This window comes from Copadichromis virginalis, linkage group LG12 (assembly GCF_057382275.1).
Source record: "Copadichromis virginalis isolate Kocher_CV1m ecotype Utaka linkage group LG12, C_Virginalis_male_GT1.1, whole genome shotgun sequence".
NCBI classification, from domain to species: Eukaryota; Metazoa; Chordata; class Actinopteri; order Cichliformes; family Cichlidae; genus Copadichromis; species Copadichromis virginalis.
This window is the reverse complement of record NC_140629.1, coordinates 1,724,854-1,837,770: the sequence shown is the minus strand read 5'-3', so window position 1 is coordinate 1,837,770 and position 112,917 is coordinate 1,724,854. Positions and strand designations below refer to the sequence as shown.

Below are 112,917 nucleotides of genomic sequence, written 5' to 3'. Positions count from 1 at the left end.
GCCTCCCCACCGCTCAACAGGCTGCGGACGGCGTCAGAAACAAAAGAATGTCTTTGATCATACAGTTTGAACTAACACAAATTTAACTAACACAATGACAACATTTAACAATTTGACTCCAACAATGGTCAAGTTGGATAAATATATTCAAACCATGACACGGTCCATTCAATGACTCTGGGTATTCAAACAGTGGAGATTTAGTGCAAATGACAATGAACTCAGCATTTCATGGCTAACATGACTTTATTTGGGCCTGAGACTAGTTTTTGTCTCCGTGCAGCAGACGTTATACATGTAAGGATTACTGCTTCTACTACAGGCAGCTCCAGGCTTTGAGATGTCCAGTAAGCAGGTCACAGTCACAATCGATGACCTGAAACTTTGATTGGATGCAAATGAAGGCGTGAAGCTGCCCTCGACAGTGCACCGCCTGCTGCACCTCACCTCTGTGCAGGTGGGGTGGCTGCAGCTCAACGGGCACAGCAGGTCTGCTAACTGGAAGGTTGGTGTTTTGATCCCTGGCTGCTCCAGTCTGCAAGCCAACATATTAACCTCGTGTTGTTCTCCGACGCATCAATCACAGTGTGAATGTTAGAAAGAACTTAAGCACAGTAAAAAGTCATTGAATGGGCGAATGAGGCGCGTTGCAGTAAGGCAGAGAAGAAAAGTGCTGTATAAGAACCAGTCCAGAGTATTATGGGCTCATGTTGGGCCATCAGGCCAGCCTCATGTCTGTTTTTGAGTGACTGATCAGAGACATCCACACAGCGACCTGCTGGAGGTCATTTTGTGCTCCTCCTCTTCTTCCTTACAAATACCAGTCCTGCTGATGGGTTCAGGACCCTTTGCAGGTCTGCCCACCTCTTCCTGAGACTGTGCTTGGGGACACAGTTGGACTTCCTCTACAGCGTCTGTAGGGACATGCTGGTCTTAGCCAAATGTAAAACTTGAAAGCACAGTACTCAGCTTCTTCACTGCTCGGGCTGACAGAGACGGCAATGTGAGCAATGAGGAAAAAGGTGGTGCAGTCCAGAACATGTTCCTGTGACTGTCTCACCTGACAATGAACTGAGCGTTTCACACGTTATTTACTGGGAGAACTCTCGTCTGCTGTATTGATCAGTGTTTACTCATCACCACCAGCTGGTGGAGGCAGCAGCCTTACACTCAGCTGACCTACAGTGTAAACACTCAGAAGTGGGATTCATGTTTGAGCAGACGGAGGGTGTCTGCTCCTCTCCAAGGCCGGCCCGTCTGCTGTCAGTGTGCAGAGGAGGTGCTACAACCGGTCTGTGGCTTCCTCGTGTTGGTTTGTGAGCCAGACGCAAAAGAGAGCAAAGTTACACCTTACAAAGAGCTGAAGCCAAACAGTGTTCATGAAAGTGTGTGCTACATCCAGTGTCTGTGCTTGTCATGGTTTATGTTTTCACAGTGAACTCTGCTATCACTCCATCAGTAATGGGGGACATTTAAAAGCTGACGTGTAAACCTACGCACACAGATCAGTATTTAAGGTTTGAATACTGAGAAAACCTTTGCTGGTGCCTAATGCGTCAGGAGTATGGGAACAGTTAAGACACACTTTCTTTAAACGCAGCATCTCTGTGGCTAAAAACTGGTCCACCCCAAGGATCGGGTCCCCCGACACAAACAGAGTAGTGTAGTGCACGCTGTTAAGAGCCAGGAGGACTGCTATGAGAATGGTACTCGTGGCCAGGGATGGGTACCGGTGTCCGGTGCCATGATGGCACCGGTTCTGACATAAACGGTAGTAACCAGACCGAAAAGCAGCGCACATTTCGGTGCTTTATTTCGGTGCTTTTTTTTCCTGAGCTGTGATACACTTTGGATTCTAGCCAATCATTTTACGTTTCCGAGGATAGTAGGCGGGGCCAGGTACGTACGTTCTTTTAGAGCAGAGCTACAGGTTTAAAATGCCCAAGGTGAAGCGGTCAAAGTCTGGCTGTACTTCACAGCAAAAGATGCAAACTCAGCAGCAACAAGTGCTTTAAGCTGATACTGTGATACTGTCAAAGGAGGCAACACCTCGAATCTGATGAAACACCTGGCGACGCATAGCGTTTGTTTTAAAAGCCCAAAAATGCGCCGTATTTGAGAGCTTGCTGCGAGACCTCACACCGAGCGCATCTACTGCGGGTGTGGTGCCTGTTATCGACCCGGAGTTAGCAACATCCCCCAAGAACCCGAAGAGGAGAGTCCTGGCCCCTAGCCCTGCCAGTGTAGCAGAAATGATGAGGATGATGATGCAGCAGCAGCCGTTCTTCTCTGCGTGAGTAGCTTAATGTTGTTCGTGTGTAATTTACGTTGAGTAGGCTAACCACGTTATTACATTAATGCACGTAAGGTGAACTAGCAAACACCATCATAGCTACATGCGGCTGTCTTCTTGTTTGATGGCAGATGCTCCCTTCACCCTGGCCAAAAAGGCTAAAATGACCAAAGAAAAAGTGGAAAACAGTTAAACATGAGAGGTTTAGGACAAAGTTTGTGTTTTTTCCATTGTTTAAGCACTGCTTCCAGCCAAGAGTGATACCATATATGCCCCATAGCTGCAGAAAAGGCTAACATTGTTATCTTTTTACAAAAAAAACAGCTGAACATGAGAGGTTTTTGGACCAATTTTGTGTTCTCCATTCTTTAAGCACCGGTTTGAGCACCGTTTGAGCACCGGCACCGTTTCAAAAGTACCGGTTTGGCACCGGTATCGGATAAAACCTAAACGATACCCATCCCTACTCGTGGCCATTGATCATTGATCAGTGTTGTTAATCAGTGATCATGACTGTTTGCCTATTAATGATCAACAAACTGACCTCACAGCCCTTTGTTCCTTCACTGGGCTGGTTTCAGTCATCGTGCAAATGTCCTGTTTATAAGATTGGAAACCTGCAGTCAGCTGAGACTGAAGACGTCACCTGATGATGATGATGAAACGTTTCTCCCACTGGAAACTTCCAGATGAACACAATCAGCCTTTAGGATCAGCTGTCACTCCTTGCTCTGCTCGGGCCCAACAGCCACCAGTCGCTCACACCATGCACTTCCAGTGACTCTGCCAACTATCCAGCAGTATGTGGGCTGTAAAACACAGGACAATACAACTCTGGACACACAGGTGACAGAGCCACGGGGGAGACAGAACAATGCTGTAAGCCCTGATTACATCAGTCCCAGGGTCCTGAGATCTCTGAGGCCCAGCCTTCATCCTTCAGCATCTCTTCAATTCAATTCAATTCAATTCAATTCAATTTTATTTATATAGCGCCAAATCACAACAAAAGTCGACTCAAGGCGCTTCATAGATACAGAGAAAAACCCAACAATCATATGACCCCCTATGAGCAAGCACTTTGGCGACAGTGGGAAGGAAAAACTCCCTTTTAACAGGAAGAAACCTCCAGCAGAACCAGGCTCAGGGAGGGGCGGGGCCATCTGCTGTGATTGGTTGGGGTGAGAGAAGGAAGACAGGATAAAGACATGCTGTGGAAGAGAGACAGAGGTTAATAACAGATATGATTCAATGCAGAGAGGTCTGTTAATACATAGTGAGTGAGAAAGGTGACTGGAAAGGAAAAACTCAATGCATCATGGGAATCCCCGGCAGCCTACGTCTATTGCAGCATAACTAAGGGAGGATTCAGGGTCACCTGGTCCAGCCCTAACTATATGCTTTAGCAAAAAGGAAAGTTTTAAGCCTAATCTTGAAAGTAGAGATAGTGTCTGTCTCCTGAATCCAAACTGGAAGCTGGTTCCACAGAAGAGGGGCCTGAAAACTGAAGGCTCTGCCTCCCATTCTACTTTTAAATACTCTAGGAACAACAAGTAGGCCTGCAGAGCGAGAGCCAAGTGCTCTAATAGGGTGATATGGTACTACAAGGTCATTAAGATAAGATGGGGCCTGATTATTTAAGACCTTGTATGTGAGGAGCAGGATTTTGAATTCTGGATTTAACAGGAAGCCAAAACAGGAGAAATCTGCTCTCTCTTTCTAGTCCCTGTCAGGACTCTTGCTGCAGCATTTTGGATCAGCTGAAGGCTTTTCAGGGAGTTTTTAGGACTTCCTGATAATAATGAATTACAGTCGTCCAGCCTGGAAGTAATAAATGCATAAACTAGTTTTTCAGCGTCACTCTGAGACAGGATATTTCTAACTTTAGAGATGTTGCACAAATGGAAGAAAGCAGTCTTACATATTTGTTTAATATGTGCGTTGAAGGACATGTCCTGGTCAAAAATGACTCCAAGGTTCCTCACAGTGTTACTGGAGGCCAAGGTAATGCCATCCAGAGGAAGAATCTGGTTAGATACCATATTTCTAAGCTTTTCAGGGCCGAGTACAATAACCTCAGTTTGATCTGAATTAAGAAGCAGAAAGTTAGCGGCCATCCAGGTCTTTATGTCTTTAAGACAGTCCTGCAGTTTAACTCATTGGTGTGTGTTATCTGGCTTCATGGACAGATAGAGCTGGGTGTCATCAGCATAGCAGTGTAAATGTATGCTATGTCTTCTAATGATGCTGCCTAAGGGAAGCATGTATAATGTAAACAGAATTGGTCCTAGCACTGAACCCTGTGGAACTCCATAATTAACATCAGTGTGTGAAGAGGACTCTCCATTTACATGCACAAACTGGAGTCTATTAGATAGATATGATACAAACCACTGCAGCGCAGTACCTGTAATACCTACAGCATGTTCTAATCGCTCTAATAGGATATTATGGTCGACAGTATCGAACGCTGCACTGAGGTCTAGCAGGACAAGCACAGAGATGAGTCCACTGTCAGAGGCCATAAGAAGATCATTTGTAGCCTTCACTAAAGCTGTTTCTGTGCTGTGATGAGCTCTGAAACCTGACTGAAACTCTTCAAATAAACCTCTGCAGATGATCTGCAACCTGAGACTCCAGCAGCAGAAGTTGTCGAACTATGGAAGACATCATGTTTAGTTCCAATACTAAAGAAAGACAGATCAGACTGGTTCTCATGTCATGAAGGTGCTTGGAGCGGTTCTTGCCCAGTTTAGCCTGCAGGTGAAACCTCTTCAGTTTACTCACCAGTCTTTTGTGGGGGTGGATGATGCTTTCATCTACCTGTTGTTCCAGCATTCTCACTCTCAGGTGGAAGGTGGCATTGTAAGAATCATGTTTTTTATTTTTACAGTGCCTTTAATACCATCCAACCCCTTTTGCAGAGTGGAAAGCTGGTCAGGATGTCAGCACTTCTACTGTCTCCTGGATCGCTGTCTGTCTGGCTGGTGGGTAGCCTGTGTGTTGTGGTGGTCAGTAATACTGGGGCACTACAGTGCTATCACCATTCCTATTTACCTTGTACACCTCAGATTTCCAGTATAACAATGAAACGTGAGTCCTCTGATGACACTGCAGTGGTTGGGTGTGATAGTCACGTAGAGCTGGAGCTAAGTGTCAGAGTGGAAAGACGGTGCAAACCATCTGTACCCTCGATCATTATGGGAGATGTCAGATCTCTCCCCAGTAAGATCGAGGAATTGGCGGCGCTGACCAGACTCCAGGAGCACCGGAAGGTTAGCACGATGTGCTACATAGAGTCGTGGCTAACACACCTCACTCCAGACTGTCACGTGACTGTTCCGGGATTTCACCTGGTGAGAGCGGATCAGGACGCGAAGGAGACCGGCAAGAGGAAAGGTGGGGGGATTGTGATGTGTGTGAACGAGAGGTGGTGTAAATCGGGGCACATCAGTGTTAAGGAGCAGCACTTTACTCGTGATGTGGAGCTTTTAGCGGTTAGCATACGACCATATTACCTGCCGCGGGAGCTCTCGCAAGTCATCGCGATAACCGTGTACATCTCGCCAGCGGCAGCAGCATGTGAGACAACCCACGCGGTAGTGTCCCAGCTGCACACGTCACACCTCCAGTGGCGTGTCTAGAAAATTTTTGTTTGGGGGGCCAGGTAGGGGCACAGATTTGGAGAAGGGTGGCAGATGTAATTGGCAGATAATGTTAAAAAATATTCTACCAACTGAATCAGAATCAGAATACTTTATTAATCCCGAAGGAAATTAGGGTTACAGCAGGCAGCACGCTAATGGTGCATGCGCACTTACAAACCTTCTGACCAACTTTACACAAACATCACATTGGGGAGACATGTCAGAAGGTAGGCTGATAGGAAAAAACAACGAAAATACATAACATGAGGTGAGAGGAGGAGAAAAAAACTCCACTCAGACTGAGCTCCTAGTGGGAGAACAGTTTGATAACAGAAAAAACACCTCAGCACAAAAGCACATGACTATCAACACACCACAGAAACACAAGACAAGCAACAGGGGCGGGTAAAGGTGAGAGAGAGCCGGCGTAGACAGCGCATCCGGCCCTGCAGCATCTGCGCTGGTCCAGTTGACTGCCATCTTCCCCGGTAGGGCAAAAGCATCGAAGGCGTTTGGAAAGGGAGGGGGGATGAGTGTGTACATATCAGTGTAAGTGTGTGTGTGTGTCCAGAGTTCAGCTGAGACAGTGTCCTTCGCCCTGCCAGCCTAAGTAAACAGTCTTCCAGTCAACCCAGGTGTCCTTGCATGGGATGGGAAGGACAGTCATAACACAGTCGTTATCAGGGAGTGATTGTTCGGCTCCAGCCTTGGGCCTGCAGCTGGCGCCGTGATGGGGGTCCGCAATTTTGATATTGATTTTGTAAATTTCCATGCGAGCAGCCCAGGAGAATTTTCAGGCTGCTCTTTAACACTCTGACGCTGGTCTCTCAATCTCCCGTTGGAGAGTCGCGAGCCTCCCCATGATGGTATCAAACTTCTGTTCCATGGTGTTGTCATTCTTTTGATTCTGAGACCTCACAGCTGCAGTGATCCGTTCTGCGATGTCTTCCAACTGTCACTCAAGGGTGTCGTTCTGAGCAGGCCCCTCTCTGATGTATCCCCCCATACGCTCAATGGTGTTGTTTTGAGCCTTCACAGCAGCTGCAAGCGTCTCCAAGGTGTTGACCATATTACGTTCGTTGTGAGAGGTCGCGCCTCGTCCCGTCGCTTCGATTCCAGCAGGCAGCCTTGGGGGGGTTTGAACAGCTGGTTCCGCTCTCTTATTTCTCCGATAAACCAGGGCTAAGCCAACGCCGATCAGCAAGAACAACCGTTCACCATAATTCAATAACCCTGTAAACCTAATAACCAAATGTGCTTTTAACTCTTCTTAGAATGAGATTTTAACCACTACGGTGCAAAGTTTTTAGATACTGCGTTGATAAAGTACAAGAGATACAATCAGTCAGTGTTTACTCAGCATTCAAGGACATCAATATTTGCATAGTATTTTTACTGACATGTAGTGCACATGTGTTTTGGGCAAAAACATTTTTGAATATTAAAATACGAAAATTTGTAACATACAATTGGCAAATTAGCCAATGCAAAACTTTATCTGCCTGTTAAAAAAAGAAGATAATCTTCTCACAAACTGGTGTTTGATTTTGAAACAGGAAAAAAGTGGAGAAACAACTGAAAAGACTAACATTTGAATAAAACCTGAAAGCAAGTAAATACTTTCTATGCTGCCTTATGGTAAACTTTGGTAATATTGATAAAGAACAACACTGGCTGATGATGAAATCCAGTCAGCTGGCATGGTGACACTGCCAGTATTAACCTGCAGGGCTGGACTGGGACAGAAAATCGGGCATTTTGACTACAGACCGGCCCACCAGGTATTAAAGCCATAAAGCCTTTGAATGAAAACAAACGCTGCTGTAGGCTGTGGCACTTGGCCAGAGGTGGTGCTGGTTGATTCGAGTCCATGTTAGTGCACAAAGTAAACTGCACGCTTTAGTTGTGAAGCAAAAACACTGAAATCGGGGAAATAAAACGTAGGAGGGGAACGATAACGACGACAAGAGCATCCCGATCGTTGACTCTTGCTGTCCTGTGAACAACATCGGCTTCTGGGTGGCAAATGTTTGGAATCATGTATGATTTTCGTTCCACTTCTCACGTGTGCACCACTTTGTGTTGGTCTTTCACGTGGAAGTCCAACACAATTGATTCATGTTTGTGGCTGTAATGTGACAAAATGTGGGAAAGTTCAAGGGGGCACAATACTTTTGCAAAGCACTGTAAGAAGAGCATGAGCAGACTACTTTCTAAGGAAGCTCAGACCCTATAATGTGTGCAGAAGGATGTTGGGAGGTCTTCTACCAGTCTGTGGTAGTGAGTACCAACGATGCCAGTGCCAGAGGTCCCAGCAGGATCAACAAACTAACCCACGAGTTATACTTGATATATAAAATATAAGTCATGAAAATAAAGATTCATAGATGAAACACAAAAGTCAAAGTGCACTTTTCCCACTGACAACATCCAGATGAGCAGAATCAACTTTTACTTACCTGGATGATTGAAACAGATTTTGTCTTGATGTCTGCTCAGAGTGCAGCGATGTCCTGTGTGAAGGGGCCTTCAGTCGCTTGTATTTATGCCCACTGTTAAGAGGCAGGAAGCCACTGCAGTATTCTCCTGAGCGACAGCTGTGTCACTCAGACGTACGTGCTGGTAAGAGGAAGGAGTCACGTTCTTTCCACAAACTCAACTTTTCAAACAGTTCCAACACTGTGTGTCAGTACGTCTCTGAGCTTCTGTGCAGGATTATCATTAAAACTGTAGTAAACACTGGCACCATCGCACACTCACGCCTCTAATCCAGCTGTGACGGCCGCGCACAGCGTGCCACCTTACAAAATCAAGAGGTGCACAGCTGACCGACGCAACACAAACACTGTGTTCCAGTCCCAAACAGCTTTAAATCCATCACGGACAGCAAACTCACCTGTTCACCTGCAGAGTCATGCACCCTCTAAATAACACAGTTAGTATAAACAGGAGATTTCATCATCAGTTGATTTTTAACATGGCAAACAACCCTGACAAAAAACAGCCAAAACAGACAAACACAGCATCTGTTTTTATTTAGATTTCGTGCAGCTTCCCACAGATGGATGCAGAAAGTCAAAAACTGGCACTTTAAGATAATTAAGGCATTTGTTGTTGGTGATCAGGTTTACGCTGCAAGTGGTTTGAAAGAAACAACAAAGAAAAAAAAGTTCACCATCATTTATTCCCCAGGGCTGTTCAGTTCTGATGTTTGATGACAGCAGACAGAAAACGGTTTCAACATGAAAATATGAGCTTTGAAATACAAAGAACATATCTATAAAGACTACTGAAGCTCTCTGTAGTTCCACACATCCAGACCTGAGATAGTTCAAAAGTGTCCCTGCTCAGCAGGTGGAAACCAGGGCCATGAACACACATACAGCTCCTTTATTCTATAATCTGAAAACTACCAAACATACTTATGATGAGAGCTCTGAACATATGTTGCTGATTATTTTAGTAAAATGATTCATTAGTTTAAAACAGTGTTGCAGTGAACACTGTGCCTTCATTAGACATTTCTACACAGTGTATCATGTGCTGCTCTGACAGCCATCCTCAGGCTAGACTCAGAGCCGGTCATGGACAGTTCCACTCATTAAAGGCTGCTACGAGCTAATTTGATCAGTCTCAGTTTGTAGGGCAGCATAAAGTCGTGTTACTACAAACATCAGTGGTAACTGAGCAACATTTGGAAGCTGAGGGCAGTCACAGGTCTCTGAAGGCACAGAGCTGCACTCTCTCTTGGCAATAGAGAGCCAGCACAGATGGATCTTTGAGAACACTCAGCTCGTGCTGCCTGTCAGCAGACTGGGAGAAGTCGTCGGGGCCCTCTCCACAGCCTCCCTCCTTGGGGTGACTGGGGTACCCCGGGTGGACCATGAGCTCAGCTGTGACCACAGGCTGATGTGAACCCTGCACAGAGCTGGAGGTAGAGGATGAAGGGTTTGCAGCCAAGGCGTAGCTGAGGGCCCTGTGCAGGCTTGGGATGGACATGTTCTGCCCCATGGTGGTCAGTCCCAGGTACACATCTGGCCACCTGTGGAGGAGGAAAATTGTTACGATTCATGTTTCTCATATGTGCAACATCAGAAACTCTCTACAAACTCTCTTGTCCTCCAATTGTCCAGTTTCCTTTATTTAAAGACACTCTCCACACTCTGCCCAGCAGCTCTTTGGAAACTCTAATGAGACACTTAAGCTTGTCACAACATCTTAGCAAAGATACTGAAGTTTTTTGCTAAAGGCAGCTAGTCCTTTACTACGTTTCAGCGTTATGTGTAGAAACTCTGGTTCATCACTGTGTCCTGAGTCAGGTGTCTTTCCTGTGCTTGAGTCACAGGTCAGTGTTGAGTAGCTTCCTCTGAAAACAAGCATCACACTGAACAAATGAGTGTTCAGAGAAAGACTTCAGACAGTCTGGAGCCAAATATAAAATCTAAGAAAGTGTGGTGAGTTTGGACAGCACTGTGAAACACCACCAGTGACGCTTAAACTCAAAGTAACTGTAGAGCTGACTGGGCTCATCTGCACAGACAACAGGACAAAGAGCAGCCAGCAGCCAGCTTTGATGAAGCCTGGAGAATTATTTCTGAGGACTACTTAAAGAAAACACGAGCGCCCCACAGAGTCCGGCTGTGATGGAGAATAGAGGTGGTCACACCAAATACTGACTTTCAGGTCAGAGTTGTGTGAACTCTGGTTTTGCCTTAGGTGTGTTTTTCATGTATGCTCACAAATTTGTTTAATTGCTGCATTTATTTCCTGTTTTTGTAGCAAACTAAGTAAATCTGTCTTTGTTCTAATACAGTAATGTGCAAAAGTCTTGAGCTGTGCCATCGTTTATCTAACAGACATGGAGCCAAAGTCCAGCCCTGCTGCTTCCACAGGACTTCAGAGGGAAGCGTGTGCTGGTAACACATGCACCATATAAACTGATCATCAATAAGTATGAACGCTTCTATAAAAGCAGAAGCTTTTGCAGGTTTGCAGTCAGGTGTGTGTTAGTATAGAAATACAGGCAAAGACAGCAGCACGGATCTGAAAGATCATGAATCACTGCTGCTTATCTTTTCTGCACAGAAGCCACCTCGACAAAGATCATCCCAGGACTGGACGTCACTGCAAAAACACTCCGACTCTACAGCTCTACACGTTCATGCAAGAACAGCAGCATGGGTCAGGTTTGCAAAAACCACAATGTGCTCTGGAAAGCAGTGCTGTGCAGGTCCATACTGGAACCCACTCAGCAGAGTCATGTGTGGGGCTAGTTCAGCTCCAGGAACTTAAAACTACAGAGGCCCATTTGTTCAAACTGCAGAGCCTTTAAAGTTTATTATGCAGAGCAGGTCTCCTTTAAATATACAGCGAACATGAAGCTTTAGAAAATAAAAGTACAACTCACAATATTTCATAGATGAATAAACAATAGCGTGTGTAAAATGTTTCTCAGCATTATTATTGTTTTCAGTTACATTTGTTTTTATGGTACTTGAATATTTTGAAATGCTGGTAATGACTTTTTTAGGATTTCTGTTTCCTGTGTGATAATTCTGGACAATTAAACAATAAGACCGAGAAGTTTCATGTCGTGTGTTCATCATGAAGGTGCAGTTTAAAAGTGTCAGTGTGGGATCAGACAGGGGTGTGTTTCTACTGGAGGGTACACAGACGCTTCAAGCTAGCACGGTGGCGTCTGTTGGCCTCTCCGTGTTGAGGTGCACTCTCAAACGCTGCGTCTGCATCCGGTTTATTCAGTTTAAACCTCGATAAGGACTCGATCACATTTATGTCCTGACATGTAAAACCTTAGAGATGACCAGTGTTGGGAAGGTTACTTTTGAAATGTATTCCACTACAGATTACAGATTACATGCCCCAAAATGTATTTTGTAACGTATTCTGAATACTTTGGATTACTTAATATATTATCAAGCTTTTTACAGCTACATGAATGTCCTATTGCTGTGATTTATTACTATTACTGAAGGTTACTCTCCACACCAACACCAGCTAGATGTTTAAATCTTAATATAAATGAGTAACAGTAGGTGGACATTAGGTAAGGCTGCACTTTTTGCAGCGACCTCGTGTAGAAAACTATCCCACGCGTATATAAAACAGGTCCGCGGCTCCGAACCGTAGTAAAGGGACCTCTGGCTGATACGTCGGGTTCGTGTCGGCTTGTAGCTGAAAACTAGCTTTACTTTGTTGTCTGGGTCACTTTGCTAGCAGAGACAGAGAGAGGCGTTGAAAGGCTCCAACAGAACTTATTGTTTCAGAGGAAACACGAACACAGAGTACAGTCGAGTCTTAACAGCTTACTCACAGCTGGGCTCGTCAGGCTCTCTGTTTGGCTGCAGTGGTTATTATTATATTTACATGCTTCCAGCTCCAGTTTCTGCTCGGTTAAAGCTCCTACTTTTCCTTTTCCTCCCCCCTCGCTCACAGACACATCACGGGTACAGCAGTCCATCCTCCCTGCAGCACGGACTACGCTGCCCATCAGGCTGCATGCTTTAGGGCCTGTAACACTCTGCCTGTTGCCTTCATATTGAATCATTTTTAAAATGACATTATGAGACGCGAGGCTGAGACGCAGACATCAGAGCCTCTTATTGCGTGTTTTGTTTGGGTTTCCACCAGCGGGGAATTACCAAAAATAGAGAGAGCAGAGCCGAACATGTGAAACAGGAAAAGACCGCTGTGTAATCCCTTTATTTCAACAAAGTAACTGTATTCTGAATACCACCCTTTTAAACGGTAACTGTAACAGAATACCTTTACTCATATTTTGTGTTTTAAATACGTAACGACGGCACATGTACTCCGTTACTCGCCAACACTGGAGATGACACTCACTGCATATGTGTGGTTTAATTTGAAGCCTGGTCTAGTCCCAGCAGTTTCATACAAACAGACCTGATTCCATGGCGTCTGAACACTGGGATGGCATCCAGAGCGTCCTTCTCCACCTGCTTGTAGAATTTGTGCAGGTGTGCTGGTATCCACGGGCAGCTGTATAGACCCGGCTCCACGGGAACACGAGTGTAGGGGATCCTGAGATCTGAGACAACCTTCGCAAACACTTCACGGACCTCTGCACAGACGACATAACACGAACATTTCACTGCTGTCATCTTCTTAATGGAGCCAACAGCTAAGCGCTCACTGAACTGAATCCTACATATGGAAGAAAAGCATCAGTGGAACAACAGCTAATAGCAAAGCTCTGCGTTGGAGCACAGCAGGACTTCTCTTTGTTTCTCAGCTAAATTATATTTCTGCCCATATAATCATTGCTCTTTTACATAGCATATTATTAACTACTCAAACTTTTTCACTGGTCTGATGACAGGATGCTTGGTTTGTTTTCTATTATAAAAACATTTTTTAAATTAATGAATCTGATTAGTAGAACCAAAATCAGCTGCCTCAGGACAAACAAACATTAACGGTCTCCTCCCTTCAGTTCACATTTACCTGCTAACTCAAAAGCAGAGACACACAGGTGCACATTTGCATGATTAATCTGTACCATAACTCCATGGGGACGTGTTGGAAATAACCTGAAACATGCTACATCACCACAATCAGCCATCAATGTGTAAATGCTGTTGACTCTAGCAGCAAACAGCAGTTACAGCTTTGTCTCTTCATCCTCTGATCCTCTGACCTGGGAGGACGTGAACATGTTGGTGTCCGTCCATGTGCTCGGGTAGGTGACCATTCAGCTCCACGAAAAGCCCGACCTGGGCCCTCAACTCCAGCTCCACCTTGGAGGAAACAAAACACACCTGGAAACAGCTGTGATGGAGACACATGACTTCAAAGACAAAGGTCGTTTTAAAATCTGAGGCTGGTGTTTTTGCAACTCAGCAATAACAACGTGACAGCTGTACCCAAGTTCAAACTGGTACTGTCTGAAGACGCTTCAATTTCATTCACATAGTGCTGAATCTCAGCAGTCGCCTTCAAGTGTAAAAATGAAATAACAGAATCCGCCAGCGATCAAACTGGAGTCTGTTAGATCTGCTCGGTGTTATTCAAACCACTGCAGCGCTCTAATCTCGGTAATACTGTGGTCAGTATTGGTGTAGCTCATGAGGCAGAGCGGGTCATCTACTGATTGGAAGGTTGGTGGTTCGATCCCTGGCTTTCTGCGTGCCAAATATGCTTGGGCAAGATACTGACCCCAAGCTGTATGAATGTTGGTTAGGAAGCACTTCTAGAAAAAAGTGCTTGTATGAATGTGGCGTGTTGTATAAAGCGCTTTGAGTGCTCAGAGTGGACATAATAAGTATATATAAGAACCAGTCCATTTTTTCTCTAACTGTAAAATTGTATTTGTAAACGAGGCCATTAATAGTTAATGTTAAAGGAACATTCAGTTCAACAGAGTTCAGACGCTCCTTCAGTGCTGAAGGCAAACCTGTGGTTGTTCTTATTCTCTTAAATCAGTGAAAGATTTACTTTACAAAGGGCTCTTTTTAAATAAAGCAACAACCTGTTTTTCCAGGCTAAATAAAAACCTTCTAAATTAACGAGACGCTTTGTCCTCTCCAGCTTACAGGTCATCTGCTTCCATGTGCGTGTCTGAGAGTTACACCTGGGACTCAGGTACCTGTAATGTGAGGCCTTCGTTTGCAGAGGAGCTGCAGCATCCAGAGTGGTACACAGTGAGGAGGTAACACTACGAGATAATCGACCTCTGTGGGAGGAGCTGCTCTGCACTGTGTTTGCATACAGTAATGAAGAGAGTAGCAGTGGAGAATGAAAGTAATCTCCTGTAATCAAATGTATCCCCACTGCTGTGTAATCCATTACTGTAAACTGAAATGTTGTCAAGAAATGATCAGCTGAGACTGTTTTTCAGGAAACACTATTAAATGTTCAGTTTCTGTATGTCTGGAGAAGACAGAGCCCACTATCACTCCTGTCACACTCCACCACCTGACAGGTGGGAAACACAGTCCCACCTGTCACACCATGTGACCTGCTCTCACATACCGCTAACATTTGTTTACCTGTATCTTATATATTTTAAGATATTTTAAGATCATATAAAGATGGATAAAAATGTGTAACATTATGTATTTTATACTGATCTTATTTAATGAATCATTTCAATGTAAGCAGCTATCTCCTGGAAGTTTTCAGTCTTTTGAATATGTGGCTTTACAGCTGAAGGCCCCATCCAAAGTTGTGTTTCTTAATGTTTACAGGCCTCCCAAATACTGCACAGACTTTTTTAATGACCTCAGTGAACTGCTGTCTGTGATCTGTGTTGATTTTGACTGTGTAATTATTGTTGGGGATTTTAACATCCATGTGGACAACCCTCAGGACAAAGGGACTAAAGACCTGAGTAACACTCTGGGCAACTTTGGGCTGACTCAGCATGTAACAGAGGCCACACATAATAGAGGACACACTCTTGACCTACTGATCTCCAAGAGCCTGAGCATTTCAAAGGTTACTGTGTCTGATGTGGGCCTGTCTGATCATTACTGTGTTTTCTTTGAAAGTAAAATCTCAGCCCACACAAATATATCAACAGCAGTGATCACAAAACGGTGTATAACTGAACACAGTAGTGCAATTTTTAACCAGGTCTTCCCATTAACACCTGACCTGTCCAGAGGGTCAGTCAATGAGCTCGTCAATAGCTTCAATGCTAACATGTTAAATGTAATGGACACTATTGCTCCCATTAAGGTGAAGGTTATCTCTGGAAGGAAAAAGTCTCCATGGAGAAACTCCACACTGGTGAAAAATGAAAAAAGAGAGTGTAGGAAAGCTGAGCGCAGATGGAGAAAAACAAACCTCCAGGTTCATTATGACATCTATAAAGAGAAACTTCACAATTATAATTTACAACTGAGGAATGCAAGGAGGTCCTACTTCTCTGACATCATCACTAAAAACAGCCATAATGCTCGGGTCTTATTTTCTACAGTCGACAGGCTAACAAACCCTCCTGTGCCAGTGGCAGCTGAACTTCATTCGACCATGGCCTGCAATGACTTTGCCAAATTCTTCACTGAAAAAATCCAAAAAATTAGACAAGCAATTGGTACATCAACAGCAGATCCAGGATATGTACTGTGTCCACCAAAAAACTGTTTAAACACCATGAAACAGTTTCAACCTATTAACAGCAAAGACCTGGAGGACATCTTAGGTCAACTGAACTCCTCCTCCTGCTGTTTAGATGTCCTGCCAACAAGTTTTTTCAAAAAGGTCTCAAAGACTTTAGAGTCAGACCTGTTACAGATCGTCAACTTTTCTTTATTATCAGGTGTGTTTCCAGAATCACTAAAAACTGCTGTAATCAAACCTATACTGAAAAAGGACAATCTTGACAAGACACAAATGAACAACTACAGGCCGATCTCAAATCTCCCGTTTTTAAGTAAGATCATTGAAAAAGCAGTTTCCCAACAGCTCAGTTACTTCTTAACACAGAATAATTGCTACGATGCCTTCCAGTCAGGTTTTAGACAGAACCACAGCACTGAAACCGCTCTGACCAAAGTGTTTAATGACATATGTCTGAACACAGACAGTGGAAAAATGTCAGTCCTAGTTTTACTGGATCTCAGTGCAGCATTTGATACAGTTGACCACAACATATTACTCAAACGACTGGAGAACTGGACAGGTCTTTCAGGAACTGTACTAAACTGGTTCAAAACATACGTAGAAAACAGGAAATACTTTGTATCAATAGGTAACTTCACATCTGAGCAGACAAGTATCACATGTGGAGTTCCCCAAGGTTCCATCTTGGGACCCCTTCTGTTTAACATCTACATGCTCCCACTGGCACAGATTATAAAGAACAACAAAATAAACTACCACAGCTATGCAGATGACACACAAATATATATCACAATGTCACCAGGAGACCGAGGCCCTGTACAGGCTCTTGGTAAATGCATTGAGGAAATCAATGACTGGTTGTGCCACAATTTTCTCCAGCTAAACAAAAACAAAACTGAGGTAATAGTCTTTGGCGCCAAAGAAAAACGATTACAGGTCACCAGAGAACTTCAATCTATACATCTAAAAACCACAAACCAGGCGAGAAATTTGGGTGTAGTGATGGATGCAGACCTAAACTTAGAAAAACACATTAAGACAATAACAAAGTCAGCTTACTATCACCTCAAGAATATATCAAGGATAAAAGATCTGATGTCTCAACAGGACCTGGAAAAACTAGTCCCTGCATTCATCTTTAGTAGGCTTGATTACTGTAACAGCATCTTTACAGGTCTACCTAAAAAATCAGTCAGACAACTACAGCTCATTCAGAACTCTGCTGCTCGAGTCCTCACTAAGACCAAAAAAGTGGACCACATCAGTCCAGCTCTGAGGTCCTTACACTGGCTGCCTGTCCGTCAGAGGATAGACTTTAAAGTTCTGATGCTGGCCTATAAAGCTCTGAATGGTTTAGGACCAAAATACATCAATGACCTCCTGACCCAGTATGAACCTTCCAGATCCCTCAGGTCATCTGGATCCGGTCTTTTATCAGTTCCCAGAGTCAGAACCAGACACGGAGAAGCTGCATTCAGCTTTTATGCTCCTTATATCTGGAACAAACTCCCAGAAAGCCTCAGATCAGCTGAAACACTCAGTTTATTTAAATCCAGGTTGAAGACTCACCTGTTCTCAGCTGCATTTGAATAAAGCACCAAATCCACACTTTAAGCTTAAATTTCAAAACTTACATTTAACTACTGATTTTATCTACTGTTCTGATTTTATCTGTTTTGATTTTATATACTGTTGTTTGTTTGTTTGTTAATTAGTTAGTTAGTTTATTTGCTTGTTTTATTCAATTTTAAATCATGCTTTTTATTTGTTCTTGTTTCTAATGTCTCTGTAAAGCACTTTGAATCACCTTGTTGTTGAATTGTGCTATACAAATAAACTTGCCTTGCCTTGCCTTGATCTTTATTTTTCACTGACAGTGAAATTCTAGTTTTTAATGTCGTACCTGTTTCATGCTGAGTTCTCCTCTCTTCAACGCCTGACGAAAGCCCATCTTCCCATGGAAGAAGCCATGCTGGTTTACGAGCGTGGAGGACTGCTGGAGGCTCGGACACACTGGTATGCCTTCAGACAGGTTGGCATGCAAGCCAATGGGAATGTTGTGTCTGACACAGGAACAGCACAGCTCTGTTAAACCATGTGATGCTACAACAGGCAAACATTTGTCTATGTTCAAAGGCACAGTCACTCTGTTCTTGATTATAAATACATATAACATCTGTATCGAAATACAGCTGTGAAAGAGAAAATCCACTCTCGTTTAAGGTTTTATGAATCAGGACATGAATCCTTCTTTGAAATAGTCTTTGTTTTTTCAACGACTGTTTCACATCATCACAGAGGAAACGTACTGCTTCACAACAGCGCTGCTTTAGTTCATCGAGGTTTGTGGGCGTATGTTTATGCACAGCTCTCTCAAGGTCCTGTCACAGTTGGGTCCAAGTCCAGAGTCAGCCACTGTAACACCTTGGTTCATTTTTTTGTAGATATTCTGTTTTTGATTTGATGGTGTACATGGAAAGAGTAATTGTATGATACAGTGTCAGCCAGGCTTTATTCAGGGACAGATTCAATTCAATTCAATTTTATTTATATAGCACCAAATCACAACAAAAGTCGCCTCAAGGCGCTTCATAGATACAGAGAAAAACCCAACAATCATATGACCCCCTATGAGCAGCACTTTGGCGACAGTGGGAAGGAAAAACTCCCTTTTAACAGGAAGAAACCTCCAGCAGAACCAGGCTCATGGAGGGGCGGGGCCATCTGCTGTGATTGGTTGGGGTGAGAGAAGGATGGCCTCACAGTAAGCTTTATAATACTGTGGTACACAGAGGAGTTCATGGTCAACTAGCAGTGAGATACCCGGGTCCTATGGCTGCAAAACAAGCTGTAATCATCCCCCAGACTGTCCCACCAATCGCCCTTGGTCTGGAGCACCATGCAGGATCGTACCTCACAGAGTGATGATAGTCATGAAAAAGGTGGTGGATCAGTCCAAAAACATGTAGCAGGAGCTGGTTAATGATCTGACGGCAGTTCGGACCACAGTCACCAACAACACCACGGGTAACGTACTACATTATAATTGTTTGTCCCCCTGCTCAGGAAGACACATTTATAGGTTTGTCTGAAGTTTGCCACTGAACATCTAAATGATTCAGAGAAGAAACTGCTGTGGTCAGAAACTAAAATCAACTCAACCTCAGAATTGCTGAGGTTCACCTAAAGAACACTATTCCCATAGTTCCCAGTGGCCTTTTACTTTGCTCTTGTGCGATGACCTGATCACGGTGCAGCTCCACTGTTACATGTGAGATCAACTGTCATTGTCAATCAATATCCTCATCCACACAACTAATGCCCCCAGCTGAACCAGGGTGTGGTGAACCAGGATCTACGTGCAGCCTGAGTCCACCATTGCATGCCATGCATACCCCCTTGGCACCTTACTGGTACGCTGCATGTCTCACGCAGACCAATGAGAAGTGTTACAGGGCTGGAGATACCAAACACCTGTCCCACATCCATGCACGGTCACTGTCTGTGGAAGTGTCCCTGTCCTCAACAGCCATCGGCTATTGAGGTGTAGTGTCTGTGGCCTCTGGGACCTGAGCAGAAATAGAGGGAGAAGGGTGTTGGGTCCCAGAGCCGCTTACTTGTTCCATCAGTTGTGTCCGCTCCACCGAATCTTGGCCATTACAACGGGTGGTCCAACATCAGTGTCACTGTAATGTCGAGGCTGATCAGTCGGTGGCAACAGACCAACTCCGCTGTGCCTGCCTGAGGCCCCTCCATCACTATGAGCTCTGCCAGCCAAGCCTCCCCTTTCCTGGGACCAGGTTGTAGCTTTTGGTTTGCATATTATGCAAGGCCCTTTCCATACGCCAAGCTGCAGGCAGCTGATCTCCATCATGGAGATCAGCTGTTCTGGTCAACCACACCCCTCGCCTGTAGCTGAGCCACGAGCCACACCCCACCACTTTAACTTGAGTAGGTACTGAAAAAGAGTTGTTTATTAACCAAGATAAGGATTCTGCAATCATTCCCTTTAGTTATTTAGTTCTTTGCTTTTCTACTGTACTCAAAGGACTTTACACAACTTGCCTCATCCACCCACTCAGACAAGCACTTCTATTTTTTATGTAAGTGCTTACTAAGTAAAGTGCTCTGACTGCTCAGAGTAGAAAAGTGCTATATCAGAACCAGTCCATTTACTAACCAACATTCACACACACATGCAGCAATGGATTCGTCAGAGAGCAACTTGGGGTTAGTATCTTGCTTTGGGATATTTGACATGGACACTAGAGCAGCCGGAGATCAAACCACCAACCTTCTAATTAGAAGATGACCTGACCGAGGTGCTTCCTTCTTTTAAAGACTATACCAGATTCTAAATTTGGCTCATCCTAAAGTTATCTTATTTTTCTTATTATCTTATTTTCTTTCTATATTGTCTTATTGGAATATCATTCGAACTGTAGAAGTGTAGTCGGATGATAACACACAGAGGAAAGGTTCAGAACTGAGGGGATCAAACTACCAGAAGGCAACATTGCAGACCCGGAGAACAGCTACAAGTTCCTATGAATGCCAAAGGGAAATGGGAACCACAAACAGGCCGCTAAGAAACTTGCAACCGCCAAACACCTGGAAAAGTCAGGCAAGGCCAGAGGAGTCAGCTGAACGGTAAGAACAAGATCCGGGCTATCAACACCTATATCCTGCCGCTAATCAGGTACCCCGCTGGGATGATAAGCTGGCCAAAGGAGGAGATAGAAGCCACTGACATCAAGCAAGAAGAAGAACCATTATGGAAGGACAGGCCCAGGATGACATCCAGAACTCCTACCAGTGGCTGGACAAAGCTGGACTGAAAGACAGCACAGAGGCACTAATCATGGCAGCACAAGAACAAGCTCTGAGCACAAGATCCATAGAGGCTGGGGTCTATCACACCAGGCAAGACCCCAGGTGCAGGCTGTGTAAAGATGAGACAATCCAGCACATAACAGCAGGGTGCAAGATGCTAGCAGGCAGGACATACATGGAACGCCATAACCAAGTGGCCGGCATAGTGTACAGGAACATCTGTGGGAGTACGGCCTGGAGGTCCCGAGGTCAAAATGGGAGATGCCCCCAAGGGTGGTGGAGAATGACCGAGCTAAGATCCTGTGGGACTTCCAGATACAGACGGACAAAATGGTGGTGGCTAACCAACCGGACATAGTGGTGGTAGACAAACAGAAGAAGACGGCCGTAGTGATCGATGTAGCGGTTCCGAATGACAGCAATATCAGGAAGAAGGAACACGAGAAGCTGGAGAAATACCAAGGGCTCAGAGAAGAGCTCGAGAGGATGTGGAGGGTGAAGGTAACGGTGGTCCCCGTGGTAATCGGAGCACTAGGTGCGGTGACTCCCAAGCTAGGCGAGTGGCTCCAGCAGATCCCGGGAACAACATCTAAGATCAGCGTTAATCTCGTTAAAATGACGTTAACGCCATAACCGCATTAACGGGGCAAATCTCCGTTAGCGAGTTAACACGGATCGCCCCGTGCAGGGGCTGCATGGCGCTAACACGTTAGCGTGCTTAGCTTGTTAACGGTTATGGCGTTAACGTCATTTTAACAAGATTAATGCTGACGGCACAACTTTTTAAACCTCTTGAATTAAAGATAAGATAACCTTTATTAGTCCCACACGTGGGAAATTTGTTTTGTCACAGCAGGAAGTGGACAGTGCAAAAGTTATGAGGCAAAAATTAGAATACAATAAGAATAAATACAGTACACAACTGTACAGAATAGAATAAAATAAAATACTATATACAGTAGAATAAAATAAAATAAATATACAATAAGATAAAAATAGAATACAAATACAAATACTATATACAACTGAGTAAAAATACAACGATGACAGAAAGGATTATTGCACTTAGTATTATTGCATATGTATGGATGTGTGTGCTTGATCAGTTAAAGTCTTTATTATGGAGTCTGACAGCAGTGGGGAGGAAAGACCTGCGAAATCTCTCCGTCCCACACCGTGGGTGCCGCAGTCTCCCACTGAAGGAGCTGCTCAGTGCTGTCACAGTCTGCTGCATGGGGTGGGAGATGTTGTCCATCAGGGATGACAGCTTAGCCGCCGTTCTCCTGTCACTCACCACCTCCACTGGGTCCAGAGGGCATCCTAGAACAGAACTGGCCCTTCGGATCACCCTGTTCAGTCTCTTCCTGTCCCCAGCAGAGATGCTGCCGCCCCAGCAGACCACGCCATAAAAGATAGCAGAAGCCACCACAGAGTCATAGAAGGTCTTTAGGAGTGGGCCCTCCACTCCAAACGACCTGAGTCTCCGCAGCAGGTACAGCCTGCTCTGCCCTTTCCTGTAGAGGGCGTCTGAGTTATGAGTCCAGTCCAGTTTGTTGTTCAGATGAACACCAAGGTACCTGTAGCTGTCCACAGCCTCAATGTCCATACCTTGGATGTTCAGTGGTTGCAGTGGAGAATGCTTGTGCCTGCGGAAGTCTACCACCAGTTCCTTGGTTTTACTGGCGTTGATCTGGAGGTAGTTCAGCTGGCACCAGTCCACAAAGTCTTGGGTCAGACCTCTGTACTCCTTGTCGTCCCCATCAGTGATGAGGCCGACTATTGCAGAGTCATCAGAGAACTTCTGCAGGAAGCACTGGGTGGAGTTGTGGGAGAAGTCTGCAGTGTAGATGGTGAAGAGGAACGGAGCCAGAACCGTTCCCTGTGGGGCCCCCGTACTGCAGACGACCCTGTCCGACACACAGCCCTGAGTCCTCACATACTGTGGTCGGTCGGTGAGGTAGTCCAGGATCCAGGTAGTGAGGTGATGGTCCACTCCAGAGTTCACCAGCTTGTCCTTTAGAACCGAGGGAAGAATGGTGTTGAAGGCACTGGAGAAATCAAAGAACATGATTCTCACAGTGCTTCCAGCGGTCTCCAGGTGAGCGAGGGAACGATGTAGGAGGTGAATGACGGCATCATCCGCTCCAATGCCAGGCTGGTAGGCAAACTGAAGTGGGTCCAGTGATGAGCTTATTAGGCGCCGAAGCTGAGCCAGGACCAACCGCTCCAGGGTCTTCATCAGGTGGGATGTCAGAGCCACCGGCCTGTAGCTGTTGAGGTCCTTGGGGCGTGAAGTCTTTGGCACTGGTACAACACAGGAGGTTTTCCAGAGCTGTGGGACTCTTCCCAACCTCAGGCTCAGGTTGAAGAGGTGCTCCATCACCCCACACAGTTGGTCCGCGCAGGACCTGACGACCCTCGAGCTGATGCCATCTGGACCCGCTGCCTTCTTGCCATTAATCCTCCTCAGTTCCCTCCTAACCTGGGTGGTTGAGAGAGACAGGCTGGAGCCTTGTGTTGAGTGTGTATTGGATGCTGTTGTTGGGGGTGGGGGGGAGTGAGCAGGGTGAATAGAGGAGGTGTGAAGTGTCTGAGGTGGAGCAGCAGCAGTGGGGGTGGGTGAGTCTGCAGCCGATGTTGCAGACTGCCTCATGGCTGAATCAAATCTGTTGAAGAAATGATTCAGTTCATTTGCCCATCTCACATCCCTCCCAGGCAGAGAGTTCTGCTCTTTGTGGCCTGAGATGGTTCTGAGGCCTCTCCAGACTTCACCAACGTTGTTTTGTTGAAGCTGGTTCTCCATCTTCTGCCTGTAGCTGTCCTTCCCATTCCTTATCAGTCCCCTCAACTCTCTCTGCACCCTTTTCAACTCCTCTTTGTCTCTGGATTTGAAGGCCCTCCTCTTCTGCTTGAGGACGGTTTTAATTTCTGGGGTAATCCAAGGTTTGTTGTTGGAGAAACACCGTACAGTCCTGGTAGGTACAGTGTTATCCACACAGAAGTTTATATAGTCAGTAATGCATGTAGTAAGGCTGTCGATGTCCTCACCATGGTCATCACAAATCACCTCCCACACAGTCGACTCAAAACAATCCTTAAGAGCCTCCTCGCTCTCCTCTGACCATCTCTGCACTGTGCGGGTGGCTGGTGGCTCCCTGCGCACTAAGGGCTCATACACAGGGACAAGGTGCACCAGGTTGTGATCAGATCTGCCCAGGGGAGGGAGAGGTGATGAACTGTATGCCTCTTCAGCATTGGCATACAGTAAGTCCAGTGTTTTATTGTCTCTGGTTGGGCAGGTCACATACTGGGTGAAGGTGGGCAGTGTGGAGTCCAGTGAGGCATGATTGAAGTCCCCTGATATTATGAGAAGGGCTCTCGGTGATTGTGTTTGCAGTCTGCTGACCACAGAGTGGAGAGAGTCACAGGCTGCATCCGCGTTGGCCGAGGGGGGGACATACGCTGTTATCGCGATAACATGCGAGAACTCCCGGGGCAGGTAGTACGGACGCATGCTAACGGCTAACAGCTCAATGTCTCTGCTGCAGAGTTGCTCTTTTACAGTGATGTGCCCAGGGTTACACCATCTGTCGTTCACAAAAACTGCCAGTCCCCCTCCTTTCCTCTTACCGCTGTCTCTGGTCCTGTCCGCTCGCAGCAGCTGGAATCCCGGTAGTGTCACGCTTGTGTCCGGAGTTAGCGATGTTAGCCACGACTCCGTTAGCATCATGATGCTACATTGCTGGTACTCCCTCTGTGACCAGGTTAGCGACATGAGCTCATCCATCTTATTGGGCAAAGATCTTACGTTTCCAATAATTACAGAAGGAAGAGATGGTCGATAACGTCTCTAAAGCTGAAAGTCTTACTTCACTGTTTGCTTTGAAATTCACTGTGGTCATGTAAAGAGGAAGGAAAAAAAGTATGGCTCTAACTCTACTTTATTTATCCCTGAAACTGGGAAAATATTGTGTTACAGCACCCGAAACATTAAACACAATCCATAACAAAATAGCTTACATGTAGCCGAAGCACTAATAATATAAAAGTGGCAAAACAAAACACTTAAATAAAGCAGTAAAAATATAAATAAATATATAAAAAGCATGAGAAAAGCTAAAGAGAAAAGAGAAAAAAAAGCCCAAAAAGTTAAAATAGGTGGTAAAGAATTTCTTTGTGTGTCTTTCTGGCAGCAGAGCTTAAAGAGATATATGAGAGAGAGCCGGTGCAGTGTGTAGTGCAAAGGAAAATGAAAGAAAAAAAATAATACCAGAGTTACAAAACGAAAAGACGTGGAAAACAAAGCAAGTCTTCAGAAACTGCCAGGACTAGCAGGAAAAAGTGAAAGATTTCTGGTCTCCTAGACATTACATTATGTACTGTAAATGGTATTTTTGCAGTGTGTTAGATTTTACATATACAGTGTAAGGCTACGCTACCTTTTAGCCAGATCTGCCGCCTGTTTTGCAGCCGAGCCATTAACCAGCAACGAGACATTGGAGATGCCTCCAGCCTGGAAGCAATCCACAATCCCCTGGTTCCTCCTGGGACAGTAGCCAAAATCATCTCCTGTCACCACCAGCATCATTCTGGGCTGTGGCATTATTGCTGGTCTCTGTTGGCGACACACAGGGGACAGATTAACATTCATCATTATGGTGTCCATGGCTAATAATGACCAGGTTGTCCATTATCAGTGAACATGGACTCTGGATCCTCCGACTGTTCCACGTCACACGGTTTATTGATAAGAAAGACATTTGTGGTTTTCAACAGTGCCTTTCATTGCTGCTATAGAACATGAAAGAGCAGTACGTCAGCAAACAGAAGCACATATCTGTCAATACACCAGTTTCTAAACTAGATGATGGTCTGATTTAAGTTTCTGTGCACATTTTAAGATTGCTCTACATCGCCAGCTGGACTATTAAAAACACATAAAACTGCAAAGTTAGTCTATATTAGCCCTTTGTGGTGATATACTTGCCCGATGCAGCTGCCCGCTCATAATCAATGAAGTGCTGGGAAATCTTTGCTGAGTTACTGCGCTCTGTCTCTCGGTGCCTCTGGAGCTTCAGTTTGGGCTGCATTCTAATATGAACAGCTTCAGTCCGTGCAGGTAAGTACAGAGCATGATGAGCCAGACGAGCTGCTGCTTTTTACAGTGTAAAATTATCTGATCTACCTGGGCAAACACAGGAGCCACCTAGAAACCAAACAGTAACACCTTAACAAACATCTAAGTTGTGTTTACTATTTAGATCAGGTTTGAAAAAACACCCACAACACCCCTGTTAATCTTAGCCCCCATGTCTGTTAACCCAACTATATTCTACAGGTTCATGTTTACCATTATTCCTGAGTTACAAGCAGAGTCTGCACAGGTAGGTCATAAGTTTCTTTTTAAATGGTAACAGTAGTGTCCACAGATCTTTGGTCCAACAGAAGAAGTTGGGGGCCACAGCCTCCAAAGGGCAGTCTCATTCTGTCTTCTGGATCGTGGTACAGCCAGCAATGATCAGCAGACCTCAGAGATCTACCTGGCACATACGGATGTAGCAGCTCACTGATCATGGAGGCATCTGATCATGGAGGGGTCTCAATATGATCAGCACACTTTTAAACTGAGCCCCAAACTTTATGAGGAGGCAGGAAGACATAATCTGTCCACTTTAAGGGGACCCAGTGATAAGCCTGACAGCAGAGTACTGAAACACTGGTAAGTGATCCAGAGAGGACCTGCTCAGGCAAATGAACTACAATAATCAAGATGTAATGAAATAAAGGTATGTATAACCACTTTGATTTCACTTTGAGACACAGTGTATTTACGTTTGTAAAAGAAAACCAACATGTTTTTCCAAACTGAAGCCTGATAAAAGGTGACGCCCAGATTTCTCACAGTGGGGAAAACTAAAGTTTAAAGATGAAGATGAAAGGGGCACAGAGTTATTCAGGATGAATGCAAGTGTGAACATGAACTAAATTAGCAGAAGCAACTAAAAAGCTCCTGTGAAAGAGAGAAAGAAACTCCCTCAAGTGCTGATCCAGACATTCAAACACAAGCTCTAAATGTCTAAGATACCATTAGATTTAAAGATGGAGCTGCCAGGGACGGAAAGACCACAGGGAAGCTTTATACATACAGTGAAAGAAGACACGCAGGGGTTGGTGTGACAGACGAATATGCTAGAGATGGGGTTAGATGATAGCAACTGATCTATGCCGTTATTTTTGTGCCACTATTCTGAACGCACGTAAAAAAAGTTTGCAGGTGCAAGTGTTGTATTTTGAGGAGAAATTTATTTTGAGCGAAGAAAAGCTAAATTTGAGTGAACAAAATTCATTCCTGCGTGCAAAAAATGTATTTCAGTGTTTGCTGTTATCCACACACACACACACACACACACACACACACACACACACACACACACACACACACACACACACACCAGCAGCCCCTCTCGCTCAGTTTTTGCATTTCACAATGTGTCGCTTGCGCTCTCAACATTTCTGCCTTTCGACTCTTTCTCTACACCGTTATATTTGTGCCACAAAACCAGCCAATCACAGACTTGGATGCAAAAAAATCTGATTGGCTGTTTTGGTCTCCAATCAGCTCGAAATGACGAAATGCAATATCCCAGAATCCATTTGGTCCAAAGCTCAAACACGGCCAGATTCTTACTCTGGATGGCATTACCTTGGCCTCCAGTAACACTGTGAGGAACCTTGGAGTCATTTTGACCAGGACATGTCCTTCAACGCACATATTAAACAAATATGTAAGACTGCTTTCTTCCATTTGTGCAACATCTCTAAAGTTAGAAATATCCTGTCTCAGAGTGACGCTGAAAAACTAGTTCATGCATTTATTACTTCCAGGCTGGACGACTGTAATTCATTATTATCAGGAAGTCCTAAAAACTCCCTGAAAAGCCTTCAGCTAATCCAAAATGCTGCAGCAAGAGTCCTGACAGGGACTAGAAAGAGAGAGCAGATTTCTCCTGTTTTGGCTTCCTGTTAAATCCAGAATTCAAAATCCTGCTCCTCACATACAAGGTCTTAAATAATCAGGCCTCATCTTATCTTAATGACCTTGTAGTACCATATCACCCTATTAGAGCACTTCGCTCTCGCTCTGCAGGCCTACTTGTTGTTCCTAGAGTATTTAAAAGTAGAATGGGAGGCAGAGCCTTCAGTTTTCAGGCCCCTCTTCTGTGGAACCAGCTTCCAGTTTGGATTCAGGAGACAGACACTATCTCTACTTTCAAGATTAGGCTTCAAACTTTCCTTTTTGCTAAAGCATATAGTTAGGGCTGGACCAGGTGACCCTGAATCCTCCCTTAGTTATGCTGCAATAGACGTAGGCTGCCGGGGATTCCCATGATGCATTGAGTTTTTCTTCTTCAGTCACTATGTATTAACAGACCTCTCTGCACTGAATCATATCTGTTATTAATCTCTGTCTCGCTTCCACAGCATGTCTTTATCCTGAATCGCAACTGAATTGAATCACAATAATCAACAGCAGCTTTACTGCTACTCAAGACTTTAACTTTAATAACAGATTTGTCACATTGGTAGACCATAATTTAATGATTGCCTTCCTGTATTATAGCAATTATATATTGTTAGCTATATTGTAGATGTTTGATTTCAGTATCTACAACTACAGTGAATACAATGGTATTTATGTTAGTCCCAGCTTGCATGATGGGGGGTTGTATTAAACCACAATGAAAGTTTTTGTCAAAGTGTTTTTTTCCAACACTTTCACATTCTAATTTTATTCTTTTTCTGTATAACACACAAATTATTTTTAAATTAATCATAAATTACATATTTATTCATTTATTTTCTTATGTTGTAAATTTGCACTGCACAGTCTCTTATTTCTTTTTTGTGTGTTATATTCTGGACTTTCGTGTGACCCTGCATGCTCCATCGGTCTGTCTTTGCTGCTGGAACACATGAATCTCCCCAATGAGGAACAACAAAGGATATTTCTGTTCTACTCTATTTCTATTTGTAAATAATATCTGAATTATTTAAAACAAAAAAAACTCCCTCAGTGGGTAAATATCATCAGCTCCCTGACACACACAGACTGATTGCTGATTTTCACAAAGTGGGAAATGGATATACGAAGTCATCACAACTTTTCCAAGTGCCAAAAACTGGAGCGAGAAGGATCATCAAGAAATTCAAAGAGAGCTGAAAGTACTGAACAAACTACTGAGAGATGGGTTTAAAGACCCCAGCAGACAGTAGTGAATGACTTCGCCAAGTTGGGAATTGTAGTCTCAAGAAGAAAATCACAAGAACCTTAAACAGGAACAGACTGACAAACTGGGAATCTCATCAAGATGGAAGGAATCAAAATATGTCACAGAAAACCTCAAGTCAGCAGCAAAACTACGTCAAGGTCATTGCTTTGTCTTCCAACATGACAACAGCCCAAAACATATGACACTCCTGATGAAGAACTTCCTCTACAGGTCCAAAGTGAACATTACTGTCTGGGCTCCACAAAGCCCTCCTACTGAAGATCTATGGGGTGAACTGAAGAGCAAGGTCCATGCCAGAGAAGCTTGAGAGATTTACCAAAGAAGAATGGGCTGAGCTAATCATTTATTTCCATGGTAGTTAGCTGCACATACCTGATTGTCGTCTACTTCAACAACGGCAGTAAAAAAGAACCGAGTATCCGCCAGACAGTCAGCCTCTGAATAGGCCAAACTTTGCTCTGTAGTGACTACTTTGTGTTGTTGTTTTTGTGTGTCGGCTGGAGAGAGTTTACAAATGAGAAGCAAAAAAGAGCCGTCTGATATTCAAAATATATTCAAAGGTGAGAACAGGCTTTTCCCTGCAGCACGGTATGTAATAAAGACTCACTAAGAGAATAGTGGCATTTACCAGAAGTACAAATACTTCATTAATGTACTTAAGTAGAAATTTCAGAATCAGTTATTTATTCTCAATAATCCCGAGTAAACCATCACCAAACTGGTTTAGATCTCTGGAATCGTCCATTTCTAAATTGCTTTGAAAGATAAACCTGTGTATTATCTTAAAAATGCTTCAAAGGACCAAGGATGAAGCTCCTGAACGGGTCCGGGACAGGCTTGCGGACCAGGTATTCTGGCTGGGCCTGGGAGTTTGGGTTCTGGGTCATGGCTGGGGTTAGGGCTGCTCGATTATGGCAAAAATGATAATCACGATTATTTTCACTGAAATTGAGATCACGATTATTTGACGATATTTATTTAACCCTTTAAGACCTACTATAGAACCAAGTCCACCAGAGCTTATATTATTTTTTTACATGCTGTAGTGCCATTTGTGGGAGCATTTCAAGTTGCTATACATCAATACAACTGTTATAGCCCATATTTTAATAATATGTATGCATTAAGTGCATAGTAATTACATAAATTGCAAAAAAGTGCAATAAACTACAAAAAAAAATTGAAAATCGCTTTTGTTTTGTTTACATATATTTCTACTTGGAGAAATTTAAGAGGCTTATCCCTCAAAACTTTAAATACAATAAAGTTGCAAAAAATAGTTTACAACAACAGGAAATTTATTTTGAGTGTCTTCATAGTTTTATTTTGGAGATACAGCAATTTTTATATACTGCAGGAAAAACAAAAAACAATCCTATGATGCAAATTTGCAAAGAAAACAGCATGTGCATCATTTCACTGTGGGAAGTGTTACGAACAGCTGATCGGAACGGCAAAGCGTGTTTCTGGAATATTATGTTTTTGTTCCTGCAAGCGCTTTTTATGCAATTTTTGCAAAGCTATATGTGGAACGAAACCGTGACCGAGGACAAGCTGATGGCATCAGATGTAAGTACAACTCCTCCGGTTTCATATGCAAAACAAATTATTGCGCTAGCTTACGCGGTTCAGGTTCTACAGGGATTTAAAAATAGTTACGCAAAACGGAGCATGCTGCTCTGACTGGCTTTAAAGGGTTAACAATGACTTTAAAAAATAATATAAAATAGTGTGCAACACCACTGAAGTTTTTTTTTTAAACTCTCTTTTCAACCAACGGCAGTCACTCTCCTCTCCAAATAACTTCTGCTTAGCTTTCCGAGCTTCCCTCGGGTCCTCTTAATCAGCGGTCTCCAACCTTTTTTGCGCCACGGACCGGTTTATGCCCGACAATATTTTCACGGACCGGCCTTTAAGGTGTCGCGGATAAATTAGGGAGGGGCTAATAATCGGCTCAGTCATTTTTAATGATCGTTGAAAGCCCAGATCGTAATCGTGATTAAAATTCGATTAATTGAGCAGCCCTAGCTGGGGTGTCACCAGGGTTGTGGGTTGGTGCATGCAGGCCCCCGTGCATGGGGGTTTGGCCCTGGCAGACTTCAGCAAATCAGTGGAAGTGGGGGCCTCTTTAGCTAACGGGTAGGTTGGGACCATCTTTTGCAGGTGGTCTCTGCTCTTCGGGAGTCCACTCTGTGGGTGGGGGGGTCTAGCAGAGGTGGAGGATGGGTGAACCTGGGTGTCCATTGACTGAATGTTGGGGTGGGTGTAGTTTTTCCCCTGTAGTGGAGTCGGGTGGGCCACCCCGAGCTCTCTGGGGCTCAGTGGTGCTACTGCCCCAGTGTGGATGGGCCTGGGCCCCCCTGCCCTTGGTGGATTTGGGGAATGGGGGTGCCCATGGGGGTCAGCGGGGGAACTGGCTTCAGGTAGGAGGTATTCCTCCTCTGTCCCCTCCTGGCTGCCTGAGCCTCAAATTTATTCCACACCACAGACACTCGCATTACGTACACGGTCATGACAAATGCATATAGGGCCTTGTGGGTGAGTACACTGAACTGTGTCCAGAGGATGGTCTGTTTATTCAGCCTCACCTCTCGTGCCAGTGCCCACTTCTCAATTTTAAATCGCACTTAGACACTGAGGGTTCTTGGGAGGGAGCTGTCCCCACAGAGGCTTGTTGGTGCCATGCCCCTCTGCCGTTTTAAATAAGCTTTAAAACAGCATGCAAAAACATCACAAATGAGTGGGCGGAGTGAGGTATCAGGTCTTCTCACACCCCTGTTCCCTGTTCTCCATCTGGGGCAGCGGACAAGGAGGAATAGCTGGCCATCTGGTCAAGATGGTGGGCTTCCCTGCTGCTGCGGGACCGGGACGGTTTGCTTGTCTCCACCCCGGGGTACAGGGGACCATGGTGGACACCAGAGGTGAAGGGAGCCACCAGGTGGAAGAAGGAGTCCTATTGGGCTTTTTAGCCTGTGGGACTTTGGAGGCAGCTGATAGGTACCGACAGGCCAAGTGGAACGCAGCTCGGGCAGTGGGTGAAGCAAAACCTCGGGTGCGGGGGGAGTTTGGAGAGGCCATGGAAAAAGACTTTCGGATTGCCTTGAAGAGATTCTGGCAAACCGTCAGACGACTCAGGAGGGGAGAGCGGTGCTCTACCTGCACTGTGTATAGTGCGGGTGGAGCACTGCTGACTTTGACTGAGAACACTGTCAGGCGGTGGAAGGAATAAACAAAATACTCCTTAATCCCACTGTCTTCCATGACAAAAGCAAAGTCCGGGGACGGCTCGTCTATCCCCGGGGGTGAGGTCACTGAGGCAGTTAAGGAACTGCTTGGTGGTAGGCCCCCTGGGGTGGAAGAGGTTTACCCAGAGTTCCTGAAGGCTCTGGATGTTGTAGGGCTGTGTGGTTGACACGCCTCTACAATGTTGTTTGATCAGTGATGGTACCTCTAGATTGGCAGACCGGGGGGGGGGTGGTTTCCATCTTTAATAAGGGGGACTGGAGGGTGTGTTCCAACTATAGGAGGATCACACTCCTCAGCCTCCCTGGAAATGCCAGGGAGCTGGAAAGGAGAGTCCATCCGTTAGTCGAACCTTGAATACAAGAGGAATAATGCGGTTTTTGTCCTGGTCGCAGAACACTGGACCAGCTCTTCACCCTCTCGTGGATACTTGAGGGTGCGTGGGAATTTGCCCAACCAGTCTACATGTGTTTTGGGCGACCGTGGCTCAGGGGGTTGGGAATCGCATCTGTAACCGGAAGGTCGCCGGTTCGATCCCAGGGCTCTCTGTCCTGGTCGTTGTGTCCCTGGGCAAGACACTTTACCCTACTTGCCTACTGGTCTTGGCCAGAGGGGCCGATGGTGCGATATGGCAGCCTCGCTTCTGTCAGTCTGCCCCAGGGCAGCTGTGGCTACAACTGTAGCTGCCTCCACCAGTGTGTGAATGTGAGAGTGAATGAATAGTGGCATTGTAAAGCGCTTTGGGTGCCTTGAAAAGCGCTATATCAATCCAATCCATTATTATTATTATTATGGCCCTGGAACTTACTGATTCTTTACATTGATGCTATGGTTATTTTTCTTTCTTGTACTGAGACAGTGATTGTAATTCTCTGACACTGGGCCTTTGTTAGGACAGTGAAAAAAATCAGGGCTTAGCCCAGCCCTGAAATCTTTTTTTTTTTTTCCCAAAAAAAGCAACTTTTTAAAAGTTTTTACTATATTTTTGTCATGGTCCCGGTCGGTGAGCCAGTGTTTTGAGTTTTGTACTTCTACGTTTTATTTTATCATGGATTATGACTAGGGCTGAACGATATATCGCGACATGATCAAGTGCAATTTTCTAACCGCAAAGGCTGCGATTATACTCTGGACATGTCCAAATTCATGGGCTGCATCCTCCTGAGGCCGCATTTGTAGACCGATTACGTCACAGCGACGCGCCGAAGGCTGTCCAAATTCGTAGACTCCTCCGAATGTAGCCGACAAATGCGTCCTCCTTTTCCCCGAATTTGAAGGATGGGTCGGGTGTGTCCTTCGTGGCCCACCATATCCCAGAATTCATAGCGCGGCCCAGCCAAACTCCAGTTTCCAGCAATGGCGGCCGCTACTAAGTTTTAAAATTACTCATACTAATCTTTCTGGGTCACAAAATAAACTTTTAACATATTTTCAGGCGAGAAAGTAGCTGTGTAAACATCAAATATCTGCTCGGTTTATCAAGATATCCCATATTTGCAAAAGTGCTTCGACGTTTTCAGAGGCGTCTGCTACCCACCAGCTCGACAGCTAGCCGGGAGCTCGAGGGTTACTGATGCGGCCGAGAACGGCACAACTCCCGGCACATCATTTTCAGATCACCGCGGAGTTTCGCTGCTCGGGTTAAACGTAATATATAAGTCACTTAGACAACCTAAAAATGTTATTGTTGGGCTTTTTTCAGTGTTTTGTTTGTTCGTGAGTAAATCGGTTTGGCTGAGATTAAAGTTATTAGATTAGATAAAATAAAACTTTATTAATCCCCCGGGTGGGTTCCTCCTTGGTTTTCACACAGCTGACTAAACGTCAAACAGAAAACTTATTAAACAGAAGTATGAGACAGTCGAGAATTTACACCAGTGTCTGGTTATATTTTAGATAGCAAGAAGCAGACGGCCGAGTTTATTAAACTCCACCGAGACAGCGGTGACGCTAATCAGAACTAGACCGTCCAATTTCACGCCTTTAAATTTTAAAGGCGTGTTTGTGTGTGTGTTTATACAATTGCTATTATGTTTGCACTTTATGTGTAATGTTACTGACTGCAGAGATCAGTAAGATGTGTGTATTTTTTATTTATTAGTGTTATTTATTTAATATTATTTTTTAATTGAATGACTGTCTAGTAGTTCACAGATGTCGAAAAACTGAGTGTGGTAAAGCCACTGATTTTGTTTATGTATATTTCTGCAATCTGCACATTGTACTGACTTTCATTTTAATGTTTACACCAGGGTTCCTTGTCAGCACTTTATGCTCAGATGTTTGTAAGCTAAAAATAAACTATTGTGTATGTTCAAATATACTGTTGTGATTGAAGAAGTTAAATAAAAATGTCAGTCATCAATTCATGCATCACCTCATGTCATCATAACAGAGGTCTGTCTTCCAGGAAAGAACAGTTTAAAATTAATGTAATATAGTATTGGCCATACTATAAGATGTATTGCTTGTCTTTGTTTAATAATACAGAAGACAAAGACCTTAAAAAATAATCGCATATCGCATCGCAATCGCAATATTGGGGCAAAAAAATCGCAATTAGATTATTTTCCATAATCGTTCAGCCCTAATTATGACTGCTTGTGCTTTGGTTTCTGCCCTAAGTATTTCTAGCTCCTTAGTTCTGTAGTACTTCCTGAGTTCTAATTCTTAGGTTTTGTTATTTGGCTTCCCGGTGTTAACTCTGTCCCACACTTCAGGTCTCTGTGTTCTGTCTCCCCAGTCTCTACTAAGTTTACGTGTCTAGAGTTCAGCCGGTGTGTTTCCTGTTTTACTTTGAAGGTCCGTGTCTCATGTCAGTGTTTCTAGTTTTGCTTCCCTTTGGTCTCGTCGTGTCTGATTTCTTCCAGCTGTGCTCTCCTCCTGTGTCTTATTCCCCTCGTTATGCCCCAGTGTATTTAAGCCCTGTGTTTCTCTGTGTCAGTGTCGCGTCCTCCCTCATGCTGTGTGATCCCTGGTGTGGAGTTTTAGGTTTTGGTTTCCCAGTCTAGTTTAGTTCTGTTATTAAAGCAGCGTTTTTCTGAGTTCATTCCTGTGTGTTGCGCGTCCTGCATTTTGGGTCCTCTTCCTGCCTGACCACAGCCGAATCGGGACAATTTTACAGTTAAATAAATATTTAAAAATTCACACACAGAGTGCTACCTAAAGGCTGAAGTAAGATGTGTGTAGCTGCCTGTCACAGAATGATACTACGATTAACTATCAGTGCAGTAAGAGTTCTTCAGCTTTGTTACTATTTTTTATTTTAAGCAGCAGCGTAAAGCTCGATGAAGTAGTTACATGCATATTTAAGCTTTACCAGCTCTGGTCTCAACGTATCTGCTTCTATTCTGCCAAAATGGCCATTTTAAACTGTTACCTGTGTTTGGTCTTTTGGGTACTCACCTCTTCCTCACCTTCACCTGGCGTCTCATCAATCTGCTGCACTCTTAATTTCCTCTACTCTCCTCCCTCGCTCCTGTCCTGGTTGTTACAAATAATGCAATCAGGATGTATCAAACAAACTATGTTGCAAATGCTTTGATGTGACGATTAGTATTACTACATTATTACATACTTTATATTTTAAACACAGATTTTAGCATATATTTAACATATCAGATTGAATTAAAAGCAAAAACCTAATGTTTCTGTTTCATAAGACCAAGTCACTAATGAATACCGACTACAGGCTAATATTTATTATACACTACCAGTCAAAGTGTGGACACAGCTTCTGATTTAATGGGTTTTCTTTATTTTCACGACTGTTTACATTGTAGATTCTCACCAAAGGCCTCAAAACTGAATGAATGAACACATGTGGAATTATGTAGTAAACATAAAAGTGTGAAATATCTCAAAACATGTTTGATATTTTAGATTCTTCTAAACATCCACCCTTTGCTTTGATTCCTGCTTTGCTCACTCTTGGCTCTCTCTCTGAGCTTCATGAGGTCGTCACCTGAAATGGTTTCCAACAGTCTTGAAGGAGTTCACAGAGACGCTGAGCACTTGTTGGGCCTTTGGCCTTCACTCTGAGCTCCATCTCATCACAAACCATCTCCATTGGGTTTAGGTCAGGTGACTGTGGAGGCCAGATCACCTGGTCAGCACTCCATCACTCTCCTTCTTGGTCAGATAGCTCTTACACAGCCTGGAGGTGTGTTTGGACGCATTGTCCTGTCAAAAATAAAATAAATGATGGTCCAACTAAATGCAAACCAGATGGGATTTCAAATACGGCTGTCAGCTGTGTCCCATCATGACTTCTGCACAACACAACTGATGGTCCCAACCTCATTAAGAAAGCAAGAAATCCCACCAATGACCCCTGACAGGCTCACCTGTGAGGTGAAACCATTTCAGGTGACGACATCATGGAGCTCACTGAGAGAAGGCCGAGGGTTTGCAGCGCTGTCAACAAAGCAAAGGGCGTCTACTTTCAGGAATCTTAAATATAAGACTTATTTAGAGTTATTTTTGATTTTTCTTTGATACGTAATTCCATATATCTGGCTTCATATACTTGATGTCTTCAGTTTGTGTCTACGATGTTGAAAGTAGTAAAAATAAAGAAAAACCATTAAATGAGTAGGTGTGTCCAAACTTTTGACTGGTAGGTACATCAGCCAGCATTTCATTCCCATTTAATCCCACTGGATTCTGTGGCCTTTCCATCTAATGACATCTGTCTTTCCAGCAACATCACGTCCTATTTAGGTAACACGTTTTTTTTCATGTAATTCTGCATTCAGTATTCAGATTTAATGATTAGACTGTATTGTGTCTTCAAATGGTAAACGGACTGAAAGAGGAAAAGCAGAGCTATAGTCAAGGTCGGCGTGGGTCAGTGGGGCTTTAGGCACAGCTGCACATGTTCATACATTTTGGTTGCTGTACTTCAGCATCTACAAAAAAATGAGTGAGCATATAGGCAGAGATGTTTTTTTAATTGGCATGCAATTTTAAATCCAACGTTTCTATCGGCTCTATAAACACAGCAAACACACAAACTGTTTGTGTGCAGTTTTATACACAGTGTGCTGCAGCGAAAGGTCCAGCTGCTGAATCTGGCTGGGAGAAAAAAGACAGAGCCAACTTCACTCAGAGATGGAGGAAGATAAGAAAGCCAGGACAGGAAGAAGAGAGCTTAGATTTAAAGGCAACGACTGTCCAGTCGTTTTGATAAACTGGAAATTGAAAGCTTACATGTAAACACTTGTGTTTTTAAATCAGCTACTGGATGTGTACATGTGACATTATGTTTTTCATATTGTGAAACATGCTGCAAAACAAACAGACACAGCTCGCTAACTTTGTGTTATTGAAAGTGTGCATGAAAACGCTGCACTACAGGTCAGTGCAGGATAAACACATAACGTGATGGATTTAAAGTACAGACCAGTGACTAGTGCACAGTGGCTGTGGTGCTCATGGTCAGTTTCTTTCTCAGGATATGCCAAACTGTAGATTTAGCCCTGTTGTGTTACTTTCTCAGATGGTTTTTGGTCTGTTCTCCTGTTTCGCAGCTTGTTTCACCTGCATGGAGAGCTCCTTTGACAGCATGCAAGCACAACACCTCAGATCAACTCCAGGCCTTTTATCTGCTTACATGATAATGACATAAAGAACGAATTGCCCACACCTGCCAATGTCAAATGTCCAATTACTTTTGGTCCCTTTAAAAAGAGGGTGGCACATGTTAAGGAGCTAAAATTCCCATTGTTCCCAAGGCCATTGTTCCCAAGGCCACTGTTCACCGGTTGTCCTAGTTTCGATTATGCATATGAACTGTTTATAGTGTTGGGGAAATCTGCAGTCAGCACATCTGCAAGCACAGTCCCTGGTTGGACGTTCTTAAAGGGATACAGCAAAGATCAATCCAATGAGTCTGCATGCGCGCACACACACACACACACACACACACACACACACACACACACACACACACACACAGAGGAGATAATGGAGATGCATGTTAGAAATGGCATGTTATCCAGCCACAGCACAGCAGGCTGATTTACACCAGTGTCCACAGCCCTGTTTTTGTTCCACCTCCAGGATCTGTTATGATTTGTATGCAGATGGTCAACGGTTCCATTTCTGAGGGCCTTCAAATGAAAACGCTGACTGACCAAATAATGTGTTGTACTTTGGTAGTCTGCAGGCTCCATGATCCTCTGGTCCCAGCTCCTGTACGATATTCAAACTCATCCACTTTTTGGATTTCTCTCTGATCTATCACAATGGTTCAAGTTCATCAAATTTTATTCGCCACATGCAGTAAACTGCAGTGAAATGAACCCGCCCCCCGACCTTAAAAGTTATTCCAGACTTTACACCGGATTGTAAAACACCCTGAGAGCGTTTTGTTACAGTTCAGAGTCAAAGAGTGATCGCTGAACCACCGAGACACTCCCACCACCTCTGTTCAGCTCTGCTGCCTGTCGTGGAGTCTTTGCAGATACATATGTAATAGCATCATCTGCATACATCTGACACTGGACACCTTTACAACTGTCCATAAACATCAGTGACTTATGGACTTATGGACTCCCACACAATTTTGAAAGCTTGATTTCATTACATGAACTCTTCTCTATTTGCAGATATGAGCTGGGACATTTTGGACTAAGGTCTTATTATTACAGGTAAGTATTCAGAATAGCCCACCCTGCACAGGTATCAGTCTGTCACCTTCATCTGCCACAGGCTGTCAAAGCTACAGCACTGCAATGTCTAACTAAGATTTGTTTCGTATGATTGAGTTGTTGATTTCTCTTATGCTATAACTTCAAAAAACTCAAATATGTCATAGTAACAAACCCATGGCAGACCCGACCACACTAACCATTCTAAACACGCTTTTATTCCGGTTGTCGTTCTTTTACACGCAGCTGCAGCTTTTCAGCTGAACACACACCAACAACAACTCAGTCAGGACCCAGTACGGATCTAATGCAGCTGCGGTGTGTCGGCCTCCCTGCAGCGGTGCTGTCAAACATCATTCCCACACACTGGGTGACACAGATATTATGTCAATATGCAGAATCTCTGGGTCACGACTACTGTAAGCCACCTTTCTGATGAAGATGATTAGTCACAAAATCATCTGAAATAGCTGATTCATTTGTGATCAGTCTCATTCACTCAGTCTGAGAGGATGCAGCGTTACAGTAATCCATGTGAGCGACCCAGTTCAACACCAGCCTGTGGAAGTCATTCAAAGCGACTTTGTGGAGTTCTCCTGATGAACGTATCGTAACGTCTGGAGCGGTCTATGCACTACACCTACTACATTTTTTTTTTTTTACTGTGTTCATGACAGTGTTGTGGAAGCTGCTAAAGTGCTGCCCGACTCAGAGCCTGCATCACTGTATCAGAGCACAGCAGGTTTGGTTTCCTGTTGTTGGACTTTGTTACAATAAACTGCAATTACAGAAATGACAGCACCAGGACAGTGGAATATGAACATCTTAGAGCTTAACATCAGTGTAAATAATATAATTCATATATTTAAAAGTACATGTTGCCTTTCCTATTTTGTAATGATTTAATATTTCCTGACTATAGACAGCGCAGTGTGTTACTGATGGAGGCAAGAAAGTACTTCAGCCAGTACTGGAGTATTTTAACACAAGGATCTGTACTTTTACTTCAGTAAATGATGTCTGTACTTTTCCCTCGTGTGTTTTATTGGGACGCTTCCCCCTGTAACCATGGTTTCCCCCCTCCCTGTGCACATACACGGTGCTGAGTTCACCGACCTGAGTTCGTGTCCCAGCAGCAGCTCGTTGTCCTCTCACGGGGCTGTTACGCTCATGGTGCAAATGTTTCAGCTAGCCGAGTTATCCGCCGGCAGACTGCAGCACAGCTGCTACAGTCACACAGGTAGGTGAATGACGTTTGTCGGACACGGACCAATCAACACGGGCGCTGACGTTAGTGGGACCCGCCGCGTGGATGCTCAGCTGTGACTGGTTCATACTATTAAGGTAGGTCGGTCACAAAAATCCGTTTCAAATGTGATTCGCCCGATAAACGTTTATCTTACGCTAATCCAAAAACACGCCGCAGGCTAACGACGCTGACGTCAGCGCTGCCGGAAATGACGGAAAATTACCGTCCAGGCCAATCAAATATTTGCGGTGGGGGAGGGATTTGCGTTTCCGACGTAGCTATGACGTAAGCGTTAATCCCCGGTCTCTGTTCGAAGGGAAACGTTTAAGTGGGCGGGCACATTTGCGTGACCATAAATTTTACGGTAGGAGTGAATCATCACACAGCAGCCTTTAACCTGCTGCACCGGCAGGACGAATAAATCACCCGTGACTAAGACGAGCTTCACCGTGGGTCACCGTGGGAGAGCTCCAGTCACTGCCGGGTGTCTGTTACGGTCAGGAACAGGACGGGACACGCAGCTGTCTCCCGTCCAGCCAAGCATACCAACACCACACATCTAAGACGTCCCCGTGTTGCGGGATAAACGGCTCCTCTGTTTGCTAGTGTCACCGCCCAGTGTACACAACACGAGAACACACAATCCTATTATATGACAATACAAAATGAATCTTACCCATTGTGCTACACACGGGCGTTCATGGAAGTCCGAAAGCCCCACGCACGGCGCAACGACACTGTACTTCCGACTAGTAAGCCGCATACATGAGACCGGGTTGACTTTACTGAAAATACGTCGCCCCCTGCTGGAGAAACCGGAGATACACGTGGAAGTGGGAAAAACTCAGTGCGTTAAAACATTATCCTCCGATGTAAACAAACGCAAAAATGTAAACACGTCATAAAAACAGGATTTCCTATTAATCCTGTGAGAACTATTACATTGAATACACAGTTTTAAACAGGCCTACATTAACAGTGGGGACACTCCAGGCTGTGATACAAGTCTTCACATGATGCTAAAAGGTTTGACAATCTGAATGTTACAAAGGCAACAGCAAAAATGGAGATGGGTCTCTAAACGACGTCACCTAGAAATGTTCAGTCACACCAGTGCAACTGCACATTATCCTTCCAGTGTTTAGCAGGTGAAACCTTACAAGGAGCAGAACACTACCCAAAGGAAGCATTGCAGTACCATCTTCACTGCCTTGCTTTTTCCCCACATGTCCCGATTCTGTCGCCACTCCAGGTAAACTTATCCAAGCAGCCATTCATATCACACCACGCTGACATGGCCACTGTAGTTTATTTGGGTGGTGGACAGGGATCGGCACTTTGCCCCTATACAACCCAGCATAGCTTTCAGCTGTATGTGCTCCAGTAGCTGTTCTGTGGGATCAGGGCCCTGTTTCAGGAAGCCGGTTTAGTGCAAACTCTGAGTAAGTATACCCTGAGTTAACGAAAACTCTGGGTTTTCGGTTTCACAAAGCGAGTTTAGATTAATTCTGAGTGAGTTACTATGACAACACACTCCGTGAAGCTAACCTGCCCCCTAGCAGGTTTACTTCAACTAACCCTGACTTTCTCCGCCTCTTTGTCAGAAACCTGACTGTAGGAAGTGTCAGACATGGCGTGCTCCTTCCTTGAAGAGCCAGTAGATGTTGAAGCCCAAATTCTCCGCAGAGCTCTCCGCCGGGAGAGAGTGATCAGAGCGCGTTTGGACATTTTATCATTTCCTGATGATTTCCTGTGTGAACGTTACCGTTATTCAGCACAATCTATAATTTATTTGAATAACATCCTCAGGCCTAATATTGCTCATGTGACACATCGCGGACATCCTCTCAGTTCTGTGCATATTATTTGTATCGCACTTCGGTTTTTTGCAAACGGGAGCTTTCTGTATAATATTGGTGACGCTGAGCACGTTTCCAAGGCTACCGTCTGTCGGGCAGTCAGGAATGTTACAGTTGCACTGAAACGTCTCCTGTACTCGTCTGTGGTGTTCCCCGGTCACAGACCCACAAGATTTATCAAAGAGGGATGCCACAAAATTGCAGGTATCAGGATGAACAAAACTTAATTCATGATGTGGTGATACTTGAACTACTACTTAAATTTTACATTTATTCTCACGGTTCCCAGGCGTGATTGGCTGTATAGATGGCACTCACATTCCAATCATTGCTCCTTCAGTAAATGAAGGAGACTATGTGAACAGGAAGTCTTTCCACAGCATTAATGTACAGGTACATAGTTCCCTGTAGCATTTCAAACTAACAAATTATTTCATTATAGTAATGGATGCTAATTTGTGTTCTCTGCACTGTGAAGATCATATGTGATGCTGCCAACATTATCACAAATGTGGAAGCCAAGTGGCCAGGCTCTGTGAGTGGTGGTGGTGGAGGACCCCCACCTGTTTTTCAGGCCTCCGCTTTTTTTTTCTGTTGGCTATAACGGGTCACATTTGTACTTGTAATGTGCTCAGATAATTTCAACAAGTGCTTACAGAGGGGAAATTAATGTAGCCTCTAACTGCAATTGATTTACATGGGACAAACAGACCAAGCACTATGGCTCATAATACAATTACACCTTACCTGTTTGGACTATATTTTTATATTTCATTTTTACTTGCTGCCAGGAACGTTTGGGGCCTGTTGGGTTGCACCTGCGCTCACATCACATCACAAAATAAAATGTATGAAATAAAAAATAAAATAAAATACAATAAAATAACGTGTTAAATGGGTGGAAATCCCTAGATCAATGTTTAAATGAACACTCACGCATTGACTCTGTCGGCTATGTCTTGCCATGCATGCTCCCTTTCTTTTGCAGCTGAGCCTGTGTTACTTTTTTTCTGCAAAATTTGCATGTTATCGGCATATGCTGCCATCAGAATTTCGGCCTCAAGCGCTGTGAAATACATTGACCGCGCCTTCTTTCCCTCCGTCTCCATGGTGACTCGCTTAATCTGTGCTCCACTAATCAGGGCTTTATGTATCCTCGTGCGCGCGCTTCACTTGGGGTTAAAGCAACTCCGCGTTGACTGAACTAATTGTTATCAGCCTTTCTGAAACCGAATATTCCGAGTTGGACAGTTCGGGGTTACTCAACCCTGCGTATCGTTTTTCACTCTGAGTTTTCTAAACCGGCTTCCTGAAATAGAGCCCAGGCCACAGAGGCCAGGCTTCTCTGGGGTGTCTATGGGCAGAGGAATCCTGGTGGGCTGGTTATCTTTCCTTGGAGAACTTCACAAAAGGTTGAGTACCTACGTCAAACGCTGCTTTCTTTGGCCTTTAATCACAGATTGAACTAACAACATGAGAACAAACTGTGTGGCTAGTAACAAAATGCCTAAAGATCCAATTACAATGGTTTATTTGCCTTGTCTGTCATAGAATTCCATCTAAATCTAGACAACACTGATTCATTCGTTCAGTTAGGTGACAATTGATTCATAGGTCATGTAGCTAAACAACATGCTTTCTGAAAACTGTACAAAGACTGGATAAAAACTGAGTGCAAAAGCAGGCACTGTCCAAAGAGACACTTTGAAAGTCTGTCCAACTATTGCTCAAGACCACATGTGTCGAACTCCAGGCCTCGAGGGCCGGTGTCCTGCAGGTTTTAGACGTGTCCTTGATCCAACACAGCTGATTCAAATTGCTAAATTACCTCCTCAACATGTCTTGTAGTTCTCCAGAAACCTGCTAATAAACTAATCATGTGATTCAGGTGTGTTGACTCAGGGTGATATCTAAAACCTGCAGGACACCGGCCCTCGAGGCCTGGAGTTCGACACCCCTGCTCAAGACCAATTACAAGAAAGTCGGGTCATTGGAAACAAAATACAAACAAATTCAAAACTTTTGCTCAATATGACAGTAAACGCAGATTCAGAAATGATACAATTCAGGTTTTAATTGTTGACTCTTGTTGACCCAGTGAGGTCACCTCCTAGTTATGGTCCTTCATCCACTGTTCAGTCCAATGCACTATCTGCTCCAGGTTGTGCTCCATGTCCTCAGGAGTGTTGCTGGGAAGTTGGTGGACAATCTCCTTACTGTAGGCCTCCATGGCTTCCTCATAGATGGTCTGGAAGATCTCACATTGCACATTGTCCTGCAGCTTTTTTCCCGTGTAGCCCCTTTCAGTCACAAAGAAGACAGGGACAACTTGGTTCAATGGTTAAAACGATGAATTATCACTCAAATACAAAGGGACAGGGAACCAGACACTGTGGCTGCAGACGAGTTCCTGGAAGTTCTCATTTTTACAGCTTTCTTACGGAAAAAAAAGACAAGTCTCACAGCACTTGCTATTTCTGGAACCTGGATGGCTCAGCCACATGTTCACAGTCATTATCCAGGAGTAGAGAATGACTGTGATGCCTATGATAGAGCTACATTTACCACAAGCAGTGACAGCTCTGCTCTCGTCTGTATGCAGAAGGTGCTGAAGCTGGTTAGAGCTTGGAGCTGCAGTCAGCCATGTGTCTTAGCTCCCAGCCACAGAGGCTGAATGTGTTTGTCCAAGCAGACGGTGTCACAACTTCAAAAGCACCGTTTTAAATTCAAACTGTTAATAGCTGCCATATGCTACGTAATAATTCAATGACAAAACCAGTGTAGTACTGCAGGCTAACACTGTAGTGAAGAACTATCACATTATTTAACTATGATTAATTCATGAATCAGAAATCTCATCGTTTTCACTTCAGCAACAAATGTATTTCCCTCCAAATCAAACGCTGTCATGTTGCAGCCTCGTTTCAAAACTCTTCAAATTCCAGTCGCACCTGTAAAAAAGGGCTTTGCTTTAAATTCTTCCAAATGTATTAAAAACAAAAACATGTAGCTAACAGGGCAACGATACACACAATTCACGGTTCGATATTTTTTCGATACAAAAAAGTGTTCATGCCCTTTTTAAAATTTGTCACTTATCAGAATTATAAATATATATATTTAACTCAAAAGGACAGTTTTTAAATTTAATGTTGCTGAAACAAAGTAATAAGAAAAAAAATAAATCTGACGGAGGAATCACTCATCTTTGGAAAAGAGAGTTTATTACAGAGAAATGTCTCTTTCCAAAATAAAAGCTATACTATCCGCTTCTTCTGGGCTATATTCTCAGCAGCATATTAAACATATCAGGTCCCCATAAGGAGAATCCTGTGCTAACGGCTGTCTAAATGACTCGGGTAAAGTTTGTAGCATGCTGCTTGTTGTTTTTGTCTGCTTCCACTTGTCTTTGCACTAGGATGCTGTCGGAGTAAATGTGCAGTCATATTCGTTGTGTTCCCACTAGTGCTGTCAGCGTTAATCTGAAATGACCTTAACGCCACAACACGGCAAATCTCCGTTAACGAGCTACCGCGGATCGCCCCGTGCGTGGGGCTAGACGGCCAACACGTTAACGAGCTAACTGCGCTAACACACTAGCTCCCACCATGTAATTGAGCATTGCATGGCACATCCAACATACTGTTTTACTTTAGTCCATGACTCGCTTACCTTCAGGGTCATACGTCACATGAAAACCAAAATAATTCCAAACGCCAGATCTGAATGAGGTTCAATTTGCCATGTTGCAAGGAGAGTTTAACTTCTGTCTGCTAGCTTGCCCTGCGCTCTTCCTTCTGACGATGCTGTCTGTGTTGAGCGCTCAGTGAATCTGCGTTCGACTACTCCGCCTAGGCTGCACTGTCGACCCTAGGCGGAGTAGTCGAACGCAGATTCACTGAGCGCTCAACACAGACAGCATCGTCAGAAGGAAAGTTGATAAAATAAATCACAAATTTTGTATTGTTCGATACATATGCGTACCGAACCGAAAGCACTGTATCGAATGGTTCAATATCGATACGAGTATCGTTGCACCCCTAGTAGATAAGTAATCACAGTCGTCCTGTTTTCACTGATCATCTGTCAGATGTTTCTGTAAGTTGGCTGAATCCACCTGTTTGAAATCCAGTTGACCGGACGTGGACACACACCTGTCTATATAAGGTCCCATAGGTAACAGTAAACGTCAGAGCACAAACCAGTCCATGGAGTGTAAGGAACTGTCTGAGACCACAGAGGACTGTATCTGCACCCAGAGCCACCAACAAATGAACCAGCGGGACTCTTCCAATCTGAGCGATTCATTCAGAAAGGGCTTAGTCAGGGAGGTGACCAAGAACCCGATGATCCCTCTGACAGAGCTCCGGTGTGGCTTTGTGGAGAGAGGATAACCTTCAATCAGCCCTGAAGTGGCCAGACAGAAGCTGCTCCTTGGTTAAAGGTACATGACAGCCCACTGGGAAGTGGCCAAGTGTCACCTGAAGGACTCAGACCACGAGAAACTGAAGTGTCTGGTCTGATGAAACAAAGACTGAACCACACAGCCAAGATAACAAAGGAGTGACTTTGGGACCATGCTGTCCTTGAGTGACCCATCTGGAGCCCAGTGAGCCCCACCGAACATCTCTGCACAGGCCTGATAAAGCTGATGGAGGTTCTGCAAAGAAATCTGGGAGAAATGTCCAGAAATAGACACACCAGGCTCGTAGCGTCGTACTCATACTGCCAAAGGTGACTCAACGTTTTGAGCAAAGGCTTATGCACATGTTAAATTTGTTTTTTTTATTTTTAATAAATCTGCAAGAATTTCAGCTTGTGTTACTTTGTCATTCTGAGGTCTTATGTGAACACTGAGTGTAGTCCACTGTGGAGCAAGCCTGTAACATGACAGCGCTGTGACGACTGCTCCGTGAGCAGAAACAAACCCAGGTGTTGTTACCTGGCCTCCAGTCGAGTGTACAGCTGGGTGTTGTCTGTGCGCAGGACAAAAACGATGTCGAACCAGCGCTCGGGGAACAGGTCACAGCCGTGATAGTCCACGATCACGCCTCCTTCACTCATCTTTTCATCCAGCTCATCCACCACCTGCAGAACACCAACAAGCTCCAACACTGACACTCGATGCACTCCCTCAGTCTACCTGCACCGTTAGCAAAACGTTTGTTTTGTCTGCAAGCAGCAAAATTCTGCTAGAAATAATAAAGAGAAATCCATCAACTTAGTGGAGAGGTGGGCTCTGAGAGGGGGAACCATCAAAGTGTGCTGTGGCAAAATATCCAGACATTTATCATTTGTTGTAATAATGATATTAATAAAGCTCAGCACATTAACAGCTGTGGACAGATTCACAGGCCCTCTTTCTTCCCCTGTTTTAATGATGGAGAGAAATGTGTCTCCAAAAGGCTGCAGATGCTTACAATGTGCTGCACAGGCGTAAACTAAGATGTACACATGAACACACGCTCCGACCCATTTTACAAATGCATCCACCTGATCATTTATGCACAGTTATTACCTTCAGCTCACAAATCTGATCGTTTTCTCTTTCAAAAACCTTCCTGCTGCTGGTCTGTGGGTTGTTGTCAGACTGTGTTTGTGCTCATTGTTGGGCATTAAAAAAAAAAGTGGTTTGGATTTTCAGGAAGGAGTCGCTCTCGTGACTCATCAAGTGATGTCACTGACTGAGTAACTGGTGGCAGGCTCTTTGAAAAAGTAGCAGGTACTGGAGAATATAAATGTTAGTTAAGTTTTAGTTAAATATAATCTCTGCCTCAGACATCGTTGTGTTTCTCTGCTCTACAGTCCAGTGTGGAAGTTCACTCACCCTGTCCTCATCCAGAATGGGGCACTGGTACTCGTCATCATATCCATCAAACAGTTGTCCTGGAGGAAAAAATGATCCATGCAGAGTTCAGATTCAGTGTGATTGAAAGCAGGGCCATCAACAGAATCACTGGCTGTAAATCACTTTGTGTAGACGAGTTAGTGAAAGTGTAATAATTGTCCTGAGAACATGATTTCTGCTTTGGGTCACAGACACCGTGTGCTGTAAGTATAAGAACATGGAAAAGATGGTGCAGACAGCTGCACCTGGTCAGAGTGGACGGGTACAAATGCCAGGATGTTGATGGCTCCAGCCTCGTGGAACACAAATCATGTGTGTGACATCAGAAGAAACAATAAGACCAGTCTGTTCCACTCATGTACCAGAGGGAATCTGTGGAGGCCACAGCAGCTGTGACAGCTGTCATCTCCACAGTCAGCCTTTGTGTCACAGCACTATTTCATTTAATCCCAAAGTTCTGAGTTTATTCTCAGAACGATCTTTGTCCTTAGCATGGTAGATGTTTCTGTCTTAATGTCCATTAGTTCCCAAAGTTCCTTTACCTTCCTGGGCCAGGTCTCCTATGTTGACATAGGTCAGCCCCGTGCGCTGGGCCAGTTCCTTTCCTAGAGTGGTTTTTCCAACTCCGGGAGTCCCTGTAGGAAGAAGAGTTAACAGCTGAATTCAAATTCAAAGTTAGTCTATATTAAAGATTTGACTTTACCCCATCTGGTGATGAGCATCCGATTGATTCTGCAGTAAAATGCTCAGTTTTGTTCTTCAACTACCCACCTGGCATTTAATAATTCAGTAGAAGTAAGAAATACAGTGATAGTGGTGCTACTGGGGGGTTTCAGCTGCTGGGAACCGTCTCTGCTGTGACTCAAGGCTATAAAGTAGTGATAGTGATGATATTTTAATCTTCTGTTGACCATACATCTAGTTTACCCATTTAACTCATAACCGACTTCAGGAGGCACAGACACTCCCCCCTCATTAAAAATGGAGAACGCCTTCAGGTTTCTGGGCACCAACATCTCAGCTGGACCCATCACCCTGGTGAAGAAGGCCCAGAAGCAGCTACACTTCCTCCGTGTCCTCAGGAAGAAGAACCTGGACCAGGAGCTGCTGCTGGCCTTCTACTGCTCCTCAGTGGAGCGCGTGCTCTCCTACTGCCTGGTGTTTGGTACTCAAGACCCACTGCTGAGAAGAGGAAGGCTGCACAGAGGATACTTAACACTGACCAAGAAAGTCACTGGCTGCCCTCTGCCACCCCCGGAGACCATCGCCAGATCCTCCTGTCTCAGGAAAACCAGGGCCATTACAGGTGAGCACCCTGCTGCGCTCTGGTTGGTGCCTCAGGTCAATCAGGTCCACACGAGCCCCCCCATTGGAGGTCCCAGGTTATCATGACATTAGTGGTTATTGTACCTTTGATTATATAACGGGTTGGTAGGTTACTCACATGCTTAAAGGTGGAACTATAGTAAAGATAAATAATAGATGCTACATGGACCTGAAGCTGCTGGAACACCTTCAGTGTGCTCTGGCATTCATTCTAAGAGTAAGCACAATCTAACGCCCCGCTCCAAAACACAGCACTTCATCCTCCCCCGTGTGCACGGAGGCGCGATCATTGTGGGACACGGCAGCTCCACGCGAACAGAGACGTTTCACCGTATAATCAGTCAGAATAACTTTGGTGTGCTGACACGTGGGTCCAAGGGGCAAACGCTCCAGTATACCCCGCGACATAATTACTCGGGTTGTTCATCATGTCACCCCTCTGTGTGCGTGGGACGGGTACATATCTAACAGCATCCAAATACACTGTACACCATTTTTATCATCGTTATTATCGCAGCTGCAGCTTCACAGGACGCGATGGCTGAGATCAGACCACATGGACTCAGCTCCCATGATTACAAACATGTTGAACACCTACTAACTACCCGACATTTAACCGCAGCGCAGGCTTCGCGTCTGCAGTAGGGTAACTGCAGAGAGTAACCAGGTGTATAAATGTACCGAACCTGTCAGCAGGATGTTCGGTTGCTTCTTCGTCTTCATAGCTCCAGCAGACACGTGTTTGATGATCGACACCTGAAAGTCAGAGCAGTGCTGTTATTCCTCCATGTCATTCCAGTCAGACCAGTAACGGCCAGAGTTAACTAACAAACCTGGAAAACTGGGAACCAGTTCGATGTAAAACTTTGTTTTGTTGTACGCTATAACCGGACTGATTCCACTGCCGTAAACTGAAGCTTTACGTCAATATTACGTCAGTGAGCAGTCAGTTAGCGACAGTTAGACAATTAGTTGTCGGAGTTTAAATTTTACAGCTCCGCACGAAGTGTGTGGGAAACATACGTGTGATTGGTTCAAACTGAAGTTTCCATTGTGCCCGGACAAGAGTGCGAATCTCTGAAAAGCCAGCTGTGTTTCGTACGAGGTAAAGCGAAGTTATATTAGCTTAACAGAAGCTGCCGTCCGAATATAAACTGTGAAATGTGTAATTAGCTAAACAACAGTAGCCTGAGAGACGTTTGTTAAGAGTTTGACACTCGACAGAGGTCCTGGAGTCTGGTCCCTGTGGCTTAACTAACAGACGCAGTAAGTTAGAGATGTTGTCCCGAGTGCTGCGATATTTACGGGCTGTGTTTTCTCTCTCGTTTCGTCGCCAGCAGCTGTTCAGGTCTCCGGTCCTTCACTAATCTACTGTTCTCTATGGGAAACAGCAGCTTTAAGGATGAACAAGCTTGTGGCAGATAAAGCTACTGAGCGCAGGGTAAGTAACACAGTGGATTTCGGGAGGGAGGGGAGCCCGGGGTCAGTGGGGTCACACTGCAAACAGGAAGTATAGAAACCGTTACTTTATTACAAAGTGCTTCCATTTACATAATCCACGTCCATATGACGTTGTTTGCATGAGCAGTGTCCAGAGTAGAGTTTCAGTGTTCATTTCTGTTTGGTTTAAATATATTTATTTCACTAAACTTCGCAAAACTCTGACGCTTCTTTCATACAGCCCAACCAGCACTGACCCAACCATTATTTAGGATCGTACAGTAATCACTCTGATGTGCTAATACACACCTCAAATACTTAAGACCAGCAAACTGTCAAATGTTCTGGTCACACTTGATTCCTGTGGAAGCAGTAAGGTTGTATTAGTATGTCAGAGGACTGCATGGATCCTGCTGAAAGCTGTGTTTTCCACATAGCTGTACCTGTTCAGGTATCACCTGCATCTCAGATGTTTATTAAGGAATGTAATCTTTCCCCGACCTGATTCTCGTACCATTATTTTGAGGTACTAGCTCTCCATTAAGCACAGAGCAGCCAAGTACCTCTTTTGTCATGTTTTGCATCAATAAATTATGTATTTTTTGTACTTCGTGTTAGGGCTGGGCCATATCATCATATATCATATTATACCGTTCATGGTAATACCGGTACAATGTTAGGCAGCGATAAGAAAATAAAATATCGCGATACAATATGAGTAAAACCGCATGTGCAGTGCCTTTGTTTTCATACGCACATGGCAGAAAAAGCATGGCGGCGATGGCGAATGAGGAGAGCGAAAGCGGATCGTTGAATGAAACGATGTAGCTTTAATGCACATAAAAAAACAGCTGCTTGTTTAAGTGAAAATACATTTGTGTTTTTTTTTGTGGTTTGTTTTGCACTAATAAAGTTGAGGAGTTGTAAAGTATTTTCTCGTGTCAGTTATATCGTTATCACAAATTTTCAAATGTATATCGTGATAAATATTTTTGGTCATATCGCCCTGCTCTACTTCCTATATATATAACAGGCAAACCATTGGGTGGATCCGTCCTTTATTGATTTGAGAGAGGAATGTTCTTCTCTTTCTGGAAGAAGAAATGGCAACCCTGTTTTATGCTCCAAGGCTGAGATAAAGAGGAAGAGGAAAAGAGAAGCTAGCGTCTCCTACCTGCTGAAGGAGTCGTCTCAACTGGACCAGAATGAGCCCTGGGTGGACAAATACTCACCCCGCTCACAGGTCAGCACCTTTGCTTGTCATGTACAAACTGCCCTTCACAACACAGTCCACCCACGTCAGCTCAGGTTCAAGTCCGGCATGCTGTCGTGAGCTTTCAAGGCCCTGCATAGCACGATGGAGTCCCCTGATGGGAAACCTTCTACCCACTCAGGGTCTCACCAGAGGTAACTGTAGACTGGAACAGAGTCCAGTCACAGAAAGACCCACTTTTTAATCAGAATAAAGCATCAGGACAGTAAATTTTGATCTGTTGGTCAGTTTCTACTGCTTTGGTGTTAGTGAAATTAGTAACAGGTGTGCCAGAGGGGCAACAACGAGACAACTCCCAAAACGAGAGTGGTTTTACAGGCGGAGGTCCCTGATAGTTACCTCCTCATCTTTTTTGTTTTTGCACTAGTTTTGCATTTGTCTGGGCTCGTTGTCTCAACCAGTAACATGAGGTGACACCTGGACCCTACAGAGGCTGTACAGGTAGTCATGCTCCAGGATCAATACATTAGCATTGCTGCATCTCCCAGCACAGCTGGAGGAGATTCCAGGAGACTGGCAGTTCTTCTAGGAGAGCTGGACAAGGCCGTAAAGGTCCTTAACCTATCAGCAGGGCCAGTATCGATGAGCATTGTCAGAGCTACAAAATGACCTCCAGCAGACCACTGGTGTGAATGTTTCTGACCAAACAATCAGAATTAGACTTCCGAGGGTCAGCCGAGGCCCCGGTGTCCTCTAGTGGACCCTGTGCTCACTGCCTGGCACCATGAAGCCTGATTGGCATTTACCATCGAGTTCCAGAATTGGCACCTCTGACGCCAGGTCATTTTCAAAGATGAGAGCAGGCTTAGAGCTGAAAGCACATGTGGTAGACATAATGGGTCTCGAGAACCTGTGGAGAACATCCCTGTAAAGTCATTCAGCATGACTGGTTTGCTGGTGGTTCAGCGGTGTCTGAGGAGGTATACCCATGGAGGGACGCGCAGACCTCTGCAGGGTAAGCAACAGCGCCCTGGCTGCCATTAGGTGCTGGGCTGAAACCCTTGGACCTATGGTCAGGCTGTATGCTGGTGCAGTGGGCTGCTCTTGGTGCACAGCAATGCCCAGCCTCATGTGGTGAGAGTATGCAGTCGCTCCTGGAGGATAGAATAGAATAGAATTCAACTTTATTGTCATTGCACATGCACAGGTACAGGGCAACGAAATGCAGTTTGCATCCATCCAGAAGTGCTTTAGTGATATAGATATATTACAATATATATTAGCAATAATATAGATATGTAAGTATATTACAGAAATGGGTCTATTATGGTATGTTATAATGTACACGGTATGAAGTATGTTGTGAATATTCTATAACTATAAGTATGTACAGGCTGTAGTGAGTACAAGCTATGTACAGGATATGAACAGGATATAAATATGAAAAACTATACAGAATATGAAATAAATAACTTTACAGAATCTGGGATATACAGCTATACAGAAATGGGAACTATGCAAGTTGTAAACAGTTGTAGGATTAAAAATTATCGAATGTACAGAATGATTATTTACACAGAGCTATACAGTAGTGCAGTTAAGATAAGTGAGGGTGTAGATAGTTTCTACAGAGGCTATATAAAGTGCTAGTGGTTGTGAGTGGTGGTTCACTCCATGTTATTATTGTGTGTTTGAGGGTACAGTTGTCCATTGTGGGTGTGTGTATGTTCAGTCCATGAGTTAACGTGGGTCAGATGTCAGGAGGCAGAGTTCAGGAGTCTGACAGCTGTGGGGAAGAAGCTGTTCCGGTACCTGGTGGTCTTAGTCCGGAGGCTCCTGTAGCGCCTCCCAGAGGGCAGGAGGGTGAAGAGTCCATGTGATGGGTGACTGGGGTCTTTGATGATTTTCCCAGCCCTTTTCAGACACCGCTTCCTGTAGATGTCCTTTATGGCAGGAAGTGGTGCTCCGGCGATGCGCTGGGCAGTTTTCACGACCCTCTGCAACGCCTTCCGGTCCGAGGCAGAGCAGTTCCCGTACCAGACTGTTATACAGTTGGTCAGGATGCTCTCGATGGTGCAGCGATAGAAGTTCACCAGGATGTCTGAGGACAGGTGGTTCTTCCTCAGAGTCCTCAAGAAGAAGAGGCGCTGGTGAGCCTTCTTGACCAGCTTGGAGCAGTTGGTCGTCCAGGTGAGATCCTCGGAGATGTGGACTCCCAGGAACTTGAAGCTGCTCACACGCTCCACAGCCGTCCCCTTAATGTGGATGGGTGGATGTGGGTCAGCATTCCTCCTGTAGTCCACGATGAGCTCCTTGGTCTTCTCGGTGTTAAGCAGCAGGTTGTTTCTGTCGCACCACTCAGCCAGACGATCCACCTCCTCCCTGTAGGCGGCCTCATCGTTGTCACTGATGAGGCCAATCACCGTGGTGTCATCTGCAAACTTAATGATGGTGTTGGAACCATCAGCAGGTCTGCAGTCGTGGGTGAAGAGGGAGTAGAGGAAAGGGCTCATCACACAGCCTTGTGGTACACCGGTGTTCATCGTGATTGTAGATGAGCAGCGGTTATCCAGCCGGACATGTTGGGGGCGGTTGGTCAGGAAGTCCAGTAACCATTTGCAGATGAGGGAGCTGATGCCCAGGTCTGTCAGTTTCCTGATGAGTTGTGAGGGGTGGATTGTATTGAACGCTGAACTGAAGTCTATAAACAGCATTCTGGCGTAGGTGTTGTTGTTGTCCAGGTGTGAGAGGACAGAGTGCAGTGCAATGGAGACTGCATCCTCTGTGCTCCTGTTCTGACGGTATGCGAATTGGTGGGGGTCCAGGGTGGGGGGGAGACAGGATTTGAAGTGTGGATGAAGGGATTCATAGTATTGACTGGCCCCCACGCTGAATGACACCAATCCAAAAGAACACCTCTGGGATATTATGGCTACGTTCACACTGCAGGCGAAAGACTTTTCTGACCCTCTGCGACCATCTATCCGATCATGGTGTGACAGTGTGAACGGCACAAATCCGATATTTTCAAATCAGACCTGGGTCACTTTGGTATGTGTTGCTGAATACGATACAAATCTGCGACTGCTGTTTGATGGTCACGTCGCATTAAATCCGTTTTTTACGTCACTGACACAAGACAGACGCCAACTATCAGCGCCGGAGAAGACATCGCGAACGCTTCCTGTCCATCCGGTGAAACTGTTGGGAACAACGTTGGAGAAACGTGAACATTTTATTTGTACTGTATAATCTGCAGATTCTGACAGAAATCTGCAGCTATCCTTTGAAGCTCCTCTAAAACAGCAGTAAGGATCATTATTAGGCCAAATGTAGATAACTTTATAACTTAAAGCAAAAATTGGGAAACGTAAGGTCCGAAGTCTTTATATTAAGGCCATCAGTCACATGACACTGTTGGTCTGGGTCTAAACAGAGCGCGTTGTGTGTGACGTCTTCTTTTGCGCTGCTTTGAGCGTTCACACTAGAGCGCGTTTGCTGTCACATTTTATTTGTAGTGTGAAGAAGCAGACAGAAAAATCGGATTCGATCCAAAAATCTGAATTGAGCTTTAAGACCTGCAGAGTGAACGTAGCCTCAGTTCTTGTTCCATCTGCCAGCGAGCAGCTGTCCATGAGCTCAGTGATGTCTGAGGAGGTCTCCCACAACTCTGTCATCTCACAGAGCATGCTGTGACATTGCCAGGTTTGCCTGCAGGGGCCATTATAAACTAGCCTGTCACATCATTTTTCCACTTTGACTTTGGGGTGTCTGTAGACTGATCTCGACTTTAATTCCTGACACGTTACACAGTCAGTGTAGATCTACAGGACGATTTCTCTCCATTGAGATCTGATGCTTTCAATGTGTTCCTTTCATGTTTTGAACAGTATGTTTGTAGGTTTGGCCAATCAGCACTTGGGAGAAGTTCATTTGAAGTTTAAAGGCCTCTTGAGACTAAATCTGTCTTAATGTTTATTATCAGTTGTTGCAGGTTTGATTGTGTTTGTGTGGAAGATGAATGATCCCGTCCTGTGTTTGTGACGAGGTATTAGCGCTGACTGTGTACTGAGCGGTTTATGCTACGGTGTGTCCATCTGTGTAGGCTGAACTAGCTGTCCACAAGAAGAAGATGGAGGAAGTTGAGAAGTGGATCAGAGTTCACACCAACACAAAGGTAACTACGCTTTGCATTCGTACACTGAGTGAAGTAATCACGTTCAAGCAGTTCATGCTCTGATTTTTCTTTGAGTAACAGAGATAATAATGCTTCATCCTCCCTGACAAAAAGAAAATGAGTGATTGCTGGTGGAAAACTTCCCCTGCGTGGACACGTGGCTCAGCCACAGCCGGAGTTCTGATCATTTTAGGCCCTGTTGTCTGAGGAGGCTGTAAAGTCGGAGACTCAGTTTGAGCCTTTCATCTACAGAGTGGTATTTTGCTGCTGACGGGGCCGTCGGGCTGTGGAAAGACGGCCACAGTCCGTGTGCTGTCCCTGGAGATGGGCCTCAGGGTTCAGGAATGGAGTAGTCCCACAAACCTAGAAGCATACAGCAGCAGTCATGGTGAGGAAACATCTGTCTGTCCTCCTCACACGTGTCAGCGGGACAGTCATCAGCATGAAGAGGTTACCTGTAGAAATTCAGTGTGATGACTAAACCTCACCTGTGCTTAATAATGCAAATTCATTTAACAGGTATAAACTAAGTCAGATCATCTCTGGATAATAACCAGTTTCTGTCTGGACTGGAACAACAAAGAAAGTGTGTTTGGTGTGTTATTGCTGTGAAAGCCTGTTTATTGGCCCTTACATGGGGCCTCGTTTGTTAGGAAAATACATCTGTGGCTTCCAATGTTGTATTTGCCAAATCTTCCATCGTCCAGTCCAATAAACTGCACTAAACAAAAGTCAGTAGCAGGATAAGCTGGTTGGAAACTCCATGTGTGCGTTCCAGCTGTGTCAGATTTATACAAGAAGCATCACAACAACAAAGTAACTGACCAGAGACAAAGCTCCTTGTTTCCTTACTTGTGCTAAATTAGGACATTTTGGCAAATGTGAGATGTTCCAGATGGAGAGCGAAGTTTATCTTGCTCTGCATGTGTGTTTTATCTGCACTGAGCAAACCGCTGCTCATCAGGAAGTCTATACATGTTAACCAGATAGCACATCATACCAAAAGTCTAGCATGCAGAGTCTGTTCTCATATGTGCAGGTGATTACTCCTCAGGTAACCAAATGCATAGAGCTGGAGGGTGTGGGGGCACAGTGACAGTGTTGTGTTCTTGTAGCCATCCCAGTACTAACAGAAGACCACGTGCCTACACTGTAGCATACAGACTTCTGCTTCTCGTCTCTGATGCTCTAAACTTTTACTAGAGTGGCGAACGAACGGCTTCTCCTCCAGCTCTCAGTCATCACAGTTCCAGGATTTCCTCCTCAGAGCCAACAAATACAACTGCCTGAAGATGGCAGGTGATGGAGGAGTCGCGCACAACAAGCTCATCCTGGTGGAGGTATGACACACAGAGACTACTCCAGTGTTTCACTGCTGTTCATTTCAATACGACTGTACAGCTGTGGGAAGATATTATGGTCTGTATTTCAGTTTGACTGTTGCTTCATTTCCTCATAGCTCAGGGCTGGAAGGCAGTGTTAGAAATCCCTCGTTATTCATGGTGATGTCGAAGGCATCTGTTCTTTCAGTGCGTGTAACTCATTTAACAAAACTCCTCTGGTGTGAAAACAGCGCTGCGATTATGCTCTGGGATTTGTTTTGTGCTGTCACACAGTTCACTGCTGTCGTTTTTCACTGGCAGTTTGCAGTGGTCACTAACACATCGAGGAGCTCGTTCCTAAATGTGGGTCTGCGTCTATAACACGGCTCAGCCATGAAAACAGAAAACTGTACAGTGCAGCTAACTGGTCCCAGTACAGACACCGACACCACAAAGCTCTCCTACCACCTAACCACGAGGCGTGTGAAAGAGTAAGGACAGAAGTTACTAATGAGAAAGAGCCGTCGGACGCTCACCGTCAACACCAGACTCCCCGCAGTGCACCACAAAGACTCAGAGACACGAGCAGCAACACAAACACTCGAGTTGCATCGTTTATTTAGTGTTTGAGGACGTGTGCAGTGCAAGACACGTCTGACACGTGGACGAGTCAAACAGCAGAGCCCTGTGTGAGCTCAGTGCTGCACTTCAGCAGAGACGGAGACGCCACAGTGGATGTCTGCAGACTCGTGGAGCCCACATGGGCTCAGCCACTGAATGAAAGGTCCCATAGACACCACAGTGCTGGTGATCTGTGCCGTGTTGTTTTCATTTTTAATGTTGTGGCTTTGGTGGGTTCAGGGGGTTGGGAAGCTCATCTTGTGATCGGAAGGTTGCCGGTTCGATCACAACTGCTCTGTCTGTCTCGGTCGTTGTGTCCTTGGGCAAGACACTTCACCTACTGGTGTTGGCCAGAGGGGCCGATGGCGCGATATGGCAGCCTGGCTTCTGTCAGTCTGCCCCAGGGCAGCTGTGGCTACACCTGCAGCTGCCTCCACCAGTGTGTGAATGTGAGAGTGAATGAATAGTGGTGTTGTAAAGCGCTCTGAGGGTCTCGAACGGCGCTATATAAATGCAATCCATTATTATTATTATTATTATTATTATTATTATTATTAACTGTGGCATATAAACTATATAGTGGTGTAACGCAGTTTTGTTTAACATGCGTACATTTATACTCTCGTGTGCCTCTTCAGGATCTGCCAAACCAGTTCTACAGGCAGCCCGGAGCCCTGCACGAGGTCCTGAGGTAAGACCTGATCCCAGGACTCTGTGCCGTGACAAACAGCTTCACATGTTTTACATCATCAAACACATTTTCATGTTAGACGGAGGCATCAACAAATAAATACAACCTGCAGTTTGTAAATGATTTTATTTATTAGGGGTAAAAACTATCCACACACATTACACACACGCTGTAGAGGAAGTAATCGCCCCACTGGTTAAATCATGGATCAACTGTGATTAACAACATTAAGATGAAAGTTCAGCTTCAACATGGAGGTGTGCTTACTGACAGACCCGATGAATCATAAGTGCACTGAAGTAGGTCGTGGTGGTGCCACAGTGAGAAGAACCTGCTGGAAAACAAAGCCGTCCATGTTCATCACTCTAGAAAAGGTTACAAAGCCACTGCTGAGGCTTTTTGAACTCAGGTGAACCAGGATGGGAGCCAGTGCTGAACCTACCAGGGGCCATCTGTGCTGCCAACATGAATCCAGAGCATCGTGTAAACGGCACAGTGACCTTCTGACCTTCTCTGTACTTCTGCATCAGCACTCTCACATCAAAGATCACATCTGTAGAGCAGCGTGTTCAGGGTCCAGTCTTTATCTCCCTGTAGTCACTGCAGCTCTGCACGTCACCTTTGGTATTTCCTCTGCTGCCTAAAATCTCTTCCTTTGAGTATAGACAACATCGAGGTGCCCCTCATATCATTGACTTATTTTCTCAGGAGAGGATGTGACACTAGTGTCTTGCAGTGTGTACTTGTGCTTTAGATGGAGGGCTTGTACAGAGAGGACAGCCCCTGGTGGTTCCTCTGTGCTACTGACCACGCTGTCAGACGCACATATTGTGGTCTGTCTGTCAGGTGATCAACAACCCAGGACACGAGCGAGGCATCCACCTGCATCGCTGTCAGCTTTTCACCCATGAGGGCTGGCCTGATGGTATTAAATACTCTGGAAAAGTCCAAAATCACGTCCTCGTCGTGCCAAGCTGACAGAAAGCGTCTTTTTATCATACCTGCAGTTTTTCACAGTTCATTTGTTTTCACACAGCAAACAAGAACCTGTTTCTGTCCTTTTAATGATTTCTTTGAAGTGTTGAAGGTAGGATTACAGGGTAAATACTTAGTTACACCAGTACCAGCATTCCTAGTTTACATTTAGGACCAGGTTGGCCTGATTGAAGCCTTGCTGCATGCAGTGGTCTGTACACTGACTGCACTGTAAGGTTTATAATGTTTGTGTCACCAAAGCAGTGCTGTGTGGTTCCTGCTCTCAGATTCTGTCCTTGTGTCTTTCAGGCGTTTCGTGAGGACCAGTCAGTGCCCCCTGGTGTTCATAGTGTCAGACAGCCTGAGTGGAGACGGCAGTTCACGCTTTCTTTTTCCCAAAGACATCCAGGAGGAGCTGGGCATTAGCAGCATCAGGTTCTGGAAACTGTGAATGTGATTTGATAACCAGCTGTTACACACACTTCATCCTAGGCATCTTCAGATCTTGGTTTCACTGAGTCCGTAGTTGCAAACCTTGTGTAGTCAGAGCTCGATTTATTAAATAAGCAGCTAATTATGCATTCAGACCCTGAAATGAACCGTGGGAGGATGAACATGTGGATGCACAGTGCAAAGAAATCGGACCACACGTCTCAGCGACATCTGCGCGCCCATTGCAGCAGGAAAAGATGGGGCGGGAGGCACCTATAGGCATCCCAGGGAGGGGCAGCGGTTATTTCCGGGCCCCAGACCCAGCTACAGCTGCACACACAAAGGCCATTTGCTCAGTTAGTCAGTCACTCACACTTAACCCCCCCCACCCACTGATGACCCAAGTCTTTGGCCCATCTGCACACTGTGTCCCAACACCAGTCGTCCACTCAGTTACAACAGACACACAGTAAAGGGACAAGACAGACTGGTCTGGATCTGGGACAAACTGCACCAAGCAGCAGCTGCTCGCTCACCTGGAGGCCCCACCCAGTGGGTCTGTGGACACCCACGAGCCCCCCAAGCGCAGACCAGACATCCCAGTGTGGGCGAAGCAGCCAGGAAGGCGCAGACCTTTACATGCTTACTGGCAGTCTGACTCTGGAGGCATCTACGTACCAATATGAGGTCACATTAAGGCGCCACCTAGTGGCAACATTAAATATGCATACAGTTGTATGTATGTATAATCATGCAGCATGCATAAAATTACACACGAGTTTTGATTTTGTGCATCTCAAAGGCCAGAGAGCTGTTTGTGTTCCTCTCGCTGTATAACAGCGTTTACATGTTTGTTATGATTCCATTTCACACTGACTTCATCATCATCATCAACTTTTATTCGCCACATGCAGTAAACTGCAGTGAAATGAACGTGTGTGTGTGTGTGTGTGTGTGTGTGTGTGTGTGTGTGTGTGTGTGTGTGTGTGTGTGTGTGTGTGTGTGTGTGTGTGTGTGTGTGTGTGTTTTCCAGCTTTAATCCAGTGGCTCCAACTGCAATGATGAAGGTTCTCACTTGCATTGCAACCCAGGAGGCAGCAAAGGTGAGACTCTGTTCACATTCATTTGTGTGCGTCTGTGTTTGTTGTCTGCATTGTATTTGTGTGCTGTTCTAAGCAGAGCTGTAGAAGCATGTGCGTCCCAGACCAGACGCTGTTGGAAACACTGTGTTCAGGAAGCTCGGGAGATATTCGCAGTGCCGTCAACAGCCTCCAGTTCTCCTGTTTGCCCACTGATAGCTGTAAGTGTACAAATACATGTTAAATTATCTATAAATGACTTTTGATCCTAATGATTCAGTTTATTCTCACTAAAACTTTTCAGGCATGTCACTGGAAACAGGTTTATGGAGGACAAAGAAGGACAGGTCACTGTGCAGAGCTGGTTCCACAACAAGTCAAAGGAAGAAGAAGTCCAAACAGGAAGAGGCGCTCGCCATTGGAGGGAAGGATGCCTCTCTCTTCTTGTTCAGAGCACTGGGAAAGATCCTGCACTGCAAACGTTAGTCACTCCCACTTTCAGCTTCCTCTCAGCTGCTTTTGTCATCTCTGCAGTGGCAACAGTAAAATGTCTGATCTTTGTCAAAACTTACATTTATCCAAGTGAACAAACTCGGCTAATAAACACCCACTGTTTTCTTTATGTCTTTAACCCACTGACTCTCCCACTGAGCAGGGTGGAGCAGGGTGGAGCAGCTGCTGGGAGTCACATTTTCAGTTAAGGGTCATTAAGAGGCCCTGCTGTATAATTTTAGGTAGATAGTAGGTGAGTGGGTGTGAGCCAATCCTCAGTCACAACAACATTTACAGGAACATTAAAATCATTGAATCAAACCCTGAGGAGATGATGAGGTCACAGCTATCACTAAACAAACTATTACATAATGTGATTTATTACAGAGTTGTAACAAAACAATAGATACAAAGAGTAGTAATTATAAATATCCCAGTATGTTACAGATTAAATGTATACGTCAGACTGCACCATATTTCCTCTGTAGCACATGCAGAGATAGTAAAGGGTGGGAGGTACTGTCCAGCTCTTCCTTATCTGACACCACCTTAAAAAGCTCCAGCTCCATGCCCACAGTGTTACTGGCCTTGTGGATCAGTTTGAGTGTGTTGGGAGTCACGACCCTCGACCTGTGGACTTGCCTGAGTCTTCTTATTTGTCTCTAAACATGGCCGTGAGTGAAAGTGACAGGTGTGGAAGGGGTGTCAGGGCTTTGGCTGTGGTGTGGCTGTGGACTGCAGGCTGACTACAGTAACTCAGTGTTGAATCTGTTGAACACATTCGACCTCCTGGCTCTGTGCTCACGCTGTCAGCTGTGCACTACAATAAAACACATGCTGAATGACCTGCTTATGTTCTGCCATAGTTTCTGTTCTGTTTTTAATATAATTGGTCTGTGACTAACTATAGTGAACAGTAGGGGTTGAGAACGCAGCCCTGCAGGGATCCAGTGCTGAGTGACTTGACTGGACCAACTTTGGGGGGGGGGCTGGGGTTGTGTGGGAGGGGTGGTCTCAAACCAGGGAAAGAAGCAGGTGAGCTCCTCTGCTGCTGTCGGGGGTTGGGGGGCACTGGGCTTGGAAGGTGGAGAGGGCCTGGATGCCTGTGAGACCTGGTGGGGGTTGTCTGTGAAGGAGCCCTCTGTCCTCCCCCTGCAGGCCTCCTCGGCCCGTTTGATGCCCCCTCCTCAGGTTGGCTCTGGCTGTGCAGAGAGCCGTCCCTCTGAGCAGAGCCTGGACTTTTCTCATCATCCAGGTTTTTGGTTTGGGAAAACCTGGATAGTGTTGGTCACTGTCACATTGTCTCCAGGTCCAGCTGTCCAAAGATGAAGCAGTCCTGAGGAGAGCATCATCTGGACATGTTTTAATGAACCGGAGGGTGGAGGGGCCCCTGAGGGTGGTGTAGGCAGGGATGAGGAGCAGCGAGAGGCCTGAGGTTACCGTACACATGGTCCAGTGTCCTGGCCCCTCTTGGTAGGACAGTTAACATGTTGGTGGAGTTTAGGGCCGAACATTATTAAAGACCCCAGCAGCAATCTGGACGCCTGCTGGGTGCTCTCTCAGCTGTCTGCTGATGAGAAGTTGGAGGTGGCTGAGTGATGAGCTAACGTTAGCATTGGAGGGGATGTAAACTATGGTTACTATGGCTACCATTAGTCCCCGACTGTCTCAAAGGTAGATAAATAGGCCTGAATGGACATGGCCTCTATGTCTGCAGCCCTGGAGTACATAAGCCCCCACCCCTTCCCTTTGTTTCGGTGCTGGTGGTGTACGGTCCGGACCGTAGCTCCACTGAGGCATTGAGGCTTAGCAGGTGGAGCCAGGACACTGTCGGACAGAACAGTTGGAGTAAATCTTGGATTGTAGCTCATCCGTTGTTTCCTCAGCGTCACTCGCTGTTCCCCGATGACTGAAAGTGATCCGTGCGTCACACAAAGACACAACACGCCATGAAACCATAGAAACAGAAGCTGCGCAGCAGTAAGGAGCGCTGTGACGCTCGTACAGCCGTACCAACTTGAATAGGTAAAGATAAATGAAAGCAATGATCAGACTTTGAGCAGTCTGGCAGGAGTAGAGTTTAATATGCACACTGATGATTTACAGGGAGACGTGATTGAATTTGACTCTAAAAATATATTTTGTATTAGAAGCGGTCTAACATCAGGAGGTATCACAGTGCTCACACACACCTGTGAGATGGCTTTGAATCTTTTTAACATTTTATTTGAAGAAGTTGATGAAGTCATTGAGTTTAAAGGAGAGCTTGGCTCATCAGTGCTGAAGACAAACCTGAGGTTGTCCTCGCATCAGTGATGAGTAGTACCAGGTCCTGCCACCTCTTTATTGTCATTGTTCATTTACAGTGAGATTGTAGGTGCTCCACCGACTGTTCTGGAATAAAATCTAAATGACAGACAGCAGGAATAAATAGCAAACAGGAGAAACTGTACAATCGAGAGGGAGGCACACATTAATGTTAAATGTAAGAAAAATGCAGAACATTATGTTTAGAGGAGAAGAGACTCGACACAGTGAAACACAGGAGGATGTAACACAGCATCGTCTCACTGGCTGCTTGTGACGTCAGTCACTCTGCGCTGACTTTGCTTAATAAATCACATGAATCTAAATCTGCTCGGTCAGTTTGAAACCTTTTAATAATGAAGAAGAAGAACCGTGTTTTTCTCTGGTGTTCTGTGTAGTTAGGGGAGCGTGCTTGCTGTCAGTCCAGCTGCTGTTTCACCTCTTTATCTTCTGCAGGAATGAGCATGTGGATACTAAAGCTGCTGCACTGTGCCTGTGATTGTCATTGACAGGAGAGAAACATGAAGGTGCTGACGGAGCGGAGGGTGGTTGTGGGCGTGGTCTACCGTCCCACCTGCTGCATCATCACAGAGCAGCCTTACTAGTGGACCCTGAGGTGCTGATCAGCTGTTGTATTGATTTATCTTTACTTACAGGAGCATAAACGGTCTTTGGTCTTCTCTTTCTCCTGTCAGCTGGTTGTTGAGCGTTCTCACATGTCCGGAGAGTTCTTCAGCCTGTACCTTCACCAGAACTACTTGGACTTCTTCTGCGAGGTGGAGGATGTGGAAAGAGCCAGCGAGTATCTGTCTGATGCCGACCTTCTCACTGCTGATTGGACGGTCAGTCCTAACATCATTCTCATTTCTGTGGTTGTTATTTCATATCATTGTAACATGTCAATGTGAGGAACCAGCAGCCCGATGCAGGAGCTCAGTCCCTGATCCTTGGAGTCCCGGCAGTGGGCAGTACAGAGATCAGAACCCGGAGATGTGCTCATCTCTGTGCTGAGTGTTTAGACTCTAACACTTCAAAAGGGAACTAAATGAATGAACAACATGGTGCCGGTGAGGATGCTGGCTGTTACTTGGCGTCCTCCTCATTTCTGCATTTTTCGTATGTTTTTAACATTTTTTTTTTTTAATGTTTTGGAAACGTGATGCACTGATCACCTACGACAGAGAGACTCTTACACAGCACAGCATTCACTATCTGGGACCACACCAGCAGACTGGAATGGAGGCTTGTCTCGGCTACGTGATTGGAAAAGAGCCTGATAGCTGATGAACAGACGGCATTCTTCTAGCTAAAGTCCAAACTTTGGAAAACAAGCTGTCTTTATTTGCACGGAGACATGGCTTACTTCACTGGCCTTGGCTGTTGTTGCTGCGGGCATCTCCGCTCACTGCGAGGAGAGGAAGGTGTCGGGACGCTGGGAGGAGGTGGCGTGTGCACACTCACTGAGCGATGGTGTTTGGGTGTACAGTTTGATCTTGGACACTTGATCGGAGAGTTTACAGCTGTGTTCTGTACTGCTGTTTATATCCCCTCCCACGCCGACGCAACGCTGCCACGCGACGAGCTGTATGATGTCATCGACCAGCAGGAAGCACTACACCCTAAAGGGGCTTCCACTGTGACGGGCGACTTCAACAAAGCCAAACTAAAGAAAGCTCTGCCAATGTTCTCCCAGCATGTAGGCGCTCCGTCGCTCAGCCACAACATCCTGACCAGCCTTCGGCGAATCAGGAAGCTCCGGGCCAGATAACATGGTGCTTTCAAAGCACGCACTCATGAACTGGCAGCTGTCTTCAGACATGTCACTGCTTTTGTCTTTAGTCCCCTCATTTGATGGACCACCATCATCCCCAAGAAACCTAATGTGAGTTTAAAAAGGAGAACACTAAGGTCGATTAGCTCAGAACTTTGTTTTATATCTTCTCTTTGAACAAGATAGAAATGTAGGAGTAACATGGCCTTACAAACCCAGCAGTGACATCTTAAGAGATCCAGCCTACGGCTCTTCAATGGGTGTCACAGGGTCCCCAGGAAAAACATTGTAAATGTAAAATAATAAAATAAATATTCTTCTGCTGCACAGTAATGGCAGGTTTGTAATAAGGCAGATCGCGCTAACATAATATGCACTGTTAGTTGATTATTTACCTGCCGCATTAACGGGAGAGGACGTGCAAACGTTACCGCTGCTGCCGGGCTGAGATTCACGAGTCCAGAATTAAAAACATGACATTCATTTAAGGTCATCGTGTGTTTTGTGAGCAAATGCTTTTGCATATTCGTAGTGTTTCCTCCCTTAAATGAAATATCTGCTTTGCAAGTATTGCAAGTTGCCCTGTTGTCATCCGTTCTCATAAAGTGTAACCAAACTTTTGAGCGTTTGAGCCGCCGTGTTTCCTGCCAGGTAAATGACGCTCCGCAACGCGGTGACGTCATTCAGGGCGACTGGAATCGATAAGAGAATCGAATGGCAAACAATTCCAAGGAACTGAAACAGTGGGAACCGGTTCTCAACAAGAACCGGGTTTCGACACCCATCCCTAGTCCTGAGGTGCTTTGAGCGTATAGTGAAAGCTCACATCTCCACTCTCTGCTACACTCAGTCCTTTGCCTACAGGACAAACAGATCAGTCGCTCCGCACACGGCCCTCTCCCACCTGGACCATAGGAGCACACATGCTGTTTATTAGCTGCAGCTCTGCTTTCAGTACTATAATTTCATCCAGGCTCAGCATCAAACTTTGGAATCTGCACATCAGTGACTCCTTATCCACCTGGATCCTGGACTTCCTGACAGACAGATCACGGATCAGCAGCGTCACATCTTCTCCTACCAGAAGCTTCTTGTTGACTTATGGCTAAACTGCCAATCAGCCGGTCCAGGTGGAGATGAGTGCTTACAGAGCAGAGGTGAGAGCCCTGGCATCGTGGTGTCAGGACAACAACCTGCTGCTCAACGTCAGCAAGACCAAGGAGCTCATTGTGGACCACAGAAAACTGCAGGGTGGAGGGGACACCCCCATTTACACTGAGGGGACAGAGGTGGAGAGAGTCGGATGGTTCCTGGGGATTAACATCAGTGAGGATCTGACCTTCTCACATCACGTGGATGTAGTCACAAAAACAGTGAAACAGCAGCTGTTGTTTCTGCATCGGCTGAGATTTAGCATGGACTCTGTCGATGCACCAGCAAAGTATTCTGTCTGGCTGTAGCTGACCTGCTGTGGCACCTGAAACGCTCTGGACCACCAAGCTCTATGGAGGGTGGTCAGATCAGTGCTGTATATCACCAGGTCTGAGCTACCAGCATCCAGGACCTCTGCAGGCAGCGCTGTGGGAGGAAGGCCCAGTGGATCCTGTTTGATCCCAGCCACCCAAACCATCTACGCTCCTGTCAGGCAGGAGCTACAGCAGAATCCACAGCAGCAGATTCGGGGACCGTTTCTACCCACAAGCCACCAGGCTCGGGCAGCGGTTTGATCCGTCTGTCGTCTCTGCTGGAGTTTAACTGTGAACATCTTGGGTCCAATAATCTGGACTGTTCATATTACAGAAAACCAAGGGAAGAACCCGTATCGCCTCTTCACCTAAAGGCCGGATCGACTCGGCACGGTTCACCACACTCTTCAGGGTTTTCCATTAGGCCACAGTACCTGGTCCCAGGTCTTTTTTTAGTACCTGAGCAGGCACTAAAATGTGACATCATCAGACTGTATGCCACTGATTGGCTGGTCAGTTGACGAGTCATGAGAACTGCCCGAGTTTGAATTTTCCCCCGAGTGCGACGAAACCCACAGACTGAGCAGCAGGTGTATCCGTGATTCAACGTCCACCTTTTTGGTAGCGCTCGTCTTCCATATTAATTCCACTGTAGGATGCTTGGACACGTTGCTATGACGACAACCTGAACGTCGGCGGAGTGCGACTCTGACTGCAGAAAGATAAAGGCTGTAAAGAAGCCTCAGCTGGTTAAACTGTGTTAAATACAACACACAGTTAGAAGTAAGTTACTTCAGAGAGATAAACATGCCAAGGAGCAAACGCTGGTCCTCAGATCCCTCCTTTGTTCTCACATGTTGTTTTAAAACACCGAGAGGATGATGGTGAAAAGCACACAACCAACAGGCGAGGTCACAATGCCCTAACCCTCAGTGCGGCGGGATCACACCTGCTCGCAGGTCCAAGAGTGGAAACTTCTGTTTTTGCTGCTACAGCAGAGCTGTAAGTGGCCTGTAGTGTACTGCTGCGTGTGCTGTATCTGTGTCTCCTGTATGAATGGCCGTCTGTACTGTTTCCAGAATCGCAGCGTTTTGGGGGATTATGGGTCTTCAGTGGCCACGAGAGGCCTCCTTCACTCCAACTCTCAGCTGGCGTCTGTTGGCTTCAGAGCCCTGCACAAACCCAGCTGGCTGCTCGTCAACAGGAAGGTGAGTGACTGAGATCAGATGTCACAGCATCTGGAGCTCAGCTGTTAAACATTTAGTGTTACTTTATTACCTGTGACATTTCAAATGAGCAGCATGAATTTACACTGGACTGTCTTCATGAAATGGATTCTGTAGTTATCAGTAACTGGTTCAACATCTGCTTCCAAACTTCACTCATCAGCTTCTTTTTGTGCTCTGACTTTTCTCTTTTGTGCTATTTAAACTATTCAGCTTGTGTCAGTAAAATCTGACAGTATTTTCATGGAGGTTCATGACGCGACTCTAAATGCTTCTACGTGTTTTCAGCTACAGGCACCATTCAAAGTTGATACCAGGACATTGTTCCAGTTTCATGCTTCATCGTCAGCTTCAGTCAGAGACACACTGAGTGTAGGAGGGATGATAGAGTTCATCCTTCCTCTTCATCTGCTGCTGAGCCCATATTTTGCAGCCATAATTTTACCCACAATTCATAGAGCCACACTTCTTCTTTCAAATAGCTCGTCTCTCCAAACTAACAAATGCAAACATTTTGATGAAAGTGGATCCAAGCAGGAGGAGAACCTTCTAACTGAAGCATGGGGGGATATTTTAGTCTGTCTGAACAGCAGGACAGACCCTGTTTTTGTCCTCTGATGATCACATGTTTGACATCAGGAACATAACAAAAATATGTTTGTGTAGAACTTCTTGGCACTGAGTTTAAAAACCATTGCTTAGTGTCCTGGATTTAGAAGCAGTCCATTGATGGCTGCACCAGGCTCAGTAAGAGGGATTGGTCACAGAGTAACATGATGTGAGCCATCACTGCAGCTCAGCTGTTGGTAGGAAGGGAACAATAAACCACCCAAACCATATCTGGCCCTCTGTGGGAAAGTATTTGCCCAAAGCCCACAGTGACAACGAAACGTCTGGAAAAATATTCTGTGAACTGAAGAGTTCAGTTTATTTTGACAGGTTTGAGTCACAGCTGGTGCAGCACTAACATGGCATTTGATAAAACATCATCACACCAGTCAAACGTGGTGGTGGTGGTGGTGTGCTTTGCATGGCTTACACGTGAAATCTGCTCTCTACCAGGAAACTGAACGAGAATGTCAGAAACAAACCAGGTTCACCTCTGAATGACTGATGAAGACACTCCAGCACCTTCAGTTTTTAAAAAGGCCCAAACCCCATCGGCATGAAGCTAAACAAGGGCGATCGTGGCTCAAGAGTTGGGCGTTCGCCTTGTAATTGGAAGGTTGCTGGTTCGAGCCCCGGCTCGGACAGCCTCGGTCGTTGTGTCCTTGGGCGAGACACTTCACCCGTTGCCTACTGGTGGTGGTCAGAGGGCCCGGTGGCGCCAGTGTCCGGCAGCCTCGCCTCTGTCAGTGCGCCCCAGGGTGGCTGTGGCTACACTGTAGCTGCCATCACCAGTGTGTGCATGTGTTCGTGAATGGGTGGATGACTGGATATGTAAAGCGCTTTGGGGTCCTTAGGGACTAGTAAAGCGCTATATAAATACAGGCCATTTACCATAAACAGGCTGTTCATGCTTAACAACCCTCCAATGTGGCTGAATTCAAACGGTAAGGAACAGTTGGCCTAAACGTCTCCACATCGGTGTGAAAGACTCGCTGTGACTAATCATAAAGGCTTGATGGCAGCTATTGCTGCAGTCGCCTAGTGGGACGACTGCCAGTGAAGATGCTGTTAAGCCCAGTATGTGCAGGTGTCCTCTGAGTGGGAGACATTTAGAGCGCTTGCTATGAAGGAGATGGTGTGTAGCTCCAGGACACTCTTTGGTAGTTCGTTGTCAGATGCAGAGCCATCAGGTGAGCCACACCCTGGTGTGCTCTTTTCATGACCTGAGATGCTGAATACGAGCTGCGTTGGTCTGCTCTCGGGTTGCTTCCTGGATCGCTCTCTGTGATAAGAACGAGGATATTTGTTGTAAATGGGGGGGTCCTCCCAACCCACTGTAGTGCAACATGATCCTACTGTCTCTGTATTCTTGTTGAGAGATGACCCAATGCCACAGAAGGTGTTTGGCTCCCTCTTGTGGCAGAACCGGGTGTTGCAGTCCAGGGGATGTGCAGCCTATGCATGCATGGGCGGCACATGTTTGGCCAGGTGTCATGTGGCTGGACACCGCTGAGGACCTTCTCTTGTGGGAGATGCTAGGCCGTCCTCTTCCTCTGGGGGACCAACTGTCTGTGACTGGGGGACCCTGAGTGGCAGTAGGTGGGATGTGTTTTCTAGGCCAGTGGGTTTGGATACTGGGATCCTGTGGAGCTGTCTGCAGGGGATTTTAAGTGTCAGCATGCTGGCTGGTGCCCAGTGACCTGGACAGACATGCAGCGAGCGGGTGGAGGTGTGGGCACGGCCTGGGTCTATGAAGGCACAGCTGCACGGCGTCGCCCTCTTTCTTTTTCTCTTCACGCTGCCGTGGCAACGGTGGTGCCAAAAGGGCCAGCGCCTGGATGCACTCATCAGAGATGTCACGTTTCCTTTTTCAAGAACACCGACAAATTCCGCCACCTTACCTCGCGTCTGGACGATGGTGCTGAAAGCCCTCTGCGGCTGCTCCGGTGAGGTGGAGACGTGATGGAGCCCAGCTCCTCCCAAAGCTCACTGCCATCAGTTGAGCAGAGTTTGTGGTCCCTCAGATCTGTCAGTCCATGTACACTTTTCAGTTGGACAGTTTCACCAAACACTCGCTCCCTTACAGCCCTGCAGTGGCTCTCTCTGAAACAGCCTCTCAGCCACACACGGCTTCAGTCCCCTGTGAAGTTTGGAGCGTCATAGTGATGTTTCTTATTTGGATCATTGCTCCTGTACAATAAGAGTGTATTTTTCAGGGGATGCAGTTTGATGCAAATCATTCCAAACTGCACATAGTGACCAGTGATGGTGTGCTAACTCTGCTGTTGTCCCTGGCAGCACTGGGAGAACTGTGTGGCTGCCCAGTCCTTGTTCCGGAGCTTTTGCCTGACTCCGCTCAGCCTGCAGACTGAGCTGCTTCCATACTTGGCCAAACTCACCAACCCTATGAGGAACCAAGGTAAGGCCCACGGGTACACGGGGGGTACTTTCAGGGAAAACCTGTTTTATTAAGGAGTGGAGTTTGCAGACAGATGTTCGTTTGTGCCACAGCACCTCATTAGAAGTGTGACTCTGCAGCATCACTCGGAGGATCCAAACAGCACTGACAGCGCTCCAGTTGTTCCACTTTTTTTTTTTTTTTTAAATACTTTCTCGCAAGGGAAACCAACACATTCACATATTCCAAAATACACAACGCCTTGTTTTACTTACACATACTACATATTACACAGGTGCATGTTCCATTCAAACAAATTCACAGAGGTATCAGTTTCTAGTCTCTTGACGTATAACGATCCCATCGTTCCCAAAGTCTCTCTCCTTTCTCCTTCTGTAGCCGCAGTGAGAGGGTAATCAGCCTATGCATGCATGCGCTGTCAGCATTTTCCAGATGCACTGCAGTGTAGCAGTGACACATGTAGTGTAATAGTAGTGACACAGCGTTAGTCAAGTCTGTTTTCACTGGAAACTTTCAGTATAACAGTTTAACAATACCTGAAGGAACTTCACAGTATTGTTACCTGAGCACGCTGACCGTGAACAAACATCCTTCCTGGGATGTTGTTCGATCTTTTTAACCAGCTGCTTAAAGCCCTCCATTGCATCCATGTCACTGCTCAGTTCCAGTCACAGAGAGGTGCAGCAGTGATGCTCAGCTGGGCTGGTTGTAGTTTTTGCCTTAGAGCAAAGCAGGTTTGTTGTTTCCACCTGTCACCGTATCCATCACTCAGTATGATTTATTTAATTATTTTTGTGACTCGTGTGAAAATGATTCCTGATGTTGTCACAGAGTGACACAGACAGCACAGCTGTGTGGCCTCCTTACAGAGCTCAGAGCCGAGCATCATTACTGTGAGAATCACATGTTGAGTCAGTGGTAGTTGTTGCAGTGAATTGAGGCATCACTCACATACCTGATGTAATGTTAGTGATGTTAATGTGCTGAGCACAGCTGTGGACTCATGTCTGTGCTGCTCTGTTCCTACAGACCAAATCACATTTATCCAGGATGTGGGGCAGATGTCACTGAGGAGATTCTCCAGCAGGTACCACACTCTGTCATTTACTGTCAAACAGCACAGGATGTCTTTATTGTCACTACACAGTTGCAGGTAGAACAGGAGTGATTGGACTGAGGGTTGGATGGCTGTTTTCTTTCACCAGCTGTTTGGTCCTTGTTGCTGTTCTTTCTTTCGTTTCCTGGAACATGTCAGTAGGTTGGACGTGGTGCGCTTGTTTTATCAGCTCTGTTTGTGTGGCTCCAGCAGGCTGAGGTCATCATAACTGTGATCAGACCGAAGAACAAATGTTTCTGTTGTTTTAACAAAGTAACGATGTATTCTGACAGAACAGTAATAATGCCAACAGAACTTTGTGTGTTCTGCTACAGCTGCTGCAGTGTTCATATTTGCTATTGTTACAAATGTACATGTTTTAAGAGTTTTCTTCTTTTGTCTCTTTAAAGTTCTAGTTGAGCTCCTGTTACCGTGGATACTGTAACACATCATAGTGGTGTCCCGTGTCAGTGACCTCACGTTTTAACCTGATCTTTGACCTCTGATCTTTGGTTTTCTCTTGTGTGTCCAGATTAAAACCAGAGGCTCTGACAGACAAAGAATCAGGCGAGCTGGAAATGGACAGTGAGGTGGAGGAGAAGGAGGAGGTGAAAGAGGCAGGTGGTGCTGAGGAGGGTCTGCCAGCCAGCCAACCCCAGCCCACCTTAAATCAAGTCCTCCTAGAGGACGAAGACCTGACCATAGAGGAATACATCAGTGACTGAGCCCTCTGTGCTGTATCCACTGATACGTTTGTGTTCTAGAGGAAGTTCTCTGCTTTGTGAATAAGTTGTTGAAGTTGGTACTTTTCTAAGTCACAAACCCACGGTGGGCCCCAGCGTGACTCCCAGCAGACCCAGCTCCTTCCACAGATGAGTGTTTCTGCCTCTGAGGTATCATCATCTGTCCCACAGAGCCTGCATGTCATCCTGTAGTTTTACACAGGCTGATAATCCTGAGGATCGTTCATCGTTACAATAATCTAGAAATCTCTCAAAGTGAAGCTAAATTATTTGGTTCTGTCAGTTAAACTTATTATTTATTGGTTTTGCTGAGTGACTGTTCAGGATCGATGACTGTTCCCCGTTACAGTCTGTTTAGTAAAGGATCAAGTGTATGAATAAATGTAAGAAATGAATGCAGTCTTATTGTTGGACACACCTTCTTCCAATATTTACTCAACAGTTTCTAGTGACGCTCTGCAACATGCTCCATCTGCTGATGGTGACTCATTAAACTCCTCCATCATAAAGTTGACTGCGTGAATGAAACAACCAGAGTGTGATAGCGTTGAAAGCAAAGGTGGACTATTACAGAAACATCTACAGGTATAAAAACACAGCATCACAAACTGTGATCCTCAAACACACCTGTCAACAGAACCTGTTTCACCTGAGCACCACTGTCAGTCACACGGTGCTGTTAGCATCACGCATGTGCCTTTACATCGATGTAGTTTCATGTCATGCTTATCGCAGCCTGAAGGATCCAGTGCTGAGAGCTACATCTGATTACCTGTTGGTATATTTGTTGTAGAGAAATGACCGAAGTGCTGCACTCTGATTTATTCAGGTTGTGTTGGACAGAACTAGGAGACGTCTTGATGCTCGATCATCCAGGTAAGAAAATCCAAAGGTTGATTCTGTTCATGTGGACGTTTCAGTGGGAGAAACGTTTCATCATCATCAGGTGACTTCTTCCGTCTCAGCTGACTGCAGGTTTCCAACCTTAGAAACAGGACATGTGCACAGTGACTGAAACTAGCAGCACTGAATGAACACTGGGCTGGGGAGGTCAGTTCCATACAGGGATGCTTCCCCACACTGAGGGCCCAATGGATTGGGCCATGGAAAGTCTTGGAAAAAGGTTTATGAAAACATGGATGACCTAACAGCGCCACACACGGGAAACTTAGGCTTTGTTAGGTCGTCATTGGAGTTTACTGGCTGATTCATCACAAGAAACGTCAGTTGCAACCACAGACTTTAATATATTGAAGAAGTGTTTTGTTTTAAATAAAACTTTTTTTTTTTTTTTAATTTATAAATGCTGGTGGTTGTTCATTAAACTTCGTTTGCAAATGTGACCTGTTCAGAACTAATGATTGTTGGTAAGTTCAGCACAAGGAGCTGGGTCAGGTCACCTACCAGTGCGAGGCCGGTGGTTTGATCCGCGGCTACTCCAGTCTCCAAGATACTAACCTCAAATTGCTCTCTGGTGCATTAATGGGACTGAATGTGTGACAATGTTAGAAAAGGTGCTTATATTTGAATTGGTGAGTGAGATGTTCTAGTAGAAAAACACTTTACAGGGAAACGACTAACTAATGTTAGTTTGGTCCTCACGTCTCCGAGTACAGTTTACTCTTAACTCATGTTGTTATGCCCGTCATTGTGGAGGAAGCAAAGAAAGAAAAATATATATGAAGAAATATTCTTGGGTAGATCGTCTACAGAGACATCCCCCCCTTTTCAGGTAAGCTTCTCTTCCACATTAAAGAAGTCTATAACAATCTGTAACCATGTTTTTACTGCACAATCAACAGTCTGACGCACAGCCGTCTGATACACGCAACAGTAAAAACTGTTAGAGAAAAATGTGTCTTTTAATAACAACTTCTTTCTTTATGCTGATTCTACATTAGGGTAGAGAAACAGCAACACGTTGCAGCAACACGTTGCAGCAACACGTTGCAGCAACACGTTGCAGCAACACGTTGCAGCAACACGTTGCTTCTCCTGAGCACAGCTGTGTGTTGCCTCAACAGTGAAAATCATGTAAATTAAGATGAGAAATTAATTGATTGACTTCTGTAAACGCATCATATTATATTCCGAGGTGTTTTTAAGGTATGAGTGTGTAGACTTATAATAAACAATGCATGATAATAATGCTGGTTAATAAACTTCCCAACTAGACACATAACGATGAACTGTTGAGTGCAACTTTTATTTCTGTGCTGAGGTATTTAATCTTCATGCGACTACTCTTTAAAAACGATGAAAGAAGCCTGTGTAAACAAACAACCAGTTAATATAAAAACCAGTTAATCTGACACACCGGAAGTCGTTTCGTGTTGGCGCGTGCACTGTGCTGGAGGTTTCAGACGCGGTTGGTCGCTGCTGGGCGAAAAGCTGTTTTTGGACTTTCTAATGTGTATTTTTACTTTCTTTTTTCCGTCTCCGCTTTAACTTCGCAGGTTTCGCTCTGAAACTATAGTTTCATTAAAACGGATCTTCATCCGGGTCGGAGCAGACGCAAAAGCTTACCTTTGTCTCAGGTTCGCAGGTAAGAGGAAGTCATTCAGAAAACAGCATAAATTTTGACATTTTAAAAACACTTCATATCTTTAATGCACGTTGTTTCTGTCACATGTCGTCTAATAATCATTTGTATTCTTTTGCTTTGTGTGTTTAGTCTCTGCTGTATGATAGTTTTGTTAGCCTCCACTTAAAGTAATGTAGTCAAGCTAGCTCCCACGTGCTGCAGCAGAGAAGTGATTTCAAAATAAAAGCGGCGAGCTGGCCAGCGTGATTTCAAGATGAGCAACGAAAAAGATGAGATACAGACTCATGCATAAATACAACAAAGGAATATAAATGTATGCAAAGGTAATAATTAGAAAGTAGCATTGATGCACATAATAAATTGGAGAATAAGACTGTGTATTAACATTAAAAACAGTCAAGTAGTGGTTTCTGAGTTCAGCGTGGACGTGGCTGGAGAGTAAAAACTGTTCAGGAGTTGTCCTGTGTGAGTTAGGTCGTTTGGAGGTGTGGCCCCTGATTGACCTGAGGTGCGTCTGGAGGGCAGGGGGTCAAACAGGTGGTGAGTGGGATGTGAGGGGTCACCTGTAACAGCCCTAGTTTTCCTGAGACAGGAGGAGCTGATGATGACCTCGAGTGGTAGCAGCGGGCAGCCATTGATTTTGGTCAGTGTTAATGAGCCTCTGCGCAGCCTCCTTGTTCTCTTTTGGCCCCTGTGTACCAACACCAGGCAGGAGGAGAGCACGCTCTCCACTGAGGAGTGGTGGAAGGCCAGCAGCTCCTGGTCCAAGTTTTTCTTCCTCAGGACACGGAGGAAGTGCAACTGAGGTTGGTGGCGACGTAGGTGCCCGAGAAACCTGAAGGTGGAGACAGTTTCCACCTGTTTTCCATTTTTAATGAGAGGGAGTGGACTCGTCTGTGCCTCCTGAAGTCCATGATGAGTTCTTTGGTTGGATGTTCAGTTTCAGGTGGTTTTCTGAGCAGCAGCAGGACAAATTCTCTACCTCTGCCCTGCACACTGTCTGATGTCTGTTAGAGATGAGACCAGCCACGGTGGTATCATCGGTATACTTAATGATGACGGTGGTCGGGTGGGTTGGAGACTGGGGCCGGTTGGTGAGGAGGTCTTTGGCCCAGGGGAAGGTGGCAGAGGGGATGTTCTGGTGGTCCAGTTCGTTGATTTTTGGGATTTTTGTGTTAAACGCTAAACTGTAGTCGACGAGGAGCATCCTCACGGAGCTCTTCCTGTTCTCCAGATGGCTCAGTGCTCTGTGGAGGCTGATGGTGATGGTATCCTCTGTAGGCTGGTTTGCTTTGTAAGCAGACTGGTGGGTATCGAGACAGGAGTGGAGGCTGAAAGCCTTTATTGTCATTATACGCAGTATAACAAGATTAAAAAGCAGCTCCATAAAAGTGCACATATGCTAGCACATTATAAGAAAGCCTATAATAAAATAACCATAAGAATAATATAAATACACAGCACAAGAGTGACAGAGTTTGAGCACCGACAGTTTAAAACAGACATGAGTTCAGAGATATTTCAGTGCAGATTACTTTGGTGCAAGGTTGAGTTTGGTGATAGCTTTGGGGAAGAAGCTGTTCCTGAGTCTGTTCTGGCCCACATGGATCTGAAGCGCCTGCCAGAGGGCAGTAGGTTAAAAAGATGGTAGCCGGGGTGGGTAAGGAGGGCAGGGTGTTTCTGGCCCTGCTGAGACAACGGGAGTTATAGACGGCAGACGAGGAGGGCTGTGGGCAGTGGATGATTCTTTGTGCTGTGTTCACCACCCTCTGCAGTCTCGTCCTGTCTGCCTCCGTGCAGCTGGCGTGCTGCACTGTCACTGCATAGGTCAGCAGGCCCTCGATGGTGGATCTGTAGAAGGTCACCAGCAGTGTTTAGTTGCTCCTTCCTGAGGAAGTGTAGCTGCTGCTGGGTCTTCTTGCCTCCACTTGCTCTACACATTCACCGTTTATGTGCAGGGCGGCACAGCCTGAAGTCCAGGATGAGTTCCTTGGTCTTGGTGATGTTAAGTGCCAGGGGTCTGTAGGTAGTCTGTGATGTGCTGAGACACTGAAGTAAAGATGCCACTGAAGGCTGTGAGGTGGGAGTTGGTATATTCTCATTAACTATAGCTGCCTTTCCCAGCAGCAGGTTGGTTTTTCTAGTCCATGCTAGTTCCACTTCTTTGCCACTGATGTGCACTGGTGTGTACATCCTTCTTTCTCCTGAAGCAGATGATCACTTCCTTTGTTGTCTTCATATTGAGTGGAAGGTTATTGTCTTTAAATCACACTGCAGCTGTGTTGCACTTCCTCCCTGTAGGCAGATCAGCATCACCACCGATGTGTCATCAGCAAATCTGACCGTGACACTGGTGTTATGTGATGGGGTGCAGTCATGTGTGTACAGGAAAGGGCTTAACAACAACCTTGTGGGGCTCCAGTGTTAGAGCGGGGGCGTGATTGGTGCTCATCCAGACTGTTAGTCAGGAAGTGCTTCATCCAGAGGCAGATGTTGGTCTGTTTGCCCAAGTTGGACATTTTGAAGAAGCCTGCTGTACAGGGTGGTGTTAGCAGCACACGCAGCAGCCATGCACATGTCCCTGGCTGTTCGATTGCACTGCAGTTTCCATTTTAAGCTATAAATGCTGACAGATTTTGCCTCAAAGTTAATGCGGTGCTGCAGTCACAGGGTGATCTACCAACAGTAATAATAATTTACTGACAAAGATGCAGCAGGTTCACTTCAGTGATAACCAGCTTTCTGCCAAGAGGAAGAATGATCAGCTCGAAAATCAGCAGACCTGAGGGAGTGATGTCAGCCTTTCCAGAATAATCCGGTGCAAGCTCAGGTTCCTGCTTCCCTGTGAAACAGCAGGGCAGTGTGTACAGATGAGAGGACGGTGAAGGAAGATGTTTCTTATAGATACAGATACAAATCTGTGTGCACTGTGCAAAGGGCTCCGAGGATTAAGACACAGATGCCGTATTTATCCAGAGAGAGCAGCGCAGATCTCCTTTTGAAAGTCATTCCTGATAAATCCTAACACTGTTGTTTTCTGTATGTATCATGTTGCTTTCTTCATCCACCCTGACACTGCAGTGTCACGTTTGTCTGCATGTGTTTGATGTTCACATTCAGTGTAGGTGGCAGCATTTGTGTCTGTGCTGTATGTGGAATGGAGACTTTGAAAAAGCACTTCATCATAGGCACAACTATAACCATCTACTATAGTGCTGTTCGATATAACGATGTATATCAGATGACGATATAAAAACATCTGTCGTTTCATTTTACGCTATCGTTTGTTTCGTGGTGTCGCAAAATAAACTGTTTACGGTAATATTTTTTCATGGTTCTGATGGTCACTGTAGTGGTTATATTAATAAAGTTCTCTTTCTCTTATATTTAATATAACCACACTACAGACGGACAAGCGCCTGTTTTTATGCGTTGTCGTTAGCAACAACGACGGTAACACCATGGCCTGTCCGCATGTTTATGTTCCACATAAACTTTTCACAATAAAGCTCAAGATCCTGTTGAGACTTTTCAAAATAAACTGAATCACGTGAAAGAGCAGATTATTTACGGGTGAGAAGTAGAAAAGAGCCGCCAGGTGCTAAAAAATAAACCTTAGACTCAAACGTTAGAACAGGCTTTTCCCCGCAGCACGCTGTGTAATAAATACGCACAAAGAAAACGGCGCCGTTACAACTTATGTCTAAAAATGTATCGTTTCATGCATCGGTTAAAACACTCGACTCCAGCTACACGACACGCAGCTGGAAACACTTCATGCAAGTCGAGCTGCTCGAGATTCACAGAACTTACAGAAAATGTTACATTGTTGTGATTTATATCGTTATCGGACGATAGATGTCTTATATCGGGAAATGAGATTTTTGTCATATCGCACAGCCCTAATCTACTATACACTTAAAAAAATGAAGCAACATGTTGAAACACATCAGATCTCGATGGGTCTTGATGTCACTCATGTGCTTGTATGTATGGCTGATACGGTCCAGGCGTGCTCTTAATGAGATGATGGATGGTGTCCTGGGGCTCTGCTCCCAGAGCTGGACCAAGGCATCACCCAGCTCCTGAACAGTCTGAGGTGCAACCTGGTGGATAAACTGAAACATAAAGTTCCCGAGGTGTTCTGTTGGATTTAGGTCTGGCAGCCACAGAGGCCAGTCAATGGGTTCAATTCCTTGATCCTCTAGGACATTGGTGTCCAACTCCAGGCCTGGAGGGCCGGTGTCCTGCAGGTTTTAGATGCGTCCTTGATCCAACACAGCTGATTTAAATGGCTAAATTACCTCCTCAACATGTCCTGAAGTTCTCCAGAGGCCTGGTAACGAACTAATCATGTGATTCAGGTGCGTTGACCCAGAGTGAGATCAGGACACCGGCCCTCCAGGCCTGGAGTTGGACACCCCTGCTCTAGGAACTGCCTGGATACTTGAGGTTGACCATCGTCGTGCACCAAGAGGAACCCTCGACCCACTTCATCAGTGCACCTTGGACAGCAGGTCCAAGGAGTTCATCCCGATACCTAATGACAGTCAGGGTGCTAGTGGCTAGCCTGTAGAGGTCTGTGTCCCTCTGTGGACATATCCCCAGGCCATCACTGACCCACTGCCAAACCAGTCATAGTAAACGATGTTACAGGCAGCATAAAGTGGCTCCTCCTTCCACGTCTGTCTCTTACTTTCAGCTGTAGTTACACCCATTACTGTAACAAGTGCAGTGTGTTACTTTGCAACAACTGTCCGTGTTATCCTCACGTTATTGAACAGAAAACGAGGCTGCATTTCATGTTCCTGGAGCTTCTTATCAACAGTGTCATGCATTTTAATGTTATATTATAATGATTACATGTACCTCATTTTGTCATGGTCCGCGGCCCGGCGTCCGGGGTGCTGCTGGGATGTCCACGCCCACGAGCGTGGCTGCTAACCCCACACCTGCATCCCATCCCAGGCGATCACCAGGTGGACTATTTAATCCTGCCCTACCTGCTGCTCCACGCCAGTCCGTAGTCGCCTCTCAGCGATCACAACTCGGCGTGTTTTTTGAGCCACCTGCCTGTCCACCTGTCCGCCTGAGATTCGGTTCACATTCAGCTTCGCCGTCTCGACCCCTTTTGGAGCTCCACCCCCCTCTGGTTCTCTCGGCCCGGCTATCACCCCTCTCACAGCCCCGCTCTCGGCGTTCCCTGTGCGGTCCCTCGGTTTCATCTGGTTTCACCCGTTGTTTTTCTGGCTACCCTCACGGGACACCTTTAGTTTCAATAAAAAATTACTTTCTTTATTCGCTCATTCCCTAGTGTGTGTGTTCTGCTACTGGGTCCTGCCTGCGCTCGGAACTTCGGTTCATGACACATTTACAATGAAACAAGGAAAAATGCAAATAAAAAATTTCTACACATTCAGGCAAAAATCATAAAAATCCCATCCAGACTTCTGTACTTGGTGTACGTAGGAATATCTAAGGACTGGCTACTTGTCTATACGCAGTATTTAAATACTTGTGTTGACCACCTGTGATGAAACCAGTATGTGGCCTGTGTCCAGTTTAGCTGGGACCTTTTTCAGATGGAGGAGCTCAGTGAGGACTGCAGCCTGAAGGATGACATGGTGGATGGGGACCTGGGTGATGGGATAGGAGTCACAACAGCACTCAGCTCCACTAGGATGAAGAGTGACAGAGTGAGCGGTCGCTCAGAGAGTCGGCTGCTCAGGACAGACCCGCTGCAGTGCAGCAGTCGAGCAGGAGAGGCCGTCTGGACTCCTACAATAAAAACTGCAGAGACACAGCAGAGAGCCCAGCGGGAGCTGTCATACTTTGGTAACACTTTCTAACATGTGTTTCTTACTGTTGTACAGAAGACACCAAAGAATATACACCATATCAGCACATTTCACCATTTTTAATTATAACTGGATTTTTTCAGTTGGACGTGAAGAAGCTTTTTGGATCAGCAATGAAATGTCTTCAAAGAACATCTGAAATCTACTCATTCACTCAACTTAGCAGTTAAACATCCTGTCCCTGTGACTCACATCTCTGGCTTTTTAGAAATATTTTACATAGTGTTTCAAATGTTATCATACGACACTAGTTACACAGCTACGCTAGCTAGTTTGGGTTCTGCAGCCTCTGCTCAGTTTGAACGTCTTTGACTACACTGACAATGTTGTCTTGATAAAAGAGCGTCTTCTGTGACTGTATAGGCTCACTCGTGGACCTGTCTAAAGACGAACTCAAGGAAAGACTACAGGAAGCAACTAAGGTAGGACAAAAGTAGAGCTAATGTAACTAATGTTGTCAACTTGATTGTAGCCTGGAAACTAACAAGTGCTGCTTCTTTGTTGGCAGATGATAGATGGACTATGCTGTGAGCTTGATGTAGCACACCGTTACTTTGAAGGAAAATATGAAGCTCTGAAGATTCTGCAAGGCAAGGTAGAGCAGCACATTACAGCTTATAGTAGCTAGCTTAACTTCTTTGGACTCTATTAACAATACTTTTAGGACTTTTGCAAGACATTACGCCAGATTGAACCAAGTTTTAATATAAATTATAAAAAGAAAACGGAGTGAAATAAAAGTTTGATTTTAAAGGAGAACATGACTTAGTGTTTGGGGAGAAACCGTGGATGGACAGATCGATCCGCACTGCAGTAAACGCCAGGACCGCCTCCCACAACGCGGGTCTCGCCACTGGCGATATGAGCGCCTACAAAGTGGCCTCATACGGCGTGCGGCGCGCGGTGAGAGATGCCAAACGCAGGTACCGGGAACGTGTGGAGTCCCGCTTCCACCAGGGCGACACACGGAGTATGTGGCACGGACTACGCACCATTACGGACTACAAAGCCAGGGACACTGCGCCGATCAACGCCGACTCTGCATTCACCAACGAGCTGAATCGGTTCTATGCCCGTTTCGAGGTTAGCCAGGCGGCTAATGCTATCTACCGCCTGACTACCGAGGACAGTGACGTCATCAGCGAGAGACCGGTGACCAGCATCGCAGAGCATGACGTCCGAGCGGCACTGAGGAGAGTGAACACAAGGAAAGCGGCGGGGCCAGACGGCATCACCGGCCGTCTGCTGCGCTGCTGTGCTGACCAGCTAGCAGGTGTGTTCACTTACATCTTCAACGAGTCCGTGGCGAAGTCTGTGGTCCCCACATGCTTCAAAAGATCCACCATCATCCCTGTGCCCAAGAACAGCAAACCCTCATCCCTAAACGATTACCGGCCAGTTGCACTGACCTCGGTAGTAATGAAGGTGTTTGAGAGGCTGCTGAAGAACATCATCTCCTCCTCCATCCCAGACACCACAGATCCGCTGCAGTTCGCCTACAGATCCAACAGATCCACAGAGGATGCCATCGCCCACGTCCTACACACCACTCTCAGCCACGTGGACAAGAAACAGGGTAACTATGTGCGAATGCTGTTTGTTGATTACAGTTCAGCGTTTAACACAATAGTGCCCTGCAGACTGTTCACAAAGCTGAGGGATCTGGGACTTAACAGCCGTCTGTGTGCATGGGTGTTGGACTTCCTCACTGGCAGAACTCAGGTGGTGAGGGTGGGCAGGTGCTTCTCCAACAGCATCACCATCAACACAGGAGCACCTCAGGGATGTGTCCTCTCGCCACTGCTCTACTCCCTCTACACTTCAGACTGTGTCAGACTGCAGTCCTTCAAGTATCTTGGTGTCCACATCTCCTCAGACCTGACATGGGCTGCCCACATTCAGGTCCAGACCAAAAAGGCTAGGCAGCGCCTGTATCACCTACGACAACTGAGGAAGTTCAGGGTCTCTCCAAAGATCCTCGGGATTTTCTATACAGGCGCTGTGGAGAGCATCCTCACACAGAACATGACATCGTGGTTCGGGAACAGCTGTGTGAAGGACCAAAAAGCTCTCCAGAGAGTGATCCGTACAGCAGAACATATGTGTATGTGTGTGTGTGTGTGTATATATGTATATGTGTGTGTGTGTGTGTGTGTATATATATATATATATATATATATATATATATATATATATATATATATATATATATATATATATATATATATATATATATATATATATATATATAGCATCTCCACCAAGCAGCTGGATAGCGTAGTGGTTAGACTACACGCCTTTGGAACAGAGGATCGCAAGTTCGATTCCTGCCTGGGGTGTCTGTATCCAGTAAGGGTCCTAAGGCTAGACCCCCTATGCTAAGCGAGCCTACCGCAGACATGAGCGAGACAAATAAATATGAAGGCATGCCGGCTCGGACGTCGCCCGGATCAACAAGGTCCGCGTCAGGTGTTGAGGAACCAGGGCACCCTGACGAAAAGTGGGCTACTGGAACAAGAAGGCATCGGTGGGCAAGAGACGAAAACAGGGCGTTGTTGGAATGCTACTACGCAAGTAACCCCGGCGGAAGGGGCTACATGAATAGGATGAGGGACCTATGGATTCTTCGATACCCAACATCCACAATGACGGCGAAACAACTAGTAGCTCAGTGTTCCAACATTCGAAAGAAGGGACTGCTCTCACAGCTAGAGATTGACGAGGTACAACACAAATGCTACGGCAAGGAGGAGTCAGGACGCCAGGTCAGGGGGGCGATATCATCACCCCCACCCGAGATTGGGTACATAGCCCCAAGTGCGATAGGAGAAGGATCGTTGAGTGCGAGAGGAACTGACCTGAAAAATAGGATCATGGCCAAGCTTGAAACCTCGATCCCCCGTAGCCGGTTACCAAGATTACGTGAAGTACCCTCAGAAGGTCTGCTAGATGATGTTAATGCAGCACTACGGGCAATACCTACAACCACGATTACTGACACTAACAAGCTGATCTACAATACGGCAGCAGTGATCAGTGAGATGCTTGGCTACACGTTGAACAGCGACAAGGGGCAGTACCCTCCATGGAGAAGGAGGCTAGAGGGCAAGATCAAAGTAGCACGGAGGGAGGTTAGCCAACTAACGGAGTTGCAGAAAGGTGCGACAAATAAGGTGCCTAAGAAATACAGCAAGCTGTCCATACCTGAGGCCTTGGAAACTGCCAAGCAAAGACTCACAGCCTTGGCCAGCCGCTTGAGGAGGTACACCAGAGAGATAGAAGGCAGGAGAATAAACCAGCTGTTCTCCACAGAACCAGCAAAGGTGTACTCTCAGTGGCAAGGGAACAATAAGAGAACAGCACCACCAAGGCTGGAGACGGAGCAATACTGGAAGAGCATATGGGAGAAGGATGCAACCCATAACGGCAATGCTCAGTGGCTAGAGGATCTGAGGGCAGACCACAGCAACCTCCCTGAACAGGGTCCAGTAACCATCACAGTGGCAGATATCCAAGAAAGAGTCTCCAGTATGAAGAGTTGGACAGCACCAGGGCCCGACATGGTTCATGCCTACTGGCTGAAGAAGCTGACTGCACTCCACGAGCGTCTGGCAGCACAAATGAACCAGCTGCTAGTTAACGAGAGACACCCGGAATGGCTAACTGAAGGCCGGACGGTCCTGATCCCCAAGGACCCCAAGAAGGGACCGGTCCCCTCCAACTACCGACCAATAACCTGCCTCAGTACTACATGGAAGCTCCTGTCAGGCATCATATCGGCTAAGATGAACAGGCACATGGGTCAATACATGAGCGGGACACAGAAAGGAATTGGCAAGAATACCAGAGGCGCAAAACACCAGCTACTGGTAGACAGAACAGTCAGCCGAGACTGCAAGACCAGACTGACCAACCTGTGCACTGCCTGGATTGATTACAAGAAGGCCTATGACTCAATGCCCCACAGCTGGATACTGGAATGCCTAGAATTGTACAAGATCAATGGGACCCTAAGAGCCTTCATCAGGAACTCAATGGGGATGTGGCGTACAACACTAGAGGCCAACTCCAAGCCCATAGCACAAGTCACCATCAAGTGCGGGATCTACCAAGGAGATGCTCTGTCCCCACTGCTGTTCTGCATAGGCCTGAAGCCCCTCAGTGAGATCATTAACAAGACTGGCTACGGATACCGACTACGGAACGGAGCAGTTGTCAGCCACCTCCTGTACATGGATGACATCAAGCTGTATGCCAAGAGTGAACGAGACATCGATTCACTGATCCACACTACCAGGATATACAGCAATGACATTGGAATGTCGTTCGGACTGGAGAAGTGTAGTCGGATGGTATCAAAGAGAGGGAAGGTAGTCAGAACTGAGGGGATTGAACTACCAGAAGGCAACATTGCAGACATAGAGGACAGTTACAAGTACCTGGGGATCCCGCAGGCAAATGGGAACCATGAAGAGGCCGCTAGAAAGGCTGCAACCACCAAGTACCTGCAGAGGGTCAGGCAAGTCCTGAGGAGTCAGCTGAATGGTAAGAACAAGATCCGGGCCATCAACACGTACGCCCTGCCCGTGATCAGGTACCCTGCTGGGGTAATAGGCTGGCCAAAGGAGGAGATAGAAGCCACTGACATAAAGACAAGAAAGCTCCTTACCATGCATGGAGGGTTTCACCCCAAGTCCAGCACCCTGAGGCTGTACGCTAAGCGGAAGGAAGGGGGCCGGGGACTGGTGAGTGTCAGCACCACAGTCCAGGATGAGACAACGAACATCCAAGAATACATTGGGAAGATGGCCCCAACTGACCGAGTGCTCAGTGAATACCTCAGGCAGCAGAAACCCAAGAAAGAGGAGGGAAACGAGGAACCATCATGGAAGGAAATCCTACCAGTGGCTGGACAAAGCTGGACTGAAAGACAGCACAGAGGCACTAATCATGGCAGCACAAGAACAAGCTCTGAGTACAAGATCCATAGAGGCTGGGGTCTATCACACCAGGCAAGACCCCAGGTGCAGGCTGTGTAAAGATGCCCCAGAGACAATCCAGCACATAACAGCAGGGTGCAAGATGCTAGCAGGCAAGGCATACATGGAACGCCATAACCAAGTGGCCGGCATAGTGTACAGGAACATCTGTGCCGAGTATAACCTGGAAGTCCCGAGGTCAAAATGGGAGATGCCCCCAAGGGTGGTGAAGAATGACCGAGCTAAGATCCTGTGGGACTTCCAGATACAGACGGACAAAATGGTGGTGGCTAACCAACCGGACATAGTGGTGGTAGACAAACAGAAGAAGACGGCCGTAGTGATCGATGTAGCGGTTCCGAATGACAGCAATATCAGGAAGAAGGAACACGAGAAGCTGGAGAAATACCAAGGGCTCAGAGAAGAGCTCGAGAGGATGTGGAGGGTGAAGGTAACGGTGGTCCCCGTGGTAATCGGAGCACTAGGTGCGGTGACTCCCAAGCTAGGCGAGTGGCTCCAGCAGATCCCGGGAATAACATCGGAGATCTCTGTCCAGAAGAGCGCAGTCCTGGGAACAGCTAAGATACTGCGCAGGACCCTCAAGCTCCCAGGCCTCTGGTAGAGGACCCGAGCTTGAAGGATAAACCGCCCGCAGGGGCGTGCTGGGTGTTTTTTTTATATATATATATAAAATAATTCAATAATCTTAAAAAAAAAATAAAAAATTCTAAGAAGTTATCAAAGAAGAAGGGATGAGAAACAGAAATGTATATGTATATATATATGTTCTTCCTCTACACCCCCCCCCCCCCCCCCCCCCCCCCCAATTTTTGCACATGTCGAGGAGCGTGTCAGGCTACATTTCACTGTGTGTTATACTTGTATAACTATGCATGTGACAAATAATAAAGAACCTTGAACCTTGAACCTTGAAAGCCTGTTGTCAAGAACAGCATTAAGACATTTCTTGTTGTTGGTCTCCAGGTTTGCACATATGTTAGAAGGATTCTGGGCCACTTTACAGAAACTCTGAATCCTTTAGGTTTCTTGGCTACTGGGTGGCAACTTGAAGCTTCAGCTTCCTTCATAGGTTGTTCTGTAGCATTGAGGTCTGTAGATCACTCCCTGACCTTAATATGCTTCTGTAGCCATTCTATTGTTGCCATGGCAATATGTTTTAGGTCATCATCATGCTAGATGATCCATCCTTGACTGATCTATAGTGTTCAGGCTTGGGAAGGAGGTTCTCGTCCAAAGTTTTACAGTACGCTCCCCCATCCATTGGCCCGTCGATGCTGTGAAGTGTCTTCTTGAGCAGAGGAATTGCAAGATATCAAATATCACAACCCCCTTGGTTCTGCCTACTTTCCCTCTCGTTACAATCCGACTACATTTCTCCAGTCTGAGTGACATTCGATATCACTGCTTTTGATCGTACTGGTATGGATCAGTGAATCCACGTCTCGTCCACTTCTGGAACACTGCTTGATCCATGTAGAGGAGTCTTGTTGGTGATCTTAGTGAGGGGTTCAGGCTATGCAGAGCAGCAGTGGGGACACAGCATCTCCTTGCTAAACCCCGAACTTCATGGCTACTTGAAGTGTTGTTCGTCACATTCCTATTGAGTTCTTGATGAAGGCTCTTGGAGTCCTGTTGATCTTATACAGTTCTATGAATCATGACATTATTATGTGTGAGGCGCTGAGTGATAGGCTTACTTTAATCAATCCAGGCGCTGCACAGTTTGGTGTGTCTGATCTGCCAGTTTGTCTGAATTTAGAAGGAAATCTTGGGACATCCGTGCCTTTATGTCTTTAAGACATGTTGGTAGTTTAACTCATTTGTGTCATCTGTTTGCATAGATGATTACCATTCCTGTGTGAAGACTCACGATTAATATACAAAAACTATCAGACAGAATTCAAACCAGTGCATCACAGTTCCTTTAATACACACATTGATGGTTTGGAGGAAGTTAGTTAGTCATTGGAAAAGAGAGCGTCTAAACAAATATAAACACTTATTTAAGCCCACAGATTTATCCAGAATAACCAAACGCAATTAGAGAAACTTTATGGCTCGTGTGTTTGAAATTAAAAGATTGACTTTACTTTGAATTAAATTATTTTAAATTTCATTACACAAGCAGTGCCTGCCTTGTGTGCCCTCATAGAACACCACTGATTAAAAAGTATGTGCACGTCATGCATTTAATGTAAGACTGAGCCGTATGTTTCACGTGTAAAAACATTTTCCTTTAGTCAAACTGAAACTAGTTTCTGTAGTTATAAACTGCATAAAAGTCCCACAGAAATCTGTTGATGACTGAAAACTATTGTGTGTGTTGTTCACAGGCCATTCTTGACAAAGCTACAAGTCACACTAAAAGTGTGCTGCAGAAAACTGAGGAGAAAGCCAAAGCACTCGAGAAGGTAACGTCATTTCTGGTTTATATAAGAGCAACTCAATTAAAAGTACATAAATTAAAAAAATATATAAAAGAAACTCAGATAAGGTTGTAAGGAATCGATCTGTTAGTGCTAAAATTCTTCTTTCCTGCTCAACATTCATGAACTAAGCTATTCCTGTTTAACACAACTCTTGTAAAAAGGTTTTTCCATTTGCAGTTACATGCTGACCAGAGGTTATGTTATCAAGGGGGGCTTTTGCCCCCTGTAGGGTCTCCCACAGCAAATTGGTCCTGGGTGAGGAAACAGTCATAGAGCGATTCAGAAGACCCCTATGAGAACAGTTCACCCTGCCTAGTATAACATTACCGGGACCCTAAACCTAACCCCGGGAGGTTGCTCACGGGCGAACATCTGGTGGTCGGGCCTTAGCTTATGGGGCCTGGACTGGGCACAGCTCAAAGGGGCATGAGCTAGGGCTGCTCGATTATGGCAAAAATGATAATCACGATTATTTTCACTGAAATTGAGATCTCGATTATTTGACGATATTTATTTAACAATAACAATGTGTTGGATAATGACTTTAAAGATTGTCAAAAAATAATAATAAATAGTGCAAATACTGATAACAGTGCAAATGTTTGCAGTATAAGAAATAAATGAAAAATGTAAACATCTGTGTTTAGTGAACTTTGCAGTGTTGCTCTGTGGTGCAGCTACACTGTAGCAAAGTTTACACACTGTGTCTACTTGATCCACGTCTGACTGAACCCATAATGTTTCCACACCACTGAAGGTTTTTACCTCTTTTCAACCAACAGCAGTCACTCTCCTCTCCAAATAACTTCTGCTTAGCTTTCCGAGCTTCCCTCGGGTCCTCTTAATCAGCGGTCCCCAACCCCCGGGCCTCGGACCGGTACCGGTCCGTGAGTCGTTTGGTACCGGGCCGCGAGAGTTGAGGCTCAGGTGTGAAATGTCTGGTTTTCAGGGTTTTTATCGGTTTTCAGCGTTATTTTGTTATCGTCTTTATCGTTAACTCGGTTTTCCTGGGTCTTTTCACGTGTGTTATGAATAAATCTTCTTTTTTTCGGTACCGGTACTAGTTTTATTTTGTTGTATTTATCCGCGACACCTTAAAGGCCGGTCCGTGAAAATATTGTCGGGCATAAACCGGTCCGTGGCACAAAAAAGGTTGGAGACCGCTGTCTTAATTGTTGTGACGCGTGTTCGAAATGCAGAGAGGTGCGCTCGATTTGCCACACGGAGCAGCGCGAGAGTAAAGCACGAGGGAGGGGCTAAAAATCGGCTCAGTCATTTTTAATGTTCGATTAATTGAGCAGCCCTAGCATGAGCCTATCCTCCTGAAGCCCCACCACCCGCAGGAGGTGCCGTAGGGGTCGGGTGCAATGTGTGTTGGGCGGTGGCAGGAGCGGAGGCCCTGGCAGACTGATTCCTGGGTACAGACACTGGCGGTTGGGACATGGACTGTCACCATTCTGGTGAGAAAGTTGTCTGAGTTAGTGCGTGAAGTTGAGAGGTACTGGATAGATATAGTTGGGCTCACTCTCCAGTCTCCTGGAGAGGGGCTGGACTCACTGCACTGGGTGAGAGGCGGCGGGCTGGCGTGGGTACCCTAGTATTCCCTCGGCTTGCTACCTGTATGTTGTGGATTCTCCCGGTGGATGAGAGGGTAAGCGCCGAATGACTGCTCAGAGTACCCGGCCTTCTTGGGCGGGGTCCTTGAGGGTGCCCCAACTGGGGACTCTGTTGTCCTACTGGGAAACATCAACGCTCATGCAGGCAATGACAGTGAGACCTGGAGGGATGTGACTGGGAGGAACGGGAGCAGCATTTTGTTGCAGGACTTATGTGCAAACCAAAGTTTGTCCTTAACATGTTCAAACATAAGGGTGTCCATAAGTGCACGTGGCAGCAGGACATCCTAGGCTGCAGGTTGATGATCGATTCTGTAATTGCATCATCAGATCTGCGGCCATATGTTCTGGACACTCGGGTAAAGAGAGGGGCTGAGCTGTCAGCTGATCACATCCTGGTGGGGAGTTAGATCAGGGGGTGGGGAGGATGCTGGACAGACCTGGCACACATAAACGTATAGTGAGGGTGCGCTGGGAAGGTTGGCAGAGGCTCCAGTCTGCGAGATCTCAAACTCACACCTGCTTCAACAGCAGTTTGAGAGAGACTGGCGAGTCCCACAGTCTTATCCTTGGGATTAATCTTGACAGGGCAGCAGCTCTGATGCACAGGAAGTTTACCGCCTTATCTCCCATTTCAAAAATAACATTGCTTTGTTTTAAGCAATTGAGTTTCAAACTTGGATGTTGACAAAAGATTCAGGTGTTGATCATACAGAGTGGGAGAAATGGCATATTGTGTGTACATTTCCAATGGTTGATTCAAAAGCCAAGTTGTTTTGTCTGTGTTGACCTTTTTTTGTGGTGAGAGGGAAAAGAGATGGCCTGCTCCCTCAGATAAAGTGCCTCTCAGGGGTATCATTTATCTGAAAAACGATTTCCACCAAGAAAAAAATCTAGGGTTGGTAAGTAAAAAGCAAATTTATAGTCATCCCAGACAGGTAGACCCTCATCAGCATAACTGGGGAGTCAAAAAGATGAAAAGATGCTGCCACAAAAGACCCAGAATCTCCAATCGAATGTGTCGGTTTAATAATGGCCCCCTCTTGAGTGAAATACATGTCCCATCCAGGATCTGGTAAGACGAGAGACCTCAGAAGGTTTAAGGAGGGTTTCCCCCCCAGCTGTCTCAGGTGTGAGAGCGCCCTATCTGTCTTAACTATCCTGTTAACTCCCCTAACAGGCCACGAAACAGTCCTGCAGCCCTGGTTTTATGTTACACATCTATTCTTGTACAGGGATGACAGACTCGTGCTGTGATGATATAAGTTGGAGAGCCTCCCTCTGCCAGCCCCGCCCCCACTTCCCAAATACCCTGTATGAGATCCCTTTAGAGCTCCCAGTTCTTTGAGCACAGAGATGCCCTTCTCAGTGCACCTCCCGCTGGTTGTGATCCAATCCTTCTGACAAAGATGTTGTGAGGTTGTTCTAGGGTGGCTGTAGCCCAGATGGTAGAGCAGGTCACCTACTGTCTGCTCCAGTCTGCATGCCAAATATTCTTGGGAAAGGTACTAACTCCCATGTTGCTCTCCAGTGCATCCATCAGAATATGAATGGGTATGAAAGTTAGACAGAAAGCACGTAGAAACAGCGTAGAGGTGTAAATGGGTGTGAATGGGTAAATGAGGCAAGTTGTGCTTTGAAAGGAACCTTTTTTTAATCGCAGTGTAGCATCAAGTCAGTAATGGGATGGTGATCAGGTCAGCTATGTAGCAGAGGGGGTTGTTAATCAGTTAATAGCACCAGAGGGACAACAATGAGAAAACCCCCAAAACAGGAAGAGTCTACTGGTGGAGACCACTGACTTTTTTTTCCTCCTGATTTTTCAGATTTTTTTAGTTTTGCATTTTGCAGCGATCACTGTCTCTACTAGTAGCATGAAGCAATACATGGACCCTACAAAGGTTGCACACGTAGCCCCACTCCTCTAGGATGGCATATGTATACGTACAATGCCAGAAGCTTTGCTCTGTCTCCCATCGAGAGTATGGAGGAGATTCAAGGAGACAGGATGCAACTCTAGAAGAGCTGGACAGGGCCATAGAAGGTCCTTAGCCCATTAGCAGGATCAGTATGTGCTTCTTTCTGCCAGGAGAAACAGGAAGAGCACAGAGCTACAAAATGACCGAAATGAACAGCCGGTGACCGACCAATCAGGACCAAACTTCATGACGTCCTCTAGTGCAGCGGTCCCCAACCACCGGGCCACGGACCAGTACCTGTCTGTGAGTCGTTTGGTACCAGGAAAGAGGCTCGGGTGTGAAATGTATGGTTCTTATCATCAACTCTGTTTCCCTGGGTCTTTTCCAGTTATGAATGAATCTTCTTTTTTTTGGTACTGGTTTTATTTTGTTGTATTTATCCGCGACACCTGAAAGGCCGGTCTGTGAGAATATTTTACAGATGAGAGGAGGTTCACCCTGAGCACATGTGACTGAAGCAATGGAGAAAGACATGTTTATGTAACATCGTTCAGCGTGACTGGTTTGGTGGCATATCCATGGAGTACACAGACCTCTACAGGTCATTAGGTACTGGGATCAAATCCTTGGATCCACAGACATTGTCATATGCTGGTGCAATGATTCCTGTGTTTCTCCTGGTGCATGACGACGCCCGGCCTCATGTGCTGAGAGTGTGCAGGCAGTTCCTGGAGGATGAAGGGATTGACACCATTACCTGGCACCCACGCTTGCTTGGCCTAAATTTAGTAGAACAGCTCTGGGACATTGTTTCAGTTCATCCAGCAGGTATCATCTCAGACGACTCGGTTCAGTGAGGCCCTGGTCTGGAGGAGATGCTGCAGGACACCATCCATCATCTCATTAGGAGCATGCCTGGATGTCATTGGGCATGCACAAAGCACCTGAGAGCCAAACAAACTACCGAGCACTGTTTTGAGTTGCTCAATGAAATTTCAGACTGCTGCATAATTCTTTGATTTTCGAGGTGTCTTTGAAATCTACCCTCTACAGGTTGAATTTCATTTTGATGATGTGGCATCCTTTCATTCTTAACACATTATTCATGTCAGCATAGATATCAGCATGATGTTTTTCCCCTACTGACATCTGAAGTGGTCCTTTTTTTCAGCAGTGTACTAGCAATCCAGCGTTAAATGGGAATTGCTCTCTGAGAGCATTTTTATGTTGTCAAAACAAGCATGAAAACTGTTAAAGTTTAACCAAGTCAAGGAGACGACAGAGTTGATGTGTTTATTGTAACAGACACCGACGTCATCATAGTATCAGAAAGAGTATGAAATGTGGGCGATTAGACTGTACATTTGAAAACTGATCAGAAACTGCAGATAAATCCTTCATCGCTTGCAGGAGGTGAACAGTTTGCAGTGGGAGCTCAGCTTCTCTCAGGCTCAGATGAAGAAATCTGAGCAGTCCTGGGAGCACAAGCACAACAGGTCAGATTAACTCTGCATACACTTCTGTCTCTGGTCTCTTACCTGCATCATAACGCTGCTGCTTTATGATCAGAATGTCAGGTGAGAACAAGATTCTGACTGACAAGTTGCAGGAGATGGAGAGTGAGAGCCAGCAGCTCCGAGCAGAAAACTCTGGTAAATGAGTCCAACACATGTAGATGCTTGTATAAGTTATATGTGATGCAGAGGGTTAACGTGTGTCTGTCTGCAGCCTTGAAGCGACAGTACGTGGAACTTCTCTCCATGCTGAACGTGAAGGAGCAGAGAATTTACCAAGCCACCAAACCTCAGTACAGCCTGGACACCGAGTCAGGTGTTCTGGAGGTGAGAGACGATGGGGGAGGTCGCTGGGTGGGATAGCACGCTGTGATTCTCAGCAACACAAAAGCTGCTTAAAGCATTTGTGCTGATTTGAATGTTGTTATGGCTCATCTGCTTTCTAGCATTGACTCTTTGATGCAGGAAGTCACAAACCGATCAACATCAGCACAGCTTGACTCTCTTCCATGTACACTTCTGAAGCTCGTGTAAAAACAGCTTAATTTTGATCTGTAATCGTTCATTTAGGAACGGAACAAGAATTTACCCTACCAAAGAGCACAGCAGGGCCAGTAATAGGTAAGGGTTTGTACGCCTCAGCATCTACACCCAAATCTGTGAATGCAATGAGAACGAGGCGACGTAGGGTCGATGTCATAGATGTGTCTGCTAAGAATCTCGGTGACCTCGACCTCAAGGTCAAGCTATCTGAAAGGTTTGTGGATACAAAGACTCGAGAACGAGGTGATTTGAAATGATACCATAGGTGTGTCTACGAGGAGGGCGAGGGTCCACACCAAACATCATATCAGAAACAATAAGACCTTCACACTGTTTACCTGAAGCGTGTTTACTGATTGCATGTGTTGTTACACTGAAAGGTGAATGTGTTGTCATTTGTGTTGAACAGCTATGATGAAATAAAGTTTGTAGCCCCTCACTTAATGCTTTAAAGCAATAAATAAGATCAAATATAACAAGTAAGTCGTTATGTAGTGAATAATGATCAAATAACAAACAGTTTTGCAGTTATAAGTGTAACTGTAGCAGGAGACCACGCTACCACATACAACAGGTAACCAGGCTGCAGCTTCCAGGTGTTTCACTAAATAAGAGGAATACGTTATTAGATGCACAGCTGGTGTGTGATCACTCCCTGAACCACTCTGCCACAGCTGGGCAACACAGTTAATTATCATTAACTTGCACTTGTACTCAGTCGTATCCTTTCTAATCTCTGTTTTCCAGTTGACTGTACTGGGAGCCTGCCAGTGTGCGTTTGATACTGAACCGTGTCCATGTAGTCGGACTGCTGCTGCCAGCAGGAAGCAGTTGGTCCAGTTACAACAGGAGGTAAACGTCATGTAACTCTGTCACTGCACCAAGTTCCAACTTTTGTTCTATTCGGGTCAGTTATTATCATCTATGCATCGTTCAGTTTGATTCATGGATTTAAAAAATGTTGAATAATCAAAATATTGGTTTTGGAACTGGTTAAAAATATAACAACAGCTCGTGTCAGAACAAACGACCAGACATCCTCCAGCTTCTGTCTCCTGAGGGGCTCCAGGCAGGGATGCCCACTCTCCCCTTCACTGTTTGCAGTTTTTATCCAACCACTAGCAGCAGCAGTTAGACAGGCTGCAGTAATGAAGGGCATCAGATGCAAGAATGTAGAACATAAAGTCAGTCTCTGTGCAGATAATGTGTTGCTTTCACAAACCAATCTCTCTGAGATAGTCACGCTAATAAACTCTTTTTCAAGAGTTTCAGATTATTCAATAAACTGGTTAAAATCTGTAGTTCTTCCGTTGAATTGCTCCTTCCATAATTCTTCTTCTGCCCCACTGCAATCTGGAAATATTAAATACTTAGCTATTAATGTTTCTACTAAGCTTGCAGATTTAACTAAATTAAACCACATCCCAGTTCTAAAGAAAGTAGGAGACGATCTGGCTAGATGGAAATCTCTACCCATATCACTCATGGGAAGGGTCGCTGCAATAAAAATGATTATCTTGCCAAAAATAAATAAATAATTCTCACTGATCCTGAGTGAACCATCACCAGACTGGTTCAGATCTCTGGATTTGTCCATTTCTAAATTCCTTTGGAAAGATAAACCCGTGTATCAGATTAAAAACACTACAAAGGACCAAGGACAAAGGACTAGATCTGCCTAACTTTCAACAACACTTCTTAGCCCACAGGCTTCATCTCAGGATGGTTTAAACACACCCTCTTAGATGAGCCCTGGGCAGATGTAAAACTTTGCACTAATCCAGAGATTTCAGACCATTTATCAGCTCAAACATCAAACGACATGATGCTTTACAAGCATCAACATCAGCTCTTCTCTGACAGCATGGTGGGAGTTTGTAACAATGACGGAGTCTTCATGCAAACGCCTATCTGGAACAACCCTGACATACTACAGAACAATGATATGATAAACTCCCAGATTGGAGTTGTAAACCCCACCCCAACCAATCACAGCAGATGGCCCCGCCCCTCCCTGAGCCTGGTTCTGCTGGAGGTTTCTTCCTGTTAAAAGGGAGTTTTTCTTTCCCACTGTCACCAAAGTGCTGCTCATAGGGGGTCATATGATTGTTGGGTTTTTCTCTGTGTTATTGTAGGGTCTGCCAATATAAAGCACCTTGAGGTGACTGTTGTTGTGATTTGGCGCTGTGTAAATAAAACTGAATTGAAAATAAAGGAATTAAATACTTGGAACATATATTCAAAGGAACAGATATTATTCCGTTTGGCAGTAGTTATACAAAATGTGTTTAACAAGAAAAGACTTCAGAATATCAACTAATTAAATCTATAGTAAAAAAAGAAATTTAAGCCTGGTCAAGTCAAATTACAACTACCACCAAGTGCGGTATAATTCCTTAATTTCAAACCCCCTAAATTACTGTCTAACATATATAGGACACTCTATAAAATCAATGAATCAATATGCCCTCCTGTTGCAAATGGGAGGCGGATCTATCAGTCAGCTTAGACCAAAACTTCTGGTCTCAACATGTTTAAAACCTTTCAAGTGATTAGAAATCTACAATTACAATACGCAATACTACACAGAGTGCACCACACAGGTCAGCAGATGTTCAGCAGGGGTTTTACAACAACTGCTTACACTGTCAAAACAATATACATGACAATTGCATCCACGCTCTAGGTTCAGAGGTTTTGGTGAAGGATATGTGAAGACTTATCAGAGTGTCTGAAATGCAGCATTCCAGCCTCCCTTTTAGTTTGCTTATTGGGCAACTTATTATGTCCCTGTGGAGATGAATACAGTCCACATGGCTCTCACTGTCCTCATGACGGTCCTCATGAACTGGTGCACCAGGCCTCCCCCGGCACCTGATCCAACTCACCATCAGATAGTGATCAGTCGACAGCTCAACCCCTCTCTTCACCAGAGTGTCCTGCACACATGGTCGCAGCTCTGATGACACAATTACAAAGTCATTCAATCATGATGTTCATTATGGACAAACTGTAACAAAACGGCGCTCGGGTTCAGATCCAGGAGGCTGTCCAGGTCTCACTATCATCGCCCAGCGTTGAAGTCTCTCAGTATGACAGAGTCCCCAGGTGGAGCACCCTCAAGGACCCTCTCAAGGACCCTGCCCAGGGACTCCAAGAAGGCTGTGTACTCTGAACTGTCGTTTGGCGCACAAGCACAGACGACAGTCAGGACTCGTTCCCTGACCCAAAGGCGAGAGAACAAACCCTCTCATCCACTGGGAGAAACCCCAACATACAGGCAGCAAGCCGAGGGGATACTAGGATACCCACCCCACCGCCTCTCACAAAGGGCAACTCCTGACGGAGACAGAGTCCAGCTCCCCTCCAGCAGACTGGTTCCACAGCCCGAGGTGTGCTTGAGGTGAACCTGACGCTTTCTAGCCGGTACCTCTCAGCCTCACACACTAACTCCTTCCCCATCAGAGAGGTGCCACTCCATGTCCCAGTCGCTAGTTTTGGTAGTCGGGGATCAGCACCCCAGGGCCTCCACTCCTGGCTGATAAGGTAGCGATTCACGCTACCTTATCAGCCAGACCAGGGACCACGAGCTTCCCCAGTCCCCCAAACCCCTGACAGGCCATCACCCTCCTCCCCCTCCCTTTCTCCCTCCTCCCCACACCTGAAATTCACTGAGGAGATGATGGAGCGGTTCAGTGCTGGGCTCAGATCTACCCCCCGGCCCTTTTTGTCCCCCATAAACCCCCCACCAGAGCAGCCAAAGGTTCGTCATCGAGGCCCACCCTCAACAGAGCAATCGAAGTCACATTGCCCAGCCTCGCCCCCCTTAGTTCCTCCTTACCACCTTCATGCTCTGTCTCCGCAGTCTGATGTGTGATGTGTGGAGGGTCCGGGCTGTGAGGATTATGGCAGTGGTGACTTTTCCCAGGAGAAGCTGGGACCCTGTTTACTAGAAGGTTTTAAAATCTCTGTACTTTCAGGTGACAGGAGACATGTGGCCTGGTCAAAACACAGAGAGCTGCACTCTAAAAGATCTTTAAACATAGTAAACATACCTTGTGTGCCACAGACTGCTCCCAAACACGAGGGGACAAGTAATACCTCTAAAACACTTAAGTTGGCTTTATTAAACGTTAGATCTTTAGCTGGGAAAACATTTTTAATTAATGATTTAATCACTGAGCACAGCCTTGATTTTATGTTTTTAACTGAAACTTGGTTGGACCAAAGTAACAGTGGAGCTGTTCTCATCGAGACGACCCCTCCTAACTACAGTTTTATCAGTGAGGCCAGGGCGAGCAGGAGAGGAGGAGGGGTTGCTGTCTTATTTAATGAATCATTTCAATGTAAGCAGCTATCTCCTGGAAGTTTTCAGTCTTTTGAATATGTGGCTTTACAGCTGAAGGCCCCATCCAAAGTTGTGTTTCTTAATGTTTACAGGCCTCCCAAATACTGCACAGACTTTTTTAATGACCTCAGTGAACTGCTGTCTGTGATCTGTGTTGATTTCGACTGTGTAATTATTGTTGGGGATTTTAACATCCATGTTAAATCCAGAGCAGTTTCAGTGCTGTGGTTCTGTCTGAATACAGACAGAACCACAGCACTGAAACTGCTCTGACCAAAGTGTTTAATGACATATGTCTGAATACAGACAGTGGAAAAATGTCAGTCCTAGTTTTACTGGATCTCAGTGCAGCATTTGATACAGTTGACCACAACATATTACTCAAACGACTGGAGAACTGGACAGGTCTTTCAGGAACTGTACTAAACTGGTTCAAAACATACGTAGAAAACAGGAAATACTTTGTATCAATAGGTAACTTCACATCTGAGCAGACAAGTATCACATGTGGAGTTCCCCAAGGTTCCATCTTGGGACCCCTTCTGTTTAACATCTACATGCTCCCACTGGCACAGATTATAAAGAACAACAAAATAAACTATCACAGCTATGCAGATGACACACAAATATATATCACAATGTCACCAGGAGACCGAGGCCCTGTACAGGCTCTTGGTAAATGCATTGAGGAAATCAATGACTGGTTGTGCCACAATTTTCTCCAGCTAAACAAAAACAAAACTGAGGTAATAGTCTTTGGCGCCAAAGAAAAACGATTACAGGTCACCAGAGAACTTCAATCTATACATCTAAAAACCACAAACCAGGCGAGAAATTTGGGTGTAGTGATGGATGCAGACCTAAACTTAGAAAAACACATTAAGACAATAACAAAATCAGCTTACTATCACCTCAAGAATATTTCAAGGATTAAAGATCTGATGTCTCAACAGGACCTGGAAAAACTAGTCCATGCATTCATCTTTAGTAGGCTTGATTACTGTAACAGCATCTTTACAGGTCTACCTAAAAAATCAGTCAGACAACTACAGCTCATTCAGAACTCTGCTGCTCGAGTCCTCACTAAGACCAAAAAAGTGGACCACATCAGTCCAGCTCTGAGGTCTTTACACTGGCTGCCTGTCCGTCAGAGGATAGACTTTAAAGTTCTGATGCTGGCCTATAAAGCTCTGAATGGTTTAGGACCAAAATACATCAGTGACCTCCTGACCCAGTATGAACCTTCCAGATCCCTCAGGTCATCTGGATCCGGTCTTTTATCAGTTCCCAGAGTCAGAACCAGACACGGAGAAGCTGCATTCAGCTTTTATGCTCCTTATATCTGGAACAAACTCCCAGAAAGCCTCAGATCAGCTGAAACACTCAGTTTATTTAAATCCAGGTTGAAGACTCACCTGTTCTCAGCTGCATTTGAATAAAGCACCAAATCCACACTTTAAGCTTAAATTTCAAAACTTACATTTAACTACTGATTTTATCTACTGTTTTTTAATCAATTTTAAATCATGCTTTTTATTGTTTTTGTTTTTTAATGTCTCTGTAAAGCACTTTGAATCACCTTGCTGTTGAATTGTGCTATATAAATAAACTTGCCTTGCCTAATATACATATACAGAAGATCATTCAACAGCTACTGATTAAACTCAGATGAGTCATGAGTCTTAGCATACATCAAACCTAATAAATCAACATACAAACCACATTATTAACATGATCAGTCACCATATTATGACTCACACAAGGAGGTTTTTGTATTCCTGTGATTCCTGGTTGGTGGTTGGACAGCACGTCCCTGTCTTAAGAGGGCAGACCTGGCAACATATGACATTACTGGAGTTTAGCAAAGTCCAACATTTTCAAAAATTAGATCTCCCCTCATTGGTCTACTATCATTCAAACTTAAAGGAAGCCTTAATATTTAGGAACAGTCATCTCTTCTTATTCCAGAATTTGGTTTCCTTTCTCTTCTTACTCGCTTAAATATATTTGAATAAGATATTCTCCCCAGGACCCCTCAGAAGGGGGGCGTCCCAGTTTTTGTTTCATCTGTTGTCTTTATCGAGGTTTTCTCTTGAGTGTCAGTCATTAAGTAGTTCCTCTTGCACTCGGTGCACCGTGTTCAGGGTACATCTGTGTCCACTGTAATGTTTACCGTGGTGTGAAGCGTTAGTGTTTGTATGTTTTACAGCTGGATGCTCAGCGCTTAAGGAAAGAAGAGGCCTTGATGGTTGCAGATGCTTTTCGCATCGCCTTTGAACAACAGCTGAGGAAGCGAAGTGAGGAGTTCCTGCTCGTAGCCGAGGCCAATATTAAGAAATCAAATCACTCTAAAGCTGAAGGCAAGTCTGCTGTCAACATAACGTCCTACACTAACTGGATCGTTTGCTTTTGGACTGGTTCTGGGTCTTCTATAGCACCTTTCTACTCTTCTGAGCACTAAGAATTTTACACAACTTGTGCATTCACCCACTCACACACCAACTAACATTCACACGCATTCATCCTCCGATGGATGCATCGGAGAGCACTTTGGGGTTAGTATCTTGCCCAAGGATATTTGGCATGCAGACTAGGGGAAGCCAGGAATCGAACCACCAACCTTCTGATCAGTAGATGCCTGAGACTAGGGCTGGGCGATATGACCCAAAATTCATATCTCGATATTTTTTAGCTGGATGGCGATATAAGATATATCTCGATATATTTTTTTTAAAGCCATAAAGTAAGAACAAAAAGAGAGTTCTTAGTCAAAGCTGTGTCCCAGATGTCACACTTTTATTAACATAGAGCAGATGTACATAACATTTTCTCAAAAATAAATTATGAGCATTTATTAAATAATAATGCTCCATAAATAAAAGAAAACAATGTTGTTTTTGTGCATAACAAAAAGCTCACAATTATTAGGTGTTCACACAGCTGGTCAGAGAAACGACTCTCCCCCGACCCACACAGAATCAGCTGCAATAACTAAAGATACACATGGACTTGATTTATTATTTTAGGTGAAAAAATAAAAATAGTGCACAAATACTTAACAAGGTACTAAAGAAGTACAAAGACAAACACTGAAACCCCCTAAAAAGCTCAGAACAGAAGCTGCCACTGATGCGCCTCTCGTGGCAAAGCAAAAACTAACTTGTGTATTGAAGCCACGCAAATTTGACCTCCGTTCAAAATAAATGTCGATTTTTTCCGTGGAATAACTTTGGACAAATCAGACACAGTCACTGATGGAAGCAGTTTGTTTTAAGTGATAGTAATTATGCAGAGGACGGTGGACATTACGCTCACTTGTCTTCATTTGTCTGTTCGGACATCAAAGCTAAAGGAAGCTGGCACGGGAACGTTTGCACTGCGACAGTGAAAACGATGTAAACAAATCATGTTACAAATGCTTCTCAATCTGTTTTGTCTACAGGTGCCAACAAGAGTCCTTTAATAAGTGTAAGTAAGAGGCTGAAGGCATTGCTCCCCTCTGGTCTGGAGATGAAGATGCCTGATGAACATTTAGAGACTCTCTACAAGCTGCTGGACTTGGTTAGTATCTCGTCTAAGATCTTGAAAGAGATCGAGGCCCCACCGCTGCTCAGCTTCTTCTGCAAAAATATTTCTCTGTGATAGAACGGTTTCATCAAGAAATGTTAATTTATAGAAAAACTCCGAAAATTTAAATACAAATGCTCGTCTGTAACCTGACAACGAAAGAAGTCCACTAGTGACCAACCGTCTGCAACAAAGTGATGTGCAACAAGCTCTGTGGGTGGGCCTTTGTAACAAATGTTATTTGACTTTTAATACTGTGTTTTCTGGTGTAGCTGAACGACAAGGAGGAGGCCCTGGCCCACCAGAGGAAGGTGAGCATCATGCTAGCCCACAGCGCTGAGGAGCTGCAGAGACAGTTGCATATGGGTTCCAGTTGCCAGCTGCAGGACCCACCAGAACCCAGGATTCAACAGAAGCAACCCCAAGCTCCACTGGAGAACCAGAGCCAGTCTCAGAAAACATCTGAGACATCAGAACCTGAGGTTGAAGTGTCATCAGAGTGCAAACTCCACAGTCCACCACAGCTCTCTGAGTCCAGGACAGAATCAGAGGGTGTGTGAGGCTCATCAAAGACTAGCAGTAAGGTACTGGCTAATTACAGGAGCTGCAGCCAGTTATCGTCCTGATCTCCCCACATGAGGAAATACACTGAGGGTTCTGTCTGAGCACTCGGGCTTTACTCTGAAGTCCCAAACTGTGACAGGTTCATTTGTGACCTGTCCAGAGTATACCCCAGTCCTATCATGGCTGGAGATGCATTATATGTTGCATTGCATGTTCATCCAATATTATAATTTTATCTTAGTCTGTAAAATCAATTGCTTACACAACACATAACACAACATCAGCTCTTTGCAAGCATTTGAAACCAAGGCTAGCGACGGCCCAGAGTGGCGTTAATGTCTCCTAAGCAAAGCTCTGCCATCCCAGCCAGGCAGGCCGTCTGATTATCAACCTGCCTGTTATGCAGTCAGCCTCATAGAGCTGAGATAGACAAAAGTACTGGGCTACCTCGTTGCCTTTGAATTCAGGTGTTTAATTCCAGATCTTAGCCACGCCCTCTGCCTTTATATTTCATCCTAGAGTCTTTCTCACTGAATTTGAGGGTGATACTGTAAGGTTTGATCCATGATCAAAAATTTCTTCCTCCTAAATGGTCTCTAATCAGCTGTGAGTTGTGTAATTGCAGAGTGAAAGTGGAACCACACAGTCATGAAATGACAGCATGCAGGAAGTTACAGAGCAGGTTCAGCGAGTGCTGCGATGCCCACTGTGTAAGCGTTGCTGTGTCAGTGACGCGTGAGCTCTCCTGGCATGCATATGAACAACATGCAGGAGTGTATGCAGCTGCTGTAGGTGTGACACGTAGGCTCTGGGGCCATCGTGGCTCAAGAGTTGGCAGTTCGTCTTGTAACCGGAAGGTTGCCGGTTTGAGCCCCGGCTCGGACAGTCTCGGTCGTTGTGTCCTTGGGCGAGACACTTCACCTGCCGCCTGCTGGTAGGTGAATGTGAGAGTGAATGAATAGTGGAATTGTACAGCGCTTTAAGGGACCTCGAAAAGCGGCATATAAATGCAATCATTATTATTATTATTATTATTATTATTATTATTATTATTATTATTATTCTTGTACTGTTGTCCACGTTGCATCTGTGCAGATTCTAAAGCATGCTGTGGCTTCTCCTCTGCTCACACACAAAGGTCAGCTGGGAAACACTGGGTCCTGCTATGATGTTATTTTGACACTCACCACCTACTTAAGCATTGTTGTACAGACCATGTATCAACAAGCTTGAGTGTTGGCTTGGCTTCCAAAGTCCCCACGTCCCGATCCAGTCGAGCTACAGATCAGGGATCGAGTCCATGCCTCGACAGGACAGGCAGCTACAGAGAGGCACCAACACAATATGAGGCAGGTGGTTCAAACCTGACCAGTGTAGGTTAAAGCACTGAGAACAAACAAGGAAAATGAACATACATGAAAACTCGATTATGATCTGGACTTTGGCTGATTCCTACAATCGAAAACACGTGTTTGGGTTGCTGGATCAGCTGTTCAGGTGAAGGACAGGTTTGTTTTTAAGCTGGAAGATGACATCTGTCGTTTAACCTGAAACTGCAGCTCAGGAAGTAACCAGCAGAGGGCAGTGTTTGTGTGTGCGTCTGTGCGTTCATGGCTGTGGTACCTGCAGCTTCCAGCTTTGTGTCACTGAGCTAACACTGTGTTATTGACATCTCTGTTCATCTTTACAAAATATCAGTACTGTAACCCTGAGATATCGACATTACAGTTTAATTTAATGCAAAGAGACGATCGTTTATGGTGGATTTCAAACTAAAAACAGTCAAAATGTTTTTATTATAGTTTCCAAAAATGATAAGTGAACCATGTGATACTCAACCACAGATGTTTGTTCCTGACAGCATGAACATGTCGTTTAGTTCCTCATCAAGGTGCCACATACTTTGAGGTACCCGTCACTACACCCGAATAACAGCTGACTCTGCCCGTTTCATTGGTTTTTACATTTATATTTACACCAAAGGAAAGACGAGTTACAGCCCTGCATTTCTCAAACTGCTTCACTGATTCCTCATTTTTGCTGATAACGACTTGCACATAGTTCAGTATACACCAGTGCAAACTGACTTTGTGGATTTTAACCATTGAAACATGTGAAGTTGACTGTTTTTACATTTGTATGAAGTATACATGTCTTCACAAAGAGCGCGGTGGAGTGATTTTCAGCTTTGAAATTAATTACTGTTAAAGTAAAACTTTGAAGGATTGGAGAGCGAGCAGTGAAACCTGTAATCTCCAAATCTGTATTAAAATGATTTGAACAGAGAAAGAATCAGAGAAGTACAAAAAAAGAGCTTTCAGGGGTTAAAACTCTGATACGAACCTCGTGCAAAAGATGTTATATGTATAAATATATGCATGTGTGTGTCTCTCTGAGACGTTCACAGCACATCTTGTTTGTGTACAAAGTAAATCAATAAAATAAATGTTTTTCTTGACTCTTTGCTCGAAGTTCCAGCTGCTGCTTCAGCAAATGAAGCCAATAAGACAAATGTCAGTCATCACAGTTCACCAGTGACACCAGTGACTGGATTCTTTAATCAGCCTGTGACTACTTCCTGAAGTGATAGCTAGCATCTGAACTCTGTACTGTGTCATTTCCACCTCCTGTGTCTGCCCCATTAGCTTCAGATAATGGCCAAGCTTTCCACACAGGCTGGCCCACAGCCTTGGAGCGCTCAGCATCACTGATTGCAGGCATTCTGGGAATTGGACTGACAGCAACCAAATAAATGGAATGAGAACTGAATTGCAATAGGAGGTAATGCTATGGAACAAACACGCTGTAAAATGACAACTTCTAAGTGAAAGGAAATCAGCATGTTGCAACATTTAGTCATTATTATTTCTATTTATTCATTTATTTGTAACTGAAAACATCCAGGACAAAACAAAAACACCCTGTTTAAAAAACAACTGTGAAAATGATCATGTCACTTCATTTTATCCTCCACTGAACCATCTGCTGCACACTGACAACGTTTCCCTTTGAAATGAACCAAGTTCATTTTTTAAAATTCTTTCATTGGTCCTTCAGGTAAGAATCTCATTTCTAACCGAGACCTGACATCATGGCAGCAAAGCTCAAACACACTTGCACCACATAACTACTCTGCACAAACATGTGACACAATAACAGATCATTAACAGAAACATCCACGCTGACTAACAGAGTTCTTCCTCGTTCCTTTACGGTGGACTTAAACTCCCCCACAGTAACACTGTCCAGGAAACAGCGCATCTAAAAGCCTTTTTCCTCGTTCTGTTCAGATTTTTGGGACAGTCAGTTGTATGATACGATTTTACACATATAAACACGCGAACACGTTACTTTTACATTTTAAAGTAAGTATTAGTTCATCATATTATCAAGTATACAGAATTATTGCAGTAACAGTTACTGACGTGGGTCCTGTTGCACTGGGCCCATATTTGTGATGTGACTGAAACTATGAGTGTTTCTCCACACGTCCACATTTTTAATAGACTCATGGATCGAAGGTCGTGGCTGCATTTAAACATGTTGCTAATCCTTCTGAATCTAACATCCCAGATGCCCCATTCTGGAGGTGGATTCCTGGATTAAAATGACTTTTGTCGTGTATTTGTGAGCAATGAACTTTCCCGTACTGACAGGCCGTGGCTGTGGGTCGCAGAGCCAGCCTCCTGCCCTCCTCTGCACGGGAACAAAAGCAGAGATGCAGTCAGGAGCTTTATGGGCCGCCTGCATCCCCAGGGCACTGTATGTGGGGCACCCCGAGCCTCCAGGACTTTCATGTTTTGCACTTTGTAAAATATTGACACTCCCTGGGCTTTCAAAACTGCACCATTGATTGGCGCTTAAGCCTCGCAGCTGGACTCTGACCAAAGCTGCTTCGTATTATTGGCGTGATTAATTAAAAAGAAAATGGTTTTAGCATGGCTGGATACACAGACGGGCTGCAGCCGCGACATGGTGGGACATGGCATTACATACAGACGCGTTTGCTCGCATGCACACGCATGAGCGGCGTACTGCGATGGCTGAAGGGTGAGGGGAGGTGTATGAAACACATTAACCCACAATGCACTGCTGAGTTTTGACAGATCCCTGCTTCAGGGCTGCTGAATTCATGAGCCATTACTCCTTCTCCTAGTTGGTGCATTATGTTCCATGTCATCTGCTATTAGTGGTGCAGTGACTGACATCCATTGAGAAAGCCGGTGCTTTCTGACACTGGCCAGCTGATGGGGCCAGCGTGGTGTTCTTGGGCTACGATGAAGCCACATTGTTGTTTTGTTTCCAGGCCTCCCTCTTTTTCTTGCTCATCCAGTTGCATTCATGCCTGCAGTAATCAGGACAATATTGCATCCTCCACAACGTCAAAGCAGCTATTGTGGTGCACAGTGAGCTCCAGCTGGCCTGCTTTACTCTTTTAGGGTACAGTGAGCTGGGGTTACCACCTTACATTAGACTGTTCATGTCACGCAAGCTGTGATGTGGAGTTGATGTTTTTAAGGACAAAAATCCTGAAGCCTTTAAATTATTAGAAATTCAGCAAATATAAGAAATAAGTCTGTATTTACCATCTGTTTGCTCCTTTTCTGTGTATATAAGCAAACTGCATATGCTGTAGTATCTAATATCTCTGCCTTAACAACTGTGATGTGTATGAAACTGGGCCATGATCTCAGGAAGTATGCTGACTTCCTGTTTCAAATGCAATCTGACTGTATTGTAATTGTGACCATCACAGATACAGGAGTATATCTGAGTAACCCCCCCACCCCCACCACCTATTAGCCCACAGTCTAAATAGGCCTAAAAGGTTATGATGGAATTCGTCCCTGCCTGTTGTTGTTTACGCACTTCTTAGCGAAGGTCAGTGTATTGACCAATCTGGATATGGGGCAAGCATGACAAAACGCTGACATATAATCTGTGTGGCCTTGATGCTCCATTAAATGATCGATTCAGCTGGTTTGGGCTGGGGTGGGTGGGGGGGGGGGGGGGTAACCAGGGACTATGAAAGGTCAGTAACTGTTAGTTCATTGCTGGAGTGATTAATAAATCAATAGGAACAGCAGAGAGGTCCAGTAAATAAAACAGTTCCACCGAGTCCTGACCTCTCTGCAAACGGATGAATGAGGTGAGGGTGTGTCTACCAAAAGACCCCCCCTCTCTGAACCCCCATACATACTGCTGACTGCTGCTGCTATAGAAACAGATGAATATTATACTAATATTCATTATTTTAATATTATAGTCATATTCACATTATACTAATCTTTAGTATACTAACGATCTGTTACATTAGACAGTCATGCATGTTCTGGTTACATTAGTTGTATTTGTTTCTCTTTTTTTGTGAAATAATCTCTACTTTTACAGGATTTGTTTCTGGTGTATTTTGTTGATGATGTTATCCTTAGAAAAGTACATAAACTTCCCTCCTGACAGACAAATAAGCTAACCCCGAGGTTATTTATTATTTATTATTATCCAGACTTTGTCTGAATTAAGCAACACAGACTACAGCAGGGGGAGCCAGGACAAAAGGTCAGGGGGGAGATGTCGTAACCCCCACACAAGATTGGTACCACACTGGGTACCCACTTAATGTCTGCTGGGAGATGTGAACGCAGTATTATGGACAATATCTACTGCGACCATCACTGAACCAACCAGCTGATCTACAGCACGGCAGCAGTGACCAGGGAGATGCTACAAGATGAGCAGTAGCCTCCATGGAGAAGGAGGCTAGAGGCCAAGATGAGGGCAGCTGTAAGCTGTCCACACCTGAGGCCAAAGAGCCACAGCCTCGGTCAGCTGCTGGAGGAGGCAGGGAGAGAATAAACCAGCTGTTCTCCACAGAACCAGCCAAGGTGTAACCTCAGTGACGGGGGAACAACACGAGAACATGACCTGTAGTGTATGTGCTGATGGTGTGTGTGTGCATACACTCTGTACATACAGCAGAGATGTTTGTGCTTGTCTGTCACGGATTCACGTAACTTAGTGTTGTTAAACTGTTGTTATGAACAACATCGATAAAACAAACAACATCAGTAAAAGCCGACATGTATGCAGTCATGATGTGTTGTTATGAACATCTGGATGAGATTATTTAATTGAGCTAAAGTCGATAATCTCTCCCACACACACGCACACACGCACGCGCACGCACGCACGCACAGACACACACGCGCGCGCACGCACACACACGCACGCACAGACACACACGCGCACGCACACACGCGCACGCACACACAGACACACACACGCACGCACAGACGCACACACACACGCACGCACACACACGCACGCACACGCACGCGCGCACACACGCACACACACACGCACACACACACACACACGCATGCTCTGTTGGTTATTCTTTTAATGGACTTCCAGGTTGTTTGTGATTGGTCAGTACCTTCCTTGGCATATCCTGCTGTTGATGTTTTCAGGCAAGAAAACTAATAAACAGTAATTAGAGAAAGCGAGTGCACGCGTACACAGGGAGGCTGCAGTTTATGTTCATGCTGTTTGTTCATCAGCAAATTGCTCACCTTTGCAGGCAATGCTGCACTAACACATTTAAGCGACAGGGGGCAGTAGCGCCCCATGCCTGGGGTGTGCTGTAGCCCTGCGTGTGAGAGAAAAGAAATGGTTGCCACATGTTTCTCGTCTAATGCACTGGAGGATGTTTGAGTGGATTTCAAACATTTCCCTCGGAGGCATCTCTCTTGAATTTTCTCCATGTAGGAAGAAGATGAAATGCAGCAGCTTCTGTGGTAATGACTGGAACACACACACACACACACAGCTATACATAACAATTAGTTTCTCTAATATTTTTAAATTCTGGGTTTTTTGTTTTGTACTTGTTTCCTTTTTATTTTCTCAGCAACCAGTGTCACGAAGAATAACAGCTTCATATTTACAGAGTGTAATTAAATCTGCATTTGTGACACACGACAAACAAGCTGCAGACAATATTATTTAAATGTCCTTTGACTCTAAAACACAGGCTGATCTATTGTTCACAGCTCAAATGAACTGTGTCTGCTTTAAAGACTTGAAACTGGGACGAACACGTACGAGTCTTTAAATGAAGCTGAAGGTTCATTTAACTAATTAGGTTGTTGTTTTTTAAACATTAAGAAGCTGGTTGGTTGGACAGCTTCCAGAAAGCTTCAGTCCTGAGCAGCAGAGTCGCAGTGCTTCTTCTACTATAGCACTTTACTAAAAGCAGCTAAAACACAGGTAAACATAAAGGTCAGCTGTGATTTACTGGATCTGACTCTGAAAGCACACATCAAGGTTTCACTATTATCACTTGTAAACATGACTAGCAAACAGTGCTGTAGGCTGAAAGAAACCTCTGTCACTGATTCAATGGTGATAATTGACGCGTAGCAACATTTGGGTCCTTGAAGAATAATTTTGATAATAAATAATACGTGAAATATGCACACAGAGCATGTGTGTACAGTTTAATGTTGGAATAAATACCAGAAGCAACATGCAAAAAGCAAAGTACATAATGTCAGTTGGTTTCTAAAGGTGTCTAACCGCTGTGCTCCAATATTTGTACACAGCACATCGATTTTAAATATAATGTAAAAGTGATTATTTGACACAAATGCAGTTGAACTGGGAATCCTATAAGATTTGTATATTTAATATTCAAATGGATTTAACCACATTCAAACTGATCACATACTGAAGCATACCTGCTAAAATGAAATGTAAATAAAATAAAGGAGCATATGCGACTGGTGTTCACCAGTGTCTGAAGATTAAGATTAAACTGAAATGACAAGTTAGTTGAGCCGGTCTAAAATCCTGTCTCCATGTGACATGAATGAATTTTCCAGCTGAGTGAACGCCATTATTGATCCCACACGGAGACACTTCTAGAACTGTGCCCACACCGAAGTTGGCTTTTGGTTAAATGTTGGACAGTCGAGTTAAAGACGAGGACGTTTCTGTCTGACTGTCCTGGAGAAATCCAGCTGCTTTTGCATTTATTATTTGAGCATTCAAATCCTCTTTGTTCGCTGTGTTTTTGCCTCAGTAACAGTGAGCTGTTCCACCTCACTGATGTTTGACTCATGTGTCCAAAGCGACACTCACAGATGTCATGACGTCGGGGGTGGTACCCCTGCTCCCAGAAGGATTTATTCTAGCAGTTGGCCTTTGAGTGCCACTACCCACTGCCGTCCTCTGCTCCAACAGTCCATTGGTCTTTAATAATCCTGCTGCTGTGGTTATTACTGGGATGCTCATGAATGAAGCCTGATGCAAAACATTCTTTCGTACGGTCTGTTGGTCATGTGTTTGGCACTGTGTCTGCTAATAACATCTATTGGAGGTTATGAATCCGAATTTCAGGAGCGGGACCACGCCTCCAAACACGCTCCTTCCTGTTGTCATCTATATAGGTTCCCCCAGTTCTGCAAACTGTTCATTCTCGTTTACGTGCCCTCCCTCCCTCCTTGTTCTCAGTTCTTTAACTTCTTCACTCCTATTTATAACACGGGGATCTGCCAGGCCCGGGAGCCGTCGCCAGTCCCCTTCGAGGCCTTCCCCAAACCGCAGCTCAATTAATGTCCAAGCATCATCTTTACCTACTAAAACGCTGCCAATCCTAAAATGAGGACGTGGGCCCAGCTAGTGAACTGTGGACTGTGGACGACAACAACCCCAAGGCAGTTACAGAAGTCACCATCACATGTGGAACATAAAGTCCCAGCTGCTGTTCTGCATACGCCTCAAGCACCCAGGCCAACTCATCACTAAGACTGGATACAGATATAATTCAGGAGTGGAGTTCCCATCAGCCACCTCCTCTACATGGATGACATGAAGCTGTATACATGCAGTGAGAGAGACTAGGATCTACAGCGAGGACGCTGTGATGTCATTCAGAAAACGGGAAGGGTGACGATGAGTAATTAGTGCGCGTTAGTGCCACAGGCCTGGATAAAACACGAGGCATTCACAACTAAGGGAGGCTGCAGCTGAGCCAGTAATGACTCAGCTTACAGACGTGATAAGGAACAGGAAGAGGAACTACACGGACCACCAACCCTTTCCATGGGACGTACCATCGACAAAAACAGTTGGTGGCTGACATCAAGAAAAAGGTTGGTGTAAAGGACAGCACAGGAACAGGCTCTAAGCACCAAACAGGCTGCAGGCCGTGCCAAGGGCCCCGAAGACTCTCCAACACATGTAAGCTGGGCCCATGTACACTGAGAGGCAGCCTCCAGTGGCTGGGAAAAGTATAGCAGCATCAGAAATGAGAAAATAGGTTCAAAGTATCAGGTCTGAAGGAACAACTGAACAACTGGATGATGTGAAAAGGTCTGAAATAAAGACGTATTTACCTGTTGTGACTGGAGGACACACACAGGGTGGGTATATGCTAGGGGTGGGGGAAAAATCGATACTGTGTAGCATCGTGATATTTTGTTTGCTAATAATGTATCGATACAGGGACGGCAGAAATCGATATTTTGTTACAAAAAAGGGTTTTGTGCTCTGACTTCAGAGCATGTTGATCCTTTTTCTGAGC

The 112,917-nt window shown here is 45.3% G+C and overlaps 4 protein-coding genes across 15 annotated transcripts; 2 read left to right on the top strand and 2 right to left on the bottom strand.

Moving 5' to 3' along the window:
- Positions 1 to 8,956: 8,956 nt before the first annotated feature.
- Positions 8,957 to 41,095, bottom strand: ydjc (YdjC chitooligosaccharide deacetylase homolog). Of its 6 annotated transcripts, none has more exons than XM_085474304.1 (8): positions 40,993 to 41,057; positions 35,820 to 35,897; positions 25,868 to 26,086; positions 25,320 to 25,495; positions 17,951 to 18,110; positions 13,619 to 13,718; positions 12,865 to 13,042; positions 8,957 to 9,982 (listed from the first exon to the last, which is right to left on the bottom strand). In XM_085474304.1, the coding sequence occupies exons 3-8, from the start codon at positions 25,886 to 25,888 to the stop codon at positions 9,652 to 9,654; spliced, it is 966 nt and encodes a 321-aa protein (XP_085330430.1). In that variant the 5' UTR covers positions 25,889 to 26,086; positions 35,820 to 35,897; positions 40,993 to 41,057; the 3' UTR covers positions 8,957 to 9,651. The 6 variants fall into 6 exon arrangements, with proteins under 6 accessions (XP_085330430.1, XP_085330431.1, XP_085330432.1 ...); XM_085474305.1 differs by lacking the exon at positions 40,993 to 41,057 and adding an exon at positions 40,184 to 40,248; XM_085474306.1 differs by lacking the exon at positions 25,868 to 26,086.
- rad17 (RAD17 checkpoint clamp loader component) lies at positions 40,352 to 73,827 on the top strand. 4 transcript variants are annotated; one of them, XM_085474300.1, is made up of 18 exons: positions 40,355 to 40,411; positions 48,976 to 49,329; positions 50,690 to 50,790; positions 51,823 to 52,032; positions 56,108 to 56,179; positions 56,432 to 56,567; positions 57,383 to 57,519; positions 58,761 to 58,813; positions 60,098 to 60,223; positions 61,254 to 61,323; positions 61,400 to 61,520; positions 61,604 to 61,780; positions 64,611 to 64,714; positions 64,794 to 64,940; positions 68,415 to 68,543; positions 71,469 to 71,589; positions 72,619 to 72,676; positions 73,218 to 73,827. In XM_085474300.1, exons 2-18 carry the CDS (start codon positions 49,005 to 49,007, stop codon positions 73,408 to 73,410), a joined length of 2,280 nt encoding a protein of 759 aa, XP_085330426.1. In that variant the 5' UTR covers positions 40,355 to 40,411; positions 48,976 to 49,004; the 3' UTR covers positions 73,411 to 73,827. The 4 variants fall into 4 exon arrangements, with proteins under 4 accessions (XP_085330429.1, XP_085330427.1, XP_085330426.1 ...); XM_085474299.1 differs by having other exon boundaries at positions 50,687 to 50,790; XM_085474303.1 differs by lacking the exon at positions 48,976 to 49,329 and having other exon boundaries at positions 40,352 to 40,411.
- On the bottom strand, positions 43,609 to 50,735 carry ak6 (adenylate kinase 6). Of its 3 annotated transcripts, none has more exons than XM_085474311.1 (6): positions 50,655 to 50,735; positions 50,036 to 50,105; positions 48,566 to 48,658; positions 48,003 to 48,061; positions 47,118 to 47,263; positions 43,609 to 44,475 (listed from the first exon to the last, which is right to left on the bottom strand). In XM_085474311.1, exons 2-6 carry the CDS (start codon positions 50,070 to 50,072, stop codon positions 44,286 to 44,288), a joined length of 525 nt encoding a protein of 174 aa, XP_085330437.1. In that variant the 5' UTR covers positions 50,073 to 50,105; positions 50,655 to 50,735; the 3' UTR covers positions 43,609 to 44,285. The 3 variants fall into 3 exon arrangements, with proteins under 3 accessions (XP_085330437.1, XP_085330439.1, XP_085330436.1); XM_085474313.1 differs by lacking the exon at positions 50,655 to 50,735 and adding an exon at positions 50,373 to 50,430; XM_085474310.1 differs by lacking the exon at positions 50,655 to 50,735 and adding an exon at positions 50,183 to 50,262.
- A 926-nt stretch (positions 73,828 to 74,753) lies between the features above and the next one.
- Positions 74,754 to 105,789, top strand: ccdc125 (coiled-coil domain containing 125). 2 transcript variants are annotated; one of them, XM_085474298.1, is made up of 13 exons: positions 74,754 to 75,160; positions 75,885 to 75,973; positions 81,535 to 81,808; positions 82,195 to 82,253; positions 82,340 to 82,426; positions 89,165 to 89,242; positions 94,206 to 94,291; positions 94,365 to 94,447; positions 94,524 to 94,636; positions 95,600 to 95,704; positions 101,410 to 101,560; positions 102,643 to 102,761; positions 103,040 to 105,789. In XM_085474298.1, exons 3-13 carry the CDS (start codon positions 81,556 to 81,558, stop codon positions 103,325 to 103,327), a joined length of 1,422 nt encoding a protein of 473 aa, XP_085330424.1. In that variant the 5' UTR covers positions 74,754 to 75,160; positions 75,885 to 75,973; positions 81,535 to 81,555; the 3' UTR covers positions 103,328 to 105,789. The 2 variants fall into 2 exon arrangements, 1 of the variants encoding a protein (XP_085330424.1); XR_014923198.1 differs by lacking the exon at positions 74,754 to 75,160 and having other exon boundaries at positions 75,771 to 75,973; positions 103,040 to 104,265; positions 104,470 to 105,789.
- The last annotated feature ends 7,128 nt before the right edge of the window (positions 105,790 to 112,917 follow it).

Coding starts and splice junctions, on each gene's coding strand:
- ydjc (XM_085474309.1), bottom strand. CDS start 41,079: ATGCGGCTTACTAGTCGGAAGTACAGTGTCGTTGCGCCGTGCGTGGGG. Junction 25,496..40,992: donor GCCCGTGTGTAGCACAATGG/GTAAGATTCATT, acceptor TGTCGCCAACAG/AGACCAGCAATAATGCCACA. Junction 13,043..13,618: donor ACATGTTCACGTCCTCCCAG/GTCAGAGGATCA, acceptor TCGTCTGTGCAG/AGGTCCGTGAAGTGTTTGCG.
- rad17 (XM_085474299.1), top strand. CDS start 49,005: ATGGAGAACGCCTTCAGGTTTCTGGGCACCAACATCTCAGCTGGACCC. Junction 56,568..57,382: donor AGCATACAGCAGCAGTCATG/GTGAGGAAACAT, acceptor AACTTTTACTAG/AGTGGCGAACGAACGGCTTC. Junction 61,324..61,399: donor CAACCCAGGAGGCAGCAAAG/GTGAGACTCTGT, acceptor TGTTCTAAGCAG/AGCTGTAGAAGCATGTGCGT.
- ak6 (XM_085474311.1), bottom strand. CDS start 50,072: ATGAAGACGAAGAAGCAACCGAACATCCTGCTGACAG. Junction 47,264..48,002: donor CCATTCTGGATGAGGACAGG/GTGAGTGAACTT, acceptor GGTGTTCTGCAG/GTGGTGGATGAGCTGGATGA. Junction 44,476..47,117: donor TACACTCGACTGGAGGCCAG/GTAACAACACCT, acceptor TGTGACTGAAAG/GGGCTACACGGGAAAAAAGC.
- ccdc125 (XM_085474298.1), top strand. CDS start 81,556: ATGGAGGAGCTCAGTGAGGACTGCAGCCTGAAGGATGACATGGTGGAT. Junction 94,292..94,364: donor TGGGAGCACAAGCACAACAG/GTCAGATTAACT, acceptor CTTTATGATCAG/AATGTCAGGTGAGAACAAGA. Junction 94,448..94,523: donor GCTCCGAGCAGAAAACTCTG/GTAAATGAGTCC, acceptor GTCTGTCTGCAG/CCTTGAAGCGACAGTACGTG.